This window comes from Chrysoperla carnea, chromosome 2 (assembly GCF_905475395.1).
Source record: "Chrysoperla carnea chromosome 2, inChrCarn1.1, whole genome shotgun sequence".
Taxonomy (NCBI): domain Eukaryota; kingdom Metazoa; phylum Arthropoda; class Insecta; order Neuroptera; family Chrysopidae; genus Chrysoperla; species Chrysoperla carnea.
The window spans coordinates 96059850-96204028 of record NC_058338.1 but is presented as its reverse complement, the minus strand read 5'-3'; the positions used below and the strand labels follow the sequence as shown (position 1 = coordinate 96204028).

Sequence of the window (144179 nt, the reverse complement as noted above, 5' to 3'; positions counted from 1 at the left end):
ATTCACATATCCAAAAATATAAAAGTGAACTGAAAAAATTACTTACATATCTATGAATATATCCTTTTTAATGGCGTAGAAAACAGACTAACCAAGTTATCGTTAAATATTTGTTTTACAAAATCTAGTTTCTTAATAATCACAAATATCACTCTCTAATAACCACAAATATCACTTTTCATTATTATTTTATTTTATTATTTAAATTGAGGACAATTACACTGCGTTATATTAAAAAGACTTAGTTTCTCTGTGACACATAAACAGGGTAGCCATATTCTTTTTGCCAAGTAACTAAGTTATTGCGCAATTAGCTGTGTTTCTTATAACCGTAATGCGGCGCTAGTTGTACTTTAAGTAAGCGCCAATATTTAAATGAAATATAAGTGTATATAAATTTTTTGTTCTTTTATTTAAAATTTAAATAATATTAATAATAATTTTAAGTGTCAATTTTTAATAACAATTTAAGATTTAAATAAATTTATTTATTCATAAAATTTTACCCATACGTAGAGCGCGCATATTTTAGTATCATAAATTGTTACTGGAGCGCTGTCAAATAGCGGGAAAAAGAAAAAAAAATGTTTACTGAAATGAATAAATTTTTTTAATACAGAGAATCTACTTAAATATTTAAAGAAATGATTTATAAAACCGAAAGTAGCCACTTCGGCTATCAGTAGCCAAACGATAAAATTATGTCACCTGATTAGCTATTTAGGAGCTACAATGGCGAGAAATTAGTTTTGCTTATTTGTTTCATGAACGAGAGGGGGTAGGTATAACTCGGCACTGTCAATACATGTGCCTGCTGCCTGTGCCTAAATATGATGGTATCTTTTCGTTAAGATTATGTCTAAGAAGCTAACGCGTAATATGGAAAAAATCTTGACTATACCAGTTTGTGTTATGATAAACTCACAAAAGTACATTCTGAGAATAGGGTCTTCCAGATTTTTTGAAAAATGTTTTTATATTCATTTTTTGGTTCTTTAAGTACCAAAAAAATTATTCGCATATTTATTTTGATTAAAAAAAATTTTTTAGTTATTAATTTAAGCATTTAAAGTTTAACACCGTTTGAAAAGCCGAGAATGTGCCGCCATGTTGCTGTGACGTCACGATGCACGTTTACATTTCGGAGCATACGGCTTTAACATGGAACTCGGTGAAAATAGTCAAAACCTTCGCGGAAAAAGTTCGTACAAGTATTGTTTTGTATCCCAATGCAAAAACACATCGAAAAGCACCCCAGAAAAGCTGTTTATTTCGGTGCCCAAAGGAGATAAACGAGCTAAATGGGTAAAACAAATTCGATGCCCATTGGATGTTTCAGCAACATCACGATTGCATTGTTGTGAAGATCACTTTGACGTAAGTATTTATTTATTTATTATTATAAAAATGGCATTTCTTAACAAATTCATTTTTCTAAATTTTTTTCTTATTTAAAAAAAGTGCATAAATGTAAACATAACCTCTAAAATTGCCCTGCTCTGCGGCGTGTTATTTGTAAAACCGACGCTATTCAGTGGAATTAAATAACAAAAATCAGATCAAACATTTAAAATCGGAAATGAAAATCTTGAAAAAAATGGAAATTGGGACACGAAAGTTAACTTGTAAAAGAAAACATTAATCGTGAAATTAATCTAAACTGAAATCTTTAAACCATAAAACCGAATAATCAACATAAATTAAATAATTATAATATGGAACTTAAAAAATGGTTTTTGTTTTCTTTTATGGTGGGCAAATTTCTTGACCAACTGCCCCCGGGGTGTGAAGTTATGGCTGATCGTGGATTCAAGCAAATCGATCAGTTACTCATGGAAAGGAAATGTACACTTGCCAGGCCTCCGAGTATCTCATCTGCTAAAAAACCGACCAAAGAAGAAGTGATGGAAACGAAACGCATTGCCAGCTTGCGAATTCACATTGAGAGAGTCATTCGACGACTACGAGAATTTGAATTTTTAACTCCTCATGCCGAAATGCCGTTTTCATTCATGGATTTAATTGATGACATTGTAATAATTGCTGCAGCTTTGTGTAATTTGCAAGTACCAATAATTGTCGGTAATAAATTAAAACGTTTTTGTATCAATCTGTCTTGTATTTATAAACATTTTTATCTATACATTCCCAATCTATCCGAAAATTAAATTTCAAATCAAAATATTTATTGAAACACAAATGTAAAAAGTATCACATATTATAATTGTATATAAATCAGGCTTCGGGAGAGTCAGCTACAATGAAACGATCATAAAATAGTAAAACTATTTCTGCGCTTTATTTTACAGATTTGTACAATTTAGAAAAAAGAGCGGTTTTCCAAAATGACATACTTTTTTGTACTAAGTCAGTTGTAAATTTTTCGTCGTATTGAACTGGTATTATAGTTACGTCGTTTGACATCTCGTAATCAGGTTCAGCAACACAAAAGTAACCTCGCTTAACTTTTCTCATAAACATTTGTAGTTGGATTTGTGCCAAGTGCTTTTTCGTAACACCAGTTGCAGTAAGATATTGTTTCTTGATGTTTTCTGAAATCGGGCACTTTATCTCGACAACAAAATCCGGGCCAACTGCATCTGGTGACGCACCGAGGATCGGGTACTCTGGATCCAAAATCAAACCACATTCGTTCAATTTCATGCCAAGTTCTATCTCTACTTTTGTAACAATGTCTTTTTCTAACGCTTTTCCTCGTTCAATTGCGTCAATGTTTATGCTTTTCCCTACTCCGATGATTCTTTCAACTAAAACACCATCTACAGTTTTACAATGAGCAACTTCATGTATTTTAGACGCAGTAATTCTACAATATCGTAGTTCCCCCCACAATTTCGAATCAGCTTGATCCTTTGTAATATCGCTTATTCTATTACATTCATCAGCAGACATCTGACTTTTCGCAAATAATACAAAGTCTTCCGCAGAACTCCCTCCAGCTTCGACAAAATCTATCATCAGTTTATGCAACGATAATCTTTATCGGACTCTGAATTCAGAAGAAAGCAATGTCGAGATATTTGAGTGTTGCACTGTCTCTTAGAAAGTTCTGCAATAACGTCCTCAAAAAAAGCGTCAGTGTTCAAGAAGTCGTAATCTTTTTCTGGCTTTTTCATCATTTTTGCAGTTAAAAATGGGATGTTTGATCCGACTTGAGCTAGCACCGGCTTCTTCCAATAGCACTGAACGGCTGTTGGCTCCGGTTCTTCGCTTTGTCGATGAAGCCACATCAAAAATGCGATCGCATGCTTACAACCTCCTGTAATAATAATTTAAACAAAAAAAATTAATATTTTGTTCATTCGTGTAAATTCAAACGTAAAAAAGTATTCATATCGGCAGACGCTGCGCAATCTTTACAAGAGACTTCAACTACTTCTTCTTTTTTCTCATTCACTTTGAGCTCCACATGATACGGTGTATTCCGTACTCGATGTTCTGGACAAATCCGCCCTCGCACTAAACAGTTATCGCCTTGTCTTTTGAGTTCAACATACCCAACAGCTGCATCACCGTAATTGTCACGTTGGGATCTGCAAAATTGAAATTAAATTTTAAAATATGAATTATTTTAAGTTGAAAAAATGAACTACATTGACTTAAAAATGTTGAAGAAACTTATTTTTCAAAATATCAAATACAGCGATAAGAATATCGCTGCAAAAAATTTACTTTATAGTAAGATGCATAACCGCAATATTTCAATGCAATAATATGATTCATTTGAGTTGATAATAATGTAAATATTAATTAAAAATGAAACTTTTTCTGGCGTAGGGGCACAAGAAAACGTCCAATCACAGCTGCGATACATCCTATAGTTTTATAAACAAAACGAAACCAAAAAAACCCCTAAAAACGAAACTAAAAATTAAAAAACAAAAACCGAAAACCAAAAATCAGAACTTCCAAAAAAATAAATGATTGAAAACAAAAAAACCAACAAAATTGACATACAAAAAACAAAATCAAAACCAAAAACTGACAAACGGAGTTCCAAAATGAAAAATGAAATCAAAAACTGAAAAAAACGATTAACATAATTTTAAAAACGAAAACCAAAAATAAAACCGAGGAACAAAATTTTATAAACCAAGACCAAAAACCCGAAGCAGAACCAAAGGCTAAAAAATAAAACGAAACTAAAAACCGAGCATTCGAATACCGAAAACGAATATGTAAAAAACAAAAAATCAAACCGACAGCTGAAACTGAACAAAAAAACCGAAATAGTATCCAATTATTCAGTTTTCGTTTTTAAATTTTCGTAAATTTTTTTTGTTTTTGGTAGTAAAATTTTATTTTTTTGAAATTGATTTTTTGATTTTTTTGTTGTTGTTGGCTTCTTGATTTTTTGTTTTTCATTCTGTTTACAGTTGTACAGATTTTTTTTGTTTTCTGGTTTTGTTTCAGGTTTTCTAGTTTTTGTATTTAAGATTTTGTTGTCGGTTTTATTTTTAGTTTGTTACATTTGTTTTTGGTTTGTTGTTATTAAAAATTTCGTTTGCCAGTTTTTCTAAGTTTTTGGTTTCATTTTTATAAACATATGGTTGTTTTAATTTTATTTGTCGGTTTTGTTTTTTGTTTTCAGAATTTTGTTTCTCAGTTACTGTTTTTTGTTTTCTAATTTTTTGTTATTTTTAGAATCATTTTTAAGTAAAATCTAAAAGTCAAAAATCAAAATCATTCTTTCAAGTGCATTAAAGTCGATATGAATCTACAACCTTTGTTTGTTTACATCCTTTAAAAGTAAATTTTTCGATCACACTTTTCCTTAACCTATAAAAACTTTGACGAAACAATAAATAAAAGAATATTCTTTAAAAACATTAATTTTACATAAACTTTGTTCATTAAATAAAAACAAAAATTAAAACATTAAAACAAACTTACCTGTGAGCTTTAACCCCACGGGTTTCTGCTGCAGTAAACGACTCACAATTTCCAAAATATTGTGCCACCATCAAAACGTTTATTTTTGACAAGTTGTTAGATTGAGCTCGCACGAATCCTTCTGAGCTCATTTTGACGTCGATATTGTTTAAAAAACTCACTTGGTGCAAATACGTAAGTTATCACACACGAAAAGCAATGTCAACAATGCCTCACAACATGCATCGTGACGTCACGTCGGGGCCGACCAATGACAGCGCGTTTTCGTCCATTTGAATACTTCGCAACTTTAAATGTTAACAAAAAAAGTGTTTCTTTCGCAGAATGTCTTTATTTATTGTTTACTTTCAATTTATGTAAAAAAAATCATAAGTTATTTTTTTTCTGGAAGACCCTATTATTGATTTTTTTCGGAAGTAAGTTTTATGTTGAATTCACATACACACACACTAATTATATAATTTAGATCGAAAAATAAATTTAGATTATATGTACTTTACCGTAAAACAAGCTATGATTTACGCATACTTCTACCAATAAATATTTGTAATTTCATTACTGATTGAAGTGTGTGCGGGACGCATATAATATGTGTAGTGAAATTACTATGTTACTTATTGTAAAGTACAATATAAATGCCAAAACTACAGTATGTATCTTATTATTACAAGAAAAAAATAAAATTTTTATATTTCTTTGTATTTTTGCAAACACACTACTTCAGATTTGGAACGTTGTGTTGTAATTTTAAATTTATATACTCATAATAGTAATTTTCCTATCCATTCATGTGGTAAATGTGTAGTAAATTTACAATATTTTTTAACAGTGTATATATATTGATATATATATTATAATAAATAAAAAATATTGTTGTTTTTTATTATTTATATAATTTTTTCTAAAAATAATGATTGATAACACATCTAGACATAAATAGGGAACTACAACATTTCATTTCATGTCTAAATCTTTTGTATTCTTTTTGTAAAGCTTACCACCAAGAATTTACATTTTCATTTTAACCTAGTAGAGGCTCGCTTCGCTCGCCTAATCAATTTGTAACAAAATTATCTATAATGAAAAATATGAAAAAATACATGAAATAATTAATGAACAATTCTTAATAAAGATAAAGCTGAAAAACACAAAATTTAAACAATAGACGATTCGCATTTTTTTTTCGCCACAAATTTACATATAAATGAAATGGCGTTTGTCTTGGGCTGTTTGTCGATTTAGGCTTAGGTTGCGGGTTCGAATACAGACAGCGGCAGTGTGAACAATTATGATTAATGAGGGCGGTAGGATTGATCACATTGTAGTCGCTTGGATAAGAACGAAGTAACCGACTCCACCCACATCAAAATGTAATTGTAAATATGTTTGTAAATAAATAAAGATTAACAAATAATGATGTGGGTGGCCTCTGTTATAGGCGTATATTTCAGAGAAATGGAGGTTAAACCCCATTATTATTATTATTATTATTATATTATATAAATGAAAGAATCATCTAAAGTATAACATCAATTAGTTTCTGTGATCCATACTTCTTATAAAAAAAGCAGATAGACCAATTTGTAAGGGAGAAGGAAAATAACTTGACCGGACAGCACTAATAACACTATGTGATATGGCTAGAACTTTTGTTTTCCACTTGTCGGTATTTCCTCGCTTTTTTTATTTGAGAATTAGTCTTTCCAAGAAAACTTTCGAGAACTTCCGGAACAAGGCTCTCATTTTCGCCCAAGAAAGAATCTGGAGGAGGATAGTCATCCATCGCATACAGCCGCTATCTCGCTATTGCCAGTATGTTTAAAACATACAATTGTATTCTGCTCTATCTTTGATATGATAACATCTTCCCCATATCTCTCTAGTAAATGTTGACAGTTTTTCTTTGGGGAATATAGCCGCCCTTTATCTGAGTCATTAGCTGGTCTAATGAAAACTGACATTCCTCGTCATTATTTTCCATGAAAGTGAAAATGTCATTCATACCTCTCTCAATCTCTTCAGCATGATGACCAACTAGTGTGATCAAATTAACTTTTTGAATATTTTAATTCTGAGTTCGGAGAAAAAAATTGAATTTAGTAGATCATTATGATACAAATTGAAGAAACTAAAATCTAACATTTTTTGATGATCGGAAGGGGTCCAAAAAAATGGTAAAGTGGCCTAATCCGGTCTTTGGCGTCAGACACCGTCGGATTGAGTTAAAAATAAAAAAGCGTTTAATAAGCTTAGGCGCCGTAAAAAGGCGAAAAAAATGAGCTGCGAATGAATCCGATTGGTCCATCGATGTCCCCACAAATTGCAAAAAACCATCCATTTTGCTCGAAATTTCAAAACTTCATAGCTCTTGTTGTTTTAAAGATTCAAAGCTGAGATTTAAATGAATTGTAGCTTTTGTGCCCATGAAGTATCACACACAATTTCAGCAAGATCGAATGTATACTTTTTGCAAACCGCAGCTGAATGCAAAAAAGAGGACTTTTGTAAAATGGCCCTAAAAAAGTTGTGGTGTGGTAACGTGCTATTTTTTTACGCGATCATATGCTTCAATAGTTAAAGTAATACCTACTAAAGTGCCAACCTCTCATCTTTAGTAAAAGTTACTAAAATATTAATTTTAAATTACTATTATTTCAAATTATAACATTAAAAATAGGATGGGAGTAATGGGAGCAATTATTAAGAGACAGAAGTTATGTGACATTATAGTATGATGCATATGCATTTAATATTGTGATGCACTTACTATATTGAACTTTTGCTGTTATTTAGCTGCCTTGATGGATTATGTTTTGCTCTTTCGTAAGGCAAGAGTAAAAATTTTACCGTATAATACCTTATTGTAACTGTATTTAACACATCTTCTTTGCATGTGAATTTAATTGTTGCATTTGCCGTTAACAGAATAATTCCTAGAGTACTTCCATGAGTGGCTGTTAAATATAATTCAATTTTTTTTTTACATAAGTTACCTATGTAATAAGTCGGTGTTTTACGAGTTATTTACCGAATCAGCTGTGCCCACACAAGATGTTGCATATGTCATCGACGGAGGCTGGCTTTTACGTCGCCTTGTTTGGCACTCAGGGGAATCCGTTGCTGAAGTTTGCAGAAAATATGTTGATTACGTTCACAAATATTATAATGGTGACGTATGCATAGTATTTGATGGATATCCGGAGAACTCCAATGAAAATTTAAAATATTGCGAACGATCAAGACGCCGAATAAAAAATGTATCACGTTCCATTGAATTCGATAAGAACACAACAATTATATTTCCACAGGAGAAATTTTTGGCTAACGACTCAAACAAAAGAAAAATTATCGTGATTCTTACCTTCTGCGTCCCATGAAAATGTGTTAATAGTTGGGGAGGACACAGATTTGCTGGCAATCATGTGTCAAAGAGCGATCGATTTTAATAAAAATTTTTTTTTTTAAAATCTGGAAAACACGAATCGTCGGACCAAGTGTACTCTTCGAGCTCTTTTAAACATCCGCACATGAGGCATTTGATATTTTTTTTTTCATGCTTTTGGGGGGTCAGACACGACATCGGCGTTTTTCAAACAAGGAAAGAATAAAATTGTAAGGCTTATGAATGGAGATGAACATGTGCGACAGTAATTTATTCAATGATTGTTCGGCAACACCTAATATTATTTCAAAAAACGGTAATCAAATCATTGGTAAATTATACGGCGGAAAAAATAATCAACAGTCGTTAAATGATTTACGATTTACACTTTTTTGCAAATCAGTAAATCGATCGTCGTTTCAGCTGCGTTCTCTGCCACATACTGAGGGAGCTGCTTCACAGCATTGCCTAAGGGATATTTGCAAGTGCGGAAATGGCTTGGGAATGATGAAATTCCGACTGACTGGGGATGGAAAATCTCGCCTAATGGCTTGCTACCGATTTACAGCTCTAAACACCTCATACCAGCGGAAGTATTAAAAATAATTTCTTGTCGTTGCGCCTCAGGCTGTAAGTCAAACTCGTGCGGCTGCAAAAAGCACGGCCTCTTCTGCACTCAATTATGCTTTACATGCCACGGTGAAACTTGCAGTAATGTTGAAGTCGTTGATGTCCCTTTACACGAAAATAACAACGCAATAGAAGATGACGATTTAGAGAATTTGATAAATTCAACGTCAAACGACGAATATGAAAATGAGGAGAGTGAGGAGAATAATGTTCAAGAAGAACAACAGGAAGAAGGAGAGGAAGATGAGTACACAGCCGATTTAGACAATAGATATATTTATCAATGTCCATCACCAATTTAAAAAAATAAACTATGATAAAAAAAATTGTTAATCATTTGTGCCTCTTCTCATTTATAATATAAGTAACTGTATTTGATAGTCACTTATGGAAGTACTAGGAATTATTCTGTTAACGGCAAATGCAACAATTAAATTCACATGCAAAGAATATGTGTTAAATACAGTTACAATAAGGTATTATACGGTAAAATTTTTACTCTTGCCTTACGAAAGAGCAAAACATAATCCATCAAGGCAGCTAAATAGCAGCAAAAGTTTAATATAGTAAGTGCATCACAATATTAAATGCATATGCATCATACTATAATGTCACATAACTTCTGTCTCTTAATAATTGCTCCCATTACTCCCATCCTATTTTTAATGTTATAATTTGAAATAATAGTAATTTAAAATTAATATTTTAGTAACTTTTACTAAAGATGAGAGGTTGGCACTTTAGTAGGTATTACTTTAACTATTGAAGCATATGATCGCGTAAAAAAATAGCACGTTACCACACCACAACTTTTTTAGGGCCATTTTACAAAAGTCCTCTTTTTTGCATTCAGCTGCGGTTTGCAAAAAGTATACATTCGATCTTGCTGAAATTGTGTGTGATACTTCATGGGCACAAAAGCTACAATTCATTTAAATCTCAGCTTTGAATCTTTAAAACAACAAGAGCTATGAAGTTTTGAAATTTCGAGCAAAATCGATGGTTTTTTGCAATTTGTGGGGACATCGATGTACCAATCGGATTCATTCGCAGCTCATTTTTTTCGCCTTTTTACGGCGCCTAAGCTTATTAAACGCTTTTTTATTTTTAACCATTTTTTTGGACCCCTTCCGACCATCAAAAAATGTTAGATTTTAGTTTCTTCAATTTGTATCATAATGATCTACTAAATTCAATTTTTTTCTCCGAACTCAGAATTATCTAAGAATTGACGCCATTTTTTTTAAATTTGATCACACTAAACTTGTTTTTTGTTCATTTACCTTGGGCCTACTGTACTGATTTATTAAACATTTATCATGGTACTGACAATCAGCAGCCACCATATCTGTTCTCGGCTGGATCCTCTGCTGCACCTAAATCTTCTCCACGTAGTTGAGCCTGTTTCATTACGGTATCTTTCATCTCTATTTTCATCACCTGATGTATCAAATTACGTTTATGATGAGGCAATCGTTGTTGCGACCTTGCCTCAGGAATGCGTGTTCCGCACACAAAACAATCTATTTCGAGATGAAAGTCAGAGAATGATCTTAATTTTCCCGAATATGAGCTTGGCTGAGCAGCCTTCTTCAGGTAAGCAGCTACCATTTTTTCGTTTGTATAACTTTTCTGACATGAAACATGTATGCTTACAGATGTTTTACCCGCCAAAACAACTCCCTTTCTATCATTTCTTTTTTTACTATCATCACGTAAAGTTTCTATTTCCTTTTCCTTTACCACTTTTACTGGACCCTCGCTCAAATGTTTTTCACAAATAAAACACTTCTCACTGCACATTGTGAAAAGTTGTTCTCTTGTGGACATAAATCTGTTCTGGAACTTAGAATATTTAGTTTGAAATTCAGAAAAAGAATATGTAAAGTAAACCTATCTCTGAAAAGTCTGAAAATATCAAATAAAATCAATCAATTTAATGCCAGAAAATGTAAATAGATTGAGACTCTTTCGGAAGAAATATTCTGAATTCTATTAAAAAAGACTTGTTCCGAATTAATCAGAGATTTTATGAAAATTTAATTAACTAACTAAAGTAAGAGTAAGACTTAAGAGTTTTTAAGAATTAATCAGTAAAATTTAAAACGTGTCACATTTTCAAAAAATTAATTACTGTAGGTTTTACTTTCATCATATTGATTATTGAATACTTACTTCTCTTAAGGAAAATAAAAATTTGCCAGAAAATATTTTAGAGTTTTATGAATAATTTAGAAGAGCAATAAAATATAAACATTATGCAACATTATATAAACATAATGCCGACATTTCTCTTGTGCGAATGACTATATATTTAATATAAAAATGAATTATTCAGTACATTAAGGGCCATGTTTGGAAAATGTACGCAAGCTAAACTATGCTTAAAGTTTAATAAAAAAAATTTTTGCTTTCTTACATTTTCGAAATTATGGTCCTTAATGTACTGAATAATTCATTTTTATATTAAATATATGGTCATTATAATTACAATAGAAATATCGACATCATGTGTATATTGAATATGCATAGAATCACTCTGGGTTTTCTTCAGAGTTAATAAATAAGTCAGAAAAACTTAAAATAATTTCTTGGCAAATTTTTTATATTCTTTAAGAGAAGTACTCAATATGATAAAAGTTAAATCTGCATTAATGGATTTTTAAAAAATGCGAGATGTTTTAAATTTTACTGATTAATTCTGAAAATTCAGAAAAAGTCTTACTATACTTTATTTTCTAACTAAATTTTCATAAAATATCTGATTAATTCTGAAAAAGTATTTTAGGATAACTCTTCTTCCGAAAGAGTCTCAGAATATTTAGATAGAATATTTCTTCAAAAAAAGTCTCAATCTATTTGATATTTTTAGACTTTTCCAGAGATACTTTTGCTTTACATATTCTTTTTATCCAGAGTTCCAGAACAAATTTATTTCCACAAGGGAAGAACTCTTCACAATGTCCAATGATAAGTGTTTTATTTGTGTAAAACATTTGAGCGAGTTGTAAAGGAAGAAGGAATAGAAACTTTACGTGATGCTAGTAAAAATTGATAGGAAGGGAGTAGTTTTGGCGGGTAAAACATCTTTATACATAAATGCTTCATGTCAAAAAACAAAAAAATGATAGCTGCCTACGTGAAGAAGGATCCTCAACCAAGCACATCTTCCGGAAAACTAAGATCATTCTCTGACTTTTACTTCAAAACAGATTTTTTGACTGTCGAACACGTATTCCTGAAGATTACCAAGGTCACAACTACGACTGCCTCAAAATAAACGTAATTTGGTACATCAGGTAATGAAAATAGAGATGATACAGTAATGAAACAGGCTGAACTACGGAGATGCTTTCGGTGCAGCAGATCATCAACAGGATCCAGGCAATAACAGATGTGGTGGCTGCTGATTGTCAATACCATGATAAATGTTCAAAAAATCTGTACAGTAGACCCAAGATTAACGAAAAAAGAAAATTGGCCCTCATACTGAAGAGATTGTGAGAGCTAATTGATTATTTTTTGCTTTTTTAAAAAAATTGCCGATTTCTCCCATATTTCGGCACTCTCTTCGGGGCTCGTATTAGGTCATAAATACTGAATTTTACTGAAATTTGCCTAATTAATCTATTAAATAATGTTCACCTACATAAAATTCTAATGATGACTTCTGCTATTTTTTTAAATACTAATTCCTCCCATATTACGGCATTCTTTTGCGTGGAAACCATACGACGTACGAAAAAATGTTAAGAGGCATAAATTATAGGAAATTTTCTCTTCTTTATTTTACTACATAAACAATTTTTGCATAAATTGAATCATTCCTAATGACATCAGTATCTACAAGGATTTGGTAAAAACTTTTCAATCGAAAAATGTAAGCTATTATACTCATCGATTGAAACAAGAAAGTTCTTTCCGTGTAGTCTTAAGAAATCTTCACAGCACCAAAGCTCCTTAAGACATTATTGACGATTTGTCAGAACTCGGGTACGTTGTTGAAAACGTCTCCAACATAAAACATAGCCAAACGAAAGCCCCACTGCCAATGTTCTTTATCGACTTAAAAAATGATTCTAATAATAAGTCTACTCGGTCAACAAACTTGGCAACAAAATAGTCAAATTTGAGCCACCATACCGAAAACGGTACCCCAATGTAGGAGGTGTCAAAGATTCGGCCACACGCAAAACTGCTGTGGAAGGATATTCAGATGCGTGAAGTGCACTGGTAATCATCCCACTAGTGAATGTTCCAAGAAAACTCGAAATGAACCGGCTTCTTGTGTTAATTGTGGTGATCATCACATGGCTAATTACAAAGGTTGTCAGGTTTACAAAAAAATATTTAAAATAAATATCCTGCAGTAAGAAAACGACAAATTGACACATCCATTACAATTTCCCGGGCAACTACACCAAATTTCACCCGGGAAAATTTTTCTTATGCCCAGACAGCCCAAAATGCTAATCAAAATAACCAAAAGCCAACAGTTGAAGAACCCCGCCCATTCGCAACGAAAAACAAAATCTCGTTACTTTCATGAAAGAATCATTTCTAGAACTGAAAGAAATGTTTCGTGACTTAATGAAACAGAATAGTGTAATGATTTATCTCTTAACAGCTCTCATTGGTAAAACGAAATAAAGTGGTTAAAAATATTTACCTTGTACTTTGGAACGCTAACGGATTAACAAACCGTCGCCTTGAACTCGAAGCGTTTCTTATATATCGTGACATTGACATAGCACTAATTTCTGAGACAAGTGGAAAAGTTCAAGGGGAACAGCAATAAAAAAAAAGCCTAAAACATTATGAAATGGAAAAACATGTTTCTGAGCAAATCCAAGCTACAAGCGTAGTTGTTGAGGATTGGGATGGTCCAATAAGAGTGTCAGCCGTTTATTGCCCACTGAGGTATTCAATTAGCCAAGAAACTTTTGAAACTTTCTTCAGTAATCTTGGTAACACATTTATCGTCGGTGGTGATTATAACGCCAAACATACGTTTTGGGTGTCGAGATTGATAAATCCGAAAGGACGAAATTTACTAAAAACCTTTCAAGCAAACAATCTTGACCAGCTATCTACTGGTGAACCAACTTACTGGTCATCCGATTTAAATAAGTTACCCGATCTGACTTATTTGTGGTGAAAAATATGTCTAAAACGTACATGCAAATTAAATCATGTGACGAATTCTCCAGCGACCACTCGCCGGTTTTTTTTTATCAATTTACAATGAATTTATTCAAAGAGGAGGTGCTGCGTCTTTAACTAACCGCCACACAGACTGGGACTATTTTCGATGGCATTTCGATAATAACCTAAATCCAAAAAAGTTGTTAAAATCAGAAGAGGATATTGACTTAGCTGTACAAAAACACGCAATTACTATCCAAAAAGTAGGCAGAGAATCCACCTCTGATTTTAAAAGCCTTAAGCCTAAAAGTTTGCTCCCACAAAACGTTAGGCAGTTAATCTCAGAAAAGCGTAGATTAAGAATAATCTAGCAGCAAACAAGATTTCCAAATGACAAAAGCCGCTTCAATAAGGCGTCACAAAATTTAAAACGCTTGCTTGAAAAATTTAAAGAAAATTGTATTCAAGACTATCTAGAAAACCTATCTCCAACAGTAGCGACGGATTACTCACTTTGGAAAGCTACAAAACGTTGCAATCAACCTCAACAAGCTCTTCCGCCCCTAAGAAATCAAAATCGCTCATGGGCAAGGAGCAACAAAGAAAAAGCTGATTTTTTTGCTCAAGAATTGAAAGAAACATTTTCCAATTCACTAGATGCACCAGACGAAGAAATTGAGCAGTTTTTGAGTGCTCCTCTACAATCCCCACCAATCGAGGCTTTTTCTTTAAACGAAACAAGTGCGGTAATTAAAACACTAAACCTAAAAAAATCACCAGGTTTTGATCTTATAACAACTAGAATTTTAAATGAGTTACCAAAAAATGGGATAATCATGATTCGTAATATTTTCAATGCGATTTTGAGACTGGGCTATTTTCCATATCCTTGGAAAATATCACAAATAATTCTAATTCCAAAACCAGGAAAGCCAATCAACGAAGTCAAATCATATCGACCTATCAGTATATTACCAACACTATCTAAACTCTTCGAAAAATTATTTCTACAAAAATTAGATTATACTGAATGAGTCGCAGATCATACCAGACCACCAATTTGGATTCCGTGGGAAACATTCAACTATAGATCATGTTGTGGCTTGGCTAATGGACGTAATATCCAAAGTCGAAATACTTGTTTTAGTAAATTTATGTAGAAAAATGTGAATGGTATGAAATGGTCGCACTAACCTTTTAAAAACGCCTACTCCGGTAATGATCTTCAAACTTCTTCTTGTTTCACCCCGTAATTAGGATAATAGGATTGGATAATTATAGGACATTATGGTGAATTAATTTGAAGTATTAATTTGATGAGTAAACCGTTTACATAACACTAATTAAGACGTATAGACTAATAACACAAAAAAAAATGGACGCACTGTCCCAATTGGAACGAAGTGTTCGCGTTGACTATCACTCGATAAGTGTGTTTTGAGCAAAGGGCAAAGAGTAATTACTCAAATTAAAAAGAGACAGAATATCTCCGTACAAAAAAAAAAAGATTGAATTCCCTATAAACAAAATTTGATTAATACCAAAAACCAGAGTCGTATTTGAATAAAGGTTCAAAGTCCGAATTCCGGCGTTAACTGATCAAGTGCATCGAATAGTTAACACAATTAACAAAAGCTTTCAAGAAAAAAAAATTGTACAGCTTCATTTGTTGACGTCAGCAAGGCGTTCGATAAAGTATGGCACCCCGGCTCACTCTACAAATTAAAACAACAAATGCCAAGTACATCTGTATTTTGAAATCATATCTAGAAGATCGCATTTCCAGGTCAAAGTTCAAGAAGAGTTATCTGACTTGTTTCCTATTCAATCTGGCGTACCGCAGGGCAGCGTTCAGGGCCCAACTTTCTACTTGATACATACCGCGGACTTACCAGCCGACGGAAAAAATACCATAGCTACTTTTGCAAATGATACTGGAATATTATCCACAGTCCACGTCTGTGGATAATATTCCAAAATGTAGCTTCTCAAAGGCTACAAAATAGTATAAATAAAATGCAAAACTGGCATATTCAAGTAAATGAACAAAAATCAGTTCAAGTAACATTCTCTTTGAGAAGGGAAACTTGTCCAACTGTAAAAATTAACAATGTCAGTTTTCCACAGGCGAACGAAGTGAAATACCTGGGAATTCACTTAGACAGAACGCTTACTTAGCGCAAACACATCTGGTCTAAGAGAAAATAATAAAATTGGAAATTTCGAAACTTTACTGAACGTTAGGCCATAAATCTAAGTTATCATTAGACAATAAAGTAGTGTATAAAAAAATTTTAAAACCTGTGTGGACTTATGGGATTCAAGTATGGGGAACTGCTAGCAACAGTAACATCGAAATTATTCAACGGTTTCAAGCAAATGTGTTACGAACAATTAGTGAATCACCCTGGTACGGGCGTAATGACGACATTCACCGTAGTCTTGAAGTGCCCACAGTGCGTGAAGAAATTACGCGGTTCAGTCAAAGTTACTTGACACGCCTTGAAAGGCACCCAAGTGTTGAAGTAATCAATCTCTTAGCCAATAGTGAAAGATTTAATAGACTAAATAGACAAAGTGTTCTAGATTTAAGATTTAGATTTACGTAAATAGTTTTAATCATAGTTTACATACTATAAACTCGAGTAGGTGACTATCAGTGGGTAGTTGCCGTTCATGTTATCTATTCATCAAACCTATTTATAGTTCCTTTTGGAACTGATAATACTGATAATAGAATATTAGGACAACAAAAAATAAAAAAATCTACGGTAAAAATACAGTGACTACTGAGTTGCAAAAGTGTGTTTTTATATATATATATATATATATATATATATATATATATATATATATATATATATATTATATATATATATATATATAAAAACACACAACAATTTTTTTATTTGCCTTTGCAACTCAGTAGTCACTGTATTTTTACCGTAGATTTTTTTATTTTTTGTTGTCCTAATATTCTATTATCAGTTCCAAAAGGAACTAACAAATAGGTCTGATGAATAGATAACATATATATATAGATAACATATATATATATATATATATATATATATATATATATATATATATATATGTAAGTTGTTTTAACTGATTTATTTATTCTGAAAGAATATATAAAGAAGTTTTACATAATATTCAAAATTATAATAATAATTAAATAATACCTGAAAGAATAAATTAATTTACAGGTTATTAATACAACTTAATATTTCTCTTCTTTATAAATTATTACGCACATATGTCAAAAAAAGCATAAACAGTTTACTCTATTGTTCTCTTGGTAACACACAAACAAATAAAACATATAAAGTCATTTACATATATATATATATATATATATATATATATATATATATATATATATAAACAAGATAAATGAACAGCATCTTCAAACAAAAATGGAAATAGTATTGCTCAAAAAAGTGAATGATATGCTGAAGAAAGAAAGCCAAAATCAAAGTGACAGAATACAGAGAATAGAACGGGGAATGAGAGCAAAGAATCTGATAATTAATGGAATACCGGACGGTTATTCATAAAGTTATTGTTGACAAGCTTGATGTTGACTGTAAAAGAGAGGAGATTGAGAGTGTTGAGAGATTTGGGTCTAAAGGAAAATTTCCAAGATCTATTCATGTTCAATTTCGAAGTGAATGCACAAGGAATAGTGCAATTAGAAACAGGAGACAACTAAAAGGAACTGAAGTTTATATTGATGCAGATTTTATTTACGAAATAAGAAAAAAAAGAAAAACGCTTCGCGAAATTTAAAAAAAAAGAAAAACATGCCGGAAAAAATGGGTTCTTAAAGTATAATAAGTTAATCATTGGCAACGAAGCATACTCAGTAAAATATATAAACTACTAGCTGTTACCCGCCCGCTTCGCGTGGCGTAAAATATACGCCAGGCGCGAAAAATATTAATTTTGTTATCTAACTACGTAAGTAGTTAAATACTTAAAATTTCTTTATACACGACGTTTTTGGTTTTTCCAATTGGCTGAAGAATGACTAAGTTGTCAGGTGAACTTACTCTTGAGCATGCCACGTAAAGTTGACCATGAGAGGTCTGATGGAATTAACGGAATTCTTGGAATGAATACAGTTTCTCCTTGATACTTTCCGGTGATAATTGTGGCCTCAATAACATTTTTGTGTAAGATCTTTACCTGTAGCCTAGTTCCATTACATAATTTTGGAGGGTTTAAATTTCTGAGCAACATTATTGGGGTGCCAATCTTGAGATGAAGAACATGAGGAGGTATTCCTGGTGGATTAAGAGTATGTAAGAACTCTACAGGGTAGTGAACAACGTCTTCGTCCTCCATTACTGTGCCTACCGACTCATATTTTACTTGCTCAGTTGGCAGTTGCTCCAGCAAAAAGTTATTAATAGAATTAGCTTGTTCATTAGTTGGAGTGAGAATAGCTCTCTCTTTTAACCATGAACTGCAATTTTCTCCAGCCTTGTCAATATTCGGGTATATTTTTTGAGTCAAGGTGATTAAATCTGGGATAATATCACAACGAATGCAAGAAACATTTATTTTTCCGTCTTCTTCTGGGATCTTACCGTCACCTATGTCAATGAGTACTTTCGAAAACTCCTCAGCTTGTGGATTTGGTTGAAGATGAACACGCATATTGATAGTCAAAGATAGAACTTTGACCGAAGGCCATAAAAAGGATGACTTGATACAGGCTTGAATTTCATCAGCGCGTGTTCCTCGTGGTACAACAGGCAATGTTTGTCTGAAGTCACGAGCCAAGAGAACAACTACTCCTCCCATAAGTTGGTTGCAACCTCTGATGTCTTGGAGCGTTCTGTTCAGAGCTTCAATAGCTTTTTTGTGAGCCATTGTGCACTCATCCCAGATAATTATTTTTGTTTCCTTTAGTACATGAGCTATATCACTTTGTTCAGAGATGTTACAAAGTGGGGACTCAGAATGACACAAATTTAGAGGTAATTTAAATGCAGAGTGAGCTGTTTTGCCTCCATCAATCAAAGTCGCAGCAATTCCTGAGGAAGCAACAGCTATAGCAATTTTTTTCTCACTTCTAATTTTTGAGAGCAACAAATTGATTAAAAAAGTTTTTCCAGTGCCACCTGGAGCATCAAGAAAATATAATTGCTCAGAATTAGAAATAATCGAATTCAAAATTTTACTGTAAACTTTTTTCTGTTCTAAGTTTAACTTAGGAACATTTTCAGCTACAAATTCATTCAAATAGGTAGTGTCATAAGCCAATTCATTCAGATATTGACGATTGGTGAAAATAAATCTTTCCTCTCGTGATGGGGAGGGGAGACCGAACTGAAGAAGTGTCTTTCCCGACATTGATATAACAATATCTTCAATCAAAATGAGGCATTTGTTGTAAATAATGTCAAGCATCAGCTCGGCATTTCCATCTTCTCGTTCTATCTCTCTCCTAATATCTTCAGAAAAATTGTCTCGGTATTTCTCCCATAATTTCTGTGGGTCGCCAACATGACAAAAAACTAACATGATGGCAAACAGCTCACGGATTTTGAACGGAGAATCAGAGATGCAAGCTTCTTCTAGAGTGTGATCCCAATTAGCATCATCTTCGAGAAGACCTAGTGCTCTACATGCTGCTTGAAATGTTGGCTGAATTACTCCATCAACAGTTTTTAAAGCAGAAAATGATACTGGACCTCGAATCTGATGTAATAGAAGACGCAGATAATAACACTCGGCATTACCGGGATGAACGGTATACACTCTACCTAAAACATGATCTTTCTTAACTCCTAAATAACCTGGAACATCCTTACCTTTTTTCCGCCTTTCAAAGTGGTTGTTCTTCCATACATAGTAAGCCGGAACTTCAAAGTATAAAAGAGTTTTTGCAAAATTATCACAGTTGCAAAGTTCAAAAAAAGCCATTAGAGTTGTCTTTGGTGGATTAACAACTTTATCAATTACATTTCCTTCTGTGAAGTAAACTCGTTGACCGTTTTCAAGATGTACAGCAAGATGCATGACAGAAGGAAATCTGTCATGAATAGAGAAACAAAGTATGCGCCAAACCGCTTCAGAACTTCTAATGTAACGTCCTGCTTGGTACTTTTTCACCTCATCAAAATCCTCAACGATAAACGCTGCTTGGTCAGATCCTTTATTAAGGTAGTTACAAATGTATTTAATAGACTTAACAGAATTACAATATTCCACATGAATATGAGCTTTAAAAGTACGGGACAGAACGGGATTGTACGGGACTACCCATCTATTGTCAACTTCAACTCCGTTAAGGGTTATTTTCATTCCACCATCTGCTGGAGATCGTCTGCGATACTGAGGATAGCCATCGTCTCCAGTGACAGTTTCTTTTAAAAATGCCTTAGGATATCTTTTAGTACACTTTCCTTCAACCATACAGGGTGACTTTGAGTTGAAAGAACCACATGGACCGTGAATCATGGTTGATTTTATGATTTCAAAAAGATCTGGATCTAGGTTAGGATCAGGTAATTCAGCGCTTATAATTTGGTCAACAGACTCAGATCTTATTTTTTCTTCCAACCACAGTAGAATGTGAACTTGAGGAAGTCCACGTTTCTGCCATTCGATAGTGTACATGTGACATTTTGTTTTACCAAAAATACTACCCACTGTAAGAAGCTTCATCATATGTTTCACTTTTACATTAAAAACTCTCGCTACAATGTCATGTCGATCATGTGATTTTTGACCTTGACGCAAAAGCTCTGTTATTTCTGGCCACTTGGGATTGCAGGTGAAAGTAATAAACAAATCTGGCCGTCCATAATGTCGAACATAAAAGTCCACCAGTAAAAGAAGAAGGTAACACAACCATTTTTCCGATAGTTGATGATTGTACATCATTTTTCGTCAAAGCATCCTTTAAATGTACATATTCCTCACTTCTCAGCTTTTTTTGGTTATTACGGATCCAGTTAAGTCGTTCAGTCTCAATTTTGGCATACATGTCTACTAAAAATTGATTCAACAGATTACGAAATAATAATAAGTAACCTTCTTCACCATCGCGTTCCATAATCCTGAAGCTGTAAAATTCTGAAGCTGACACGGTTTTATTGAGAGGAGTCTTAGCCTTCTCATCACGCTTCGGAATATTAATGTGATATCCATCTTCTCCATAACAAAACATTAATGGGTATTGCAAAGCATCATAAGCACGGTGTGTCTCGCTGATTCGCACGACTTGATTGCTTCTGCTTTGGAGAACGATATCTCGTTTTTCAAAATCCTGCCCAACGATAAGGACAGCTACTTCCCTAGCTTGAGGAGCATTAAAGCGGCCTTTATATTCACCAGAAGGTTTTCGATCAGCATTAATCACGACTTTGAACTCCTTTTGACCTTTTGGAACTGAATCTATTGCAGCTTTAAAATCAAGAATATACTTATTGTGATCATGAAGCATCATCTGCAATTGATGAGTTAATTTTGAATTAATTCCAGGATAAATGCCACAACGAATATCTCGTTCACTATCATCATCACCAACAAAATATATTTGAAGAAAAGAAGGCTGTTGATCAGAGCTAGCCATTAAACTCCCTATTCTGTGGTAGACCTGTCCTTGAATTTTGAATGTTGGCATAAAATTACCTTCACGTACCTGCTTTCCTCCGAAAGACGTCATTTGAAAGCATCCATTATACTTACGAATATTAGAAAAAAATGTTCTGATAATGGATGCTGATGAGTAAGTAAACTATGTAAGGGTTCAGGATAAGGAGCAAGCTTAGACAGTTGAACTTTACCGCTATTGCAGCACATTCCTTCAGTTTCATCCTTCCATTTCAGAGCACGACACCAAGAGCAAGGTAACCGTAATTGTACATCTTGGTACATCATGTACAATTTTGTCTTATAGTCAATTTGACAGTTGTATTTAAAACCGGAAAAAGCCTTAGAAGTCCAGGGCAATAATTTAGTTTTTGATCTTTTTTCGAGATATATAACTGAATTTTCTCTAAAAATATGTGGATTTCTGGCCTGATAATTTTGTTGAGCTTTTTTCTTAACTTGAAGATGATTTTGAACATATTTTTGAACAGCTTTTTTCTGGATCTCAGGATGATTTTGTTTGTATTGTTTAACAGCTTTTTTCTGGATCTCAGGATGATTTTGTTTCTATCGTTTAACAGCTTTTTGGTTGACTTCTTTATGGGTTTCCGTGTATTTTGAAGCAGCTTCTCTAAGTTGTTTAGCTCTAATTGCACCTGAAAATCTTTTTCTTCGTTTTTGACCTTTTTTTGATGGTGACTGAATAGAAGAAATCGATTGATCTAAATTATATAGAACAGTATTGGAATCAATTTGAGTAAAAGATGAATTTATCGCATCATCAGTTTGCGTGTTGATAGGACATGATACTTGAACATCAAGACGGTCTGATTGAACAATATCATGGTTGATGGATTCAGTTAATAATTAAAGTAAATAGCTACCAACAAAGTATGGTGGATATGATTATTACGGATAATGTTGAGAATACCAAACATTTTGCCGTAGAAATCACTGTTAACATACAAAAAGATAAAAGGGAAAAACAAGATGAAAATTGGCATTTTTTGGCATTGTATAAATGGAATGATTTAAAACAAAATGAATTTGAAAATAATATTGGAAGCAAAGAATGTAATCTGTTAGTGTATGGTATAGAAAACGAGATACCAAAAAAAGAAGTGAATACAGGCTATAATTTTTTAGAAATGTTATATAAGTGGGCAGGAAAGTCTATGCGAGTAAAGAAAATAATAGTGAATACACAGAAACTCAAAAACAGTTGGTTTGACAGGGAATGTAAGAACGCAAAGTACCTGGCAAGAACATCACTAAGAAAATTTAGAAGAACTCAATTGAATGTGGATATGCAAAATTACTGTAAAGCGAAAGACCGTTACACAAAAAAGACAGATCAAAACAGACAGGAGCTTACAGACTACTTAATGCAATTGATAGTCAATAAGGAGGACAATAGTTTATGGAAATTACTAGAAATAATGAAAAATAAAACAAACTTTACTAGAGGAAATATTAAAGCAGAGGAATGGATAGAGCATTACGAAAAAATATATTCAAAGAAACCGGATGAGATTGTAGTTATACTTCGTCCCCCTTTCCTCAAGCACATAACTTTATTGCCTTAAATAACTTACTTCTAGGCCGAGCACTTGCGGACTATATTCGTGCGCACCGCACACACAATATTTGACATTTGTATTTATATCTTAAATCAAGATCATTGATGTTAGCATAAGGTAGCCGTGAGCACTAAGGCGCGGTATTGTATTATGTTATTTTAGTGATTACTTAATTCGAATTCAGTCACTTATCATATGTAACACTATTATTATTTTTATACCATGTATATATGAAATATACATAGTATTATAAGTTTAGTCCCAAGTTTGTAACGCCTAAAAATATTGATGCTACAAAAAAAAAATTGGTATAGGTGTTCATAAAATCACCTAATTAATCCATTTCCGGTTGTCCGTCCGTCCGTCCGTCCGTCCGGCCGTCCGTCCGTCTGTGGTCACGATTACTCAAAAACGAAAAGAGATATCAAGCTGAAATTTTTACAGCGTGCTTAGGACGTAAAAAGTAAGGTCAAGTTCGTAAATGAGCAACATGGGTCAATTGGGTCATGGGTCCATAGTACCCATCTTGTAAACCGTTAGAGATAGAATAAAAGTTTAAATGTAAAAAATGTTCCTTACAAAAAAATAAACAACTTTTGTTTGAAACATTTTTTTGTAAACATCACTGTTTACCCACGAGGGCGTTAATTAGGTACAAATTTTATAGTATGTATTAATATAGGAATATCAAAGTGAATATCTTTTGTTATTTACATGACGTCAAAAAAAACAAACGATTGCGCATCAACACTTGCGCATTATATGAGAATATCAGTTAAATATGTCAGATATGTATGTATGTGAAATGTGACAGAGTTATCAACACTGCCTATACATGGTATTTCAACAATTAACTCAGTCAATTGTTTGTTTTCACTTGTTTTCTATTACATTTTTGCTATCTTGAACGTTTCTTATTTTATTTGTTGATAACTCTATTGTTTTAATTACGAGTTTGTTGACTATAGAGGAGTTGGTTGGGTTCTGAAGTTTCTAGCCCTTGCGTTATAAAATGGGAAACTCTCACAGAAAACGGAGTCATTAAAGTAATAATATATCTCCGTTTTCTGTAATGGTGTCCCATTTTTGAACGCAAGGGTTAAAACCTTCAGAACTCAACCAACTCCTCTATAGTCAACAAACTCGTAACTAACATAATACAGAGTTATCAAAAAATAAAATAAGAAACGTTCAAGATAACAAAAATGTAATAGATAAAAAAATCCAATAGTGTTACATATGATAATAAATTTTAAAAAAAATTATGTGACTGTTGCTGGATTCGAACCAAGTAATTACAAAAATAACAAAATACAAACGAGCGTTTAATTGCTTATTCTGACATAAATGATCTTGATATAAATAATAAGTACAAATGTCAAATATTATGTGTGCGATGCACGCGTATGTAGTCCGCAGGTGCTCGGACTATAAGTAAATCTTAAATAGGAGTTAAAGTAAAAGTATCCAGCTGAAAACAGCAAATAACAGTTCTAAAATTGACCAGAATGGCGCTTGTGTAGGAAAAGTGTTTGATGAGAACGTCTCTACCCTTCTCTAAGAACTTGTTTAGATCTTTATTTTAATCTTATTACTTTAAACACTTCTTATTTTTGTAACTTTTTAAGGGTCATCTACTAATTTTGGGTCAAACTTTTCATCTTTATTATTAGTTTTTCGCTACCATTCACCGTTGAGCTAAATGTCGGGAACAGAACCCTACATTCTTGAAACCGATTATAGTTAGGTAAAATTTGATGACAAATTTGAAAAGTGTGACGCAAATTTAGTAGGATTACATATTTAGTTGAACAAAATTGGATATAATTTGGATATGATAGATCAAAATTAAATTTTTTGGATTTGATGACGTCATTAAGTTCAAAAAATTTGATTTTTTAAACTGAAAGAATACAGCCAAATTTTATTCGATCTGATATTTCATTTTTAATAATAGCTTTTCGCTACCATTCATCGTTGAGCCAAATGTTGGAACCATGATCCCGCATTCTTGAAACCGATTATAGTTAGGTTATATTTTATCACAAATTTAAAAAATGTGGCTCAAATTTATTAGGATTACATATTTTGTTGATCAAAATTGGATAAAATTTGGATGTTATACAGCACAATTTGGATATAATAGAGTAAAAAATTGATTATGTTTTCTGTTACGAGCTGACAGTCTAAAAGGCTAGTGTATAAACATTGAAATTAGTGTGCGACCAAAGGTTCGGTTTCGGCCAAAAAATTTAGTTTCGGCATCAGTTTCGGTTTCGGCAAAAAATCTGTCGAACTTTCGGCCACACCGAAACTCTGCGTTCGTGAATTATCGCGCGGCGTTCTGCTTACTTTGAGTGAGTTCGTGTCTACTGAGTTTTGCCGGCCAGTTCGGTGTAATTTTCTTATGACTTTATGTGTTATGTTGTGTATGCGTTCTTGGATTTGATTTTATTAATTTTAACCACCCAAACATTGAAACAACTACCTGCTATCGCTATGATTTAATTGTGTGTGATCTTCAGATGCTTGGTTGTTGATTTTAACTGTGAGAAAACACAGTATGTAAATAATTTTCATTTAATTCAAACTCAATTATTGTTATACCATGTATATATAAAATATACATGGTATATTAAGTTTAGTCACAAGTTTGTAACGCTTAAAAATATTGATACTACAAAAAAATGTTGGTGTAGGTGTTTAAGAATCACCTAATTAGTTCATTTCCGGTTGTCTGTCCGTCTGTTTGTCCATAAGCACGATAATCAAAAACGAGATATAAAGCTGAAATTTTTATAGCGTGCTAAGGACTTAAAAAGTGAGGTCGAGTTCGTAAATGAGCAACACAGGTCAATTGGGTCTTGGGTCCGTAAGATCCTTCTTATAAACCGTTAGAGATAGAACAAAAGTTTAAATATAAAAAATGTTTGTTACAAAAAAATAAACAACTTTTGTTTGAAAATTTTTTTTGTAAACATCACTGTTTACCCACGAGGGCGCTAATTAGACAGATGCAAATTTTATGTTCTAATATGGGAATATCAGTTATGTGTGTATGACTATTTTAGAGTGGATATCTTTCTTTATTTACGTGACGTCAAAAACAAACGATTGCGTCATCAACACTGTCTATACATGGTATTTCAACAATTAACTCAGTCAATTGTTTGTTTTCACTTGTTTTTTATTTGATTTAACACGTGTTAACTGTCTGTAAATATAATTGTAAAAAATAAGCCAAATTTCAGTAAACAATCAATTTTTAACATGTCTAAAAAAGTTTCAGTTTCGTCTGAAACTGAAACAGATACCGAAGATTCGGTTTCTGAAATTCCAGTTTCGGTCGGACACTAATTGAAATTATAAGTGTAAAAAGACTACCAGCTCACTAAGTATAAGAGAAAATAAACATTAAAATTTTAATGAAATGAATAAAAATCGTAACCAAAATAATATATCAATAAATTATTAAAAGTTACATTACAACAGTACCTACAGACAGGTGAGGGTACCGTAGACCCTGTATTACACAAAATATAACATTTGTTTTATACATTATATATGTTACAGGTTACATTATACATTATACAACTGTAACCTCTAACTAAATAAGAAATTAAAATTGGGTTGAGCAATGGACTAGAAAGTTATAGTTAAAGTTCAGTTAAAGTATATGGTAGAAGCAGAAAACCATTATAACTGCAAGGTTGTTTCAACAAATTGGTTAATAGTGGAGAGCCCTAAGATTTATGCCTCGGAATTTAAGAACAGTCAATGTATCTTTATAAAAATTGTGCGTCTGCATTGTTTAAAGCTTACTTAAAAAAGTTAAAAACAAAAATTTGCGCGATCTTGTCCAGGGAGTGGAAAAATTTATGTTGAAAATGATAACGGGAATCGATACACGATTGATTTCTAAGCAAAAAGTGCTATTGAAACCTATTTCGAAAAATCAATACTATCCGAGTTATTTTCGGTTGAAATTCGGAGTATTTAACGTCAAATAATAGAAAAATTTGACATTTTTTGAAGAAAATATACCGTACACTTTTAAAAGTAGTATAAAAAAACCTTGAAAATGAAAAAAGTTTCAAGTCATTAGCATAAAAATTGACGGAGTTATTATGAAAACAAAGTTTACGAGAACTTTCTTTTTATGTTTTATTCTTTACAAAAACTGATTAATTTACTACGGGAACTAAAATGAATGCTTGCCGCATTCCAATTAACTTTATTAAAGTACTGGTAACAGGCTCAAGAAGTTCTAGCAGTTTCGGATAAATATTTTTATCCGAAACTGTTAGAACTTAAATGCTAAATTTTTTTTCGAAAAATAAAAAAAAATGTATTTATCGATAACTAACTCGAAAAATAATAAAGTTACAGAAAAAAAGTCTCGGAGGAAAAAATTTACCTTTTTTTCAGCAAAATATTTTACTTTGAACAATAAGTTTTTTTAGTAATTTCTTTATCGTTAAATAATTTTTTTTCGAATTATTTAACGATAAAGAAATTTTTGTATTTTTCGAAAATTTTGTTTGCATTTAAATTGAAATATTTCAAAAAATATTTATCCGAATCTGCTACTTCTTGCACCTGTTGTCAGTACCTAAATAAAGTTAATTTTAAAGCTGCAAGCATTAATTTTAGTTCCCGTGATAAATTCATCAGTTTTTGTACTGAATAAAACATAAAAAGAAAGGTAGCAGAAACTTTGTTTTCATAATAACTCCGTCAATTTTTATGCAAATGACTTGAAATTTTTTCATTTTCAAGGTTTTTTATAGTACTTTAAAAAGTACTATATATCGATATACTTTTTTCAAAAAACTTCAAACGTTTTATATTATTTAACGTTAAATACTCCGAATTTCAATCGCCAATATCTTGGAAAGTATTGATTTTTCGAAATATGTTTCACTGACACTTTTTGCTTACAATTCATTCCTATATCGATTCTCGTTTTCATTTTCATAATAAATTCCACCCCTTAGAAGGGATGGCTCCCACCCCCTGGGCAAGGTCTCATAAAAATTTTTGTTTTTAACTTCTTTAAATAAGTTTTAAACGATGCAGTCGCACAGTTTTTATAAAGATTCATTGACTTTCCCTGGATTCCGATATTTTAAGATATTTATACCTTACGGCTCTCTGTTATAAAATATTAAAACAATTGTATTATGTACATGTATATTGTTTAGCTAAAAGGTTACTAACAGGTTGTTACCGATCAGATTAGCTATTCGTTTATCGTAAAATTATAACATTGCGTTGTGGTGTATACAGTGATAGAAAAATGCAAGTACAGCAATACTTAACTTTTAAGCGGTTCAAAAAACGATGATATTTATATTTAGTTAAAAGAGACCATAATATGAATCGCTAAATCATAATACCGCTCATACAGACAGGCCTCTTTCAATTGACGGGAGTGACGAAGTAAGTTTTTTTTGTCACGCTAAACGGTCGAAACTAAACACTTAAAATTCAATCTGAATTGAACCTACTTTTTGGACTTGGTGGACCAGTGGTATCGCTGCTGGATTGCTCTATTAAAAAAAAGCCTGTGTTCGTAACCCAACTCAGTCAATAATTTTTTTTAATTTTTTATAAATTTGTTTATACCTACGTCAATAATATAAATTAACAAATTTTGAAATTTTAATTATTGATACTGCTATTAATAATTTAAAAAAAAAAAAAAAAAAAAACGTGATGTGTCGTGGGACATTTAGTAGGAACTATGCTCCTTTCGTACCTTCGTCCACTATGAATGTAGTGCTTAAGTTTTCATTTTCGAGATATTTTTCTGAAATTTTAAGGTATTAATTTTAGAACACTTGTTTTATTCTTTAAAGAATTCAATTTTATAGCTGCTTCTACATTTTGCTGTGTGAATTAATTGTAATATTAGTTTAAAAAGACATACTTCTGGCTTGATCAGAAGGCATAACATAAAATTTCCTTGTACTTATTTTAAATTATCTCTATTATCTTTAACTTCTGATATCTCATTTTTTTAAATAAAAAACATAAAATTTGGACAAAAAATACAAATTGACAAGTTATAAAAAAATTTTTGCATATTCTCAAAATTCACGGCAAGCTGATTAGAGTTTTAGTTTTCAGCAATCAAATCTGAACGATAACGTGCGATAAGGAACATGGTTCCGAAAACTGAAATTTATATGAGATAAAGGTGATCATAATATGGATCGCCTAACCCTAATGTTTATCATGCAGGCCCTTTTTGCAATTTTTATAAACAATCAAAAAATGTGTACACTTAGGCCGTTCAAAATAACTGAAAATAAGCGATTTCATGAACTTATTCAAAAGCAAAAAAAAAAAAAAAGAAAAAAAAACTAAGAGAAAAGTCAGGTTTCGGCATCTAGTTTAAGATCCGACTAACGCGCAATCTCAGAAGTGTTGGGGCTGCATTAATTAACGCTGTGAATACATAATAAAACGATTTTTGTCCAATATCTCGGAAACCATCAACTTTATGAAAAATAGTTTCAAACATAAATTGTCCTGAAAAATGTAGAATCAAAAATTTTGATATCTTCGAAAAATGGGAAAATCGTCAAACATAAACAGGATGTTCTGGTATTGATAGCAGAAAATTATACCAGTAAATTCAGCTTATCACAAATGGAAAAGCTCTTTACCAAATTTCGATCTGAGGCCTGATTCGAGAGATGTGACTATGGGAAAAATAGAAAGGTTCATGAATTCACAGACTTATCAAATTCATTAAATTAGTAGGTGTCACTTTATAATAGCTGTATTGAGGGGACTATCATAAAACAATAATTGATTGTAAATTGATTTAATACTAAAAACAATACTTCGTGTCGTTATTTATAAGGAAAACAAAAAAATAATTCACCAATACTGAGACTCTTAGATGTGGGAGGTATCAAATTATATATTAATATAGGTACGATGGGGATTAAATTCTGTAATACATAACACAAAATCTTAATAGTCCAGGAGCCGGTAACACTGAAAGTCCCGTCAACGCGGAATCAAAAAATGTTTATTTAAATAAATAGAACGTAAGTATAGGAATAAATTAAGCTCGGTATGCGTGGATTCCTATTGCCGAAACGATGTGAAAAAAAAAAATTATTTAAAAAATGGAAAAATGTTTTACCGTCATCGCGGATATTAATTTTTTTTTATGCATTCGACAGTAAATTTTATAAGCTTTTAGAAAAAAATCACGCAAACCACTTTTTCTTGCCGGAAGAGTCTGGCATACCTATTTGAAGTGTGTGATGAGGGGTAAAATTTCTCCATCATGCCGGAAACTTTTTTATTTTTTTTATTTTATTCATTTTTATGTAATTTTTAAAAATAGCTTGGTATGCGCGCTCAAAAACTGCCGGAAAAATCCCGCATACCATCTTGAAGTGCATCATAAACTATATTAGCATCTACTCCAAAATGTACGATGTTCAATACATTTATTTTGGAGTAAATGCTTTTTGTCGAATTACCGTTGTTACATAATTATTATGATCTCGTATATTACATCAATAATAATTATGTTTCTTGTAAAATTATCTGCATTAGCGAAAAAATTAACTTCTTCAATAAAATCCTCAATACCAGATCACATAGACATTGAGATTATTGATGGTTTCTATTTATTACACAATTTAGGACCATCTATGCCTCAAGCATTTGGTAAGATAGCAGAATACATACTCAAAAAAATATGTAATACCACAGCGTCAGAAATACATCTAATTTTTGATAGATATTTTTCACCCTCGATTAAGGATTCAGAAAGATTAACACGAAAAGAAAATGACATACCATTTGCAATCGCAGGACCTCTACAGAGTAGACCAACTGATTTCAATAAAAGTTTAAGTAACCCTAAATTTAAAGAATCAATAGTACAATTTTTACATAAGCATTGGAAAGAGGATTCATTCAGCTCCATTCTCAATGAAAAAAAAAATTTTTTAACAGTTGAAGACCAATGCTTCGTTTACACTAATGTCAATGGAGCTGTCTCGCGGACATTAAAGGAGGATTATACATGTTATCACGAAGAAGCTGATACGAGAATTTTCTTCCACTTGAAAAAATGTTTACCTCACCAAAAAATTCTCATTAAATCTGTAGATACTGACGTGTTAATCATTTGTCTCGGAAATATTCACAAATTCGAAAACCAAAAAATATGGATAACAAATAAATTAGGTAAAGAAATTAATTTTATAAGTTGTACAGATCTTGCACGAGAATTAGGTCCATCACTTTGTCGAGCTCTTCCGGGCTTCCATGCCTTCACAGGTTCTGATTATACAGCAGCTTTTGTTCGGAAAGGAAAAATCAAACCATTCAACATTTTAATACAAAATGAAGAATACCAAAATATGTTTGAACATTTGACGGATCCGGAAGACATCAATGACGAAGAGAAAACAGATATTATCCAAAGATTTACTACCAAAATGTATAATATAGACAAAAATAATGTTGATAGTGCAAGATTTGAATTATTCTTGAAATTTTTTGCAAGCACCAGTCACAAAGAACAATTTTACAAAGGTCTTATAAATTTCAATTCTAGCAATATTCCTCTATGCTGGAAAACTCTGTCACAAAAAGTTTTACGCACCATATTTATAAATGCAATGTGGCAAAATGCCACTGAGCCAATTTGTATTTTATTCGAACCAACAGAATGTGGATGGCAAGTAAATCAAGAAAATAAGTTGGAACCATTGTGGTATAAAGGCCCAGCAGCACCTTCAAAAGTTTAAGAAATTCTTAGTAGCCAATTAAATGAAGAAGAAAGTGAAGAATCAGAAAATGAAAACCGTTATGATATAGATGAAATTGATTTCGATGATTATCAATAAATATACTAAGTTTGAGAATAAACTCCTGTCAATTTTTTCAATATTATTTTATTGTTTCACTTATCTAAAATAAAAATTCTCCTATTATTCCTTAAATCATATTAATCCTCATATTCTTTTAAATCTAAACAGAGAAAAAGACATCTTATTCGACAAAAAGCATTTACTCCAAAATAAATGTATTGAACATCGTACATTTTGGAGTAGATGCTAATATAGTTTATGCACTTCAAGATGGTATGCGGGATTTTTCCGGCAGTTTTTGAGCGCGCATACCAAGCTATTTTTAAAAATTACATGAAAATGAATAAAATAAAAAAAAAAAAAAAGTTTCCGGCATGATGGAGAAATTTTACCCCTCATCACACACTTCAAATAGGTATGCCAGACTCTTCCGGCAAGAAAAAGTGGTTTGCGTGATTTTTTTCTAAAAGCTTATAAAATTTACTGTCGAATGCATAAAAAAAAATTAATATCCGCGATGACGGTAAAACATTTTTCCATTTTTTAAATAATTTTTTTTTTTTTTCACATCGTTTCGGCAATAGGAATCCACGCATACCGAGCTTAATTTATTCCTATACTTACGTTCTATTTATTTAAATAAACATTTTTTGATTCCGCGTTGACGGGACTTTCAGTGTTACCGGCTCCCCGCCTATAAAGATCGTATCACTTTACAACTGCAACGCACAACATACATAGTATGTGTATCTCAGCATGTATTTGACGAAACGGACCGTAGTACATGCTTAAGGTATGTGATATTCGCACGATAGGTTGCGTACAACACTTAATTTACAAAGAAAGATAGAGTAAATACTTGGTTTTTATGAGTTTGTTTTTATAATAATATAAGTAGCCAAATTGAGTTTTTTTGTAATAATTTTGCATTTAGAGACGCCTTCCACTATGATAAAACACATCCTCTGTTTAAGTAGTGTTTTATTGGATGACTTTGATTTTGAGGAATGTATTTTTTATTAATTGATTATAATAAGAGTAGGATAATTATCTTGTAAATTAGGCCTCATATCCAAATTTAGTTAAGAACATTTTCTTCTTTTTTTTTCTTAGTTTTTTCAGGAGGTAATAGTTCTGAGGTCAATAAGAAAACAGCCGGTATATTAAATGCTTATTAACAATATCTTGAAACTAACTGATTTTATAAAAAAAAATTTCGAACAAAAGTTGTTGGAAATTTGTTTTTCTAAAAAAATGTGCAGTGAACAATTTCGATATCTATACAAATTTAAGACCTTTCAAGATAACTTCAAAACATACCTTATATTTCAATATAATATATTAGCAGATTTCATACATTTCAACATACCTCCTGGAGCGCTCTAGATCTTTTTTATCGTCATATTCACAATCGGAGACCTTAAAAACTCTCATTAAATGTTGTCATTTGAGGGGTTAAAGGCAAATCTTAAAGGTAGCATCATGTATAATGTTCAATGTGGCTAGATTCCCACAAATAGGAGCACAATTATAACGGGTAAGATTTATACATCTTAATATTCCAAATACTGAATTGTTTTCTTAAAGTGATTTGAGTAAATGATAGTTCAAAATCGCTTGATTACAATAAACACAGTTTTGGGGCCTCTTGCGGGCAAAATGTATATATGGATATGAAATATATACAGGATATACTAATTTTAGTCCCAAGTTTGTAACGCTTAGAAATATTGATGATACGAAATAAATTTTGGTATAGGAGTTCATAAAATCACCTAATTAGTCCATTTCTGTCGGTCTGTTCGTCCGTTATCACGATAACTCAAAAAAGAAAAGAGATATCAAGCTGAAATATTTATAGCGTGCTTAGAATGTAAAAAGTAAGTTTGAGTTCATCTTGTAAGCCGTTAAAACTATAATAAAAGTTTAGATGCAAAAAATGTTATTTATAAAAAACCAACTGTTGTTTGAAACATTTCTTCCTAAGCATAAATGTTTACCCACGAAGGCACAAATAAGGACAAAACTTTCTGGTCCATTTTTTTTTAACTATAAAAGATACAGAGTTAAAAATTTGCACGTAGCTTCAAATGGTGGTCTTGTGAAAGATTCTGGAAAAATGAAAAATCAGGTTCCTTTTGGAATTGAGACAGTAGTTTCGGAGAAAAACGATATTTCGATCGATTTTTGACGTTATCTCGAAAACAAGTTACTTACTCAAATGTTAAATGAACCCGATATTTGAATTTTTTGGGCCAGAATTACCTTATAACATGAGTTTTATTCAAATCGGAAAAGAAAAGTTTTCCTCGAATTATTTGAAGCTCTACTATACAGCCAAAATTAAAAGGATTTATTTATTTTTTTTTAATTATTGGAATAAGCACGGTGTTAGCGACTTCGAAAAAATCTTTTTTTTTTTAAATTTGGAAATAAAACTACTTGTAAGTGGTCGCCCTTCTAGATCGAATCGAGAAAAAATTAAAGCAAAAGAATTTATTTTACAAGTATTTGTTATTAGCAAGTACCTGTATTACTTAGCCACACCTCTTACGGGAATCTAAAAATTGAACTGATTTCAGTCTCATTTACAGGACTCCTTTTAGTCTCATCAATGAATGCTTTTATTCGCCAGTCCTCAATAAAAAAATGTATTTTTACTTAATAACAATAAAAATGGAGTTTTACTTTTGGTGCAGAGCCCTAAATTTTTTGAAAATAAAATACAATCCATGAAGGAATTTTTAAAATCGGTTGAGTAGAGAAGTCAAAAATGAAGATTTGTATATATTTTCATACAAAATTTTATCCATTATTTCACTCTTTTAAAAATCCTTTCTTATGTGACATCTTCAGTATAAAATCAATATCTTCTCGACATTTGAAACTTCTTTCATTAGCGATTTTGGTTGGGCGTCGATGTATCAGTCGTGATATTGCCTATTCCCCCTCCAGATTATTTCTCCCCTCTGGAATGTTTCTGATTTTAAATAATATAGAAAAAGAATCATTTTGAAAAAAAATCATAAAAATCGGAGGTATTATTGAAGACTCCCTAAGAATGGCTATTTTATGTATTCCTTTATCAGACTATTTTGGTAGAGTATATACACGAGTGACTGACTCTACGAGCTTAAAACTAAACGTAAGGTATTATAAGTAAAATTTAGATACTATCATGTGCTAGGCACCTTTATATAATCAAAGAAAACTTATTATACTCATGGAGGGACTAAGGATAAAATGAAATGAATACCAGGAGAAGAGAAACACGAACCACGATACAACGTATCTACTATCTGGTGTATATATGTATCCTATTCCTGTAATAGAAAATTATGGCCTGGTGTATTATGTGGTCTATTTCTCGAACATTTCGAATAATTTAACAACATAACGCTCGGTTTGCTGTATAATAATTACCTGTATATTTTTACGAACAAAAATATTTTCAATTTGAAATATTACAAACATTTAATAAAATTTTACAAAGTTCCGGGAAGTCAGGAGATAAATCAGAAAATCGAGGGATAACAAAATTAATTTTATGTTTTTATTTTAAGATGTTTTGATACCAAAACAAAATTGTTACCAAAAAACTGAAATTTTGTGTGTTAATTAATGAGTATTTAATAAGCCTTCTGTGTTTTCAAGTTTTTGTCTATCTCTGTACGATTTAATAATCAAAAACAGCGCTTTTACATGAAGGTGCTATATGAAGTTGTATTAAATGTTGGTTTGTTAGTCAGTAAGTGCTTTTAAAAATGTTTTACATAAAATTTATATAATTTAAAAATGTTTTACCATTTACAAAAAAAACTTTTATCAATATTCCTCAAGTTTTAAGCTTTAAAATGATACCGAAATTAATAATACAGGTTATATAGAGCTAGTTACTCTTGTCCATAATGCACTAAATAACAGGAGTTATTTTTTTATTTCAATAGGTTAAGTATCACGTACTGAATGTAAATGCACAAAATCCTTACAAAAATGGGGGGGGGGGGGGGTGAATCCTTTTTAAGAAAAATCGTTTTAGGCTATATCTCCATAACCGTGCACTTTAGATCAAAAATGGTAATAACCTTTATTGTAGATAATTAAATTAACTACCTTTTTTTTTTGTATCACTAACCGTTTTTGACTTATACGACTACGAAACTTTACTTATTGGCTATCAGACCGATATGCCTTCTAATATTTGTTTAAACAAGAAAATGATACTTACTTTTAAATTTACAATTTTCCCAAAACATTAACTTTAAACATTTTTTTCTAAAATTGATATTTATGAACGCGTTTAATGTTTCAAACACCGGGTAGGTACAACTCAAAAAGTCCTAGCAGTTTCAGAATTTTTTTTTTTTTTAATATTGCAAAATACAAAAAAAATGTCTATATCATTACATAACTCGTAAAAAAATAAAGTTATATTAAAAAGTTAAGGAGGTTAAATATTTTGCTGAAAAAAGCTAAATTATTTCCCTTTTTCTGTAACTTTATTATTTCTGGAGTTATTATACGATAAAGAAATTTTTTTGTATTTTTGAAAATTTTGTTTGCATTTAAATTCCAATATTTCATAAAATATTTATCCGAAACTGCTAAAACTTCTTGAGCCTATTGCCAGAACCTAAATAAAGTTTATTGGAATGCGGCAAGCATTAATTTTAGTTTTTGTGGTAAATTTATCAGTTTTTGTGCTGAATATAACATAAAAAGGAAGGTACCAGAAACATTGTTTTCATCATAACTGCGCCAATTTTCTTGAAACTTTTTCCAAAAGCATTTTTTTTTATACCTAGTATTTTAAAAATTGTACGATATACTTTCTTCAAAAAACTTCAAATTTGTCAGTTATTTGACGTTAAATACTCTAAACTACAATATTAATTGAAAATCACTCGGAAAGTATTGACTTTTCGAAATATGCTTAAGTGACTTTTTTACTTAGAATTCATCTTTCTATCGATTCTTATTGTCTTTTTCAACATAAACTTTTCCACCCACGAGAAGGGCTGAGCGCCCACCCCCAGGGCAAGATCGCACAAATTTTGGTTTTAACTTCTTGAAGTAAGCTTTAAACAATGCAGCCGAACAGTTTTTATTAAGATTCGTTGACTGTCCTAGGTACAAAACTAACAGCTCTCCACTAGTTGCATACTACAAGTTTGTATTTTTTCGTGCAAAACTGCTTTTTGTATCATTCTGTTAATAATACCGTAGCAAGGTAGCAAATAAATATTTTCTGGATTAAAGAAAATTATTAAAGGAGTCAAATATAATTTATTTTTTTGAATAAAGTATTAAGATTGTTGATTCAAGAAATATTTACTTGTTATAAGAACATCCACAGACAATTAAACGAATTTTTTTTTGTAGAACATGCCAACAGAAAAATTAACTCATTCTATGTTATTTTGATGCAGAGACAAACGCTAGAAGTAACTAAAACCAAAAATCATTAAAGAAGAAAATCATACTAGAAAGTATGTTATTACCGCGTTAGTTACCCATGAGTTGGGTAGTCCATGACGTATGTTGTAATATTTAGTTACTACGGTAAAAGCGCGCGCAACAAGCATCATATCTCGTCATATTATTAGTATTACACAGAGCACAGAGCTATATATGTATATATACTAAAAACCAATTTCAACGTGAAATTTTCTGGGTAATCAAAGAGCGGGTAAGGAGGTAACCATCATATATAATACAATCAAATAAGAATTTCAACAGATTGTATGAACCTTTCTCAAACATCGATATTCGATTACGAATATCATGAAAATCAGAATCCATGTAAAATGGATAAAGTATCTGCTGCCAACTTTAATTAAACAATTTTTTTTAATTTTAAATTGATGAAAATATATATTTTTACCTATTTAATAAGGTAGGATGAGCGCCAAGACTTCAATTGTGGTTGAAATTATTTGTACCTTATTTTCAACTTTGATGATGAATTTTGTTAAACATAAGCCAAGACTTGAATTGTGGTTGAAATTATTTGTACCTTATTTTCAACTTTGATGATTAATTTTGCTAAACATAATAATTAAGTTTTTCGATATCTGCCTTGGTTTTCAAAATATCGAAAGCTAACAAATTTGAAAAAAATTTGCAATTTTGGTTATTTTGAAAATTACTCCAGATATCGAAAAATTTTATTCTTACTTTTCGTCATATATCGTCAAGTTATAACATAATTCACCATCAAAATAAAAAAATATATTTTTTTTAATTTGTGACTCCACTACCGTGCTCATTTATCCTTAATTAGTCGGAGCTTAAGGGGTTTTATCCAGTTAGAATGTTCGTTAGCGTTTTCAAAGTCGGTGGGCAAGATTTCAACGAAATGGCTCGAACAATCGGTTTCGAATTTTTACGCGATCTTCTTAAATATTTTTTCCAGGCATTAATCGAAGTAATAAGATTTCGGAAAATTATTTCGATAATTTAGACCACTTTAAAGTTGGATATATTTTGAAGAATTTTGATTTTTTTTGAAAACCACCATTTTGTCAAAAATCAAAGATTTGACTATTCCTCCGATTAATACCTGTATTCATCTATTGACTAAAGAAATTTTCTGGATTTTTTCATTATCAATAATCCAAACAAGACATGTGGTGTTTAGAGAAGATCGCCTTCAAGAGCAGTACCATATCAAATATTTGAAATCGGATAACGAGATGTTAAAATTAAAGAATGTCTTATATATTCCCAAAAAAAAAAAAACTCATAAAAAACCTACAACCCCTTAATAACCCGCCTTAAACTAGTAACTTTAACGTCGTTTTTCACGAAAACCAAGATCAGGAATGACTTCATATTTTGGCAATTTTTGGAAAGTTTGTCAAAGTAGTTCGCCTCATTGAACAAGTACGATGAATGTTCTTTTTTGCGGTAAATGATAGTTCAAAGTCTCTTGATCACAAAAAACACAGTTTTGAGGCCTCTTGCGGGGCAAAATTGTGAGTTAATTCATTTTAAAATGATTTTTAACACAATACTTTATGGAAGAACTGACAATAATGTTCATTGTGCAAAAATCAAACTTTCAATCTTTTTATCATAAAGAAAATTTATCACAGATTCTGTTTATGCAAAAAAAAAAAAAAAAAAAAGAAAAAAAGAAAAACATTATCTTACGGCATTTTCCAAAAAGAAAACATAAAAAAAACTTTGGTTTTTAACGTTTAAACGTCAAAAAGTAGTTAAATTGACGTATAAATCTTATCTTTTACGATATTTTTAAAGCATTAAAAACATTTACGTGATACAAATATTATTTTTATTCATAACTTAGATTCAACTTGATGTGATATTTGCTGTCACATGACTAGTTAACCAGTCAATAGGCAATTTTTATAACGCAAATGTAAGAAATTTCTCTAAAAATCTCGAAAAAGCGTCTAAAAAATCTAAGTTTTGCCATGTTGTCTTTTTGGAATGTGCCGCCGTTTTTTTTTTTTTTTTTTTTTTTTTTTTATGAAACAGAATTTTCTTCAAGATGAAAACTGTTTTTGAAGCTCATTCACCGATAAATTTTTGTACCATGAACATTATTGTGAGTTCTTCCATAAGGTACTGTGTTAAAAAACATAATTTAAAAATGAAACAAGTGAAAACAAACAATTGACTGAGTTAAGTGTTGAAATACCATGCATAGTCAGTGTTGATTTCTTTATCACATAACACATACATACATGTGACACATACATAACTGATATTCAAGTATAGTACATACTATAAAATTTCCGCCTAATTGGCGCCCTCACGGATAAACAGTGATGTTTACGAAAAAATGTTTCAGGCAAAAGTTGTTTATTTTTTTATAAGAAACATTTTTTACATTTTTTTTACAAACTTTTGTTCTATCTCTAGTGTTTTACAAGATGGGTCCTACGGACCCATGACCCAATTGCCCTATGATGCTCATTGATGCCATGCTATGATGCCCTACGAACTCGATCTCACTTTTTACGTCCTGAGTACGCTGTAAAAATTTCAGCTCGATATATTTTTTCGTTTTTGAGTTATCGTGTCCACAGACGGACGAACAGCCGAAAATGGACTAATTAGGTGATTTTATAAACACCTATATCAAAATTTTGTTGGTAGCATCAATATTTTTAAGCGTTACAAACTTGAACTAAACTTAGTATACCTTGCATATAACATATATGCATGGTATAATAATTTAAAATTTTGCCGCGCAAGAGGCCCCCAAACTGTGTTTAATGTGATCAAGGGACTTTGAACAATCATTTACTTAAATAGCATAATAATCTTAAATTTATTAATTTTTTTTTCCTTCTTTAATTGTATTAATACAACCAAAACACACAAACAAGTATATATATAGCTCACAGAAACACACACATTGACATGTATTCAACAGAGCTAATGTTAGTGTAAGCTGCTACTTGTTGTACTTGGTTCTGTGAGCTATGTAGCTCCTATTGTGTGTAAGTTTATAAAACTGTCAGTTCCCAGTTTGTATTCCATAGGAATGGATGGACATGAGAAACAACAGGCAACTACTGATCCAGTCGTTTAGCCTGTTGTTTGTCCGATAAACATTTATTTATTTATATATTTTTTTATTTTTTGCTCAATTTTAATTGTAATATTTCAATTTTTGGTGCGAAACGCGTAGACGACAATCATTGCCGGAAATTCAGTGTAAAAAGTGTTAATTATATTTTTAAAATTTTTCATTTCTTAATCAACATTTAAGGAAAAAACACAATCATCAATTATTCAAAAAGCCAGACTACTTTTGATATTCAAAATCATCGTTACTGTAAATTAGGTAAACAAAATTTAAAAAACAAAAAAAAACTAGTTTTTTTTTTTAGCATTGTAAAAAAAGGGGGGAAAATACATGCATGCAACAGGATACGAAAAAAAAAAACGGGATAATATTAAAAAAAAATTTTTTTTACCAAATATGACGTCATTGTTACCAAATCAAGGCCATAATGTTTTTTTAGGGTTTTTTTTTTTGGTTTGTTAATTGAGTTGGTTGCAATGTTGGGAAATGTGTTATTTTTATTTGGTATTCTTCATCCCTGTTTTTTTTTGTGTTTAATTCAATTATCCTTTTTTTTCGATCCTGAATTCATGGCGGGGATTTATGGGTTTCTAATGATTTATTCTTCAGATGTGTAACGGTTAGGAATATTGATTGCAGGAAGGAAAATATAAATAATCTAGTAATGTTACGATTAAGAATAATGAAAATAGAAATAATAATAAATGATTTAATATTTTGTCTAACTATTTTGTATTTAACAAATTTTACGAAGAAACGCTATTGCATACAAAAAAAAAACAGCTTGGCCCATCGGCATCGAAATTGGAATATCAAGCATAAAATAATTTTATATTTTGTTTAATTTTTTAATATCGATTATTAAAAATTTAAATTCCTTTTGGGTTAAAGTAACCTAGATCGATTTGATCCGAGGCGAAAGGTTTTTTAGTCCAAATTAATATTTTTAATTCTAAATTTTCTTTGTGAATGTTTGATTTAAAGGCTCAAAATTTGTGTATAAGTAGACTTTTACTCAAAGAATATGTGGTTAAAATTTCAACTTAGATATTCATGCAAATTTTTAAGGAAAAACTCAATGAAAATCGATGTAAAATAAATAACTCTTATGGAGATATCTCAAAAAACGACATATTTTGATAGTTTTTGATAATTTGATAGAGTTGAAATTATTTTATCCTTTTTTCCAACTTTGAGGATGAATTTTATGATAACTCCATGACTGTATACGAAAAATAGTTATAAAATTTTTCGGTATCTGCTTTGGTTTTTCGAAATATTGAAAGCTGAATAATTAAAGAAAATTTTGAATATTTTGAAAATTACGCCAGATATCGAAAAATTGTCTTCTTACTTTTCGTCTTATATCGTCCTATAATTAAAAAATAATTTTTATTAAAAATTACAATTGATATTTAGGAAAAATTGCAAGAATAAATCGTAATTTTATTAATTTACCTTAAATTATTTTCAAACACTTGCATAATTTTTAGATAATCTTTTTTGAAAAATGAATTTAATTTTTAACATGTTTAAAAACAATTTATCAAAATTTTAAGTTAATTAAATTAATTTTTTAATTTTAAATGATATTTGAATAATTTTATGTTAAAATTTAGTATAATTTAGTAAATTTTCTAGTTCAAAATGAACAATTTTGCTCAGATTTCATTTACGTCGAATTTTTTGAATCGTCTTTATTTTTTTACACTTACAACCTTAAATTGAAGCCTAGTACTAAAAATAGCTCCCAAGTTATGACGTATATAGATCAAGGTCATTCAGGATTCATCCCTAAAAATATAAAATTTTTCTATTTTGTAAAAGTTTAAAGATCGTTTTTTTTTTTATATAAATTTCATTTCAGTTTTAAAGATTTAAAATTAATAATTAACGAAAAAAAAAAGTCAGAGCATGCGCTATTCTAATTATTTCAAATGACCTTCGTGAGCATGTTGAGATAGGCCGTGAGTACCAATATAGATACCTATACTAGAGATATTTATAGTATGTTATTATATATGAAGGTCAAGTGAGTGTTTGTAGTTTTTTATACATCCATGTACAATGAACATAGGGTGTTTCTGTCTTCAAGACTTGTTACGTAAATTTTAAAAATTTATTTTTTGGAACTCGAAAACGCATTTTAAACTTTTTAGTTCAGGGAGTCCATGAATAACCCAATGATAAAGTCTTAAAAAAATTTCGGTCGGGTAGAAGAAAAAATTCTAAGAAAGATAGTTTCGAAAACAAGTGAAACCAACAATTGAATGAGCTAATTGTTGAAATACCCTGTATAGAAAGTATTGAATATTAATGTTTGCATTATTTTTAATAAACTACAAAAGTTTAAAAACCAACAATTATGGCTTTTAACCTAATCTTCAGCTACCATTTATTTGATTTTCGAAAATTTCGAAAGTATTTTCTAGAACTTTTTTTCGTTTTTCGAGAACGTTTCACAAATTTACTAATTGCAGATACCTGCAAATTTTCAACTACCTACTTTGTAGATATATTTTGGAGAAAATGAACAACGAAAGTTTTGTCCTAATTTGCGCCCTCACGGATAAATAGTGACGTTTACGAAAAAATGTTTCAAACTAAAGCTGTTAATTTTTTTATAAGAAATACAGATTGATCTACGCTGCTCATTTACGAATTTCAATTAAAAATTTCAGCATGGCATCCCTTTTTTTTGACGGATTGGCAGACAGGGGGAAATCGGAAATGAGCCAAATAGGTGATTTGATGAACCCTTATACCAAAGTTTTGTTCGTAGCATCAATATTTCTATGCGTTACTAACTTGAGTATAAAATTATTATACCTTGATATACAGAGTGGTAAATTTTAATCGATTATGGCTAATAGCTTGTTTTATAAGTAGTCAATCAAAAAATAACTTTTACAGAGTTTGATTTCCTGACATCAGATTGAACGTAGTTCACTGGGTTGCTTTAATAGCCAATTTAGGTAATAAAAGGTAAAAGATTGAATAACGTTAGCTTTCGGAGGAAATTATGGCATTATGTTTATGTCATTAATCGAAAGAAAATACGTTTAAAGTTCATCGATATTTGTAGGTCAAAGTAATGGACACAAATGAATGTCTTCTATTGCCCTTGACAACTTTAAGCTAAAGCATTTTTCCCTAGCTAGCGTGTTGTCTTTCGATTAACGCAATAATGACATATTTTAGGTCGTATTTCCAAGAAAAGCTAACGATTTTCGAAAAAATGTTTTAAATTAAAAGTGTAAGATTTTTATCAATTTTCTAATTTAAAGTGTTATTCTATCTCTTATCTTTTAGGATCTAAATTATACTATTAAAGCAACCCGAAGAACTAGGTCCAATCTGATGTAAGAACATGATGTCCTCTACCAAACTCTACAACTTTTGTTTCAAGTTACTTTTGATTGGTCAACTATAAAACGAGCTATAATATATTAAAATGATCCATCTTGTATAACCATATAATTAATTAATTTAAAATTTAAGTGGTTAAAAACAGGGTTCGAGGATATATATCAATGGATATATATCATGATATATATCCGATATATATCACGTGAATTTTTATGATATATATCAATACAAAAATGATTTAAAAAAATTTAATATTATTTAGTAATTTTTGGCGTTTGTTACCGTATTTCTACTTCCCAAATTTTGATGGCATTGGAGTAGAGTTAAAACCTACTAATACTAAGCTCAAATCGTGTCGTGTCAGAAAAAGTTCGTTACTAAAGAGTAAATTTAAGTAAGATTCAGAATCGGAAGATGATCTAGCTTTATCTTCCTTGCAGTCAAACCAAGCACAATTATGAAACGACATTTTTTTTATTTTTTATTTGATAATAAACAGTTTATTACGAATGACTGCTGACTGATTTGATAATTAAAAGACTGATTATACTCTAGCGTTATTATTTGTAATGTTTATTGTTTTGTTGCCTAAGTGTAGGTATGACCATTGACTGATAACAATTTATAAAATTGTTTTTTGTTTTAAAGTTGATTTTTATTTATAAAAATTTTATTATTTTTAATTGATTTTGCCTGATCTAGAAGAATATTTTATGTTTTGGTTTCATTTGTCTGATTTGAAGCGCCTAAGTAAATAAAACCTTTTAAACATTTTAGTTTTTTTTAAATATCAAAATTTTGATATATATCGGATATATATCAAAAATATCCGATATTTTGATATTTATAATAAATATCGGATATTTTCGAACCCTGGTTAGAAATTTATCATTTACTTTATTTACTAGTTTTAATGGATGGGTTTTTAATTTCAAAATCGTACATTTCTCTGCCTCGCTCTATATATTAGTAATAATAATAATAATAATAATATTTTATTCGTTCTCTTTCGATATACAATGTATACATAGAATTCGTCAAAAAAAAAAAATCATGGAAAAAAAAAGAAGTATAGTTATCTGGTACCTGGAAAGTTTTCCGGGAGTTTTAAAAATGAGCAATTTTATAGATTTTGAAGGGCATTTTTCGAATTTCCACTTTGCTACCTTGTATCTTTGCCGCTCGCGCTGCTATATTGGAAAAATGGCGCCGAGAAGCAGTTCTTTGGCAATATCTCCTTTTCGAGTCATTTTACGAAGAAAATAAATACATACAAAATTAAACCTCAGAAAATTTCCTACAATTTACGCCTTTACAATTTTTTTCGTAAAATCAATAGTTTCGGCATACTAGCGCCGCAAAGTGATTAGAGTAAGTGAAAGATAATATAACTGATTCGAGTATTTAACGTTAAATAACGAAAAAATATGACGTTTTTTGAAAAAAGTATATCATACACTTTTAAAAGTACTTTATTAAAACTTTGAAAATGAAAAAAAAATTTCAAGGTATTTGCACGAAAATTAGAGTTAGGTATAATGAAAAGATGGTTTCTGGTACCTTTTTATTTATTTTTATTCAGCACAAAAAATGGTGAATTGTTACTTTCCAATTTACTTTAATTAGGTACTGACAATATGCGCCAAAATTTTTAATAGTTCCGAATGTAGAGTTTTCGAAATATTGGAATTTAAATGCAAACAAAAATTTTGAAAATTCCTTTTATCGTTAAATAACTTGTTACAAAAAAAGTTTAGCAGGAAAAAATTTAGCTCTTTACACAGAATATTTTAACTTTCTTTTGTAACTTTATTATTTTTCGAGTTATTTAACAATAAGAAAATTTTTTTTTTTATTTCGAAAAAAATTTTGCTTGAGCATGTACCTTAACAAAGTAAATTAGAAAGCAGCAAGCATTCATTTTAGTTCCCGTAGTAAATTCATGAGTTCTTGTGTTGAATAAAACATAAAAAAATGGTATGAGAAACTTTCTTTTAATTATCGTTAATTTTCGTGCAAATGACTTGAAACTTTTTTCATTTTCAATGTTTTTTATAGAACTTAAAAAAGTTTACAAATGACTTGTTTCAAAAAACGTCCAATTTTAGAGTTATTTAACATTATAATGTTAAAAAAATTTATAAATACTTCGAATTTAAATCGTCAATAACTCGGAAAGTATTAACTTTTCGAAATATACTTAAATGACACTTTTTGCTTAGAATTTAATCACTTTAACGACTCCAGTTGATTACACTTTGCGGCGCTCGTACGCCGCAAACTAATAAATTAAAAAAAAAAAAATGGTCGGGCCATAAATTGTAGGAAGTTTTTTCAAATTTTTAATTTTGTACCTAGATTTTTCCTCATCAAATAACTGGGAAAGTAGATATCATCAAAAAACTGCTTTTCGACACAATTTTTCCAATATGGGGGCTCAAGCAGCAAGGATACGAGGTAGCAAAGTGGAAATTCGAAAAAAACATCTCAAAATCTATATAAAATCACTTATTCTCAAAACTCCCGAAAAACTTTCGAAGTAACCCCTTTTTTGAACCAAATGATTAGAGTAAATGCAGAAAATAATTTTTTTTTCTTTTTTGCAGACAATCAAAGAAAAAAAAAGTATCCAAAAGAAGAATGGACAGTACAATTCAATTATTATACTCAATTATTGCTCAACTTTCTTAAGAATAGCGCAACATTTTCATACTTCGTAGTAAACAAAAATATTAATAAAAAGAGCTAGTTAAAATTTTAATGTTAAAAAATTTATTAAGTATTTGGATATGTTAAGCCCAAAAATGCAAAGAACAGTTCGTGTAAATGATTCACAATTAGTGATGCTTTCGGAGCGTGCAACTTATGATCATTCTTTAGCCGGATATTTACATAAGCGAACATCCGACAATACAAAATGGCAAATGCGATGGTTTGTACTGTATCAGGTAAGCAAAAAACAAAAACACATTCTGTAAGTGCGAATCCAGAAATTTTTTTGTCTACGAACACCAGGTCTTTGCGTAGCAATCATCGAAGAGGGGGTGGGTGAAGGTTCAAATTTTTGTTCATTATGTCATTAAAACAAGAAACTCGTTTTTCGAGTAAGAGAACATTTTATTATGTCAAAATGTGAAAATTCAGTCACTATTTTTCAATAAGCTAACTTTGAGTGGTACAAAAAAAGACTTTGGCAATTACTACCCGATCTTTGATCGGTGTAAAATTTAGGTACCTTCATCTCGTTATCTTCATCATCGACTGTCGTGAAGCAATAGTTCTGATAAGAATTTTAATTATTATCAAGTTCTTCATCATAACTAGTCTGCTCAGAATTTATACAATCGCAATCTTTGCAGTGTTTACAAAACTTGTTACATTTTAAACCTAATTTTCGACACATCTTCAAGATAACTACAAAAAATACCTTATATATCAAAGAACATTAGCGAGATTTTTTACATTTCAACATACTTCCTGGTGCGCTCTGAATCTTTTTTATCGTTACATTCGCAATCAGGGACCTCAAAAACTCACGAATATCAAAATTCAGGAGTTTTACACATAATTCGATGATAATGATTGGATTAGTTAACGAAAAATGTATAGAATTGATGGTTTTGAAAGCGGCTAAAGATATCAAAATTGTTCACTCTATAATTAAAAAAATTTGTTTGAAAATTTTTTTATAAAATCAATTAATTTCAAAATATTGTTATTTAGCATATATAATAAACATTTGACCGTTTTTCCGATTTTCTAGAAAATGGCTGATAATATCTAATTTTTAGATTCTACATTATATGTAGGAATAAAATTTTCGACAATTTTTGTTTGTAACTTTTTTTCATAAAGTTGATGGTCTCCGAGATACCTATTGGCCAAAAATCGTTTATTTATGTATACATAGCGTTACTTAACGCAACCCTAGCACTTTTAAAACTGCGCGTTAGTAGGGTCTTAAATTAGATGCCGAAACCTTTTTTTTTAGTTGTTTTTTTTTTTGCCTTTGAATAAGTTCACGCAAAAACATTATTTTGAGCGGACCATGCAATCTTCAAACTGCTTAATAAATTTTACATAGATCTGTTCATACTTTTCAGAACACTGCAAGACTAAATTAGACTATCGGCAGAAAATATTTCCAACAGTTTTAGTCGACATTTCAGAAACAACACGTCTTCCGTCAAACACGATCGAATTTTTTCATTTTTCGGAGAAAAATTTTTTTATTTTTTGCACTTTTCTAAAAGGACGGAAAAAGTCGAGGAAATATCGAAAAAATTTTGTTTGTTTCAGAATTTGGTGTAATTTGTAATTATAGGATAATTTTGACCCAGATAGTACAAAAATCGGGTTGATTTAAGGTAGTCCGGTTGTTTGAGCAAGTATGGTGAATGTTCTTTTTTTGCGGTAAATTACAGTTCAAAGTCCCTTGATTACAATAAACACAGTTTTGGGGCTTCTTGTGGGGCAAAATTTTGAATTATTTTATTTTAAAATTGTGATTTTAACATAGTATTTTATGGAAGAACTCACAGTTATGTTAATTGTACAAAAATTAATCGGTGATTGAGCTTCAAAAATGTTTTCATTATTTTCAAAGTTATCACAGATTCTGTTTATACGAAAAAAGCATTACCTTACGCCGCTTTCCAAAAAGAAAACAGAAAAAACTTTGGTTTTTGATGCTTTTACGATATTTTTATAGCATTTTATAACATTTACGTCATACAAATTGCCGAGTTGACTAATCGACTAGTCACGTGACGGCCGAATCACTGATTGGTTGGATATTAAAGAGCAGGATCGTTAAAACATCCAAAAATTAATAATATTTTTCGTTCCAGAATTTACTGTTTTATTACGAATCCGAAGGATGTACTCGTCCTAGTGGTGTATTATTGCTAGAAGGATGTTATTGTGAACGATTAATAACAAGCAGTGGTTCGAAAAATAAAGACTCTGAAAAACAGGTAAATACTTTCAAAATCGAAATTTTTTGCAAGCGCGAGTATGCACAAAGTTTTTTTTTTTCTGTATTGTAGTATTGTTTTGCCATTTCATATCGAAGGGAAAATCAACGTCATTATGAGCTTCGTACGAACACTGAAAGTGATTGCAAAAATTGGATTGAAGCAATACGAGAAGCGAGGTACGCAAGATAAAATAAGAAGCTCTCTATAATAAAGGGTGCCCAAAAATTAACGCAAGAAGTAATTTGAATAGAAAACACAGTTTTTTTTATTTCAAAGTTGTTAATTTTTTTATGAACTCATAAAATTTGCAGTCTATGGTTATGTATCGATTGGGATATTATTATGTATCGATATCCGATAAAATTTAGAGCAAATCAGGTAAAACTCGAAGATCTTGAGACCACATAGAAGTTTTTTTGTCGAAATTTTTCTTAACCATTTCGCCTAAATGTAGCTGAATAGTGGTGTAACAGATCTTAATTTTCTCCATCAAACACTCACGCCTTGCAGACTTTTTTTCAGTTACTTCAGACTGCAAAAAATCGCATGATTTATGCTGTCTGTAATGTTTCTATCGCTCTGGATTTATTTTAAATTTATCTTTTCACATTTGATAAAACTAAATCTCTATTTCAAGCAAAGTTTGTACGAAAATCGCGGGCTGTAAAGCTTAAACTTAATTATTTTTAAAACTTTGCCCAACAGTGAAAACGCGTTGTTTTTTCGTCGAGTCCTACATTTAAAAAAACCCTAATCTACCATCTGTAACGCTGACTTTGCTTTTTCATTGTTAACACTTTATCTCGAAAAGGGACAAACATCCAAACCTAGCATTAATTTTGGGACATCCTTTATAAATTCAAAACCAAATTTTGTTTCACTAATATCTAAGATTCTGCAGTTAAGAAAGATCAGGTTTTTTAATCGCATTTGGCTAGGTTACCTTTTGTATAATATTCTTCACTCGGAAAATTCATTGAGCTTTCCGAAATGTCATAGAAATTTTCTTAATTTTTTCATTTTTATAGTTTCAATAAATTATTGCTACAAAAAGAAGAACTTGAACAGAAACATTTGCATTTATTACAAATTGTTGAGTCAGAAAAGACAGCAAAATGGCAATACACGCAACAATGTGAAGAGCTTGCATCTGAAATCAAAAAATTACGTGCAGAGGTAAGCCAATACCAACAAAAAATACAACTCCAAAAGGCCCCAGAATGGTATTTTCATCCTCATTTATTTTTTAAACACAAATCCTGATTTCATTTTTAAACATCAAAAAAGTTAGTTTTCAATACCTTCATTGACTCTACTATGCCTACTTATTTTTTTTTCAGTTGTGTGCATTAAAAAAAGAATGGCGACCGATGGCATACAGTAGCGGTATCAGCACAATAGACATATCAGGTCAACTAACAAATAACATATCAACCAGTGGCGCAAGCAGTACAAGTTTTATCAGTTCTACAGGAGCTGTTGCCACTGCACAAGAATCAATAGAATTAAGAAAAATTAAAAAAGTGCAAAGTTTCTTTCGGGGTTGGTTATGTCGACGTCGTTGGAAACAAATTGTAGAACAATATATTAAATCACCGCATGCTGAATCAATGCGGAAAAGAAATAGGTTCAGTATTTGGATTATAACCCTCCCTGGTGGAAAAATATTTTATGAAAGTCTTAATAAGTCTCTGAATTTCTCCACGTTTTTGGGCTGTCTAATTCAGAGTTATCCAGACTTTATAAGCCTGGATAAAGAGTTATTCAGAGTTTTAAGACTTTTCCCGAGTTTCTAAGACTTATTCTTTCCACCAGGGCTTCCTCCCTCTTTCCTACTTTATGTTAATTCTTATTTAAATGGATTCCAGTTTGGTATTCCGTATGGTTGAGGCTGAAGAAGAATATATGGAACAATTAGAGGTTTTGGTATCCTGTTTTCTACGTCCATTCAAAATGGCAGCCTCATCCAAAAAACCACCATGCTCACATGACGATGTCAATTCAATATTTTTAAACAGTGAGACCGTTTTATTTTTACATCAAATATTTTTGAAAGGTTTAACATCTAGAATGGAAAGTTGGCCAACACTTGTACTTGGTAAATTTAAATTTTTGAACAAAATTATTTTTTAAACCCACCATCCACTCTTTTGCGGGGTATCCTCGATAAAGTTAGCCGAAGGCAATGTAACTCTCGTCTTATTTCGCGAGTATCTCATTTCTATCATTGACTCGTCCGTACTTACGAAGACACCTCATTTTCCCTTTGACTCAAACTTCTTTTTTAGCGAAATTGGAAAAGGCAAGAAGGACAGATAAGATACCACAAGTATCTCCTTCATATTATTGTTCCTCGCTTGCCTTCATGCTACTTCGCGAAAGTGTGGAATAGGCTCTATAAAAAACAGGAAATGCAAGTTTTTCTTTTCCAAGAAAACTTCTTGTTTCTAATTTTTTTAAACTTTATTCCCAAGTATTTTTTTGAAAAGACGTTTTAGATTTTTAACTATGCTCTAAAATAATAATTTAATTCAAATTAGGAGATCTGTTCGATATGCTTTTGCCAATGTTAAGCATTTATCAAGAGTATGTCCGCAATCATCATTATTCGTTACAAGTTCTTACCGAATGCAAACAATCACCATCGTTTGCGGCGATGTTGAAGCGCATGGAAAATAAACCAGCATGTCAAGGACGATCTTTGGAAACATTCCTTACATATCCCATGCATCAGGTAAGGACTCTTGGTACCAAAGTTGGCAATGTTTTCGATATTTGATTTGAAGATGGCTGAATTTTCGATATTTCTTTCCTTATTGAAATTAGGAAGGCATGCAGTTGCATCTTGCATCTGAGAGCAGTTGGGTTAATTAATGACGGATTCGCACTTCTGCATGGCAAATTAAAATTAAATCCTTTACATTGAAAAAGGGCATTATATGACTGACCGACATATTCTTACAACTTACATAAAAACAAATTTAAAAAAATCAATTACACCTTTTAATAGGGCCGGCTCAGTGGTCGAGCGATCTAAGTCGTTAGTCTTTTTGTAGGTTCGAATCCAGGCAGCGGCAGTGTGAATTATAATTAATGGGGTCGGTAGAATTGATCACATTGTCGTCGATTGGATAGGAACGTAACCGATTCCACCCACATCACAAAATGTAATTGTATATATACGGATGTAGTTAAATAATGATGTGGGTGGCCTCTGTTATAGGAATATGTCAGAGAAACGGAGGTTAAACCCTATTATCATTATTATTATAAAAGGGTCAATTTACGTTCAAACAATTTGGCAAGCTTTTTTTCTTCTAAAAAAGCATAAAATTTCCTATCGATTCCACCTAAGCTGACCAAGATCTGCGAAGATGGTGAAACATTGATTTTTTTTAAAGCAACGACTTTCAAATCCCCGATGACGGTTCTTTCGATGTCATCGGCAAATAGCCTATAATATCTGGCGCGATGCCAGTTACGGTAAATTCGTCTGGCAATTAATATTTATAATTGCTAAAAGTTTATGAAAAATAATTTGATAAAGATTATCTTAAAATGATTTTTAATTTAGCAATTTTCGCTTTTTTTTTTCGTTAATGCACGCTGGTAAACGCAGTTAACACAATCACTCTCAGATGGCAGACATATTTCATTCGTACCTACTTACAAACATAAAATAATTATGCAAAATCCATCCATCTTGATATCAACTTTTGCGTGACGTTACCTGTGTCATACTATCTCTTAAAAGGGATTAAGCTTTTAATACTTTTCTAATTGACAGATTCCTCGATATATTATAACTCTTCATGAATTACTGGCACATACCCCGCATGATCATGTCGAGCGAAAAAGCTTACAGAATGCTCGACAACAATTGGAAGACTTGTCAAGACAAATGCACGACGAGGTAAGTTTTACACAACCATTGTTAAAAAACAGGGGAAATAGAGAAGTTGCTTTAATTTTGCCACAAATTCATATAAGGTGGACCATTTTAATCTATTATGGCTAATAGCTCGTTTTGTAGTAAATCAATCCAAAAATAACTTAAAATAAAAGTTGCAAAGTTTAATGAGAACATCATGTTTTGACATCAGATTGGACCGGGCATTATTTTAAGTCGAAACCACCATTGTTATAACTTTATTGTGTGTCATAAACTTTATTGTGTATCTCTTTATCCAAGTCCGCATTGCTCATAGAGGAGGAAGCAAGACGGGTATACGACTCTTCTACCTATCTCAGTTTCTCTAATAGTAATGAGATGGATAGAAACAAAAAAAGTTGTCCCCATGTCTTACTCTTATTTTAGGTTTTCGCTGTCTTACTCGTATTTTAGGTAAAATCCGAGGGACTTCAGTAAGTCCCGTTTGCCCATGCCTAGAGTGCACCTAGTTCTCTGGGTTGGTTTAATAGTCAATTTAGATCAAAAAGGGTAAGAAATAGAATGATACTTTAAATTAATTGATCCTCATAAAAAAACTAACATTTTTTATTAAATTTTTTCGCAAAATTGTTAACTTTCGGAGTATTTGCAACTTGAAAATATGTTATTATTGCATTTAATCGAAAGAAAACGCGCTAGCTGATTTGAAGATCAAAGTCAAATGACCTTAAAACTAGAATTTCAGGTCCAATCATGGACATTGACAACTTTTGACTAAAGCATTTTTCTGGTGCTAGCGTGTTTTCTTTCAATTAAATGCAATAATGACATATTTCCTATGAAAGATAAGGATTTAAAAAAAAAATGTTTTTGATAAAAAATGTTAGTTTTTTATGAGAATCAACTTTAATGCAACCCGGAGAACGAGGTCCAATCTGATCTCAGAAAAAGATGCCACCATCAAACGCTGCAACTTTTGTTTACGTTATTTTATGATTTGTTAATTAAAAAACGAGCTATCGGGCATTATAGATTAAATGGTCCACACGGTATTGAAAACAAGTTGAGAGACAAATCATTTATGCATGTTATTTTATCATTTCTCTATGCGGTGGCGTTACTAAAGCGATATTTTGACGTCACTGACGTTTGAATTTAGATCAATTTGAAAAATATTTCTTTAGAAAAAAATAAAAATTAAAACCCTGCAACTTCTCTATTCCTAATTTCAAGATTAAATAGAGCGCAGAATCTAATTACAGGGTCTTCCGATAACAACCCATCATCTTGGGAAAATCAATTGGTAAAAAAACGTAGAACTTTCTCATACGAAAAACACTTATTATACATTTCTATATAGAAACATTTAGAATTTTCTGCCAGTTTAATTAGAACAGTATTAGCGATCACTATATACTTATATAATATAAAACAAAATCTGGTCCATAATTTGGGCTGGAAATAACATTACGAGATTACCGTAAGAAATTTTAATATATATGCCCCCCCTTCGTATACGAAAAATTACCAATTAATTATTTTTGTTTCATTTTAGGTGTATTTTTACATTTCTGGAGTTTGTTGCAAAAAATTTTGACCAGAATTTTTTCTAACGTGCTTGAATATAGTTTCTTATCTAGGAAAAAAAATAAATCGAAAAAACCGATTTTGATAGCAAGGTTAGTGTGTAGCGTAGATTTTTGAAAGTAGTTTGAAGTAATTTTTGCGTAGTAGAGCTTTGTAGCGTAGATTCCAAATAAAAATAGCACGGCTTATGGTCAAAATAGTTAGATTTTTTTTTTTCGTTACACATACACTCTCTAAATCTAAATATTTAGAATTTTTGTGTTGTAGTATGAGAAAGTTTTATGCTGTAAAATATTAGCTAATAAGCGGGGAGCCCGTGACAATAAAACTGCACTTACACGCAGTTCGAAATTTCGCATATGAATGAATACCTACTATTTACCGATAGGTAGGTACAAGATGTACTAGGTGTGTCAAGGTTTATCCAGGCAGAAATATTTTTTATATTTTTATAATTACAAGTATTTTTGCACTTTCATGGAAATTAATTTGTAAGAGACCATTTTATTGCAAATTTTATCTATTTTTAGAAAAATTTGGTGTGACAGCTCGTATCGTGGCAGAAAGGTCTGTCACACCGATTTTTAATATATAAAGCCAATAAAACTTTCAAGCAAAACATAAATTTGCTCTTCAAGCAAAACATAATGTTCGACATCGTATTGTCACTAATTCTTACCCGATATCCTCGAAATATCGCAGGTTAAGTCCTGAAGAATTAGTAGCTGCACGAGCTCATTTCCAGGAACTTATAGATTTGGGTGTATGCAGGAGATCGAATAGTGAATGGTCTTCACCTTTGGTTATGAAAAGGAAATCTTACGGTTCTTTTCGTGCATGTGGTGATTACCGTAGACTCAATTCGATTACTATACCTGACAGATACCCAATCCCGCACATATATATGATTTCAATAACAAATTACATGATAAAAAGTTTTTCAGTAAAATAGATTAACGAAAAGCTTATTATCAAATTTCCATGGACGAAAATGGCATCGCGAAAACCGCCATAATATCCCCTTTCGGTCTTTTTGAATTTTTGAAAATGCCGTTCGGGCGGCCCGGGTTCGTTTCCCGGGCGATGCACCAAATTGTAAGAGGTTGCTCTTACATCTGAAAATGCTGAAATATAAAATGCGAAATAAAACCAAAAGAACTTTATTTGAGAATTCATTCCGCAATTATGTAGAGCACAAACAACCGGCGTTGCTAAGGTAATGTTTGTCTACAAAGCAAAGTCGTACACGCATTCGATAGAATCTCGGTGTTATATCTCAAAACTGGATCAAAATATCTGCCACACCAGTATAAAATAAAAGAAATCTAGACAAAAAACATTTCTGCCAAGATAAACTCTGGCACACCTAGTCCATATTGTACCTATCGTTAAATAGTGTTGTATATGAAATTTCGAAACCCGTGTAAATGCAGTTTTACTGTCACGGACTCCAGGGCTATAAGTAAATAAGTTTAAGGGTGTTATGAAGGGTCTCATTGTCCTTCTCACTCTGTCCCATACAAAATCCATAGAACGAAGTTTCCGCTGCCAACTTTCAATACACAAATTCGTTTAATTTAAATTGATACAAATATATATTTTTACCATTTTATTTTTTTATTAAATCAATATTTTTTTATGACGATTTTATATTTAATTATTTTATCCATAAAATATCTTTGGATATGTGTTTAAAAAAATTTACATTATGGCGTATAAAGTCTGACAACACTGAAATTTTTCTGTTGGTTCACATTTAACGATCAGTTCATGAAAACATAACCTCAAAAAAAGTATTTAAAAATTTTAATTTCGTGTAAAGTTCAATTTTGTTTTATCAAAGTTATTCTATTATTGAATTATTTTATATTTAAATTAATAAAAAATTACAAATTATATAATTATTTAATAAAATTATTTTTTGACAATACAATGACATATCTTCAACACATGTGCAATGTTGCCAAGCGTAATATAATTATATTAAATTTCATAAATTTTATGATAATTTTTGTTAATTATCTTAAAAACTAAAAACAGGTATGTTTTGTAAATGGGTTCAGTTATTTATAAGACTTTAATAAATACTGTGGTAGTTTTAGAGTGAAGCTGTCATTTCTGGGTCTCGAGCTATAAACCTTAAATAATTCTTTTTACCGTCTTTTCCTATATTCGTTCCGTGCGTGAGTTTCGTTTCCATGGTAACGATACACTACTTTAATTATAAAATTGTATGGATGCATATATAAATGTATGGATTGCATTTAAGACTTACATTGAAAAGTTAATATAATTGTCTTACTTTAAATAAATAATTATGATAATTAAATTTGAAAAATAATATTTGTGCAATTTGATTTCTTATTTTTCACAATTTTTAATGCATTAAGTTTAATTAATTCGTGTTTTTCAATAATTTTAATTTGACATTTCTATAACATTAACATGTAAAGAACTGCAAATTAGTAATAACAGCCCCTTTTAACGCCAAAATTTTTCACTGGAAGCGCTGGCATCGATTTTATTGTCCCTACCATGACTACGCACACAACGAATACCTACACTGTAATAACCCGTTTTAAACTAGTAGGTAACATCGTTTTTCACGAAAACCAAGAACTGGAATTACTTTATATTTTGGCTTGCTTTTCGTTATTATATAAATAATTTACTGTCAAGTTTTGTTTATTCGACGAACATTTTGATTCTCTTCCCTTCCCCCACACTTGCTTCTAAAGGTCAAAACTAAAAATTACAACCATAAGGCAGCAGGTGATTAACAAGCGCTAAAATATGAAAACAGGTGTTATGCAATGAAGCATGAAATAATTACCAAAGTCCTTATAATATGATATTTTTAATTCGGTGTATTAAATAAGGAAGCCAGGTGTGGGTGGCATTGTGTCTAAAAGATAAATAGCACACGCTAAAATATATTGTCCACCAAAAAAAAAAATTTCGAAATTTCATATCTCGACAAAAAATGATTGATTTTACAAATTAAAATTATTAATTTCGGTTTAACAAAATTTATAGCGCTGGTACTGTAAAATTGCAGTGTTATTTTTGTGATTTTTCGGGTGAATGAAATTTTTTAAAGTATTCTATTTATGCGAAACTATTTCGGGTCAATTAGTGAAAATCCAATCTTCTAGCATGTATACAACAGAAAAACGTAATTTTAGGGGTTGTTTTTAAGATTTTCCGGGTGGTTGCGATGTTGATAATGTAATTTTTTGAAGAATTCTGTTAATGTATTTTGTTAATCGGCCATTTTTGGGTCGATTGATGAAAATCCTATCTTTCTAGTAAGTATAAACTAAAAATGGCAATTTTGGGGAATGTTTTTTTCAATATTCCGAGATGTTGCGATGTTTTCAATGATATTTTTCGATGTATTCAGTTAATTTGATTTTATTTTGAGTTGATTGGTGAAAATGCAATCTTTCTAGGATGTATTGAACAGAAAAACGTAATTTTAGGGGTTGTTTTTAAGATTTTCCGGGTGGTTGCAATGTTGATAATGTAATTTTTTGAAAAATTCTGTTAATGTCTTTTGTTAATCGGCCATTTTTGGGTCGATTGATGAAAATCCTATCTTTCTAGTAAGTATAAACTAAAAATGGCAATTTTGGGGAATGTTTTTTTCAATATTCCGGGTTGTTGCGATGTTTTCAATGATATTTTTCGATATATTCAGTTAATTTGATTTTATTTCGAGTTGATTGGTGAAAATGCAATCTTTCTAGGATGTATTGAACAGAAAAAGGCGGTATTTTGGGGTTATTTTTCCCATTTTTGGGGGTATGTTTCTATCATGTTTACAAATGCCTTTGTGTTAGTATACCTTAATCACTCAGGTCACTATTAATAGAAGGGATGAAAAAGGATAATTTGTTTTCTCAATGATTATTGTTTGAATGATTTCTCTCTTGGATTATTTATTTATCTATAAACTTTTTTAAGAAATTAAAAAGAAAAGTCCAATTTTTATATATTTTGTTGAATTTTTATTTTTTTAGTACTCTGAGCGTTCTAGGGGTGAAAAGGTGCATTTTAAGGGAAAATTGGTCTGAGAGAGTTGCGCCTAAAATTTTATGCTCTACAACTTTATTCAAAAAATTTTTTTTGATATTCAATTCAATTCAATTCACAAAAATGTTATCATAATTCGACTTCTATACGAAGTCTTAAAAAAAAAGCTTCTTTAAAAAGTCTCTGACTTGGCTTAGTAACAATTACATTAAATTTATAAGCACTTAGGCTACTTTAAGAAGAAAAATATCTTAGTTTATCCAAATTTGTATTTAAAAAAAACGTATTCCAAAATTGTAAGATATACGATCGGACTAAATTAATAGAACTGACAAAGTAAAAAAAAATTAATAACGGTCGATTTTAATAACAAAAGGCAAAAGAGGGTAAACGACATACTAGACAGATGTATATTGTGACTGACTGCTACTACATAGTCTATAACATTACTACTTTTATTCATATTAGTGCAGCAGGCAGGGGAAATAATCTGGCTATTGGAAGCTTACATTCGGAAACACGTATACCCCGGGGGCGAAAAAATTTTACCGGTTTTTATTTATGACAGTTTTTTGTTATTTATTTTGTCGGTTTGTATGAAACGCAAGAACTACGTTATGGTCACAAATTCTTGCTTTTAAAATTTTAATTTTTTTGTAAAAAAATTTTCATCGCAAAATAATATAAGGTTTCCGTACAATTTGCGAAAATTCAAAAATATGTGTTTCCGAAAAGCCATGCACAATCGCTAACGAAACATCCTACGACAGCTTAAAAATAAATTTTCTTCTTTAAGAGTTTCCCAAAAACCTTTGCATAATTATTAATCTTGTAGATGCGCGATGGAATCGTGAAAACGCAAAGAAAAATCGATTAATATTTCATTTTTAATAAATTGAAACAAATGAAACAAAATATAATATTCAAATATTTGGAATATATTGTTCCAATATTTTTTTTTCCATAATACATCTGATATATATTATAATGGTGACAGTTTGGATGGATCGACAGATCGATGGAGGGATGGATGTTGGTTACTCTATTTCACGCAAAAACTACTGAACGGATTTGGATGAAACGTGGAAAACAGATAGTTTATAATCTGGATTAACACATAGGCTACTCTTTAATGAGAAAAAGGGCTGTAAGGGGTTAAAATATTGGTTGAAAGGTGTGTGCTTTAAAAACTTTAAAAGTTGTGCTTCGATTAGTCTCAAATTTGGATAAGATATACAACTAGTTTCAAGTTTTTGAAGCACACCCCTTTCAACTCCTATTTCAGCACCTTAAACCTCTTTTTCGCGATGTGTTAATCCAGGTTATTAACTATCTGTTTTCCACATTTCATCCAAATCCGTTCAGTAGTTTTGCGTGAAAGAGAGTAACAAACATCCATCCAAACTTTCACGATTATAATATATATCAGATTTATTATGGAAAGTATATATTATGGAAATATTACTAGATTTTTCTTTGCGTTTTCAATGTTCCATCGTGCATCTACAAGATTAATAATTATGCAGAAGTTTTTGGGAAATTCTTAAAGAAGAAAATGTTTTTTTTTTAAACTATCATCGTTAGCTATCGCGCACGGCTTTTCGGAAACATATATTTTTTATTTTCGCAAATTGTGCTGAATGCTTATATTATATTTTGCAAAAAGATACCAATAAAAGCAAGAATTTGAGACCAGAACGGATTTCCTGCGATTCATACATACCGAGAAAATATATGGCGAAAAACACGATATTTTCGGTCATAAAACCGTATTTTCTCGTAAAGTTTTGATCAGATTAAACTTTAGCTGACGCCTAGTCTAATTATTTTCGTTGTTTTTAGCTTTAGAACGCTCTATTTTTTGTTTTTTATCAAAATCATTTTCCCGCTTTTTAAACAACTTCCTACACTCCGATTTTTTTACAAAATATGTTTTCTAACTTCTATTTTTATCATAATTATCCCGTTGAAAAACGGGATCGGAGACTTATTTTAACATCTGAGGTATTTTCCTACGAATGTATGTTTTGTCCTCCATCTGTTGTACTAAAATACTACACCTATGGATATGACATAACCAGCTGTTTGGTTAAAAAGTGGAGGGAATACCATGAAATAATAATCATAATACGTTCACATCAAATATTTACAATTAAAACGAAGACACGCGCGCTGAATTTTTAGAAATAACCAGTTTCTTTTTTATATAATACATTTATTGGAAAAGATGTTTATTATAAACTGAGTCAGATAGATCATCATATGTGAATGTGACTTAAAATAAGTGATTCAACTCAACAGTTAGTGAGTGCATGATGACTGAATCAAATTAACACAGAAGGTCAAATTCAAAACTTTCAACGGCTATACACGAAATTTAAAAAAAAAAAACAGTGATTGTTTAAAACTATGGTGAACTCGATAAACATAATGACAACAATGGCGAATAATAATAATAACGAACAAGGTTTTAAGTCAAAAGATTTAAGTTTACGTATTCAAAAAAAATTCTTCACACATTTCGGTTCAAATAAAAATGTTACAAAAGCATTAATCGATGATGTAACAGCATCGATTTTAGATAATTTATATAAAATATTAAAAATTTATTTAAAAAATAATAAAAAAATTGCTGAGAAATTAATAAAAAATATTATAAAAATTGCGATAAAAATCACGGTCTTAGATCGTAACGGACAATTTACAGCGGATGAATTACGTAATTGTGAAATATTTAAACAAAAATTTCATACAATCGAAATGGCAATTATATCATTTTATGAAATGGATTTTAGTTATGATCAAATGTATTTGATAAGTGCGTTAAATGAATGTTATCAATTGTTAAAAGTGATTGTTGCGAAACATTTAACGGATAAAACATTGTTGAAAATTGATAGTGTATTTGAGTTTTTTATGAATGGTAGTTTTTTGGATGCAGTGTTTAAATTTAATGATGAAAATATGGAAACTTCTGAATTGTATCGTGAATATTTAGGACGAATTGTAACGGATTTAAATAAAACAATTGAATTGTGAAAATGTGTGCAAGGATCGAGCTTGGGAGCAATTGTTTCGCGCCAAAATCTACCTCTTTTTTTGTTTAGATTACTGTCCAATCAAAAAAAGTTTTTTGGTTAATTCTTTCACGTCTGCTGATTTTTGCAAAATACGACCTTCGAACCAATAAAAAAAATCTGAGGTTATCAAACATAATTTTGGGGAAATTTGAAAGAAATTTTTCCTTTTTTTATGATTGGTTTTTAATTTGAAATCGTTTCCAAAATGAAATTTTGATTATTTTGTTAGTGAATTGGTCAAATTAATTGAAATTTGCTTATGATTTGGATTTTCCTTTAGATGGAAACGCTTAAGAGTATAATCGAAATCCTTCCGAAATGTAATTTTGACTACGTTGCTGACTATGTAAGCGCTTGATAAAATTAAATGGAGTTTAAGTGAGGCATAGAGATTATTAAAAGGTAACACTTTTGTAAATTGCAGAATATGCAACACTTTTTGCATCCCGACACAAATTATAGTATATACATATTTTTGAAAAAAGTTGGGACAAAAATGGCGCAGTTATGATGAGATTTTGCTAACAAAACCGAGCACGTGAAATCCTACTATTTATTCTAACACGGAATGTACTTTTTCATCTGTGGTACGAAAATTGCTCTTCCAGTGAAATGTACTTTCGATAAAATTTATATTTTCCAGAAAACAATCTAGGTTTGTAGATTTGGCACATCCCTCTTAAAAAAAACGGGAGTGCTTTTACTTCAACGGACTTAAGTTCGGGGAGGGCGCCAAAGAAATGCAGGATCAAGTGAGTCCATGGCAAGATCTGGACTGATCAGGAATGTGATATCACCTTAAAATACCAAATTTGTTCCGAAAATTGACGTTTTGTTAAAGTTTTGAGGTAACAGACAAAACCAACTATCTATGCAATAGGGAATATTCATGAAATTTAAATTTGGTTCAAATATTTTTTTTCATAACTTTGTGAAACTAAACCGTTATTTTAGTAATTAATATCTTTTTAATTACTCACTATTAATTAATAAAAGTACAAATTCAGTGAGGGAAATTCAAATTTTTAAAATGAACGTGACGTCATAGTATGTGGCTTGTCAGACTTGTTGACATACTGCATGGTATTAATTACTTATATTTTGTATGGTATTACCATGGATATTTACTATAATTACTACATACGTGGATATTACACCAGTAGTACACAGTACATTGAACTGTCACCAACTGGCAGATCACATATTAATACGTCATCAACAGAGAGCGCCAAAAGGACTGCGTTTAAACATCTCAAAATTATTCTCTATTTTTAATATTTTTTACACTTAATCACAGCATTTTTAAGTAGTATTTATATTTCTTACTATGTTATAACGGTGTAGACAATGGATTAAAAATATTTAAAAAAAAATGCATGAATATTCTTTATTCTGGGTTCGTAAAAGCCTCGTAAAATTTTTGAGTTTTTACTTAATTCTGCCAGAAACATAAATATCACGTTATACAAGTGACATTATAGCGGTTTGGGGAAACGATTTGCGTGAAAAAATTGTATACTAATTTGATTCACGCGAAATAGAGCAATTTATAATGACAAAATGTCATATTTAGTCACTATTTTTCAATAAGTTAATTCTGCGAGATACTAAAAAAAATTTCGAAAAGTCCATGTGCATTGACTTCTATACCACGATGTATATTGAGCGAGACTCAACCGTTTAGCCGATCTTCGGATACTGTCGAAGTTGAAAAGGAGCGTTCATTCGTCGCTTTTATCACAGGCAAAACTGTCAGAACGCGATGAATTTTCAATGCAAATATCGAGTGCTTCAAGTGAATTTTGACTATATTGATTGGTAAAATCTATATTGAAAGATTCTCAATGGATTGGAAGAGGGGGGGTCTTACCTACCAACTTCCGTGTGCATTGGCCTGCAGTAAAGGTTTCTACGAGTTAATATTTGAAAAAATATAAGGTTTTTCGTAATAAATGCATGCTCTTCTTTTTTGCAACTGTCTTATTAACCACAGTTGCATTACTCGAAAGTTACACCAAAAGTGAGTTTTAATATAACCGTTTAAAGTCACCTTAGGCCAATATAACCTGGCACACCGCATTGGCGCCAAATTAAGATAACAAAGCAATCGATTTACATATAGGTGTTACTCTTTAAGATCTTCGTGACCTTACAACACAAAAATAACTTGAAGATGATGCCACAATTAAACCGATTTTACCTTCTTACTAGTTTATTGGATAAAATATTTGTTGTGTAAATATGTGAATATCATAGCAGCGCAATGTTAAGCCTGCCTGCAACTTTGCCAAATAATTTTTCAACATACCACACATTCTTCCAAGGTCAAAACTGATATGGACTTCAAGAATATGTGTTCAAAAGTGTGGTTGTTTTGTTTTAAAATGTGTACATATTACAGAGTTGGTGTCCATCAGCATAATATAATGTCATTGATAAATACACCTCTAGAAATTTTTGTGTTACGAGAACTGGCAACGTTATAAGTGTAAAGGAGAAGCATCTCTGTATTTAAAAAGTGTCGTAAAGCATTAAATAAGGATGGCGCTGCAGTAGCATAAGTTTACATTTTAAAAGATGTGCTCAAACTAATAAAAGTAGGATATAGAACTAAAGTTCACATCAACCACCTTTTTGCTACACAAGCGCCATTCTAGCCACCTTATTTAATGGTATTTTGAGGACACTTTTTTTAGGCTAAACAACCATAAGAGATGATTTTTTTTTACTCTTCAACACTTCATAGTTTTCGAGAGTTTACATCTGAGAGCGGTTGTGTTAATTAACGATGAATTAGCGCTAGTAAAGTAACCGAATTTTTGTCTGGCAAATTGAATTTACATTCTTTAATTATGAAACTAAATCAAAATTACATCCACACTAAATAGACTGCCAGCTCGTAACAGAAAAAACAGTCAATTTTTTACAGTCGATAAGCAAAGCAAAATTAGGCCACACAAAAATTTTTAGAACTGATGTTTAGTAATTACAGCGACACCTAGGCTAATAATATGGATATATCAGTGATATTTTATAAAAATTATTTTATATGATCAAAAGAATTTATTAATATTTATTCAGAATTTGTGATTTTTTTTAAATTAAAATAATAATTAATATATAATGCTCAAATTATTAATTTATTTTTTGTAAATTTTTGTGTATATTTTTTATGTGTTTATTTTTGTATTTTTTTTTTTTTTTATATATAAAAATTTGATTTTAAATTACCTAATAAAAATTTTTTTTTAAGTAATAACCAACTTTTCTTGTATTATTTTTACTAAGAGGGATAAAATATCGTTTACAACAGAACATACATAACTTAAAAGTTGTATTATCTCGTCTTCTTGTTCGATCCTCCTTTATAAAAAAGCAAAAAATATTTGATCCGTACTTTTCTGTGTAAACGGATGAACTTTAAAATATTTTAACAATTAACTCTGTTAGCTAATATTTTATAGCTCGAGATTTTTTTAATATGGACGTAAATTTTAATAATTTTTACCATGAACAACACTTTTTCAATTAATATGAAAATCATTGATTAGATTTTTATGAAAACCACAAACGGAAACCATACTTAAATCAATTAAAAATACATGGAATTTTATTTATCATAAAATAAAAACCGACTAAAACCGATACGTTGGACTATGACTTATGTCTGTGAGAAATTGCATACCTTCAATTGGAAAACAATTTTTCGAGGACCACAAATCTGATATGTGCATACGAGGCTGCGACAAAATATTTCATCGTGATCGCATTGTAAGCTAAACTTTATAGTATATGTAAAAGAAAGTGGTAATCTCAATACTTAGTTTCATTTTATCTATTTTTCAATTGTTTTGATTCGATTAATTAACATTTTTTCTGCCATTAAAATGTTTTCCATTGCCATAAAATTCAAGTTAAAACTAAATGATATTAGTATTCAACTTAATCTAACTATAAGCTATCACTACTTTGGACCCGACGACAAAAGATCCGCGAGATAAAAGATTCGATGATAATTCATCCATATGACGGTGATTTCGATCATTTCGGCTTCTTGGTTAGCCTTGCGTTCGCTCACTGATCCACGGGTTGGCCATACCTTTATTGGAGTTAAGTTAACACGGGTCTGCGAATTTTTTTGACTTTGTGGTTAACTTTGTGATAGTATTCACTCAATGATCCACGGGTTGGTCATGCCTTTAATGGGGTCGAGTTAGCACGGGTCTGTGGATTTGTTGACTTGTTGATTAGCCCTGAGTTTCTGATCACTCACTGATCACTAACATTTTTAGTTCGCGTTTGTGCTACAAAAAAATATTTGGTAAAAAATATATATAGATATATGTAAATAAACAAATCCGGGATGCTTTGAGCCGTAAATAGAATGTAATTGATCGTTTAGTTTATGAAAAAACAACAAACAAATATTACTTTTTGACGAATATTTTGTCTAAATCAGAAGTGAATTGTACAAGCGACAACGTTATTCAATTTTGAGATATGCTGTAAACATGAGATGCTTGTTGAACTGTTACACAGATGAGCAATATATGATAGTATTCATTGTAGCGTTGACAGATTTACTGTAGTTGATTTTTTGAACCAAAACTATATTTTTACAAAAAAAAACACCGTTGTGTCCGACTAATTAAGGATGTATGAGCACGGTATTGGTGACACAAAATTAATTTTTTTTTTTTTGAATTTTTTTTGAATGCCAAGAGTAATTTTCAAAATATCGAAAATTGAAAATTTTGTTTAATTATTTAACTTTCGATTTTTTGAAAACCAAGATAGATATCGAAAAATTGTATTTCTATGTTTTGTCTACATTCATGAAGTTAACAAACGTCCTCATCAAAGTTGAAAATAAGGTATAAACAATCTCAACCATAAGTGTAAACTTATGGTTGAGATGAGTTGAGCCTTGGCGCTCGTACTACCTTAATATAGATTTTTCGATAATTATTTTGGTTAAATATATTTTGAAAGCATTGTAGATTTACTGAAAATAGATCGTATATGAATACGTGATGATCTCATATCTAAAGAATTATTTCAGTACTAATTATTTTAAGTAAAAAATTATAATGAATATGAATATATAAAAATATTTATAAAAGAATGTTTGATTTTTTTATTTTTATTAACTAAGATTCAATGGAATTAATTAATAAAAAGTTAATACCCTTTATTGTACTCACATCATCAACAATCATTCATTTTTTTTATCGCTTTTAACTTCTCTTATTGATATTTAAAACACTGATGATATGAATAAATTCATTTAGAAAATGGAAAAATACACCATCTGGAGCTTTCCAATATACAGAGTGTTTACTTAAGTTGGCTAGATATGGAAAAATTTTTTATTATAAGGTTTACGAAAAAAATTTATTCTTTATAAATGTCTCTTAAAAATATTAACATGCAACTATTAATTCTTGACATGGAATATACAGAATGTCCAAACATCGATTATACAGGTTGTCCACAAACTGAGAAAGTTCGGTCGGAATGTTAATGATCGTGTAGAAATGTAGACAATTTAGAAGAGAAGAGAAACGGTTCAAGAAATCACCCCCGGAGATATGTAGGAGTGTATTTAAAGAATTTTGTAAAAGAGCAATTATATGTATGGAACGCAAAGATGTTTAAGGATGTATGAGCATGGTAGTGGGGGCACAAATTTAAAAATAGGTATTTTCAATTTTGATGATAAATTTATATTATGTATTACTTGACGATATAAGACGAAAAGTAAGAATAAAATTTTTCGATATCTGGCTTAATTTTCAAAATATCGAAAATTGAAAATTTTGTTTAATTATTTAGCTTTCGATATTTCGAAAACCAAGACACATATCGAAAAATTTTATTCTTATTTTTCGTCTACATTCATGAAGTTATAACAAAATTCATCATCAAAGTTGAAAATAAGATAAAAATAACTTCCACCCTTAATCTACCCTGCTCTTACATCCCTTATATGGACGGTGACACTTAGTTTTTTTCTTTTCTAATTCATTGCTAATATGTTTACTTTCTATTAAAAAGTTTTTTTTAAATTTGTTTTCATTCATTCCAAATGAAAATTATCAAAAACTTGCACCTTGCACCATTTCCAAATGAAAATTATTAAAAATATGTCGTTTTTTGAGATTCCTCGATAAGAGCCAATGTATTTTATATTGATTTTTAATGACTTTTTTCTTAAAAGTTTGCACGGATACCTAAGCTGAAATTTTAACGACATATTCTTTGAGTAAAAGACTACCTACAAACAAATTTTGAGCCTTTAAATCAAACATTGTTGTCATGCTCATACATCCTTAAGTTGAGACAAAAACGAACTGAAGGTAACTGTTTTTACTTACGGAAACAATAACAATTGTAACGTAATCTATGAAAAATAAATGTATTAATTATTTTGTTATAAATGTTTCAAAATAGCATCCTTCTACTCAGTCTATTCATCGTCAAATGTAGCACAAAACTGCCGTACGTCCTTAAATGAGATGGTGTAACAAATGAATGTAAACATGTAACACAAGCATCAATAAATAACCGAGAGTTCCATTTGCGAACTGCAAGTTGCTCCTCAAAGAGGATATCTTAAAAAAAGGCCAATCTTAGATGGAGGGACGAACGTACTTGTGTTACTACAAGACAGATATGGTCTGAGTACAATCGTAGGCGTTTTGAAGATCTTATATCACTTATATCACGGCGTCTGTTAGCAAAGTTGTTGCAGCTTTTGCATGACACTGATTAGGCGGCAGCCATGCTGGACGTCTGGGCCTGGCAGTGTATCACGACTACTGCAGGAGCTGTCACAGTGGCAAGAAGGAGGAAACTATGTTTCATCTTCTCTGTCACTACCCAGCTCTTTCCATGAGGAGATGGACTTACTTGAGCCAGCCTCTCTTTGACGACCTCTCCGACTTAAAGTCCGTCGACGCCAAAGCACTCTTGCTGTTCTTAAACAGCTCCAAATGTTTCATGAAGTAGTGGTCGGGGGTGGGCCAACCCTTTATCGGTATCACAACGGACCCAATTGTCTAAGTGTGTCCCACCCCAGGACAGCCACTCTAACCTAACTTAACCTTCAAATTAGCAAATAAATATTTTAATTACGATAACTGGTTAATTTGGATAACAGATAACGTGTTTTATAAGTAGGATTTGTAAAATTTAATTTAAAATTGAAAAAAATAATAATTATCTTCACTTTGTTTTTGCCCCATCGTATCCACCTTCGTGTATCATACATGTAATTGTTATTTTACAAAATTATTTGAATACACTCCAATATATCTCGGGAGGGATTTCTTGAACCGGTTTCCTTATTATATGTTCTAAATGGTCTATATTTTTAAACGACCATTAACATTCCTATCGAATTTTTTCAATTTGTACATTCTGTACTTTCACCCTATACATTCGATGTCAAAAGTGAATAGCTGAATGTTAATATTTTCGAAAGTAGAGATTTTTATAAAGAATAATTTTTTTTGTAAACCTTATAATAAAAAAATTTTCCACATGTAGCCAACTTAACACTCTGTACATATATTGAAAAATTAATTTGAAACATTCCGAAAAAAGCAAAGAAAAATTTTTTCTATTATCTTTTTATAGCAAATATAAAATAATCGATTTATTGACTGTCAAAAACATTGCAATTCGATTAATCGAATTTTTTTACTTAACTTTAGTATTTATACTTTTTGTTAGAACTCAATAATAAAGGAGTGCCAACTTGTTACTTGTTTTTTGTGCAAAATTTGCCATTTATTATTAAATTCTTGCCTGAAGTATTTTATTAAAATAAACTCTGCCTAACTGTTCATTTGAGGTCATCTTAATATTCGCTCAACATAAAGGCGAACGAGTTTATTAATGGAATATTTTAAATCTGATAATTTCACTTTTTTGCTAAGCATTTTATATTAAATATATAAACTATTTGTCTGTATAACAGCAGGATTTAATCAAATGGTAGAAAACATTAACTTGGACCACCCGGTATAAAATACGTCAAAATTAACGTTTCGTTTGGGCGACAATTTGACCAGAATACCATAACATGACGTTTTCGACTCTTTTATAAATAACTAGCTTTTGCTCACAGCTGCTGTCGTGATAATGATTCATTACAATGTATTCCATAAATGAATCATTTAGTGAATCATTGAATCATTTAGGGATTCAGTGATTTATTTAGTGAATCAATTATTCATTTGGAGAACATACCTTGTAATATTGACAATGCTAACTTTGAAGATCTTCAAGTTATCATTCAACCCGCTTGTCCTCGCTTTTCCCACCCGCCTCCTAAACATCAACTTTGCTTCCATCCTCTTGGAAAGTAAACAGGCCTTCGGCCATGGTGCTCGGTGCACTCCTTTATTTTATCCCCTGGTTGAGCGGCAATCATTTTAACCCCTTAAAGGATGAATTTCCAAAAATGCTTTCTTAGTGCACATTAACGACATTTAAAGAACGTTTGTGCAAAATTTTATGTTCCTAAAATCAGCGATTACAGGTGTGTGTTGATCCATTAGTCAGTCAGCCATTCAATATACAGGGTGCCTTTTTTAAGTTGAGATATTCTTGAAACCCGATAAATAAATTTAATCGAGGAAAATGCTTCAAACGGAAAATGTTAGTTTCAAAGGCACACAAGTTTAATGAAAACCACACTCGCATTCATAACTGACAAACATTAGATGAACTCTTTTAATTAGAAAGTTATTCTTTATAAATACGCAAACATTTTTTGTTGGAAACATTATTTTGTACAGCGAATATTTTAGACAGTAATTGATAGCAAAAATTTAGCTTTTTGTGCGTTTTTTGATTCAATTTGAACAAAAATGGTCTTTATAGAAAAACAAACCACTTTTATTGTATTTATTCGCAAATTTTTTCCGAAGAGTGATCTAGATTTCGCAGAAATAATTATACGAAATGACAATTTTCATACGAAATAAATTTTTTTGGTGAAACTTCAGTCGTTTTTGCCTAAACTCTACAATGGCGGAAAACTTTCGTACAAAAAATGTTACATTTTTAATCACTTACAACTTTCTAATTTAAAGTGTTCATCTATCGATTGCCAGTTATGGAGTAGAGTGAGTTTTTCATTGAGCTTAAAAACCTAAATCAAGTTTAATGTCTGTGTAAGATGTGCGCCTACACAACCAACATTTTTCGCCTGAAGCATTTTTCTCGTTAAAAATTATTTTTCGATTTTCAAGCATATTTCAACTTAAAAAAGACAATCCGTATGTAGATAGAAGATATTCAATCTTGGCAAATAATTTGGTAGATCGTCGAAAGTGGAAGACCCTTTTCTGAAAGCCTCTATAAATCTATCAATACATAAATCTTTAATAAACAGTGTATGGCTCGATTTCAATGTGTCAATTTTTTTTTGTAGGTAAGCGAAACAGAAAATTTGCGAAAAAATTTGGCAGTGGAACGAATGATTGTTGAAGGCTGTGACATATTACTGGATGTGAACCAAGTATTTGTGAGGCAAGGTACAAAAAAACAATTTCTATTTGTTATTTCTACTTTTTTTTAGATTTCAATTGTATAAATTGTTTTTTTGCAGGAAGTTTAATTCAAGTGCCTGCAGATAAACCACGCCCTTCACGCAATCGTTTAACTAATTTTAAAAGTGAAAAAGAAGTTATACGACAATGCTTTTTATTCTCGAATCATTTGATTCTTGCAACCAGGTAGGTAATTCATTTTTTCGAATACATTCATAGAAGGAAAAATACAGAAATTTCGCTGAGGAGAAAGCATCAATAAACAAAATTTCTTAGCAAATCATCATTATTTAAAATTTTAAAAATATTTGACCACTGAAGCGATTAAATTCTTTCGGCCTTTATTCATCAATAATTTTTGCTCCATCAGGAAATGTACAAAACAAAACATAATCCATGCCATCGAGAAGCAAAATATTTGGTTGAGTGGAAGAAAAACTTCTAAGAAAGATAGCGTTTTTGGCATTTTTCCAACAGTTTTCGTTTTTATAAAAAAAGAAAACAAATTAAAAAAAAAAAGTTTAATGAGAAAGTTGTAGAGAATAAAATAACCTATCGAATGGCATGGGTTGAATACAATTTTGACAGTTAGTACCCGAGAAAATTGCGAAATTTCATCCGAAAATTGTCGTTTTTATTTTCGCTATGAACGGTTCAAATTTTGTTATTCGAATTATTTGTAATTAACCAAAAATGTTGCTTCTGCCGAGTAGAAAACGAGCACTTTAAAAAATTTTAAAAACACGGAAAATTACGAATTTGATAGCAAATTTTCAGGAAAAGTTCTCTTTTTAATCAGCCATTGCCCAAAATTGGAATGCCCTACAGGAACAAAAAATTTAAATTTTTAAAAATGCTCGATTTCTTCTCGGTAGGCAGATTTGGTGTTAATTACAATATAATTATAATAAAAATTGAACCATTCCCAACAAAAACAAGAAAACTCCGATTTTCGATAAAATTTCGCAATTTTCTCGGAGAAAAACCAATGAAATTGTATTCAGCCTATACTTACCATTCGATAGGTTTTTTTATTCTCTACAACTTTCTTATTTAACTTTTTCTTTTTTTCTTTAACTTTCTTCTAGATTGCTCTCTTGTCTTCATAAATATTAAAAACTGTTTTTTGTATTTATGAAGAAATTGGTCGTATTTATGTTTTTCGTAATTCCTCTTTTCGACTTTTTTAGTTTATTTTCTGCACCAACTGCAAAAATGCTATCTTTCTTAGAATTTTTTTTTCTATCCGACCAATTTTTTACTACTCGATAGAATACTTCAGGCCTTTATCATTGGATCTTTTATTTATCACTAATTGGTCCAGTTTTGAGTCAAATTTGAATATGGTTCTTTTTAGAACATCTGGCGGTCGATTACATCTTGTACCAGATATTGGGAAAATTCCATTAGCTGATGCAACATTAATTGAAGATCCAAATGAGAATGCCGGAAATGCTGACGATGATGGTAAAAATTCTCATGGTCTTAAATGTGGAGGTATGAAAATAAACTTATGAAATTTTTGGATTGTTTCAGAATCGTCGGTATGCTCGTTATCAAGTCAATCATCTGGGCACAGTGAATTGTCAACCGTGAGTTCACATGCTCACAATAAAGACTTCAAAATTATTGTAGATATGAAAATTGGATCGCAAACTGGACAAGTATACAAATCAATTTTTAATGTTGAGCATAAAAATTATGGCATCAAAAATGTTACCCAAAAAATTCATGGCAAAAATTAATCAAAATATTTTTAAGCCAATTAATTTTAATTTCAGAAAATTCAATTTTTCTCGAAGACATAAAACACGAGTACGGCCAAAAACAAAAAACGGCCATTTAGTATTCATTTACTAGATGTCGTAAATTCCTGAAATTCTATTAAGGGAAAATGGTTAAATAAAAATCGCGACCCATTAGGTAATTTGATTCCTGTGGTCACCATGGATATTTTCTTTGCGTAACAATTTTAGTGGTATACATGACAAAAAAAACTTTTCTTATATATACTCATCAAAAGTATTAAAGGAAAATTTTTAAATCTTAAAATTTTACCAAAATTTTAACCAGCTGTATCTCTTGCGAAAAATCATCGAATTTGAAATCTCGAGAGCTCATTTCTAGTTTTGAAATCCATTGCTCAATTTAAAAAAAAAAATAAAAATAAAAAACTCAAATAAAAAACCGCTTAAAAGAAGGAAAAAGGCTATATTTTGACATGATTTAAAAATCAAAAGCCGGAATATGATAACAGTTTTTTACAAAAACATATGAAAGGATTTAATCCGTCAGCACTTCTGTCAACCCGTCGATAATTTTTATTGCTGCGATGAGAGAATTTCTTGCGTCAATTATTTCGCGCGTTAAATTAATAATCATATTCAATAATTATACTGTAAATATTTATTAAACTAAGTCTTTGCATACTAAAAATTAACATTTTATTTAGAAAATACTTATAAGTTATGTCCCTGTAAGAATGCTTTCAATAAAAATTATAAAATAAATAAATAATAAAAAAGTTACCTACAACAACGTCATCTGCATTTATGAAACTTATTATTATAATTAGTTAGTATTAATATTATCACTAAAATTATACACAATTAAGTTTTTGCTTACATCTTGTGTCTCGTTATGAGAGAAATTCTCACAATTTCTAAAGGGTTTGAAAAAAAAAATTAAAACTGCTGATAGGTTGAAAAAATTTGATGAATTGATAATTCGGAAATAGATAAAATTATATGAAGATAGAAATAGTTTTAACCACATAAACCATTTGAAAAATAAAAATAATTTATGTTTTAAATCGAGCGTGAGCAAAATACTAATAACGCGACTGTTGACTGGTTAAAAAAAGGCAGTTTCAGTTTTCAAATAATAGGCGGCAAATTTCAACTCCCTAATTATTTCAGAAAATATAGGATTTTAAGTGTAAAAGTGTCAAATTTGCTTGGAAAGCGAATATCTTGGTTCAAAAATCTCGTACAGGAACCGTTTATAGCTCATTTTCAAGAAAAATAAAGATAAAATAAAGTGTTCCAAAGGCCTTAGCAGATTTTGTTTAAAACAATTTTGAAAATTTTTGTACGCACATAATAAAATTTAGGGATAAGATTTCTCACCTTTCCAACTTTGGACGGAAGTATTTATTTCCTGAAATACATAATTTTTGAATAAATTCTAAAAAATTGAGCAAAATTTAATTTTAATATCAATTTTTCCGATAATGCGAAAGATTGGGAACAATATACAGATCGATTGGAAATTTTAAATTTAACAACTTTTATTCACAGAATTTTTTCTCAAAAATGCACAGGTTTTAAGTAAAATTCAAAAAACCGCCAAAACATGATAAATTAATTGTACATTGATGTAGATTTTTCAAAAATTATCAAAGGTAAGAAAAATCGATAAATAAAAATCGGTCAGAAATTTTACGGCCGGTTACGTTAAGCTGTCCTATTTTTTCTCTAAAATGCATAGTTTTCGAGTAAATTTTAAAAAAAAAGGTGAAAAATCGTTGATTTTTCCAAAATCACTCTTTTTTTCTGAACATATGAAAATATTTATTCTTATTTGTAGTATATACTAAAAATTGAAATAGGTATGACATTGCTGTACCTATAACTTCACCAAACTAGATGGGACTGCTTAAGCACAAAGCGGCAGAAGTGAAATTTTTTAAATCATAGATTCCAAAACTAGAAAGTACAACTTTTTAAATATGCTATTGAGGTTCTAATTTCGAGAATTTTTCGCATAGATACAGCTGTTTAAAGTTTGGGTAAAATTTTTGTGCTTTTAAAATTTTCCATTAATACTTTTGAAGAGTATACAGGGTGAGTCATTTTAATCTACCTAGTATTCAGTTTACATCCAGGCGCCTACTACGAGTATGACAAAATAGAAGCGTTAAGCAATGTATTTAAGAAAGAGATGTGTTAGACATGTGTTGAAGCTTCGATTCGCGTTGAGTAGTTGTAAGACGCTTGGAGTTGTAAGACATACTTTTGCAATTTCATATAACATCTGCAATACTCTGTCATACTCGTGGTAGACGTCTATGCCTAGATGTAAACTCAACGCATTAGTATAATAATCTTTAACAAAAGTTGTAGAATTTGATGGGGGACATCATGTTCTGATATCAGATTGGACCTAATTCTTAGGGTTTCTTTAATTTCCAATTTAGATTCTAAACGGTAAGACATTGAATGACACTTTAAATTAGAAAGTTGATCCTCATAAAAAAACGTAACATTTTTTATCGAAACTATTTTTTCGAGATTCGTCAGGTTTCGGAGAAAATGTGACCTAAATATATGTCATTATTGCATTTAATCGGTAGAAAACACGTTAACTACGGAAAAATGCTTTAGCCAAAAGTTGCAATAGAAGGACATTCGCCTGTGTCCATGACTTTGACCTACAATTATCGATCGAACTTTTAGCTTTTTTAGAGTCATTTATTTATTAAAATAATCGGACAAAACCAACCCCCTCACCCCAAATTTTCAGAATTGATTTAAACTTAGTCCAACTTCATATAAAAAAAGCCAAGCTTTTTATTCAAAATTGCCTTGGTGTTCGTAACATCCTTAAATGCAATAATGATATATTTTTAAGTCGCCTTTTCTCCGAAAGCAAGCATTTTTCAAAAAAAAAAAATGTTTTGAACCAAAATTGTTAGTTTTTTATGAGGATTAACTTTCTAATTTAAAATGTTCTTCTATCTCTTACCGTTTAGAGTCTAAATTGGCTATTAAAGAAATCTGGAGAACTAGGTCCAATCAGATATCAGAACATGATGTCCCCCATCAAAATCTATAACTTTTGTTTAAGTTATTTTTTGATTGGTTTTACAAAACGAGGTATTAACCATTATAGATTAAAATGATCCACTCTGTATAAAACGATTTCCAAAAAAATTTCGATTGATTGATTTGTAGGTAACAGTACATTTAATTGCACCATCAATCCAAGAAAAGACTGCATGGGTATCAGATATTAGTCAATGTATGGATAATGCACATTTTAATGATTTGTTACATTCAACATTATCAGATACAAGCTCTGTAACAATGCCACAATCAATAAAAAATGATCCAAAACTATTTAAAGATGATGTTGATATTAGATTTAGTCGTACATTGAATTCATGTAAAGTGCCACAAATACGTTATGCTACACCAGAACGTTTATTACAAAGACTTACTGGTAAGTTGTAATGTGCAATAGACCTTTTTCATGAAAAACAGAAATGCTTTTTGATAATTTTTTATGAAAATATAAGTCGAGTAGAGCCTGTAACTCAAAAATTACGCATTTTTAACAATAAAAACACTACGAAAAAAATTGTTAAAAAGTCACAATTTTTGAAATATTTTAAAACGATTATTTTTACTCCACCGCACACGTGATCTGTGATGTCAATCCCACAAGCAATGACAATAAAACAGTGTCAACAGTTCTATTAATATATCATTATTGTCAACTTTAAATGACGTCAAACCAATCTTCGTGTAACATCGTTTGTTTCCGGATCGTTTTCGCCAATTTTAATTTTAATGATTTTCATTGTCTGTTTTCTCGGTCATATGGCTTCAAAAAAATCGGAGGAAAAAATTAGCCCAAGACATTTACTTTCATTTAAAAAAAAAAATGTGAAAAAGGTCAATCTTTAATTTTAGTTCCCATTTTATATTAAAACTACCAGCCAAACCCGACGTTGCTCGGGTTAAAATACATCGCATGTTAATGGTATCAATTATATTTAACGGTCCATTTTTAACGTAAATATTATAGATTTCTATCTTAGATATTACAATTACGATTTTGGTTATCGAAATTTCTAGTACCAGAACACTCTACAATATTCAATTAGTTCGTTCTTTTTCACTTGTCAAAATCACTTGCATTTGTTTCATTACTGTTCTCTCTTAATTTCAATTAATCTTCTCTCGGCTGTAAACACGATCAGACTGACGGAAAGACACTGGATTTTTGTTTATATATCGTCGAATTTCGAAATTTCTAGTAGCAGAACACTCTAAAATATTTAGGTGTACTTTCAAAATTAGAAACATTTTCAAAAATTTAATTTGATTAATATATGCTTTCCCTTTATTCTCGCTTTGGTTTCCTTTAAGATCCGAACTCTGTGGTTTCTCAAGAAAGACTAACTCAAGTCGCCGAAAGAGCCACCTTTTATACCCTGAGGTTGTTCTAGAGGCTTCTGGTTAAAAGAATGTTCAAGAGAAGGGTTTTATTCTATTATATTAGCTTCTATTGTCCTTTTTCATGTTAGAAAATCGTTTAATTTAATAAAATTTATATGCAGACATAATATTTTAATATAAATAACTTACTTTTAACAATAAATACCTTGAAAAACACTAAACTTGGTTGAAATTAAAAGATTTAAATTTCGGAAGAAGGCCTAGAAAGTGTGTGTCCGATTCTGGCTTGATAGTTCTACTGGTCGTCGAGAGATGGCGCTAACAGCTCTCGGCGGTCAAAAGTTGATCATGATTATAGTTGTCGATTTATACAAACTTTCTAGATCATTTCTAGAACTTGCTAGAATTTTCTAGAAAATTTCGAATCGATTTTAACCGCTACACACATTTTGGAACTTTCTAGATCATTCCAGAAATTTGTTCTGAAAGTTCACATCAGTAAGAAAAGGACAGATATATATTTTTTCAAATTTTTGGCACCCACAACCACCTACTTCCACCCACCGCAACCAAACTCTCTTACTTTCACCAGGAGACTAAGGGGTAATTACCCCAACGTAAGTTGATTGGAGTTGGTGGTCTTAGAGAAAACCCTGTCTTCACGTACCAACATTAGAATTTTATATATATATATATATATATATATATATTTATTTATTAGATTATTAGATTAGATTAGATTAGATTCGTTCTGCGCAAAACAGTTTTTTTTAGTTCACTCAATGGCTTCATCATTTATGTAATAAATATTGCCTATATCTATAAATTATATAATTATTTAAATTATAATTTTTTTTATATTACTAATAATTTTGAAAGCAGTATCGATTAATTTTGATTCTCATTTTTTATGAGTTTCACACAATGGTTTGATCATTTATGTAATAATATTGCTTTTATATAACTAATACTTTTATTTAAAATATTAGTATAACAGTATCGAGAGTCTTTCTCTCTGCGGTCGCTAATGACTTATACGTTAAAAGCGACCTTAAATAAAATAACAAAAATAAAAAAAAAGTACTACTTTTTAAAAAGAGTCAGTTAACTACTTTTTAAAAAGATCATAATTCACTACGTAAAAGATCATAGTTTAGACTTGTGATTGAAATTATTGGTACCTTATTTTCAACTTTGATGATGAATTTTGTTATAACGTCATGAATATAGACGAAAGATGAGAATAAAATTTTTCGATATCTGCCTTGGTTTTCCAAACATCGAAATTACTACAAATTTCGAAAAATTGTATTCTTACTTTTCGACTTATATTGTCAAGCTATAACATAATTCACCATCAAAATTAAAAAAAAAAAAATTTTTAATTCGTTTCTCCACTACCGTGCTCATACATCCTTAATCCGAAATGGCCGAGCGGTCTAAGGCGTTAGTCTTTGACCGTTTGACTACTTAAGCGGGTTCGAGTTCAGGCAGCGGCAATGCGAACAATTATAATTAATGGAGGCTGTGGAATTGATCACATTGTCGTCGCTTGGATAAAAACGAAGTAACCGATTCCACCCACATCATATATGTAATTATAATGTAATTTAATAAATAAAGATTGACAAATAATGATGTGGGTGGCCGCTGTGATTATGCGTATGTCAGAAAAACGGAGGTTAAACCCCATTATAATTTTTACATCCTTAATCAATCGAGCACAACAGATTTTTTTTTCAATAATTTTAATTAACGTTTTAACTTTAATTAAAATTTTGTTTATTTAATTTCCACTGAATAGTTTTGAAGAAATCCATGAAAAAATATCATCCATCAACCATTTTCCCACAAAAAGTAAAACCAATGCTAAATATGTCTACGTTTGAAATCATTTATTTATTTAAATAATCTGGCAGCCTCCTCTAAAATTTTCTAAATGGATTTAGCCCAACTTCATATAAAAAAAAAATCAAGCCGTTTATCCAAAATTGACCTGGCGCTCGTACATTCTTAAATCAATTTAAATTTTACGAATTGTTTTTAACTGCTGTACCTGATATTACTTCATTTTGATTTCCAGATTTACGATTTTTGTCAATTGATTTTTTAAATACTTTTCTATTAACATATCGTGTATTTACGGATGGAGTCAGTGTTTTAGAAGCATTGAAAAAAGTATTTTATAATATTGACACTGAGCAAACAGCTCGTGGATCCATAATTTCATTGGATCTCAATCAAAAAAATGAAAATACTTTACAATTATACGATGAAAAAAGGTAAGCCTTCATTTTAATTAGCTTTTTTTAGTTACGATTTTACACTGACTTCGTCATTAAGGGAAAGTGTCCGAAAATTATCCCTCTAAGAAAAAATGTAATTTATAGCCAAGCTATTCAAGATTTGTATAACGTCGAAATTTTTTTGGTTCCTTTATTCAAGTGTTGTAATATTGGCATGCCAATTTGTTTTGATTTGTTCAAATTTTTTAAACTATTCAATATTTCTCAAAAAGGTTCATTTTACCGATCTTGTAAGAATAGGTGGGTAGAAAGATTCTATTGCGTTTTTTACCAAACATTTCACATAAAATATTAATTGTTATTTTACATTGAATCAACCATTAGTATAAACATAAAAATCACTGGTAAACTCATCTAAATCAATATATTTAAGACCCGCTACATGATGGAGGATCATTTTATCTATTATAATTTTACACACAAAATAGGGATCATTTTAACCAATATAAAGGGGATCATTTTACCTGTAACGACATATTTGAATATCGTCATAAAGACTGACTATAAAATTCATTATACGCTTAGTCAACAGAAGCCAAGAGTAAAACAACCAGCCGACGAAAACTAACAAAAAAAAGAAATTTTACGTTGTAATTTGTCTTAACATAGATAAAAAGCAATATAGTTAACATTTTTGCTTCGAAACACCAAAAGGCTTTTACATTGCTTTCTTCAACGATTAATTTGAGCAAGTACAGTAAATGTTCATTTTTTCTTGCGGTAGATGATAGTTCAAAGTCCCTTAATCACAATAAACAAAGTTTTGGGGCCACTTGTGGGGCAAAATTATGAATTATTTCATTTCAAAATTGAGATTTTTAACACAATACCTTATGGAAGAACTCACAAAAATATTAATTGTACAAAAATTAATCGGTGAGGGAGCTTCAAAAAAATTTTTAACTTGAAGAGAATTTATCACAGATTCTGTTTATGCTAAAGAAAACTTTTACCGGTTTTTGATGCTTTTACGATATTTGTATAGCATTTTATTACATTTAAGTTAATCAAATTGCCTAGTTTACGATATTTGTATAGAATTTTATTATATTTACGTCATACAAATTGCCTAGTTGACTAATTGACTAGTTACGTGACGGCCAGACTTTAATGTTTCACTTAAAACAACGAGGGATCAAATTTTCTAACACTTTCCCCTATTAATTAAGAATTTTATTTGACAATGAAAATTACCTATGTAATAAAAATAATAAATATTCATGAAGTTTTATTTCTGTAGGCGTATAAGTGGAGCAAGCTCAGTGTCTGGCTATGGATCAGAAATGAGTGATCGCGATCGTAGTCATAGTTACGATTCGCAAGGGCATCGTAGTCACAGTTATGATTCGCAAGGACATCGTAATTGGAAATCTAATTTTAAAAAATGTAAATTTTCCATTAAGAAATTATTCTTCCATTTTTTACTTTAAATAACACATATCATTATTTAGTTATTTGAAGTACAATTTTTTTTTTAGTTTCGCTTCGATAGTTTTTCAAACAAACAAAATTACTTACATTTGGGAAATTTTTCCAATGCCATATCGATTTATGGCAATAAGAAACTACATATCCATAGCTTTTTGTGCATTTCTTCATTTAATTTGAAAAAAATGGTCTTTATAGAAAACAAACAACTTTTATTGGAAATTTTTTTCGAAGAGATTCCGCTGAAGACATAAAAAAAAATAATTTTGGGAAAACTTTTCAGTTCGTTTTTGCCTAAACTGTACGGGTTGCGGAAAAAAATTTCGAAAAAATAATTTTACCTTTTTAATCGATAAAAACTTTTTGTTTTTTGGAATTCACATATGTTTTGCAAAGGAATTTTTAAATAAAATAATTTTTTCTTAAAAATTGACCCCTTTAATGTTATCGAATGAGTTTAGTATGGAATTAGAATCAATAGACTTACTATTTGAAATTATCTACAAATTTTCAAATCTTTATCTTTCATAAATTTTAAGAAAACGAAAACTTAAGTTTATTAACCTAATTTGGACTCTTGCAAAAAAACATAGATATTTACGGACAAATCTTTCAAACAAATGCTGTTTAGTTTTAGAGAAGAGACTTTTTTTTATTTAAATTTTTTGTTCTATCTGTTAAGTGGAAATAGTTCCTGAAAAATTTTCTGTTAAGTCTGAAGAACTGGATAACTCTGAAATCATCAATTCGAAAACGTTGAGAAATTCAGAGTTTCTAAGACTTATTAAGACTCTTTCTTATTATTCGTACAAATATTTTTCCATTAGTTTGACCCAATTAACCTAAATTGCTCGTTTACGAACTCAAAGTAACTGTTTACGTCCTAAGCGCGCTATAAAAATGACAGCTCGGCATTTCTTTTTTTTATTGTGCTCACGGACAGGCGAACAGACGCAGGCAAACGTGAATGAACTAATTAAGTGATTTTATGAGTACCTATACCAAATTTTTTTACGCAGCATCAATATTTCTAAACGTTATAAACTTGGGACTAAATTTAATATACTCTAATATATTTCATATATATCTATTTTAAGCATATAAAAGAAGAAATTAACTGACTGATTTAATGATTGATCGGTCAAAGCACAGCTGAAACCGCTGTCTCTAGAAGCATGACATATTGCACAAATGTTCCTTAAATGACGTTAGTGTGCACTAAGCGTATGAAATTTGGTCAATACACAGTATCTCGAATTATTTAGACTTTGTAACTCGAATAAAATGTTATTTCTCTGCGAGGTATATTGATAGTGCATATTTAAACTAAATCGAATATTTTAAAAAGCAGACTTCGTAAGCCGTAGTTATTAAAATATAGTGACGCCTTTCTAAGTCACACCTATCTAGATCGAAATTTTAGTTTAATTCCTCTGTATCTCGAACTAATTGTTAAGTCGAAAACTCATTAACTCGAAATTTTTTGCATATTTAAAGTCATATTATTAAGCTTTAGCTCAATTGAAGCAAGTGATCAACATTTGATTTGATTTAACTGACACTTGAAGTTAAAAAAACATTATCTACAAGAAAAAAGTTGCCAAATGTAAAGATACTGACTCACTGGACTAGAAAAAACTGACTGACTTGAAGAAGCTGGCTGACTGATTGACTGACTGAGTCATTGATTGATTGATCAAAGCACGGCAGAAACCGCTGGGTCTAGAAGCATGAAATTTTGAAAAAACGTTCCTTAAATGACGTAAGTGTGAACTAAGAAAGGATTTTTAGAAATTCATTCCATAAAGGATTAAAATGAGGGTTGAAAGTTTGTATGAATATATTAAAAAGCAGAATATTTTTCTTAAAATCGAATATTACATTTTTAATTTTTCAAGAACTTTTATTTCGAAAACTAAACGTCTAGAGAAAAAATCACAAGAGTACTTTTTTGCTTAAAACTGATAAAAAAAATATATATAAATATTTTTTATTTTGAAAAAATTCAAAATTTTGAACTTTATACTTCGTGAAAGTTTCCAAATGTAAATAGTTTGAGTAAAAGCTTACTGTATTTTGATTTATTGATTTATTTTTTTTAAATATTCATTTCACGTGCATGTTGCTGGCATTTTATGCGCTCGCATTACGAATTTTTATAATAATTAGGTGATGAAGAAAGTAAAGAAAATCCAAATTTAACGGTGACAAAATCACCACCACTCAAAACAATTGAAAACATTCAAATATCTGCATCTTCATCCGCTGATACAAAGTCAAACATATCAATAACAATACAAGAATCACAAAATTCACACTTAAATATCCCAAAACAAGTGATCACAGCGTCCAGTAGCAATGAAACACTAACGGATGCAACAATTGTGAGTGCTCCATGTTCACCAAGTAACTTAAGTTCCGTTACATTGGTTGGATCGGCTAGTTCGGGTTCACCAAATGATGGTACAGAAAAAATCACTGATAAACCGGAAGAGAAACAAGATACACCAGAACCTCCACCATCGGCAACGATTAGTCATTCAGAAATAAAATTCTTATATGAAACACCGACGAGTCCAGTCGCTGTGACAACATCGGCGACGGGAACATCTGAAAGACATTCACAAAAAGAAAATCGGCCGTATAAATCGCGAAGTACAAATAGTAAACGAAGAGTTTCTGACATCAATAAAGGTAGCAATTTTATCAATTTTTTTTCTACAGAATTTGAGAAACTTTTTTTTTATAATACTAGCTTTAATTCTTTGCTAAAATATGAATTTGAAAATTATTTGGTAGTGCTTTTATATTTAGTAGAAATTTGAATTCGAGAGCACAAAGTTTCGATTACTAAACAACAGTTTTTTTTTAATTCGTAGTAAGTAAATTAGTAAAAATATACAATCGTAAAGTTAACACTTCGAAAAATTTTTGAAGCAATCATTATTAAGCCCAAGACTTGTTTTACGCGGGGGTGAAAAAGTGTGCGTTGTACCCGGGCGCTAACTGATCGCCTCATTTCATTTACGAAGGCTAAAAAACGGCGCCGGTTGATTCTCGTATCCCGGCGCTCAATATGGTTAATGCGGCCATGGTTAAGCCCAAAAATTGAGTTAATTGGTTACACACTCTGCCAAGTATCGAATTATATATCAATATTTGAACTGAAATTTTGGGAAACCAGTTTAGTTTCAAACTAAAATTATTTGTTTTTAAGAAAGCAATATTTTTGGTGGAAAAAAAAAGTGAAGTTAATTTTGGCTGGACTTTCCGAAAAAAAGACAGTTTTCCTGGCAGAGGTCATTAACTTTTTGGCCCAGGTAAATTTTCAAGATCATTTAAAGATCAAAGTCAAATATCCTTGAAACTAGAATTTCAGGTCAAAGTCGTGGACAGTGGTGAAATGTCCTCTATTGCCCTTGCCAACTTTTGTCTAAAGCATTTTCTGTAGCTAGCGTATTTCCTTTCGATTAAATGCAATAATGACATATTTTCTAAGTCACATTTCCTCCGAAAGCTAACGATTTTCGAAACAATGAAAAAATGTTAGTTTTTATGAGGATCAACTTCCTAATTTAAAGTGTTATTCTATCTATTTCCTTTTCGAATCTAAATTGACTATTAAATCAACGCGGAGAAATAGGCCCAATCTGATATCAGAGCATGATGTCCCCCATCATAATCTGCAACTTTTGTTAAAGTTTTTTTTGATTGGTTATCTACAAATCGAACTATTATAGCCATTATAGATTAAAATGATCCACCCTGTATGGACTGCCAGAGGCAATCCCTCTAGCGGCCATATATTAATTTGAACTAGTACTTATGTATTAACCAACTCTTTGTTTAAAAAGTTTAGTAACTTCGCGCCTCTAAGAACATATCTATAGATATATTATCCTTGCCTTATGGATAATTCGCCTCTGAGGATTGTAATCCCACAGTGTTTTGATGATTGACAAAAAATTTCCTAAAAAATTAATTTTCTTAACAAATAATTCGAAGTGTTAACTTTTAAGGAAATCAAATCGACAAAATTTTTTAATAGTATACAACATCCTCTGTTTTACAGATCTGTATGATGATAGTTCAAATGATGGAGCTGGTCATGACGCCTCGCATCGAACATCTTGCAGTTCAACCAGATCAGCTTCCATTTCGGTAAAAATTATTTTCTTATCTTCTTATCTAGTAATAAAGTTTTTGAAATAGTCTAATCCCTTTTTTTAAAAAAAAAAAACAAAATAAAAAAGCAGATATATTCCTTATTTTTGAAATTAGATGAAATTGTCCTAAAAATATCGAAATGCACTGAATAAAAATGGGATCTATTTTTGGTTTGGTATTAAAAACATGTCTAAAATTAAACTTGGAAATTATAGTACAAATACTTTTAAAAAGCAATAGACCTTTTTCATGAAAAACAGAAATGCTTTTTGATAATTTTTTATGAAAATATAGGTCGAGTAGAGCCTGTAACTCAAAAATTACGCATTTTTAACAATAAAAACACTTTGAAAAAAAATGTTTAAAAAGTCACAATATTTGAAATATTTTAAAACGTTTTCTTTTGTCTCCGCCGCACACGTGATCTGTGATGTCAATCCCACAAGCAATGACAATAAAACAGTGTCAACAGTTGCATTAATATATCATTATTATCAACTTTAAATGACGTCAAACCAACCTTCGTGTAACATCGTGTGTTTCCGGATCGTTTTCGCCAATTTGAATTTTAATGATTTTCATTGTCTGTTTTCTCGGTCATATGGCTTTAAAAAAATCGAAGAAAAAAATTAGCCCAAGACATTTACTTTCATTTAATAAAAAGGAAAAAAAATGTGAAAAAGGTCTATTTCATTTGACTAAATGTGAAATTCATAAAAATAATCACCCTGGTGGAAAAAATATTTGAAGAAAGAATAAACCTTAATAGCTTAGAAACTCCGAAAAAGTCTGAGGAACTCTGAATTTCTCAACTTTTTGGGACTATCTAATTCAGACTTAATTAGTCTGGATAACTATGAACTAGACAGACAGCCCAAAAACATTGAGAAATTCAGAGTTATTCAGAGTTGCTAATACTTATTTCTTCAAATGTTTTTTCCACCAGGGCACTAAATTAATTTAACCAAACTTGACTGATAATTTGATCAAACTGCCAAAAACTTATTTGAAAAGCTAAACAATTTCATGCCCGTATGTGATGAAAAATTATAAATTCCCGAAAAAGATTTATAAGTCACCAAATTTTAAAACTTCCCAGGTAAAGTCACTACTTAGTTAGATAAAAATTATGTACGCCTCAAAAAAAACGCCATCCCTCAAGGAGTGGTTGGATCAACTCATGATTGTTCAGAATATCCAAATATTTTCTAGCTATGGCACTCGAAAAACAGATTTAGAGTGTTACTTCAGGGAATGTACGAAACAAAACATAATTCATGCTACCGAGAAGCAATTTGGTCGAGTAGAAGAAAAAATTCTAAGAAAGATAGTGTTTTTTGCATCTTTCCAGCTGGTGCAGAACATTACCTTAAAAAAACGGAAAAACAGTTAAACAAATGAAATTTACAAATTTTAAAATAAATACGGATACGGAATCCTAACTGGCTCTTAAAATATATCTAAGAACACTCTTCATTAAATTACCTTTTACTTAGAGCCTTCTTCAAACTAGGGTTCTGTAGCTGTTCCAGGTGCAGATCTCTAAACTCGCACTTGAAACATAGCTAAGAATACTCTCCATTAAATCATCTTTCAAACGAAACAGAAAAATAAAAGTCGATTAATTCTTTTAGGCGCTGCGATGCCACAGACAGAGAGAGACAGACAGACAAACAGACACACACACATAGCGGTCAAACTAATAACACCCCTTTTTTGGTTCGAGGGTTAAAAACGATTTTTTGCGTATAAAGAAAAATAAAAACAACAATCTGGAAAAAAAATTAAATTAGAAGATTGTAGAGAATTTCGTTGGTTATTCCCCGAACCCAGTTTGTGTCATTTGATAAGCTTTTTTATTCTCAAAATTTTTTTTAAACGGTTTTTTCTACTTTTATCGATTTTTTTATATTATGTTCTGCATCGTAAAAAATCTGCGCCACCAAATGTTTTGCTTCTCGATAGTATGCTTTAGGGCTTTATCATTAGATCATTCATAGACTCCCTAGATTATGTCGCCGTTCACAAGAAGAGGTATTCTAGACAATCATGAGAAACTTTTTGGACACTTTGTACACCAGGATCTTTTTATTAAAACATGGTTTTGAGTTTAGCACACAAAAATAAATCCAATGTGTAAATTCTAGCGGATTCTAATTAACAAATCGTTTCGTTTTGTTTTCTGTTTCTATTTGTTCAATAACTAGTATTATGGTGGACGCCGGTCAGTTCAAGAGGACGGAACTGTATCAACTCGGACCAGCTTTCAACATGAATCACCACAAAATTCTAGTAAAGCGGGTGTTGTCATTACCTCATTTAGACAATCCCAACGCAGGTAGTAAAAACACTTCAATTCAATTTTTCTGAAAAGTTTATACAAATATTTTGCGCATGATTTGTGTCAAAAAATCATTTTGTTTCTCATGAACTCATGAATTTAGTTCGTTTCGATATTTTTGTATTCAATATTCTTGTTTTTTATTATACTTTCTCATTTTAAACTGATCTTTATATTCGTTCGTTCATATTATTATTAACTGTTCTAAATCTTAGACAAATCTTAGAAAACCGTCTACGATTGTTTCATCTCTCTTTTGGGGGGGAGAGGGTACTCTTGGCACATGTTGTCAGGGGGATTACTGTTACCTCTTGTTTTCTGTAATTTTCTTGTTACACGAAAATTTCTAGTTCTTTTCTAAATATTTTCTTAAATAGGAGTAGTACTTCAACGGCGGCAACAGCATTTGCAATTGCAACATCGGCTTCGAGTAATCCACGCGATCACACGCCAACCACAAGTTGTAAAATTTCTGCCTCGGGTCAAGGTCCTCGAACAAGTGTTGGAGATGCATCGATCATTTCAGGTAGCTGTCGTGATCGTAACCGTCGAAAAGAATCTGTCATGTCAACAGCGGCTACAATGCGAGTTTTAAATGTTCTACGGTAAGTTCATCAATGTAAAACGTTAACAGAGAAGTAGCATGATTTTTAATTTTATTTTTTTCGAATGTTTTTTTTTTTTTTTTTTCTTTATGTAATTTTACAATTGAAAATGGTTTTTCTAAATTGTAAATTTAAATGCAAGTGACGTCAAAATATCGCTTTAGTAACGCCACCGCACGAAGAAATGATATAATAACATGTAGGATGATAAATGGTTTGTCTCTCAACTTGTCTTCACTATTTATTATATAATTTTACATTGAAACAAGTAAAAAAAATGTGAATTTAGCGTGATTCCGATTGGCTCCCAGCCTCAACGGATATCAAGACGTAACAACCAATTACAAGGTGTTTTTTTATTCAAAAGTATAACTATTTTTTATTAATAATTAATAAAAAAATGGAATTATTAATTTTTTTTAAAATATACTTTAGATGAATAGGGTATTCATTCTACTATGTTTGAAAAAGTACCTACTTCAAAATGTTGATTTTCATATTAAAAAGCCACAAAAAATTATATTCTGGCAAAATTAACACGCTTTCTTGCCATAAAATTAAATTAAATTTTAAACTTTTTTTATTCTGTCAAAAACGCTGTCATCCATTTTGGTGACGTAATATTGGTAAAATCAACAGCCATTACTTCAAAACATTTCGAAGCAGTCATTCTCCCCATAGGGGAACTCGTACCATAATTCACTTCTATGTTGATTCTTGTCATTTATGTCATTAAAAAAATTTACTATTTGTTTAAAAAATTCATTGCTTTTTTTACTGCACATTAGGTAATATAATGAAAGCATACTAATGAAAGCAAACAAAATCATTTTCATGTTTTAAGCATTGGCATTAGTAATTTTTCTTTTTTTTTTTTTATTCTGTCAAAAAATATTCTATCACACTTGTCACTGTATTAATAATTTTGCCTTCATCAGTTTTTACCTTCTTTTTTATCATGTGGTTATAAATTGTATTTTAAGAAGTAGGTAAACAGGTACAAATGAAATGCACTGATTAAAGAACAGTTAAATTTGACAGATATGTACCCAGCTGTTTACACTGAACTGACAGTTTTTGCCTATATGACATCACGTTAGGGCTCGCTTGTGTATTAGGTCACATGATTACGGAAGCCTGAATGGTTCAAATCAATTTATGAGAAAGTGGCGCGACACTAGCTTATTTTTTAAATATGTACTATCCACAAGTATAAAAACAACTTTTAAAAAAGTCACTAGTCCACTTTCAACAAGTGTACTTGTGACTTGGGGCATTATGGAAACGAACCTTTTTGAAGATGTCTGTCGGTGATGATTATCCTTTGATTAGACGCTACCGAAACTGTCTGAAATTATTAATAATTATATGTACGGATTTAATAATAATATGATAATGTTTATAATTTGCCTTATTTAGTTAATCCAAAATTTTGTTTAGTATTAGTAGTATTATTTAAAAAATATAATGCTTTAATTGTTGATGTTTTTCTTTTGCATCTGCACTTTTCTAATTTCTAACCTTTAAAAGTATTATTAAATGTTTATTATGACGTTATAATTAGAAATCTGCACATGACAAAATACCGACATCTTCAAAAAGGCTCGTATCCATAATACCACAAGTCACAAGTGCACTTGTTGAAAGTGAACTAGTGGCTTTTTAAAAGTTGGTTTTATACTTGTGGGTAGTACACATTTGAAAAATAAGCTAATGTAGCGCCACTTCCTCAGAAATTGATTGTGAGCCATTCAGGCTTCCGTACATACAGTTTAAAAATTACGATTTTTAATTTTAATATAATTAAACAATTATGTATTTCTACATAAATTTTAATTTTTATCAAATATCATAATTTATTTTCCACTTCCGAAAGTACTCTATTATTCATTCATTTATATATGAATTTATTGCAAGAATTATTGCAACTATATGAAATTAAAACTACGAGATATTTCTTTTATTTTAGACATTGGGTCTCTAAACATGCTCAAGATTTTGAAATGGATCAACGATTAAAGAATTTAACCATTGAATTTTTGGATGATATTATATATAGTCCAAATCTTTTACCCGCCGAACATAAAGCTGCCGCACAATTATTGAAATTAATTACTAAAGAAGAGCCAGAAAGTTCTAAAGTTAATTTAGATAAACTTTTAGCGCCTCCATTAACACGTAGTAAAGAAAGTATTGAAACGTTATCGGCATTAGAAATAGCTGAACAAATGACTTATTTAGATCATCAAATATTTATTTCTATTGCTAGCGAGTAAGTAAATTGAGGAATTAGAAGGCCCATTTTGTTTCTGGTTTAGTGAGGCATGCTACTTTCTATGCTTCTTAATTTCGTAAAGATATTAGCTTCTTCATTTTTCATACCCTGGTTGAAATATTTTCTACTAATAGTCTAATTTAGTCTTGTAATGTTCTGAAAAACTATTCTAGAAGAATGAGTACGTTTAAAAAATTCTGAAAAACTCTGAAAAAGTATGTAAAGATCTGTATAAAATTTATTAAACAGTTTGAAGACTGCATTATTACAAGTTTTTGGACTTCTTAGAAGACTTTTTCAGAATTAATCAGAGCTTTTATGAAAATTTAGCTAAAGTAAGAGTGAGATTTATTCAGAATTAAACAGAGAAAAATTTAAAACATTATAGATTTTCAAATAAATACTTACTGCAGGTTTATATTTAAAACTTCTCCTAGGGGATCAAAAAAATTTCCAGGAAATTATTTAGAGTGATTGTATATTCAATATATGTCAACATTTCTCTTGTGAGAATGACTTTGAGCATAGTTGTTTCTCTTCAAAGCGAATAAAACAGTCAGGAAAACTCAAAATTCTGGCAAATTTTTATATCCCTTAAGTAAGAAGTATTGAATATTTAAATATAATACAATTGAAATTTAAAAAATTCGCGACATATGCGATTTATTTCTTGTAAACCGATTTTTGGAAACTTAGCTACAAAATGTTCTCAATCAAGTCGGTTCGACCGTTTAGGGGCTACGATGCTTCTGGGAAACACATAGACGCACAGATAAACACTTTAAACTTATAACACTTCTTCTTAAATCAATATCAAAGTGATGGTCAAGGACATCAGATAAGATGAAAAGGATACTTAGAGATCTATCATTTTTTGGGACAAATTTTTGGAAATATTTTAATTAAAATTGAAATACTTGAGTTGACTTTGTTCTTTTGAATTACCTAATTACTTTACCATTTCTTTTTTCGAAATGAATTGAGCCAAGTTTATTTGACCATTCATTTCCATGGTAATTATTTATATGTTAAAATTATATGTCATGCCTTTTCCAAACTGAATTGATTTTGAAGATCTTCACCAATTTTTTAGTTTTTTGGGGTATATAACCCTAAGCTCGCACTTGAAACATAGTTAAGAACATTCTCCGTTTAATTACCTTTCAAATGAAACCAAAAAATCGGTTTATCCGTTTAGGCGCCGTTTAATTCTGAAAAAGTGTTCTAGAAGAGTCCAAAAACTTGTAATAATGCAGTCTTCAAACTGCTTAATAAGTTTTATATAGATCTTTTCAGAGTTTTTCAGAATTTTTTTTTTGGTATACTAATTTTTCTAGAATTGTTTTTCAGAACACTGCAAGAGTAAATTAGACTATTGGCAGAAAATATTTCCACCAGAGAAGTTTTAGGCAGTTCTAGGACCATACTCATTAACAAAAAAAAGAGTAATAATAATAATTATAATACTCTGTGTCCTCCTTGAGAACAACTTGCCACTCGACGGCGAGCTACTTTAAGCAAATGAAGCTATATAGAATTGTGCCAAACCCCATGCAGAATGCCCACAGCTTCCCACCGGGATTTCTCTCAGGATTGATGGATGTAAGGTTTTTGACTCAAACCTGACGCCCAGGTTTCTGCAGGTGCATGTCATGTAATCCATACAGTTCGTACAAGTGAGATCATCAAAGATCGCCATATTATGAAGGCGTGAGTTTAATCGACAGTGTTCTGTTAACAGTCTCACTACTCTTCTCATCTGTGCTCCAGCGAGTTTCAGACGAGCACAGTCGAAAGTCCTAGCTGTGGTTATACACAGTTTGACCAGTCTCATGTTCTTCGCAAAGTCTCAATAAGCAAGATGGACTTGTCATAGGCATTACTTGATTTGGTAAATTACAGAGCATCTTGCTGTGAGAGAATGACAGGCTCAGGTGAAAGGGGTGTTTGAGACGGCTGACTCTTGACAACGAGTCCGCTGATTCATTCCCTTTAACGCCAGAGTGACGCGGTACCCAGATCAGTCTGACGAAGAAAGAAAGTAAATTAACACTGTAAGAAATTCGGTGAACTTACCGGATGACTAAATTGAGGGAAATTAACAGTTATCGAAAAACTAACAGTTAGATCAGCCACGTCTTCCACTAAACTAGAGACAAAATAGTCACTGTTAATGCTTACATGCTACTTAATAAATAAATGACGCCTTTGAATTTGATCAGAGAATTCTTGGGACAAGCCTGGATGAAAGCGGATAAACATATAAAAGCCCCACATATCATTCTTATGACACGTCGTTTTAATGAAGTATCACAATTAGTTGTATCTGAGATAATTCGACGTAATACTTTATCCGGACGAATAGCAGCGATTGAAAAATGGACAGCTGTTGCAGACATATCACGTTGTTTACATAATTTTAATGGTATGCTACAAATTTGTGCAGCTTTCACAAATACATCGGTGTATCGTTTAAAAAAAACTTGGGAGAAAGTGTCCCGAACGGTAAGTAATTATTTAATCCCCGATATTTTAGTTGACTTTCCGAATATTATTCATCCCTGTTTGATTTGTTTTAAGACAAAGCAAACAATTGAAAAGCTACAAACGATTGTATCATCGGATGGAAGGTTTCGTTCATTGCGTGATGCCTTACATCGATGTGACCCCCCGTGCATTCCATATTTGGGAATGTATTTAACTGATTTGTCGTTTATTGAAGAAGGAACACCAAATTTTACTGAAGATGGTTTGCTTAATTTTTCTAAAATGCGAATGGTAAGTAGATTTTTAACAAAAAATTTTCAGAAATCAATCGGTAATCAAACACGTACCTATTGAATTTCTTAAATAAGGGGGAAAAAACATCTGTAACATCTTTGATCCTAAACCAGAAAAATGGGTCAGGGCTCTAATCTATTATTATTTTCTGTTTCTATCGTTAATCGGAAATACTAAAATGCATTGTGTGCACAAATTTGAATTGTAAAAAATTCCTTAGATTATATATAACGATTTTGGTATCATAATTAATTAGTCATATCAAATATTAATAATATATGCTATAAGTTTTATTTTATTAATAATCAAAATAATATTTAAATTAAAATTACATTGTCTTTTGTTAAAAAGTGTGACATTTTAAGGTTATGTTTATTAATTTAAACAACAGTTTATCATTGAATTTGACAGTTAAATTTTAGTCCACTGAGTTTATAAAAATATTTAATCAATAAAATATTAGATTGTGTTATTTTAATTTATTATAAATTTTTTTGTATCATTGTTTTATTTCTGAAAACAGAAAATAATAAGAAAATGATAGTTCTAAAATTGACCGGAATGGAGCTTGTATAGCAAAAGGTGTTTGATTTGAACTTTTCTATCCTTCTCTAATAACTTGTTTAGTTGTTTATCCTACTCTTATTACTATTTTGTTTAATGTAAACTCTATCCTTCTCTAACAACTTGTTTTAATTTTTATATTACTCTTATTACTTGTATTTAAAACTTACCCTTTTTCTACAGCAGCACCACCAATTTTATGATTTTTTCTGGACACTTTTTATATACAAAGATGGTTCTCGTTAACTCTACCCACCATTAATTAAATAAAACCTTCCATGGAAAAGTTGACTTGTAGAATTAATAACTAAGCAATTTGTATTACTCAAATGTTATACCTGTATACGATTGTGTTTTTCATGGCTGTATGTTTGTCAAATAATCGAAAAACTCATGTACGTAATACAAGTTGACTATACATTATATATTATTGTATATTAACAAATAGAAACATTTACGCATCTTACTTATTATATTTACGATGTCATATGTTTTACGAATGGTATTTGACACTTAAAAAAACACGTTTCACGAGGTTATAGCAAAAAGTGAGCAGTTTATTTCATTTCCCTTAAGTAGCCCATTTTTGTAACATCTTTTACTGAAGACTATTTGTATATTTGTTTCGAATTACAGATTGCACATGTTATTCGAGAAATTCGTCATTTTCAACAAACTCCATATAAAATAGAATTAATCACAAAAGTTACAAATTACTTGTTAGACACATCATTATTGTTAGATGATGATGAATTGTATCGGTTATCATTGGAAATTGAACCGCGTACATCACGTTTAAGTTCTGGATTAGTCACACAATTATCAACTACGGCTCTGCCACCTTATAGAACCTAACTTTATAAACTACAAAATCAATCAACTTTTATTATTATTCAATAATAAATAATCAAATAGTCTAATTATAACGATTGTCTTACCAAAAATCTAACTTATTTTCGCAAGATTGAACGTTAAAACCATTTCAAAATAAAAGAAATGGGGATAGGAATATTAGGGGATTCCCCCTATGAATTTATATTTCAAAAAGTGGTTTCTAGAAAAATTGCATCTTGTTTTAAGATGTAATTTCATGATGACGCTTGACGCTGGCTTTGAGCGTCAAATTAAGAATCCTCCTAGCTGAAAAAATAGATGCCCAACGTCAAATTGTAAAAAGGAGCGACAAAAAACAAAAAAGTTTATTCATCCATAACCTCATTTTTAATAAGACACATGGCAATGATAAACAACTATATCCATAATGGGGGGTGAATATGATTATCAATTGTTCAAAAAAGTTCTTTGGAAATGGCAATCAATTGATATTAAAATTTTCTAAAATTAAACCTTTATTCTGTACTACAGGTTATATAGAAGCTAGTTACTCTTGTACATAACGCACTAAATTACAGGAGTTATTTTTTTATCTAAATAGGTTCAGTATCACATACTGAATGTAAATGCACAAAATTCTTACAAAAATAGGCGGGGAAAGTACCTTCATTTTAAGAAAAACCGTTTTAGGCTATATTTCCATAACCGTGCACTTTTGACCAAAAATGGTAATAACGTCATAAATATTAATTTTAGGAAACAAAGTTCAAAGTAAATGTTTTAGGAAATTTGTAGATTTAAAAGTGAAGTTATTATGATTTTCTTGTTTAAACAAATATTAGAAGATATATCGATCAAATAGTCAATAAGTAAATCGTCATAGTCGTATAAGTCATAAACGGTTAGTGATACAAAAAAAAATTAGCTTTCAAAAAGGTAGGTAATTTAATTATCTACAATAAAGATTATTATCATTTTTGGTCTAAAATGCACGGTTATGGAGATATAGTCTAAAACGGTTTTTCTTAAAATGGAGGCACTCCCCCCCCCTATTTTTGTAAGGATTTTGTGCATTTACATTCAGTATGTGATATTGAACCTATTTAAATAAAAAAATAACTCCAGTAATTTAATGCAGAAAAAAATTTTCTGTAGTCTGAAGTACTGGTTTTATTAAAACATTAAAAAATATATATTATAAATTTTTTTATCCAATGCTCTCAAAATGAATCCTGATAATAAAAATAGAATATACTTTTCTATGATAAAAAGTCAGTTTTGTCCGTTCTGTCATCTGGATGAAAAAAAAAATATTATGCAACGTCAAATCGTAAAAAGCTAAACATTGTTTGATTTGACGCTCAAACTCAGCGTCAAGCCTTATCATGAAAATACACCTTTACAAATTAAATTGGAACCAGACTTTTTTTACTTTTTGAAATAAATTTTAAAAGAAGTAATTTGTGCCAATTTTTAGTCAACGGTAAGAATGAATTGCTAAAAATCCAAATTTTTGTAAAACATCAGTCCAACGATTTAAAAAAGAAAAAAGGATTATGAAAAAATTTCTAATCTTGTGAAAATAATAAAGATTTTAGATTGAGGCAAATTTTAAGACTATATAAAATAATGCATTGCAATTCTTGTTTTAAACTTCATAAGAAAAATGTTCAAAAATGTTTATTCAAAAATTATATATTTTCTAAAAAATAATTGTATAAAAAAAATTAACTGAGAATTATTATACTTCCTCAAAACCAAGAAAAAAAAAAAAAAAAAAATTGCATATTTCTTGTTCAAAATTATAAAATAAAGTATTTTAATTTTTCAAAAAAATAGCGTTTTATTACCAAGCCAGCATTCCTAAAGTGTAATTAGCGACAAAACGACAAAAATATTAATTATTATGGGCTAGTAACTGATGAACATATAGCATGCGTTGAATCGTTTTATTTAGTTCCCAGTTATTTCGCTCCATATTGACCATGAAGGTTATAAAGAAGTAGAACGGTCGCTATGTACTAAAGCATTAGCGCACCTATCCCTGAAAATTTGTAGAATTTATAGTTCATTTTCAGCCACCAGCCGCGCTGTCGTCGGTAAGTAGTATATTAGCGCACAACAGCCCGCATTTAATGATACAACTTAGCGATCCCAGTGCCTCACTTATTTTTTCAAAATATTGGGGACAATATTTTCTATTGCGATCGTTCTCTTTCTTTATAACCTTCATGATCTATATGTTATATATCTATGGTTCTAAAGTAGGAGTCTCAGCGCCACAACGGCAAAAATTAAACTAACATTGCTGATTAAACACCTGTTTTTGTCAATATTAATCTTAGAGTGCGCTTTTTGTCAAGAAAGTGTCATTATTATTGAATTTACTGATTTTTAATCAAGCAAGTGTTTTGTTAACAAATTATACTTTTTTCGCATTGACTTTTTGAGCCCTGTCACGTAAATGTCAATAGGATATTAGTTCTTATCTTAATCACCAGGTAGAGATAATCAACTACCAAGTTCTCGATTTCGAGGGTCCATGCATGTAAAAGTCAGTGCCCTCCCAACTATTTTTATACTATGTATATATGAAATATACATATTATACCATGTATATATGAAATATACATAGTATATTAAGTTTAGTCCCAAGTTTGTAACGCTTAAAAATATTGATGCTACGAAAAAAATTTTGGTATAGGTGTTCATAAAATCACCTAATTAGTCCATTTACGGTTTCCGTCCGTCCGTCTGTGGACACGATAACTCAAAAACGAAAAAAGATATCGAGCTGAAATTTTTACAGCGTACTCAGGACGTAAAAAGTGAGGTCAAGTTCGTAAGTGAGCATCATAGGTCAATTGGGTCTTGGGTCCGTAGGACCCATCTTGTAAACCGTTAGAGATAGAACAAAAGTTTAAATGTAAAAAATTCTAGAAAATTCCAAATTATTTATTTACAAACATCTTCGAATCTCCTTATCAAAAATTAAACAACTTTTGTTTGAAAAATTTTTTCGTAAACATCACTGTTTACCCGTGAGGGCGCCAATTAGGCGGAAATTTTATAATATTTACTATACTTGATTATCAGTTATATATGTGTCACATGTTTGTATGTGTAATGTGATAAGGAAATCAACACTGACTATGCATGGTACATATTTCAACAATTAACTCAGTCAATTGTTTGTTTTCACTTGTTTATTATATAAAAAAATTAATCGACAGAATTGAAAAAAAAATAGAATAACTGTGTTTTTGGAATAACAACTTAAGAAATGGGGTGTAAAATTAGTCTTAGAAGCAGTGGCGTATTATTCATGTAGCAACATTAGTCATCCTACAGGCCCCGCGTAAGCGCCTTCTTGGCGGGGAGCCCTTAGAAAGATGCAGATTGATTTAAGAAAATTAAAAAAAAAAGATGTGAAAGAGATGAACCAAGACTAAGAGAAAAGGATAGTGGAAGAAACTAGGTAAATTTTTGGCCAAAGGGCTTCTCAAAGAAACATACATCCATTGATACGATTTACCACAGGTCCCGCACTGGCTTAATCCGGCACTGTTTAGAAGTTTGAAGAGTTGTAATAAGTTAGAAATCTACATAAATAGTACACCATTTAGCAACATAGATGGAACTGAAAACAATTAAATCAACTTTAATGTCGGTGGTGACTGATGAAACTGTATTTACCAATGGAGTAAATAATATATTTAGTGTCAGATTTAACAGCTGCCAAGTTGAAATACAAAATAATAATTATTTATCAAAACATCCGTCAAAAATATTATAATATTTTATTAAGAGAGGTTATACTACCAAAAAAACTGTGTATGTGAAACGAAACATATTCTAATGATTATGTTATAAAAAAAAAAACACAAAAATAACAAATTCAAAAAAGAATCACAAATATTTTAGCAATTAAATTTAGTGTTAAGTTTTTTTAGTGAAATTAGTTTTAAAATTCAATTTAATTTTATACGGACGGTAAGCTTCCTTTTTTCAACAACATTTTATAATATTGACATAATTTTAAGGTTGTGTGTAATGATATTGATTTCATTTGAAATTGTTATAAAAAAAAATTATGTAGTCAGCCCCCTACGAAGATGTTTGTAAATAAATAATTTGGAATTTTCTAGAATTTTTCTTTTAATTTTATTCTTAATTTAAAAAAAAAATTATTTTATTTATTCAGTTGTTAATTTAATAAATTTGTAAATGAATTTTGTATAACATACGTCTCAATTTTCCATAGTTGATTTTCTAATAATTTTCTTAAAAAGGACGTTTTCTCTTAAATATTTTAATCATTTAATCAAGATCTGTTAAAATAATATTAATTTACATTAATTTCAAGGTTGAGAAAAACCAATAGTTTTTCCTTGACACAGACAGAGAAGTTATATGGCTGAAGGCTACGAGTTTTCTTATTTTGCAAATATACTCGCAGAAAAAAATATGAAAATGTATTTCTCTATTTTCGTTTCAATCTTTTCTCTATTGTGAATACATTTAATAAATTTCCAACTAATAGTTTAAACTAAATGTTGCCTATTAAATTCGTCCAACTAAAAATTTGATATAGTCGAAATTTATCAGATTCCTTCATTATTCAAAATAATCTTCAAAAATTTCTGTAAGTTAGAAATAGAAACCTACAGTGTTTTAATTTGGTCTTAAAAAATTATTAACTGTCGATACTGTAGATTAAGTTTAAATTTAGCGCGCCTAGCGTTTGCTAGATCAATTATTTCAAACCTCAGTTCAATTGATATACGTCAAATATGTTTCTAAATCTAAGCACATAAGTAAAATGTAACAATGGCGAGTCTTTTTCGGGAATGTTTATTTGAAAAGGAAGATTTTATTAAATTATGTGGGCAAAATCTTGTAAGAGGGGCGAGTCTTTTGCAAAAATGATTAAAAAAGGAAGATTTTAGTGAATTGCGTGTTAAAAGTATTTGCTGAAATGTGAGTCAGCAAAAACGGGATTTTTTTTTAAACGGAGGCTTCCTGTTTGCTGAAAGAAATAGCTATAGAGAGACTAACAACTTGCAACCCTATTGTCTTCGCTTAGCCAACCCCCTAATCATGAACTTTTTTTCCACTCCCTCTAGAAAATAACACGGCTTTTGGTCATGGGGTTCGCTGCGCTCTCTGAAAGAATGAAATAAAAAAGTTATACAGTAAGCTTTTGTTTTGAACTAAGAGCTCATATATCATTGTTTCCATTTCTAACTTAAAAATTGACATACAAACTTTCAACTCTGATTTAACCCCTTTATGGGATGAATTTCAAAAAATGCTTCTAAATCCAGCGATTTCAACTGTGCGTCGATCGATCAGTCAGTGAATCAGTCCAATCAGCCAGTAATAAAGAATATATTTCCTACCCCTCCACAGAAACAGTTAAATGACATTTTTTGAACCAAGTAAAAGTTAATCTAGTTTCTTTGGATCAATTAAAGTCAAAAAGGTTCTTTGTGATTTTTTCGTAAACTTCTTCGTTTTCGAGATATTAACAGATGTTAACATGTTTGGAAAAACTCCAAACAAAAATGGGGCATTAAATTAAATTTTTGAGTTTATCAAATGTTAAAATAATGTTTGAACATCCTTTGTGAAGTTCAGAAGAGTAATTACAGATTTTTTAATTCTAAAGCCTCAACTTTTAATTCTGCAAAAGATGTTATAATTCTTATAAATAACAGTGTGTAAGACTGAAATATTTAGAATCTCTATATGTTTTTTATATTAGGAATTAAACATCTTTTTAAGAATTGAAAATTGAGCCTCTAGAATGAAGTAACCTGTATTACTCTTCAGAACTTATTAAAGGATGTTCAAACATTATTTTTGAATTTTGATAAACTGAAAAATTTAATTTAATTCCCCGTTTTTTAGCTTTTAAAATGACCTTTTTATAGTTTTTCCAAACATTAAACTGTTAATATCTCGAAAACAAAGAATTTTACGAAAAAATCACAAAGGTCCTTTTTGACGTTAATTGGCCCAAAGAACCTAGAGTAACTTTTACTTGATTCAAAAAATGTCATTTAACTGTTTCTGGGGAGGGGGGAGAGGATATGCAAAAATTGGAACAAGAGGGTTTCTGGCATTAATCTATAAGCTTTTCTGAACAAGAATCAATTGACATCCGGTGCCTGCTCTATAGGCTATTAATAAATTATTGAAAACAAAAAAAAACCCGTTGTACTCGACTAATTAAGGATGTATGAGTGCGGTAGTGGGGACACAAATTTAAAAAAGTAGATATTTGCAATTTTGATGGTGAATTATGTTTTGACTTGACAGTATAACACGAAAAGTAAGAATAAAATTTTTCGATATCTGAAATAATTTTCAGAACATAGAAAATTGAAAATTTTGTTTAATTATTTAGCTGTCCATATTTAAAAAACTAAGGCAGATATCGAAAAATTTTATTCTAATTTTTCGCTTACATTCATGAAGCTATAATAAATCATCACTACATATTATAAAACAAAGTCGATTTTTCTGTCCTTATGTCCCTATGTACGCTTAAATCTTTGAAACTACGCAACGGATTTTGATGCGGTTTTTTTTAATAGATAGAGTGATTCAAGAGGAAGGTTTTTATGTATAATACATCCATATTATAGTAGAGTAAGGGGTTGAAATAGGGGTTGAAAGAGATATGCTTCAAAAAATAAAAAAGTTGTGCATCGATTAAGCTCAAATATTGACACGATATACAACCAGCTTGAAAGATATATTGTTTTTATCTACTTTTAACCTTCGGAGGGTAGAAAGGTGTAGCGAGAAAGTGGGAAGGAATTATCGAATATTTACAAATATACCTAAGTGGGGTATCAAATAAAAGAGCATGACGTGTACATTACAAAACTGTTATCCAACGCAAGGAAATGTGGAGGGAGGGGTGCAAGTGGGGATGTTGCCCAGCAAAGCGGGTAGTTTACAGCTAGTAATATATAAAATTCATCATAAAAATTGAAAATAAGGTTCAATCAATTTCTCAACCTTAAATATAAAATTGTGTTGGTGATCGTATTACCTTAATAAAAGAATGTATCAAGTTAAATATTATTCCATCAGGTGGCACTGGTACTGGCACTGGTAGCTAGTTATTATAAAACAAAATCCATACTTGTAATTGAATATCTGATAATATTCGTGGGTCATACTTACACTACATTACATTTTAAGATTAAAATCATGTTTCATGCAAACAAAGAAATTTAGCAGCCACAAGACGTACGTTTTAATAGTATTATTCTCTTCTGTTACTCATTTCATTAATGCAACAAACGCAAACGTAACACGCCCCCTTCTACACGTACGTATACAGTCAAATATGTTTATTGTGACATCGCTTATAAGTATAAATTCACAAGATTCTAACTCAGGGTTCAAAATATCCGATATTTATTATGAATATCAAAATATCGGATATTTTTGATATATATCCGATATATATCAAAATTTTGATATTTAAAAAAAGTAAAATGTTTTAAAGGTTTTATTTACTTAGGCACTTCAAATCAGACAAATGAAACCAAAACATAAAATATTCTTCTAGATCAGGCAAAATCAATTAAAAATAATAAAATTTTTATAAATAAAAATCAATTTTCAAACAAAAAACAATTTTATGAATTGTTATCAGTCAATGGTCATACCTACACTTAGGCAACAAAACAATAAACATTACAAATAATAACTCTAGAGTATAATCAGTCTTTTAATTATCAAATCAGTCATCAGTCATTCGTAATAAACTGTTAATTATCAAATAAAAAATAAAAAAAATGTCGTTTCATAATTGTGCTTGGTTTGACTGCAAGGAAGATAAAGCTAGATCATCTTCCGATTCTGAATCTTACTTAAACTTACTCTTTAGTAACGAACTTTTTCTGACACGACACGATTTGAGCTTAGTATTAGTAGGTTTTAACTCTACTCCAATGCCATCAAAATTTGGGAAGTATAAATACGGTAACAAACGCCAAAAATTACTAAATAATATTAAATTTTTTAAAATCATTTCGTATTGATATATATCATAAAAATTCACGTGATATATATACAGTGGCGGATTTAGAGATTTGCCGCCCGTAGGCTATTCAATTTTTGCCGCCTCTAAATTTTGATATGTTAGTTCACAATCATATCAATTATCTATCAATAAAATTGCAACTTTATGATTTGTGCTCCATTATCCTCATTACATCAACTTTTCCCGTATGGTTAGTATCACCGAGAACTATGGTACCGTGTTAGATCCTTGATTATTTTTACAGCAAAGAATTATCAAAAAACAATATTTTATGCAAAAAATATCTCAAACATGTACCAATTTTAAAGTAAGTTAAGGTATGTGTTAAAACTATACAATACTTATGTAATAGGAATAAAGCTTACACAAAAAATCTAGATTTGGCGAACGTTGATAAATATTTATTATTACACTTACAGTTACAAAACAACACAATAAATATATCCTTTCTTAATTATTTGTTAGTATTATAATTCAAGTCAAATTATAAAAGCATTACAATACTATTTTGCGACACTTTGAATTCGCAAAATCATTTATTATATCGTCGTACGAAATCTTGTTTATTAGCTCTGACTCTATGCACAAGAGAGCTAAAGCGTTTAGCTTTTCTTGACTTAAAGTCGATCGGAGGTAGTTCTTTACTCTCTTCAAGCAAGAGAAGCTTCTTTCACCTGAACAATTTGTCGCTGGTGTACAAAGAGCCATACGAAGTACTATATCCAAGTTTGGATAAATGCTTCCTAGATTCTGATCTCGCAGGAATAAAGACAGACTTTTTAATGATCCAGAAATTGGTTTTATTGAAATTCTTTCAGATGAAAGGTAGCTTTGAAAGTGTACGCATTCCTGAACTAAGTCTGTTTCTAAATCATTAGGATACATTTTTTCTAAAAAACTGGCTTTTTCCGTCAGAACTGATGGTAACAACTCACTTATTTTGGTAAGAAATGAAAATTTCTCGTTAAATCCGTGATAAGCCTCTTGTCGTTTTGCTAACTTGGATATGAGTCTGTCTATGACAACGAGAAATGTGTTAACCCTGAAGTAATCACTCGCAGCTATTCCAATATCTTCATCTATAATATATATGGAATCGCTATTGCGATATTCTAAAAATTCATGATCATTACATTATAATCAAAAGCGTTTAGCAATTGTTTATGCAGAGATTTTGAGATATTTATTATTTAGCACTGTATATTCGTTGTGTGCGTAGTCATGGTAGGGATAATAAAATCGATGCCAGCGCTTTAAGTGAAAAATTTTGGAGATAAAGTGGGCTGTTATGACTAATTTGCAATTATTTACATGTTAATGATATAGAAACTGTCAAATTAAAATGATTGAAAAACACTAATTAATTAAACTTAATGCATTAAAAATTGTGAAAATAAGAAATCAAATTGTACAAATATTATTTTTCAAATGTTAATTATCGTAATTATTTATTTAAATTTGTGAAACAAGAATATTAAATTTTAAATGTAAGTTTTCAATGCAATCCACACAATTATATATGCATCCATTAATTCTATAATTAAAGTAGTGTATCGTTGTCATGGAAACGAAATTCACGCTCGGAGCGAATAGGACTATATTTCGGTTTTTGTTGAATATTTTAATTCCTCTATAATTTTTGAAATTCGTATTTTGTGTGTGTATTATAATTTTTTCTAAATTTTGTCAATCGAAATAAAAAATTTATGAACTAAATTTGCCGCCCCTTAAAATTTGCCGCCCTAGGCTCCAGCCTACTCAGCCTGCTGGTAAATCCGCCACTGTATATATAGGATATATATCATGATATATATCCATTGATATAAATCCTCGAACCCTGTTCTAACTTAATTCATATATTCAGTTAGCTTCTTCTTTTTTAACCGACTTCAAACAAAAAAGTAGGAGGTTTTCAATTCGACTGTATTTTTTTAAAATTTGTTACCTCTGAACGTTCGACTGGGTAAACCAATTTTGATGATTCTTTATCTGTTTGAAAGCTTGTGCTTCCCATGTGGTACCATTTTATTGTAGTCCAGTTCGGACAACGGCATGCATGAGAAAACAATAAAAGTCTTAAACTTGCATTAAGTATGCACGACAAGAAGACGAATCAATATCACGCCAATCGATTTCGATGATTCTTTTTTTAGTGACAAATTAGTTAATGCACTTCAGATTCACTAAAAATCACAAAATAAAAAAAAACTTTTAACAAAAAGAAAACCGACTTCAAAATTAAAACTTTTCCAAAAAAATTAATATGCACTAAAAAGTAAAAAAATAACGATAGTATAATGTAGTTAAAATTATTGTTATTTTTGGAGTCGGTGTCAACCAAGCTAATGTAGCAAAGTGTTATGTCAGAGTTGTTTCCTTGGCTGACACCGACTCCAAAAATAGCAATAATTTTAACTACATTATATTTTCGTTATTTTTTTACTTTTTAGTGCATATTAATTTATTTTGGAAAAGTTTTTATTTTGAAGTCGGTGTTTTTTTATTATGTTGACATTTGCTTGAAACTCAAATCTTTATCGACAAAAATGCTTCAAGCGAAAAATGTTGGATGTGTAAGCGCAGGCATTAAACGTGACATAGGTTTTCAAGCTCAATGAAAAGTTCACTCTACTCGATGACTGGTAATCGATAGATGAACACTTTAAATTAGAAAGTTGTTATTGACTAAAAAAAGTAACATTTTTTCTTCGAAACATTTTTCCGCGAAACGTACAGTTTAGACAAAAATAGACTGAAAAGTTTTAACCAAAAATTGTTTTCTCGTATATCTTCTGTGGAATCTAGGACCCTCCTCGAAAAAAAATTTCCGATAAAAGTGGTTTACTTTTCTATAAAAACCATTTTTAGTTCAAATTGAATGAAGAAACGCACAAAAAGCTATGATATGCAGTTTCTTCTAGTATCTTATAGGATATTTTTGCTCTCAATTACTTTCTATTCGACTATTCGATTTACAAAATAATATTTCAAACAAAAAATATTTTCGTTTTTATAAAGAACAACTTTCTAATTTAAAGTGTTCGTTTAATGTTTGCCAGTTATCAATTAGAGGAAGGTTTCAATTGAACTGGAAAGCTTAGATTGAATTCAATACCCGTATAAGATGTGTGCCTTTGAAATTAACATTTTTCGTTCGAATAATTTTCCTCGATTAAACTTATTTTTCGAGATTCACACATATGAAAAATTAAAAGACACTCTGTATATTTCATATATAGGTATAAAATGGTATAAAAACGTATTTTCTTTCTCAACAGCTAGATTTTTTAATTTTTTTTAAGGAGGGTGGGGTTCGTTTTTACCTGAGAACTTCAAGAAAGTGTAGGTACGTGGAACCATAGCTATGAGAAACCCTGGTTTTTAACAATATAATCGGTTATAAGGATCATAATTGCATGTCTCAGGCCATAATATGTCATTATATACGACTATGACTGTAGTTATACTGTACTTAAATGTTTGATATCTGTCCTTTAACCTCCTATCTAATTAAATAAAAAAAAAGTATTAATTTCTATTTAGATATAGAAAATGTGTGCATTCGATTTACGTTACTACGAATACTAAATACTAAATACTAAACTATCCCTATTCTCTATTATATTATAAATGCGAAAGTAAGCTTGTTGTTTGTTTGTTTGTTACGCTTTCATGCAAAAACTAGCGAATGGTTTTTAATGAAACTGAACAGCAATATAGCTCATACATCAGAATAACACGAGCTATAATTTAAAAAGATATATAAAAAAAAGAAAAAAAAATACAATTTAATCTGACATTTACTATTTTAAATTTTTACAGAAATCTTTTAATTTATGGTTCAAAATAATGATTATAGATGGAGCATAACTATGATCAACATTTTGAATCATAAATTAAAGATTTCTGTAAAAATTTAAAATAGTAAATGTCAAATTCTGAGCCACCTTTTCTAATATACTCAATGAGTTATGACTATTTTACAATTTAAACAAGTGAAAACAAACAATTGACTGAATTAATTGTTAAAATACCATGCATAGTCAGTGTTGATTTCTTTTCTACATTACACATACAAACATGTGACACATACATAACTGATAATCAAGTATAGTTACATATTATAAAATTTCTGCCTAATTGGCGCCCTCACGGGTAAACAGTGATGTTTACGAAAAAATTTTCAAACAAAAGGTGTTTAATTTTTTATAAGGAACATTTTTTACATTTAAACTTTTATTCTATCTCTAACGGTTTACAAGATGAGTCCTACGGACCCAAGACCCAATTGACCTATAATGCTCATTTACGAACTTGACCTCACTTCTTACGTCCTGAGTACGCTGTAAAAATTTCGGCTCGATATCTTTTTTCGTTTTTGAGTTATCGTGTCCACAGATGGACGGACGGACGGACAACCGGAAATGGACTAATTAGGTGATTTCATGAACACCTATGACAAAGTTTTTTTCCTAGCATCATTATTTTAAGCGTTACAAACTTGGGACTAAACTTTATATACTATGTATATTTCATATATACTTGGTATAAAAATTGAAAACCATGCATATCTTTTAGCTGCGTAAAACAATTCCTTCAACTGTTATGGAAAGGGGATAACTGAGATCAAGAGATGTGGAGGCTATAAAGCGGTGGTTTTCACTTTTAAGCCCAGTGAAGTGGGCGAGTATCAAGCTAGTAAACTATAATACTATAGTTAGTAATTTCACATCGGAAAGGAAAGGAAGCAAGCATTATTAATAATAATAATAAGACTCTATACCAATATATTAATAATAAACCATTAGATCATTGGTGAAAATTGATGTCATAATAAATCTGTCATACATGTGTTAATCATACTATACTGCATTGTATAGGGTTCTTATGGATGACTGGAAAAACATTTTAACCGTTCATGTTAAATAATATCTTCAACTAACATCTTATATATTATTTGTCCAGCTTGTTTTTGTCATCATCATCACATAGCGATATAGTACAGTCAATCTGACATTTTGACTGGAAAAAATTTTAATGGTGGATCTGAGGTTATAGATCGTTAGAGGGGCATGTAAATAACTTTAAAAAAATTTAAGAGAATTTTTCGTTCCGCTGTTTTTGAGAAAATCCAAAAATAACTTTGGAATGCGTTTTTCTCGGAATCTATTGGTTTAAGGAAAAAGTTTTTCAAATAAAAAAATGTAGAGGACATTTTCATGATTTTCATTAAGAAAAAATGACTTTTTTGTAAAAGTGTAAATGAGAAAGTTGTTTGACTCAAAATTAGCTTCAACTTTTATTTAAACAATGTTTTTGTAAGTTTTTCATAAAAATAGTTTAAATAAAAGTTGAAGCTAATTTTGAGTCAAACAACTTTCTCATTTACACTTTTACAAAAAAGTCATTTTTTCTTAATGAAAATCGTGAAAAACCCTTTTTTTGATACTTTAGCGTCACCTACTTTTTGTAATTGAACTTTTTTTGGATTTTCTCAAAAACAGCGGAACGAAAAATTCTCTTAATTTTTTTTTAAGTTATTACATGCCCCCCTAACCATCTATAACCTCAGATTCACCATTGAAATTTTTTCCAGGTATGGCCTTTTTTTCGTCTAGATTGACTGTATCAATATCTTCGTTATTCTTTTATTATCGTGCTGGTTTAACCATCTAAAAATGTACCTCTTAGGAACAAAAATAGACTACAGGATTATAAGCGGGGAGCCCGTCACAGTAAAATTGCTTTTACACGGATTTCGAAATTTCGCACATGAATCAACACTATTTAACGATAGGTACAATATGTACAAGGTGTGCCAGGGTTTATCCTGGCAGAAATATTTTTTATATTTTTAATAATTACAAGTATTTTGTACTTTCATGGAAATTAATTAGTGAGAGACCATTTTATTGCAAATTTTATCTATTTTTAGGAAAATTTGGTGTGACAACTCTTAACGTGGCAAAAAATTCTGTTACACCGATAATATATAATATTTACACCGATTTTCAATTTTAATATATACCTTTAAGCGGAATGAATTGCGTTTTTTTAATTTGTTTTCCTTTTGAGTTCTACTTTCGAAATATCTCGGTGTGACATCTCAAAACTTGACCAAAATATCTGTCACACCAGTAAAAAATAAAAACATATTTGTGCCAAGATAAACCCTGACACACCTAGTACATATTGTACCTATCGTTAAATAGTATTGATTCACATGCAAAGTTTCGAAATCGTTGTAAGTGCAGTTTTACGGCCACGGGCTCCAAGGCTAATAATGTTAAGATTTAATTTCGTTCGTTTTTATACCATGTATATATGAAATATACATAGTATATTAAGTTTAGTCCCAAGTTTGTAACGCTTAAAAATAATGATGCTATGAAAAAAATTTTGTCATAGGTGTTCACTAAATCACCTAATTAGTCCATTTCCGGTTGTCACGATAACTCAAAAACGGAAAAAGATATCGAGCTGAAATTTTTACAGCGTACTCAGGACGTAAAAAGTGAGGTCAAGTTCGTAAATGAGCATCATAGGTCAATTGGGTCTTGGGTCCGTAGGACCCATCTTGTAAACCGTTAGAGATAGAACAAAAGTTTAAATGTAAAAAATGTTCCTTATCAAAAATTAAACAACTAGCCCTCACGGATAAACAGTGATGTTTACGAAAAAATGTTTCAAACAAAAATTGTTTACGGTTTTGTAAAGAACATCTTCCTTAAAGTGTTCGTCTAATGTTTGCCAGTTATGAATCAAAGTGAGATTTTAATTAATCGTGAAAACCTGCCTTTGATTTAACGTGAAAACCTGCCTTTGACCTAACATTTATCATTTGAAGCCTTTTCCTCGATTAATCTTATTTTTCGAGTTTCACATATATGTCAAGTGAAAAAAAACACACCGATATATTTAATTCTACTGGCTATTCACAAAGAAGGAAAAGACCTGATGCATGATATTTTTAATCCCCGAACCCAAAAAAAGGGATGTTATAAGTTTTTCCCCTATGTTTGCCTGTCTGTGTGTCTGTCTGTTAGCGCCTAAAAGGATGAATCGACTTTGATTTTTTTGTTTCGTTAGAAAGATAATTTAATGGAAGGTGTTCTTAGCTATGTTTCAAGTACGAGTTTAGGGTTCCGTATCCAGAACAACTAAAAAATTGGCGATGATTCTCAAAATCGGTTCAGTTTGTAGAAGGCTCTAAGATAAAGATAATTTAATGGAGAGTGTTCTTAGATACATTTCAAGTGCAAGTTCAGGGTTCCGCACCCGAAAAATTTCTCGGTTTTTTTGTTTACATTTTGTTAATTTCACTTGTTAATAGCTTTTTCCATATTAACACATTATACCACATAATATTAGAGGGCCAGACTATACGTTTCAATGATATGAACGCACATTAACATTGTGACCACTGGTTTTTCCAAATGAAATTCCCTGACTTTTCCACATCGGAGACTTTTGAAAGTTCTTGGAAATATTCCAAATGGTCCCTGATCTTTATCCTACATTAAACCCTTATTCTCACGTCCCTTAATCTATAGTACCCCTACATTATAATATATATGTGACAGAAGAGGGAGTATAAATAACGAGTGTGGGATGTTGTGACTCTAGGGTAGGGGGTCGAATGAAATGGGAGGGTGGTGGGGGTTGGTTTATATATGTATAATAGTTTATAGATATCGAAAACAGCGCAATCGAATATTATACATACTATGAACAATATGAAAATGTTACAACCGAATATTATAAAACGAATTCACTACGCGACACTCTTGTAACCAAAGAGATTACAGGCTACGAGTATAAGTAACAGGCGATCTATGCGTAGAAAGAGATGAAAAATCATATGTACATAATGTAACTGTACAAGTTAGATAAAGATCGAACAAGAAAATATTGATGGTATACAGGGTGAACCATTTTAATCTATTATAGCTAATAGTCTAGTTCACATGTACGATTTTTTCTAACTTTTTTGTATATTCTCCGAAAATTACGAAACAGGTATCATTCGATTCGTAATTTTATGTAGAAAGTTTATTGAAAAATCCGAAATGGCGCTGAAAAAAATTGCAAAAGTTATAAACAATTAAGTGAAAAATAAAATAAATAGGGGGTTCAGTTTTTTTTGAATAACTCAAAAAATATTGAAAATTTTCAAAATCTGAAAAACATCCAAAAAGATGAAGAAATTTCCTAAAATAAAGTTCCGACTGCCGAAATTGTATCTCTAATATTTATAATTTTTACAGAGCCTTGAAAATAGCGCAAAATACGGCAAGTCTGGCCCTCGCGCGCGTTCTGTCTCTGAGAGCTACTAACAATAAAAAATCATTTAAACATATAAAATATGAATATTAATAAATAAAAAAATTAATGTAGTTTTGAGATACATGAATAAACAATAATCCGTGGTTTAAAAATTGTTTTCCCAATTTTTCCATTAGTTATGTAATTGTTAACTAACAATTATTTCCATACAGAATGTTAACATAAAATCTCCGATAATTATTAAATTAAAACCCCAGAATTTTTTTCCCTCCGTGAAGTTATTCTTATTAGGCTTACAAATAAAATACCGTTTTTAAAATTTTGTTTTAAAGTAATGAAAAAAAATTTTTTTTAATTTTTTAATTGTTTTAATTTTTTATAGTTAAAAGCTACATAAAAATAATTTTTTTACATTTTTTACAATTGTTGTTTAAAAAATTGTTATAAACAAATACATTGTTTATGAGTAAATAGAAAATTTTTTTTTTGATTATGATTTAAAATAAAAAAACGGCTTCTTAAAAAAATTTATTTGTTGCTTAAAAATGCGATTGTTAATTAACAATCTTTTTTAGCTACTAATTATTAATATTAAGAAATATTATTTTTTTTTTATAATTTTTAATTGTTTTAATTTTTTATAGTTAAAAGCTACATAAAAATAATTTTTTCAAATTTTTTATTCATAAACAAAAAACAATGTATTTGTTTATAACAATTTTTTAAACAAAAATTGTAAAAAATTTGAAAAAATTATTTTTATGTAGCTTTTAACTATAAAAAATTAAAACAATTAAAAAATTTTAAAATAAAAAATTTTTTCATTTGTTAATTTTCAAAAATAACTTGTTACTCCAATCATTTTAGGGTTTCACCTCAGAATATAACAGAATAAGCTAAATTTTTGCTCAAACCTTTATTTTGATAGTACAAATGTTGTCTCAAAGTCACATATGGTCACGCGTACGCATCTTTAGATATTCAAGGCCAAAGGTCTCGAAAATCAGTTTTTTGTGAATATCTCGTTTCTTTTGCATCCAATTGTATTAACATTTAATCTAAAAATTGTAAAAATTTTCTACAAATTTTGTCTGAAACTTTTGTTTGTATGTTGAGCTGTTTTTGAAAAAGAGGGCGCAGAAGATGCGCTCAGCTTAACGCACTTCAGTACCGGATCAATATTTATAAATGTTAGGTATTCAATAATTATTTAAAAAGTATTTAATGAATGATTAAGGAAAAAAACCGCATAATAGACTGGGATTATCGATTAAATACTTTTTAAATAATTATTTAATACCTTATATTTATAAATATTGACCCTGCGCTAAGGTACGTATAGCTCAACGCGCCATTTTCTGCGTCCTCTATTTAAAAAACGGTCCTACGTATACAAAAAGGTTTCAGGCAAACAGTATCTCAGCTATACGTACCTTAGTGCAGGGTCAGTATTTATAAATATAAGGTAATAAATAATTATTTAAGTAGTATTTAATCGATAATTAAGTGAAAAAACCGTATAATAGACAGGGTCAATCGTAAATCTCAGTCTATTCAAAATCTCAGTCAGGAACCATCATTTTCTGACATCAGATTTCACCTACTTCCCCAGGTTGCTTTAATAAACAATTTAGATCCTAAACGGTAAGAGATAGAATAACTTTTTAAATTAGAGAATTGATCCTCATAAAAAACTAACATTTATTCGACAATCGATGACTTTCGGAGGAAATGCGACTTAAAACTATGTTATTATTGCATCTAATCGAAGGAATATACGGTTAATTTTAGGCAAAAACTATGTAGGACAATATAGGTCATTCGTCTGTGTTAATGACTTTTATAGTCGCATCAATGAATGTTTTTACTCAGGGGTCCTCAATAAAAGCTCCGATTTGGATGATTTTTTTTTGAAAATGATTCGTTTTGTATGTTTTTTAAATCAGAAACATTTCAGAGGCAGTAAATAATCAGGCGGCGGGGGGGGGGTTTGGTAATTTCGCGACTAATATATTGATGCTCAGCCTAAATCGTTAATGATAGAAGTTTGTGATATTGAGACGATATTGATTTTATACTTTAGGTGTCATTTAAGAAAGAATTTTTCGAAATTCACCCCTTAAAAGGGTAAAATACGGGATGAAAGTTTGTATAAAAATATATACAAACCGTCATTTTTGAGTTCATAATGTAACCGATTTTAAAAATTATTTCATCTATAGAATGAAATTAACATGGCCTTCTTTTCAAGAAAACTAGGGATTCGCACTAAAAGTTAAAACCCATTAAATAGTGCACAAAAAGGAAGCAAAGAAAATTGAAGGACATAACGTGAATAACTGCTAGTTATTTATATTGTTTAAGAATATTTGTGTAACTTACATAAAAAAAAACTCTTGCGTGATGGTTTCCCACAAAAAATGTGTTTTAACTTAATAACAATAAAACGGGATTTTAACTTTTAACCTAACTTTTTTGAAAACAAAATACAATTTATGCTAATTGGTGATAATGTAGGTGAAAGAATTTTTTAAATCGGTGAAGTAGTGTACTAAAAAATGACTTTTGTATATTTTTTTTAAACAAAATTTCATCCCCTATTTCACCCTTTTAGGGGGTGGTTTTCGAAAAATCCTTTTTTAAATGACACCTACAAGATAAAATGAGTATTCTTATACGAAATTACGAACTTCTATCATTAGCGAGTCAGGCTGGACATCGATATATAAGTCGCGACATTGCCTATTTCCCCTCCAGATTATTTCCCCCTTCTGAAATGTTTCGGATTTTAAATCGAAGCTGTTATTGAGGATTCCTTAAGAATGGCTATTTTATGTATTCCTTTATCCGACTATTGGGTCCAGGTAAATTTTCAAGATAGTATGAATATCTAAGTCAAATGACCTTGAAACTAGAATTTCTGGTTAAAGTTATGGACACAAGCGAATGTCCTCTATTGATTTTGACAACTTTTGGCTAATGCTTCCTTTCTAGTAGGAGCACCAAGGCAGTTTTAGATTTATTGTTGAAATTATTTGTATCTTTATTTCAACTTAAATGATGAATTTTGTTATAATTTAATGAATGTAAACGAAAATTAAGAATACAATTTTTCGATATTTGCCTTTATTTTCGAAATATCGAGACCTATAATTAAACAAAATTTTCAATTTTCGATGTTTTGAAAAATAGTCCAGATATCGAAAAATTTTATTCTTATTTGTCGTCTTATATTGTCAAGTTATAACATAATTCATCATCAAAATAGAAATATATATATATTTTTTTAATTTGTGTCCCCACTACCGCACTCATACATCCTTAATTAGCCGGGCACAAAATTTTTTCAATAATTTATTAAGGTGTTAACTTCAATTTAAATACTTGTTTGTTAAATTTCCATCGACTAAATTTGGAGAAATCTATGAAAATATATCATCCATCTACCGTTTTAACATGCCTAATTTTGAAATTTATTTTAATATACGGGCAACTTCCCCTAAAATTTTTAGAATTGGTTTAGATTTAGTCTAACTTCATATAAAAAAGCATGCTTTTTATTTAAATTTCCTTGGTGCTCGTACATCCTTAAAGTTCCTTTCGATTAAATGCAAGCATGAAATATTTTTAAGACACATTTCCTCCGAAATCAGCCGATTTTCGAAAAAATGTTAGTTTTTTTATGAAGATCACTTTATAATTTAAAGTGCTATCAACAATCTCGGAAACGCAGGGAGTTTTTGGGGCGAAAAATTGATCTAGCTAAGTTTCATGTTTAGAAAATGACGTTTTATCCATGTTTTCAGGAAAAACTACAACATTGATTGCAAAATATGACTCGTCCTGGCATCTATTGGCGACGAAATAAAGTTCATGACCGGGACATTCAAATTGGTGTTTGTGTGGAGACATTTTAAATGGTTCTTATATTAGTGAATTTTTAACTAAAAATATATCTAGTAAAGCTCGTTCATCCAGGTACTTGACTATTAAAGCAACCTGGAGAAGTAGGTCTAATTTGATATCAGCATATAATGTCCGCCATCAAACTCTGCAACTTTTGTTTAAGATATTTTTTGATTAATTAACTACAAAATTAACTCTATTAATAGTCGCATCAATGAATGTTTTTACTCAGGAGTCCTAAATAACAGCTCCGATTTTGAAGATTTTTTTTCAAAATGATTATTTTTGTATATTATTTAAAATCAGAAACATTCCAGAGGGAGGAAATAATCTGAAGGGGGAATAGGCAATGCCGCGACTGATAAATCCACGCCCAGTCTAAATCGCCAATGATAGAAGTTTTAAATTAATTTCGAGGATATTGATTTTATACTGTAGGTGTTATTTAAGAATGGATTTTTCGATATAGGAGATTGGAAATAGAGGATGAAAGTTTGTATGAAAATATATTCAAATTTTCATTTTTGAGTTCACTACGTAATTGATTTTTAAAATTATTTCATCTATAAAATGCTACATTTTCAGCAAGTGACATGGCCTTATTTTATTTTCCAAATCATGAGGGATTCGCGATTTATAAATATATTTTGTTTACAAAATTTCATCCCCTATTTCACCCTTTTCGAGGATGAATTTCGAAAAATCCTTTCTTAAATGACACCTATAGTATAAAAACAATATTCTCTCGAAATTACGAACTTCTATCATTATCGATTTTGGCTGGGCGTGGATATATCAATCGCGACATTGCCTATCCCCCTCCAGATTATTTCTCCCCTCTGAAATGTTTCGGATTTTAAATAATACACAAAAAGAATCATTTTGAAAAAAAAAATCATCAAAATCGAAGCTATTATTGAGGACTCTCTAAGAATGGCTATTTTATGTATTGCTTTATCCGACTATAACCATAATTGATTTAAATGGTCCACCCTGTATACTTGATTCTCCATTTCTTTCTATACATGAGCCATTTTCGTATGGACTTTATATGGTTGATTGTGTGTATTATATCTATGGTTCTAACCATCAGTGAACATCAATATAATGTGCGCAGTACATATGCGCAATAAAACTATTATATGTATGTGGTGTATTCAATATTGCATATACATTTTACGGTATCGAAAATAGTTTTTCCTCGAATACACAAAAACAAATACTGCAAGTACCTCTCTCTTACAATAAAAACCAAAAAGCGTTTTTTTCCGTTCGACGAAAAATCGCTCTCGAAAAAAAAGTAAACTTGACTGAACAATTCACACGTCTTTCGTTAATAATTGCCTCTCGCATTTACGTATACATTTTTTCGTGTGACGAATTTGTATGAAATTTTTTGTTTTTTTTATAAAATATAGTTTGTGATAAATTTTCGTTTTTTTGTTTTTGTTAAAAATTTTGGTATTTAAATTTACGTGTCTCCCTCCCGAGAGTCGTGATATCCCCTCGGATAATTTCCCTTTTTAAAAATAAAATATTTATATGTATATAAAATAAGTGTTATTTTATTCTGGATTCTTTTTTTGGGACTATAAATAAGTAAAATTTTCGAAGGTAAATTTCAAATTTATTTATTTCGATCTTAAAATGTTTTTCCTTCGATTTCCCTTACCTACTTCGATTTTTCGATTGTCTCGAGAATGATGAAATATTTGTTAATCTTACCATTTCCCCCCTCTTCCATCTCGTTTTTTTGGATCGTTTTCAATAACTTAGTAAAAAAATAATTTTCCAGAAAGCTTGATTCTATCAATAGATATAGTATTATATATGTCAAGGTCATATTCCTTCTCCCCCCTCCCTCTCCATATGCACAAACCATATCATGGTCGTCTCTGTCAATTCTCGTCTTCTCGTAAATGGAGCACAAACATGGGGGTGATGGGAATTTCATTGAGAAAATTGATTCCTGTTTATTTATTTATGCCAAAAAATGTTTTTCTCTCTTGCAGGTGCCATTTTTTAGAATAAAAATTTCTGTGGTGGTTTTTTAATTTATAAACGAAAGCAAAATTCCAGCTTCAAATATGGCGTTCGCAGGACTTAAGAAACAAATAAATAAAGCGAATCAGGTAAGTTTGGATAATTTAATGACTAATTTTAAAATTTCCAAAAAGGATTTAACCCGTCAGCACTCGCGTTATGAGGCTATTGTTCACGCTCGATTTAAAACATTTTAAAATTTTTATTTTTCTAATGGTATATGTGGTTAAAAGTTTTTCTTTCTTCATATAATTTTATTTATTTATGAATTTTTCAGATTTTTTCAACCTATATACAGCTTTTTTAAATATGTTTTTTTCAAGTCCTTCAATAATTGTGAGAATTTCTCTCATCACGAGAGTAGTTTTAGGCAAAAAATATTAACTTAGTACTTTCGTTATTTTAATATAAATCGTACTCAGTAAATTAAAAAAAAATTGTGATAGAAATATGATGAAATTAGTTAAAATGAAATTATTATCTATATTATTTCTCTGCTCTAATATTTTCACTCTCAAAAATGATTCAAAAATTACGTAATCAAAGTATTTTTAATTAGTAAGTGCATTAAAAAATAAATTGTTAAAAAAATTATGTAGAGGCTATGACTTACGAAGTTAAAGAATTTGACGCATGTGAGAATCTGTGAGCAAATCTCTCATCACGTGACTTTAGATTACAAAAGGTTGATGCAAGTGCTGACGGGTTAAAGATTTATTGTTTATTCAAACAATAATCTTTTTAAATCATGATAAAGTAATTCCTACAAAATGCCTCTGTATTTGAGCTGAAAATTTTGTAATTCTTTTTTAATGAGTAAGAAAAAAAAGGGGTTTTTAACAAAAGTTGTCTGGTTTTATTAAACTATCTCATATTTACATCATCGTAAAATATGTTGAAATCGTTTAGTCTGTCGGAAAATGAATGCGTTTTTTGGTATTTTTGGGTCAAAATAACCCTAGAAACTGATTTTCATTAAAATCCGAAACGAAAATTCTAAAAATTTCGAAATTTTTCCAAGGGAAACTAATTCCAAGCAATTGAAGATACAATATCTTAAAATCCTTTAGTTTGGCGGATATATAAATGTGATTTTCGTTATTTTTTGAAACTAATTCCAAGGACTTGAAGATACAAAATCTTAAAATCCTTTAGTCTGGCAGATAAATAAATGTGATTTTCGTAATTTTTGCATCAAAAATGACCATAGAAATGACTTGATTTTCATTGAAATTATAAACAAAAAATAGATTTGCAAATTTTGATATTTTTCTAAGAGAAACTAATTCCAAGGAATTGATTGATACAATATCTTAAAATTCTTTAGTCTGGCGGATAAATAAATGTGATTTTCGTTATTTTTGCATCAAAAATGACCTTAGAAATGCTTTTATTTTCATTGAAATTGGCAACAAAAAGTAGTTTTGCAAATTTTGAAATTTTTCTAAGGGATAATACCTCTTAAAAAATAGCAAACATTCGGAAAAATTTATTTATCTCCGTTAAAAATACAATTCTATTAACGGTTTTCAAGATATCATTCTCAAAGCTGTGGGATTTCAAATCCAAGGTATTGAAAATTTAAAATATTGAAATCTTTTAGCCTGGTGGATAAATGAATATGATTTTCGTTATTTTTGGGTCAAAAGGAACCTAGAAACTGATTTTCTTTAAAATCCGCTACAAAAAATAGTTTTGTAAATATCGAAATTTTCCTAAGCGATACCCCTTAAAAAATAGTAAAAATTCGAGAAAATTTATTTACCTTCGACTAAGATAAAAACAAGGATTTTGACTAATTTAAACACGGCGAAAACGATGCCACTGTTAAAAATACGATCCAATTAACAGTTTTAAAAATGTAACTCTTATAGCTCTGAGATTCTAAATCCAGAAAATTAAAGATCCAATATCTTTAAATCCTTTAATCTGGCGAATAAATAAATGTGATTTTTTTTGGATCAAAATAACTCTAGAAACTTATTTTCATTAAAATTTTAACAAAAAAATAGTTTAGCAAATTTCGAAATTTTTCCAAGGGTCGCAATGTCCCCGTAATCAAGATGGGCTTATCGTATCCATTCCTTGCTCAATTTTTGGTTTATCATTGCCAAAAAATAATTTTTGTACTATCAGTACTGTCAAAATCAAGCCTGAGAATAAAAAGCTAAACTATCTTTAGCTTTTTACGATGTGATCTGTTAAGTTTTTTTCCAGATGGTAGGATGGCCCAAATTGATCACTTGACCTAATTTGACGCTCAAACTTTATTTTATTTTAAATTTTCTTAAATTTAATATATTTGAATATATTTTTTAGTATATGACAGAGAAAATGGGTGGAGCCGAAGGAACAAAAATTAATTTAGATTTTATGGATATGGAAAGGGTAAGAAACTAATAAACACTTCCAGAATTCAATTTCATTGGTTGACCTTTTTTCTTACGTTTCTGTTTTTAGAAAACGGATGTAACATGTGAACTAGTCGAAGAACTTCAAACGAAAACCAAAGAATTTTTGCAACCAAATCCAACTGCTCGAGCAAAAATGGCAGCTGTTAAGGGTATTAGTAAATTAAGTGGACAAGCAAAGCAAAACACGTATCCACAGCCAGAAGGATTACTTGGTGATTGTATGTTAACATATGGTCGGAAAATGGGCGATGAAAGTGCTTTTGGTAAGTAAGCTAGTTCTTGCAATTCATATTTGGTTCGAATTTCATAAATTTTTCTTTCTGTCAATAAAGGTCAAGCACTTGTTGAAATGGGCGAATCCTTAAAACAGATGGCTGATGTGAAATATTCATTAGATGATTCAATTAAGCAAAACTTTTTGGAACCTTTGCATCAATTACAAACAAAGGATCTCAAAGAAGTTATGGTTAGTATTTCTAAGTATTAATTTTCACTTGAGATTAAAAATTCTAGACTAATTTCCGACGTTTTAAGGTTGTTATGAAAGTGAAGGAGGGTCTCATTGACTCACTCAATCTGTCAGGGAATTTTGTTATTAAATAGTATTTTCCTCATAACAACCTTAAAATTACAACCTCGTTAGTTGACAAGGATTTATTGTGATATCATTTTGAGTTCAAAGGACCCCGGACCACCGTATATGGAAAATGGCTTTCGATCAAATGTCGCCAGAATCAGTCTCAATGTACACAAATCGCGTCTACATGTCGTTTTCGAGACATTCCATGCCAAAGTTCACAATTTTCATTGAATTTCAATAGTTGCTATATCACATTCAATCGAATAATTTACGCCTGAAACGAAGACAGGAATGAATTGGTTTCTGCCAAAGTTACAGTGAGGCTACCCAACATTCTCAGAGTATCTCTTAATTTTGAGAAGTTCCGGTTGTCTTCACTCAAAATCGGAGGCTCCAAAATTGGATAAATTCAGAGATACTGAAGGAATGTTGCAGGCGTAAATTATGCGATTGCATTGACGCATTTGTTCAGAATGACAAGAAGAATATTTTCCTAAATTCAAGCGACATTTTATCGAAAGCCATTTTCTATACAGAGTGGTCCGTGGTCTATTACTTTATATTTTGTTTCTAAATCACAATAAACTTTTTAATCTCAAGTAGATTTTAGTTTTGGTCTGGGAGCGGACTGCAAAATCACTTGACCCATCGGTAACCGACTCAAACTTTGTAATAAAGCGGCAATTATACTCGTAAAAACAATGGGCTATGGCAACACTACCAGACTGGGGGAGGAAGGAGGAAATTTGTAGTGCCATATTGAAATACCAACTTTATCCATAAGGTAGCCGGATAATTTTCACGTAAAGTTATATATTTCTGCTTTTTCAAGAAATAATAGGTTACCAGGTCAACTTTGTGGATAAAGTATGCCAACCTTTCCAACTTTACGTGAAAATTGTCCGGTTACTTTATGGGTAAAGTTGGTATCCCAATATGCCAATACAAATTTTCTCCCTCCTCTCTCGGTCTGGTAGGATTGCCACAGCCCATTGTTTTTACGGGTTTGATTGCCGCTTTATTACAAAGTTTGATCCGCTTATTGATGGTTCAAGTGATTTTGCAGTCCGCTCCCGGACCATAAATGATCAACGCTAAACCTAAATTTTTGTTTACAGCATCATAGGAAGAAATTACAAAGCCGTAGATTAGACTTCGATTGTAAGCGACGAAGACAAGCCAAAGGTAATTTTCATTTTTCTTTTAATTATATAAAATTTTTTTAAATACATGTGTGTTTTTTTTTTACCTCTTTTTTTTTTCTTTTCAAAAAACAATCGTGCCCAAATTTTTTTGGGACTGTTTATTTTATGTAATTCATTTTCTAGCTTACGGTCATCCAGGTTTTTGTTCTTTTTTTTGATAAATCAGCTTAAATTTTCAGGCTAAAATTACTAACATTTTTAATAATATACAGAGTGTATTGTTTAAATTACTCAGACTCCTCGAAGCGGTATTTTTCGAGATATTTTTTTAGAGATTTATAAACATTAAATTATTTTTAATTTTTGTTAAAAGTAATTGTATTTAATTTTTATCTTTGATGAACAATGTACTGTCTAGATCAGTTTCCGTTTTATGAGAAACGAAATTTTGATAAGACACATAGATAACTTTTATTTTTAAACAATATCCCATGAGCAGTAGCAGTCAGTTATTTAAATTATACAGAGTGTTCCATTTTAATATGACGAATTCATCTGTTCAAGGATATATGTTGGAAAAAATTCATTAGCCCGTTAGCACTCGCGTTAACCTTTCGGTAATCTTTAGTTGGGTTATGAGAGATTTGCTTACGCGCTCTGCACATGCATCAAATATTTCGCGAGTTAAAAATTCTTTAAGTTTGTATGTCATAACCTCTACATAATTTTATATAAATTTATTTTTTAATGCACTAGCTAATTAACAAGTGAAATTTATCTAAGAACACACTCCTTTAAATTGCCTTTTTCCTTATATCCTTTTCCAAACTGAACCAATTTTGAAGATCATCGCCAATTTTTTAGTTTTTTCTTGTACGGAATCCTAAATTTGCACTTGAAACATAGCTAAGAATACTCTCTATTAAATTGTCTGTCAAACGAAACAAAAAAAAATCAAAATCGGTTCACTCGTTTAAGCGCTACGATACCACAGACAGACAGACAGACACACACAGCGGTCAAACTTATAACACCCCATTTTTTAATTCAGTGGATTGAAAATAGTTTGATTAGGTGATTAATGAATGATGTTTGTGAGTGGAAATATTAGAGCATGAAAATAATCTAAATAATTAAAGTTAAATAATTTCATCAAATTTCTCAAATCGCAAGTTTTTTTAATTTTCCGAGTGCGATTTATATTAAACTAATGAAAGTGAGCGAAAAAATTCGAAAACTTCCGAAATTAATATTGTTTTGCTTACACCTTTACTCTCGTGATGAGAAGAATTCTGACAATTTCTGAAGAACTTGAAAAAATATATTTTTAAAAACTATAGATAGAAAAAAGTTATATGAAGATGGAAAAAGTTTCAATTACAAATACCATTTGAAAAATAAAAGTTATTTATGTTTTAAATCGGTCGTGAGCAAAGTGGTAACAATGCGAATGCTGACGGATTAATTAAAAGCTATTATTTAGGAATACAATTGTTATCGAAAATGAATATAATTATCATTTTTAGGACGAACTTTTAAAATCCATTTAATGTGTAATTTACCTGAAACATTCTGTATATTGATTTTTTTTTGTGTGTTTTTAAGTTTTGAATGCAATTTTTTTAAATAATTGCCTTGCGTGCATCTTGAGAACTGTTATTTTATCTGTCCCGATGGAAAAATTACTCTGAAAAAACTCTTTTCATAAGTATTTTTTTTCTTTGAAAAACTAAAAGAAAATATGAATAATTCTAATAAACCCAAAAAAACTAAATAAGTCCAATACTGTGCACTTTCGGGTATCGTGATTTGAATAATTCATCTCCAATGAAATTTTTAGTAAAAGGCGAAAAACGTTTATTCGCCACAAAAAGAACTCAAAGTAAATAATGAAAAATTCAAGTTCAAAAAAATTTATTGTTATCGTCAGTTTACAAAGTTAAATAATCGGGCAAAACAACCACCCTCCCCCCTTAAAATTTCCAGAATTGATTTAGACTTGGTCCAACTTCAAAGATATTAAAAAATATCAAGCTTTTTATTTAAAATTTTCTTGGTGCTCGTACATCCTTAATAACTCGTGCAAAATCCGAAAGCTCAGAGAATATTTGACTTACAGTTTTAAAGATTTTATTAGACTTATTCACACTGTCTTTTAGTTTTTCGGAAGAAAATAGACTTTTGGAAAGTCATATATAGAGTTTTCAAAACCTTTTCAGAGAAATATTTTCACCAGGGTGTCACTAACTAGATTTAGGTGTATTTTATTGAAAGAAATTAATTTTTTGAAATCTAATTAATATAATCTTTTATAATAAAAATACTCAATCTGTGAAATCTGAAGTTCCCTGAAATTGGGGAAACTTTTCTTGATACGAGATTTATTAATTCAGGCTTCACTGTATCGTATAATTTTGTTGTTGTTTTATATTGCATGTTATGTAATAAGTGAAAACTATGTTATAAATTCCTTGAATTGTACACGAGAATCCTTATTTTATCGATTGTAAAATTTGTATAATAGCTTTGCATGTTTAAACTGTTTAGTTTGTAGAGGGACATGGAGTACTACTAACAGCCCAACACGAGGGCAAGCTTTTCCTAAACAGGGTACGTGAAAAACAAATGAATCAAGATTTTAATGCCAGAAATAGATATTATTTCTTTTGAAAGGTCTTCAAACATATAAATCCAGGTCGTGAAGGTCTCAACCCCTAATTTACGAAATATCGCTTTAAAAAAAATAGTAATTAAGGTATTTCTAACGACATGCAACTAAAAGTAGTTTTCGACGAAAAAATTCAAAAAATCCTTTAGCTGCTATAAATTTTCCAAGTTGTCGATATTTGACAATTAAAGGATAGGAATCCATACTATTCAGAAATCATTTTTACTTCGTGTTTTTGCTACAGAAAGTAACTTTGCAAACAAAACTAGATATATGCGGTAAATAATCAAGTTAGGGATGCTTTGAGCTTAATTCGGATGTAAATAATCATTTAGTTTACGAAAAAGAAAAAAAGAATGATTCATTTTTGACGATTTTCATTCTAATCCAGAAGTGAATTGTACAAGAGGAAACGTTGTTCAATTTACTCTGTGAGCTGTGACCATGAGATGCTTGATCATTATATACACAGAAGAGCAATATATGATAGTATTTGTTGTAGCATTGACAGATTTAGTGCGTAATGCAACTGTTATTTAAAAAATTATATTTTTCTCTTCGAAGATATCGCGTTCTCTCTCTCATGTCGTTAGAAATACCTTAAAATCTTCGTATTTGAATTCCCTGTTTTCGGATCCTTATAATTATTCTTGTTTAAAGTTAATGTTTTGGTAGGATTTGATTAAAAGTTACAGGACCGGATACAGAAGTCATTTTTGCTTTTATTTTTTACCATTTATCCCCCCTAAAGAGAGGGGAGTAAATGGTAAATTTATTCCCCCTGTTACAAAAATTCTCAATTTCTAGACTTCTTCGTAAATATAACCCACTTAATAAGCCGGAAAGCCTGAAAAAATGGTGAAACAGCTCCTATTTTAAAAATTCTTATTTGTTCCTATTCCTCAGTCTTAAACATTTAAATTAAAAATTTCATTAAAAAAATTATCTCTCGGGGTTTTTTGAGATCGTTTTTTTGTCATTGTTACTATTTGGAATGCTTTGGAGATGGAAAAACTACCCTAATTTTCTCATTTTTCGTATTAATGAGGTGGTTAGTGATAGTAAATGTTCCTGACGGAGAATTTTTGAAATCGGTTCTGTTCCACCACTTCCAGATTTTACAGTATTTTCCGGCTTATTTGCTGTGTTAATAATAAAAAATCATAAAAATTTGAGCTCTCCGCGAAGCAATACCACCCTTCTCGCTCTTAAAAAAATCATAAAAATTTCTCAACGTTTTATACTAATTTGAACATGAAGAATGCATTTCCATCGGCTAAAATCAGATAAAAGTCGTAACTTATCATTTTAGGTCGAAAATTTATATAGCCTTAAAACGGCACAAAATCTATATCCGATTCTGTAGCCCAGTTGTAAGAATTTGTAATATAAACCCCGCATATCTCCGCACCCTGTAATGCTTTGTTTGATATATTTATAAAGAAGTTTTAGAGAAATTTCCATTTCTATTATTAGAGCAACTTCTGACAATTTCTAAGGGCGATTAAAAAGCTTTGGAATTTATTCTAAAATAATTATAATTAAGATTTGAATGTATAAAATTTGGCGATTTGATTCAAACTGAGATTAAATGAATTGATTCTCGTTTGGATCAAACCGTGAAGCAATATCCCAATAGTTCTAATTGTGATTTGATGTTTTTTTTTTAAATGTTTGGATGTAGTTTCCACAATTTTTTATTGGACTAAAAAACATTTTACTGATCAAGTCCAAGATAATGAACTAAAAAGTTTACGTAGAAAATACAAGTTTGTTTTCTCTTTGCATAATTTTTGGGTTTTGCTTGTATTTTATTAGAAAAGTTAAGTAAAAATATTTTATGTTGCATAAATTTATTAATTATTTGTATTAAATTGGCCCATTTGGCGCCAATATGCCTCTTTACTCCTCAGGTTCTCATATTTCAGATGATGAAATTAAAACTGCCGAAGATAAATTTGCTGAATCATTACATCTTGCTCAAATGGGAATGTTTAATTTGCTTGAAAATGAGGTTAGTATTTTTCTCGAAAATTTATATAATTTCGAATTTTTCCACAAATATATTTTATTTGTGAAAGAATTCTTTGTTGAAACAGAGTAGCCACAATAATCAATTTCATTCTTTTCTTACAAATTAAGTCAAAATTGAATTGAATTAAAATCTATTATGTCCCAAAATTTGCTGATACTTTTTTCAGTTTCCTGATTTCTATAACAATTCCACGTCAATCATATTCTCTGATAACTTCCTCTGAATTTTTCTGATTTGTGACAATCATATTCTCTGATAACTTCCTCTGAACTTCTATCAAATTTTTAGAAAAAGATTTATATTCATTTTCGTTTATTTATGATTTAGGTGGAACAAGTCGCCCAGTTAGCAACATTTGCGGATGCATTACTTGAATATCATCAACAAAGCACGGATATTTTGAAGCTACTGGTTGAAAACTTGAATGAAAGGTAACATTATTACAAAATGATTGAAATTAAATATTATTGATTTTTGGTTCTGGGAAATTAATAATTTACTGAGTCAATTTTTGTTGCAATTATCTTCCTTTTTTGAGCCGTAACCAAAAAGAAAAATTGTTTGTAGTAAGAAAATCGTACATCGGATTTTCGCCAATGGTACTCTCAAAGTCTTAAAATCCGCGATCAAATTTGGAGGTTCTGCAGTTACGCGTAAAACCTCACACATCAATTTTCTGCCTTCTAATTTGGAGAGTATTTTTTCTTTGAGATCTCCCTCAAATTAGTGAAATCTACTTCCGCTTTTATGATGATATTCTCCTTAGTAAAAAAACATTACATATCGAATTTCAGCTTATTTTGTAATGAACCATATGTAGAAGGAAATCGAAAGTCGTCTTTAACATTTAGGAGACCCTGGGCCGATAAGTAACACGGAATCCAAACTTAATTTGACAGCTAGATCAAAAATGCACTCTATTTACTCACTCTTTGTGCCAGAGTAGTCCAGACTTCGTCTTTGTATCTTTCCTGCCACGAAATACAAAATATTAGCATTTAGTTTTTCCCTGGATAAGTTTTTCAACTTAATTAGTGTGTTAATTAGATAATTATTGAATGCCATTGTTGCATTTCGTCTCATTTTACGAATTTTAATAGTTGGCAAACGAAATTTGTTTCAATGTTCAATTGAACCGAATTAAATTTATATAAAACCAAAAACCAATAAAAAACATAATTCTAATACTTCATAAGTTTGGGACTAGAAACTTCGAAAATCGTATTACAAGTCAATAATTTTGTCTTTGAATCGTGTAATTAATGGGGTAGAATGAAAAGACCGCTGCCAAGAATGCAGCTAATATATAATTTTCTTAAGGATAGGTCGATACTCCATTCATTGCTCACGGGTCCCTAGGCAAGTGTCTAGCGTGTCCAATAGAAAAGAAGGGCCTGGGGAAATCACATAATCCAAAATTATATTTCAGTAGCTATGGAACGAATTTAAAAAGCACACCAATTCGTTCATTTTTCGATACAATGCATTTTCGAAGAAAATATGACTTAAACAAGTGAAAACAAAATTTAAAAAACCTTCGACAAATACTGTTTTTTCCATTTAGCTCTCTCCATACTGAACCGATTTCCTTGAAATATAGCTAAGAACAATCTCCATTAAATTACCCCTCAAACATATAACCTTTTCTCTTTATTTAACTCCCGAACTAAACAAAAAAAGGGGTGTTATAAGTTTGACCGCTATATGTGTCTGTCTGTCTGTGACATCGTAGCGCCTAAACGGATGAACCGATTTTGATTTTTTTTGTTTTGTTTGAAAGGCAATTTAATGAAGAGTGGTCATAGTTATGTTTCAAGTACCAGTTTAGGGTTCTGTACTCAAAAGAAATTTTTGATGATGTTCAAAATCGGCTCAGTTAGGAAAAGGGTTTAAGGAAACAGGTAATTTAATAGAGAGTGTTCTTAGATATGTTTCAAATACGAGTTAAGGGTTCCGTACCTGAAAAATTTGTCGAGGTTATTTTAAATTTTGTAAATTTTACTTGTTGATTCAAATATTAAATACTAATTGAAATGTGTTTTTGTTTATTTCTAGACGAGATGAAATCGCAAGCCAACCACGAAAAGAATTTCAACCAAAAACATTATCGGATTTACATATTGATACGGTTGCTGATGGCGTGAACGGTGGGCATAGTAATTCTTCATCTAAATCTGGCAGTAGTACTCCAACCTTTGTATCATACCACAATAATAAATTAAATCCAAATAATCCTGTTCATAGTTCAATGCCAACAATATTTGCTGCCCCTACAAAACCAGCTCCCGTATCCAGAAATCAAAATAATCACAACAATCAATTTAATAATAATTTTAATAGAAATAATAATTTTAATAATCATAATGTCCATAACCATAATAATTCAACAAAAACAAATAAACCTGATCCATTTACGCCCTTCGATCCATGGGATAGTGTTTTTCAAGGTATTTTTTTATTTTTTATTTTTATTCATTATTTTACTTAATCTTTAGTTTAGTTTTTTTTTTTTTTTTGTTTTTTTTATTTTTTTTTACTTTATTACACTTTTTAGGTCTTGGGCCAGGGTACATTTTCGCAAATTATTTTATCAAGGACAAATTCGAAAGACTATTGTTATTGCTAGTACAACTAATAAGTCGGGGTGCATGGGAAAAGTGGGGAAACAGCACCGATTGGACAGAAACTTTTTGCTTATAGGACCCCAAAGAACACTCAGTCAACTTAACCTAGTCAGAAGTGGGCATCCCATGTCAGATTATGCGCATTCTGTCACGTATTCCAAAAATGGTGACATTTTTGACTCGAAATTCCACTTTTAGCAAAAAAACGGAAAACTAAGTATTTATCGCCCAAACTTTGTTCTAGTAGTTATTTTTGGTCACTGTTCACGAATCTGATGTCTGCACGTATTTTGCCCGTCTTTCGAAAATCGTGCCATTTTTGCAAAGAATTTCACTTTTTTGGCATAACAACTGAAAATAAAGTATTTATCGTCCAAACTGTGCTCTAGGAGGTATTTATGGTTGCTGATTACGAATCAGATGTCAGATTAGACGGATTCTATCACGTCTTCCGAAAATCGTGCCATTTTTGTCAAGAATTTCAATTTTGGCACAAAAACGGCAAACTAAATGTTTATCAAAACTGACACGATTTTCGGAAGACATAATAGAATCCGTGTAATCGGACATCGGATTCGTAAACAACGACCAAAAATACCTCCTAGAAAAAAGTTTGGACGACAAATACTTAGTATAATCGGTGCTGTTTCCCCACTTTCGACACTTTTCCCCGGCTTATCATTGTATTATATATGTCGCGTATTTAACAATTTTCTTCTCTTTAAAAATTCTGATAGCTGGATATTTGGCTTTTAGATGGATTGGAAAATTTTTATTTCCGACGTAAGTCTAAAATTAGTCAATATCTGTCGAGAACGATATTCAAATAAGGTGAAAAGTTTTCAACACCTTAAAAATTGTAAATTTTTGGGTCTAGGTCCCAGGATAATGTATTCATTTCTCTTATTATTTTAATATCACCCTCGACGGATATTAATCGAGTAACAAAAAATTTCCTAGATCGCTTAAACAGAAAACCTCGGTTAAAAGAATTTTTGTAGAGGGGAAAAATTGTTTGACGTGACTTTAACCACAGCATAAGATAAAATGAGTTAAAATGTACTTTAGTCTTAAGATCTATTTATTTTGTTCAAATGTCTCGAAAAAATTCAAACACTTAAAACACACTTTTTTTCTATAAATGCATCACATCTAATTTTGGAGGATCGATTCTAATTTTGTGGATAAACTTCTTCACTATACAACACTATAAAACTGTAAAAATTTTGCTTTCAATTTTGTTTTAATTTCTTAATGTACGTCGCACAAACCTTATGAAAATTTGGCCTATGGATATTTCGTAGAGTACAATTATAGACGTTCCAAAGATCTTTTATCACTTCAATGGGCCTTTGAGCAAAATTGTTGCGGTTATTACAGGACAACTGACTAGGCGGTAGGCAAAATGAACGCCTGGGCGTGACAGTATATCACGACTATTGCAGGAGCTGTCATAGTGAGGAGGAGGAAGAAACAAAGTCTCACCTTCTCTTTCACTGTCCAGGTCTTACCATGCAGAGATTGGCTCACTTAAGTCAGCCTTTCTTTGAAGTTGCTTCCGACTTGAAGTCCGATGACGTCAAAGCACTCTTGCTGTTCTTAAACAGCTCCGAATGGTTTATGAAGTAGTAGCCGAGGATGGTCCAACCCTTTTCTCGGTATCACAAAGGACCTTTTAATCTAAGTATATCCTACCCCAGGACAAATCTATTCTATGAGCCTCTTTGTCTCCAATAAGGCTCATGAGTACGAATGTTTTCCATTATCTAAACTTCCTCGAAATAAATATCGTCATGTAAGTAAGATGGAGGAAAAAATTTCAAAGCGGTAGATACAATCGTTAGTTTGTTTTTGATTTTTAGAGTGACATTAGTTGGTTTCAAAGTAAAGTTGGTTTTTTCAAAAGAAGCCTCCATCTATTTTAACACTTTCTTTTCTGCTGCATAACTGCATGAAACGTAGCGAATACTTTACATGCAAAAAATGAACCAGTCATTAGTTTTAATATCATATAGATATCATAAAAGCCAATACTTACGGTTCCGTGGAGCTCCAGGACTGGATCCATGTCCATGTGGAACTAGAACTTTAATTAGGATTTTTTTTGAGTTTTAAGTCTCGAATAAATACAGAGTTGGCCAGAATTTTCATGAAGATTGTGCGGGATACTTTTACAGCAATTATCTCTACATGTTTTAACTTTTAGTTGTGGAAACTGGTTAGGAATAATTGTCTAGCCAATTTTATGAAAATTAACAAACTAATTGTTCTGTTTCGAATATTACTTTGTGTAAAAGATACAAAAGAAGTTTAAAAGACCAAGCTGTAGATAATCACATCTAGGTCATTCGATTGTGCTCTCCTAAAACTCACTAGAGCAGAGTTGAGAAGGATGGTAGGACTCTTGACGGGACACTGTTGATTGAACTACTACCTTCACAACATGAGGATTTCTGATGAATCCACTTGCAGGGCCTGTATGGAGGACTATGAAACCTCCATACATGTCATTTGCACCTGGAGAAACCTGCAGGGCATTATTTTTAGAATGTTTGGGTCCCAAACATTGGATTTATTAATTCTGAGAGGAATTCCTTCTCGCCTTTGGGTGGCAGAAAAGAATTAGTTATTCAAATTTGTGAGCTTTCTCAAAGAAAAGGATAGAAAGTATGGTAAAACCCGTTATGACACCTCTGCGATTGTACTCTAATCATAACCGGCTTGGAGTTTCTTTTTTCGTTTAGTACTGGAATTGGTAAGAGTAGTTTGATTTACGCGTAGATGCAGTTCCCGGAACAGTACATCTGAATTTCTAAATTCTTTAGTAAGATAGTTTTATGTCATATCTGGTGAGCTTATTGGATGTAGAGTTACTAATGAATTGATGCAGTGTCATTCTGAGAAAATTTCCAACTAAGGCACAATAATTTCTGCACTATTTACATTTAGTAGATAATATTAGATCTTCTACATGCAGTGATATTCCTAAAAAGTACGTTAGAACAAAGTGATCAAAACAGATTTTCATAAAATATCTCTAGAAATCACTCCTTTTAAAATACACTCTACATATTCATATTAAAATTTCTTAATGTTTTACTAACTTTTGTTTTATTCTTATTGGGGAAATTGGAAATTGGGCGCATCAAAAATAATCCTTTCATATAATAAATCCTTTTCTATCCTTGAAATCCTTCTGCATACTATCTGTCATATATTATTATATAATGTATATGTTTTATAAATAATATATTTACTAACCACACACAAGCAAAATTCACACTCCATAAGAAACATTTTATTGACGTTAACATTTCATTTTAACTATTTCTCGAAAGTTCTAAATTTTTATTTTGTTAAAAAATAAATTAATAAACGGAGAGCTCGTAACAGTAAAACTGCACTTACACGGATATCGATATTAATTTCGCTTATGGATCAATACTATTTAACGATAGGTACAATATGAACTAGGAGTGCCAGGGTTTCTCCTGGCACAAATATTTTTTATATTTTTAATAATTACAAGTATTTTGCACTTTAATGGAAATTAATTTGTAAGAGACCATTTTATTATAAATTTTATCTATTTTCTGGAAAAATTGGTGTGACAGCTCTTATCGTGGCAGAAAGGTCTGTCACACCGATTTTAAAATATATAAAGCTAATAAAACGATTCGAGTTCTACTTTCGAAATATATCGGTGTGACAGCTCAAAACTTGACCAAAATATCTGTAACACCAGTAAAAAATAAAAAAAAGCCTGGCAAAAAATATTTCGGCCAGGATAAACCCTGGCACATCTAGTCCATATTGTACCTATCGTTAAATAGTATTGATTCATATGTGAAATTTCGAAATGTAAGTGCAGTTTTACTGTCACGGGCTCCAGGACTATAAATGTCGTTTTGATTTAAACTTAAATATGACCGATATAACTTATAAATATATTTGAGAAATAATTAAAATATTAGAATAGTCTGAGAATTCTCAAATACAAAATTTTGGGAATTGTCAAAATTAAGAAAACTTTTTCTTTGTCTATTTATCTTTCAAGGAATGAATTTTATATATTCTTTCATGGCCTTGTAAATGTTTCTAAATATGTCATTTTATCTGAGACTGTTTCATGCATTTTTTTCTATTCTAATTGGGAATGAGATATGTATATGAATCTATTACTATTTTAGGCTAAGCATTATAAATGTTTCTTATTCAAATAAGTTTCAAGTATTTCTTCCAAGTTTCAAATATTTATTTCTGATTTTGAATACATTTTCCTATTGTCTTATTCGAAGTGGCCACAAACCGACAATTATTGGGGAATATAGAAATCTTAGGCGTATCAAAAAGCTATCCAAAAATAAAAATAATTTTATCATTTTGGGTCTTACTCTTTCTTATAGTTCAGACCCTCAAGGAGGTCAATTTTTTTGAGGTACACACTTCGTAATTATGAAGGATGGGTTCGAAATGTTATCAAAAAGAAAAATCCAAAAAAGCTGTACAAAAATTAGCCCCCAAACGATCTTTTTTGGCGGGTTTTTTGAAAATTTTTGAAAAAAAGACTTTTTTTGGGAAAACTATCGATAATCGCTGATAACATTAAAAGGGAAAGTTGAAGATAATTAAAAAATACGTATTTTGAGCTGAAGACTCGATTTTGCATCTTTTCTCGGAAACGGTGGGGGTGGGAAATAATAATAATATGAAAAGGTAGTACTTTTTATGTACTCTTAATGATATATTTTTCGAATTTGTATTAATAATAGAAACGGACACCCGCTGACAATTGAGGGGGTTAGCGACCAAAATGAACCCACTCAGGTCGAAATATCACTTATCTACAAAATATCCAAAAATCAAATTTGTTTATTAACTAGCCTTAATAACTGTAATTTTTGAAAAATTAATTAAAATTACATTTTTAGTTAATAAATAATTTTTTAAAAACAGCAACTTAAAAAATTGATTTGTTGATATTTTGTAAATATTTAGTCATACTTCGACCTGAGGGGGTTCATTTTGGTCGCTAAGCCCCTCAATTATAAGTGAGAATCCATTAATTTTCTAAAATAAACCGGCCCGTTTCTATTATTAATACAAATTTGAAAAAATATCATAAACAGTACATAAAAAGTACTACCTTTTCATACTATTATTATCCCCCGACCAACGCCGTTTCCGCGAAAAAAATTTCTCAATTTCAAAACTTCAATTGCTTATAGCTAAAGAACGAATAAAAATTTCAGGGTCGACTCTTAGCTCAAAATAAGTATTTTTCAATTCTCTTCAACTTTCCCATTTAATGTTATAAGCAAAAATCAATAAGTTTTCCCAAAAACCACCTTTTTCAAAAAATTCGTTCAAAAATATTATTCTGGGTCTAATTTTTGTACAACTTTTTTGGATTTTTGTTTTTGATAACATTACAAACCCATCCCCCCATGGTCACGTGTGTACCTCAAAAAAGTTGGCCTCCAAATTGAGGGTCTAAACTATTTAATTACTTTTGCTTTCAAATAAATTGTCGGTAATCTGGATCCAATATCGTTTGAATTTTCATTAAAAGTAGTTCTGAACGTCGAAATAAGCGAGTAATGGCCCCAAATGAGGAATATGAAAACTGGTTAATCCATAACTTTTTCGATCAGAAATATATTTTCATACACCCTCTAAAAAAAGAGAAGGAGAAAAAAGTTAAGGCTTTGTTTCTTGCTTGTGAGTGTGTTTATAATTGTGCGTTATGGTTGTGTATTGTTAATGTATGGTGTAGGCTCATCTCAAGCCTCGTCTCCAGTTCACAACAAGCCGAATCAATTGGAATTATTCCCTGGCGGTGGTAGTGGCCAACAGGGTGCCCGCTCTACCAATGGTAATCTTTGTACTCAAAATCCAAAACAAAAATAATTGCTTACTTTTATTTATTTTTTTGCTTTTTCTATGCGTGTTTACAAATTTAACAAAGCTTTGTTTTTTATTTGCCATCTAACAAAAAAGTGTTCTCTCCCACATAAATTATCCACACGTCTCCTACAAATTTTCCGACGATTATTTCGGAAAATTTATTTTTCGTTTATTTATATCAAGATAATTTTGTTTATTTGTGTTGCATTTGCATGTTTTTTGGAAACTATAATTCCCTGGTCCTAATTACCTAAATTAGGGGAAAAATTACTAATGGTTGTTTTTTATAGCGTCGCCTTTACCATCTCCAATGAAATCACCAGCTCGAACGCCATTGAATCGATTACCATGTTGTACTGCATTATATGACTTTGAAGCAGAAAATCCTGGAGAATTGGGTTTTAAGGTAAGATCATTTTACAAAAAATCTAGAAGGGTTTCAATGGGTTTCATTTAAAATTGACATTTCAAAGTAAATCTGGTAGAAATATTTTCTGCCATTAGTCTAATTTAGTCTTGCAGTGTTCTGAAAAACAATTCTAGAAAAATGAGTAAGTCTAAAAAATCTGAAAAGATCTATGTAAAAATTACTACACAGTTTGAACACTGTTTTTTTCAAATTTTTAGACTCTTTTAGAAGATTTTTTCAGAATTATTCAGAGATTTCATGAAAATTTAGCTAAAGTAAGAATGAGACTTTTTCAAAATTAATCAGTAAAATTTAAAGCATTTCAGATTTTCAAAAAATTATTTTCTGTAGGTTTTATCATATTTAATACTTCTCGTAAGGAATATAAAAACTTGCCAGGAAATTATTTCGAATTTTTCAGACTTATTTATTCGCTCTGAAGAGACACCAGATAAGACATAGTTCATAAAATATATAACCATGAATTCGACATTCCTCATGAGCGAGGATAACAATATTCAATATAAACTAATATTGAGTACATTTAAGGACCATAATTTCGAAAATGTAATTACGGTAAACTTTTTTGCTAAGATATAAGAAAAGTTATTTTGCGATTCGCTTCCGGACTATTATGGATGTACATGATTTATCCTTTCAAACGACCTTCAAACCATTATGAGAACTAAACAAAGGAAATTAGCGAAAAATGCAGTTTTCTCTTTTTTGGATTTTTAAGATTTTCGAGTAAACGATACGGCCCAAAGATCTCGTTCTTTGATTATATTAAAGCTAATTATATTTGCTTTAACATCTTTTCCCATGATTTCACCAATAAAATTGTCCTCGATATCAGAGTCGAAAATAGACCAAGTATGAAAATTTCACTTTTTTCGAACAAATTGCCAATTTTTGGAGAAATGTATCTCAGTAAGTATTAAACCTACAGAGCTGGTTTTGATCTCAAATTGTAGCCATTTTCTTATATTTTAAAAACTTTTAGAAAATATTTTCTAAAAGAACGCATAGTTTTGGACTTATATTGAGAAAATTAAAAAAAGTGCAAAAATCTGGCCGCCATCTTGAATATCTCACTTCCAAATAGGGAGAAATGACCTTTTGCCTAAAAGTAATATGAATTGTAGAGATACAAGTTTTACATACAACTTTTCATACTTTTTCATGTTTCAGAATTTTTTAGACTTACTCATTCTTCTAGAATTATTTTTTTATCAGTAGAGGCCAGTTTGGCGTCACGAATAGAACTTTTTTAATACTGTTGATTTAACATTAAATATTGATTTTCTTTTTTTTTCTAGGAAAACGATACAATAACATTAATAAATAAAATCGATGAAAATTGGTATGAAGGTAGCTTAGATGGACGTACAGGATATTTTCCTGTATCATATGTGCAAGTTGTCGTACCACTTCCTTGAGTTACTGGTTAAAAGAACTCCATCAACCGATAAAATAAAATAATTACCAACAAAATTTTATTAAAAAAAAACAATGTATACATTCTACATTAATCTTTATTCATTTTAATTGCTGCCTCTCTTTCTCTTATCTCTGTCTCTTACATTACATTAGACTTAAATATACATAAAATATATTTATATTTTTATTCCCCTGAATATATTCACATTAATCAAAAATTTATGGAAAGCTCTAAAAACTATATAAGATTGCAAATACATTTTTATTAGTGTGAAAAAAGCGCCTCTGAAAAGCTCTGTTGTTATATTCCATAATATACATACGAATATCATATTTTTGGATAATTTTTCCTCCGTTTTTATATTTTTTGTTTGTTAAAGGGCTTTATTTAAAAATGTGGAAATCTCCAGTGGTGTAATTATTTCGGGTCACTTCGGGTTGATTTATTTTTCTTGTTTCTTTCGATTATCGCTTCGAATAGCAAAAGACGGTGATGTATATCGCCTGAAACTAACATCAAAATAATGATAATAATTTGAGATTTTCAAATAATCAATACATCAACCAAAAATTTGAACTTTATTTTATTTAAATTATTTTGTGGTATTTTCTGCATGATACTTTGATTTACATAAAGTCTTATACAGGGTGGCTTCTTTTTTATGTTGACATATGCTTGAAAGTCGATTAATAAATTTAATCGAGAAAAATGCTTCAAACGAAAAATGTTATTTTCGAAGGCACACATCTTATATCGGCATTGAAAACCTCACTACGATTAATAACTGACAAACATTAGATGAACGTTTTAAATTAGAAAGTTATAAGCACGCAAACATTTTTTTTTTTTTAAACCGAATAGATTAGACAGTTATTTATAGCAAAAATCTAGTTTTTGTGCGTTTGTTCATTCAATTTGAATAAAAATGGTCTTTATAGAAAAACAAACCACTTTTATTGGATTTATTAGAAATTTTTTTCGAAGAGTTCCTAGATTTTGCAGAAACAGTCATACGAAACAACAATTTTGGTACGAAAAAACAATTTTGGGTAAAAATTTTCAGTATGTTTTTGCCTAGACTGTATGGTTTGCGGAAAAATATTTTGAACAAAAAATGTTACTTTTTTAGTCAATAAAAACTTTCTAATTTAAAGTGTTCATCTATTGATTACCAGTTATGGAGTAGAGTGGGCTCTTCATTTAGCTTGAAAACCTAGTTCAATTTTAATGTAAAATGTACGCTCACACACCCAACATTTTTCACTTGAAGCATTTTTATCAATAAAAGTTATTTTTCGAGTTTCAAGCATATGTCAACTTAAAAAAGAAACTCTGCATAATTCTTATTGTGAATAATAATTACAAATAATATAAAATTGTATGTAAATCAAAGTACAATGTGGATAAGACTTAAATTATTAAATTTAAGTAAATTAAACAGTATTTTATTTCTAATTTATTTATTGTCGTAGTAAATATGATAATTTTTTAAGCCTATAACCAGTGGACGATCAAGACGCTTTCAACGATACCTTATTTGTCAAATTACGATAAGTAGTTTAGATGTTATGAGGAAACTGATACATATCTGTCAAATAATAACCCTTGGTGTAGTCGGGATAATAAACGATTTATCGAAACACAGACAGTGAAATTTCCTTGCAATTCAAAACTTTCGAATTCTTTCCTAACATCTATGGTAAATATTCGATCGTGTTTCGGAGACATCTCGAATCGATAGTTAAAATAAAAAACTAAGAAAATTTAAAATTATAAAATGACCCCACTCGTTTAAAATTTAACCACATTTTTAAATACCATCCTGTATATTTTGTGATATTAAATAAAAAAAATTTTTTTAAATAATTTTTAAATTAATAAATAAAAAAAATGTTTTTGCAAATTTAATTGTTTGAAAACCAATTAAGTATTAATTAATTTGAATGTATTTTTTAAAAAACATAAACAAAAAAAGAGTTGAGAAAACATATTTTGTATATAACGAAAAAAACAAACAAAGATATTATTTTTGTCCTTAATTATTAAAATATTTAATAATGAAATAATAATTATTTATATTAATTAATTATTCTGTTTGCCATTTTATCGAAAATAAGAACCAAAAATGTTTTTAGAATAATTATTTTTTTGATTTGTTCTATAGTCTAGGAATCCGGCATATAAAAAGTGCTTGGAAAAGGATACCTAAAGAAAAACCGCTCTTTCGACTTTTTTTTAATTAATGTGACAGATTCCCAGACTATGAATTAAATAAGTTTCTAGATCTACAACAGAATTTTACAAATCGTCATTTCTGATGCTTGTATATATTTATATTATGTGTGTTGTTACATATCAATGAAAATATTTTTTTTTTTTTTAAAAAAAGATATTTGTAAAGTTCTGGATAAAAAATTATCCCCAAATATTGTCACACAAAACAATCAAGGAAAAAATATAGGTGATTGGAATAGTTGAATGCAAAAATTCAATAAATTGGTTTTTATTGTTGGAGGTTTCGTAATATTTAATGAAACTTCTTCAGTAACTGTTAAGACAATCAATTGATTTGAAGGTTCAATGTTTACAAAGCCTTGAATAATTACAGAATTTTCTAGAAAATGATGCAACTTATCTGGGTAACACGACAAGAAATTGGTTTTATATTGAACGTTTCGCCATCGTCATAAGACAATTAATTTGAAAGTTCAATATTTATAAAGTCTTGGGAAATTAAAGAATGTTTTAGAAAATTACAAGATCTACCTGGGTAACATCGAGCATTACGTCTAGTTTTCATCAAAATAGCTTTAGCAACATTATTTAGCTTTAGCAACAGTATTTTGATGCGTGGGTTACGTATTTTTTGGTCTTCCGGTCGAATTTTTCGGACCCTGTAGCTATGGCTAGAGCAAACAGCAATTTTATTGATTTTGTTATTCAATTTTTCCAAATACCTAATTAGAAAATCATTAACAGACAATGCATTTACATTTTTTAAATTTATCTGGCAATTTCGATGAAATTAATAGTTTTAAACTTCACACAAATCCGTTTGTGTGTGGCGTCCATGTTGGGAAAAGTATTTGAAGAAAGAATAAGTCTTAGAAAGTCTAAAAAAAAGTCTTAGAAACTCTGAATTTTTCAACGTTTTTAGACTGTCCAATTTAGAGTTATCTAGTCTGAATTAGACAGACCAAAATCGTTGACACTTTAAGACTTTTCAGAGTTTCTAAGACTTATTCTCTTTTTCAAATATTTTTTCCACCAGGGGTGTTTAACCCACAATAAAAATGGCCTATATAACAAAAATCCTCTATTTTCTCCAATCCCCCTGTTTTTTTTTTATTTACAAACGTGTGACATCGTACCAACGTGGGATTTTGATTGCTGAAAAGATTTTTTCAATTTTTGTAAATATTAGTATTATTTTTTAATTAAAAATATTTAAGATTTATTTTTTATTAATTTTTTTTAAATGTATGTATATTCTGAGACTACTCATTAATGTTATAGCAAATGAAAAATTGAATATTTTCCCATAAAAAAAAAATTATTTTTAAAAGTTTCTAAAAATTTCTAAATTAATAAGAGATGCTATTTTTGTGTCAATATTCGAACAAATAGGGTATTTGCCACAATGGAAAAACGTTAGCTTCAAGCATGTGTTTGAAGCAAGAAACGTTCCAACATTTGTTTAAAAGTTTATGGAAAAGTCATGAAACAAGCGAAATTTACAAAATTTAAAAAACCCCCGATAAATTTTTCTGGTACGGAACCCCGAACTTGCACTTGAAACGTATTTAAGAACACTCTCTATTAAATTACCTTTTTTCTTATAGTCTTCACAAAACTGAATCGATTTTGAGTATCATCGTCTACTTGTTAGTTGTTCCGGGTACGGAACCCTAAACTCGCACTTGAAATATAGCTAAGAAACATAATAATAACCATAAGTTTCCCCACTAAATTACCTTTCAAACAAAACAAAAAAATCCAAATCGGTTCATCCGTTTAGGCGCTACCATGCCGCAGACAGACAGACAGACACACATAGCGGTCAAACATCTTTTTTTGATTCGGGGGTGAAAAAAACCATAAACGGAACATAATATAAAATATACAGTGTGGTCATTTCAAGAGTATCCACCCTTAATAACTCTTGACCGGATGTGAATATTGATTATTTTGAGTGAAAACACGTCGATTTAGATATCGAGGGGGAAGTTCAAAAATGGTATTTAGAGAATTTAAGGTTTCATTTCTTCAACCGCCCTCCAACCCCAACTATAAATTTCAAATGGCACTCCCTACCTTGTTATACATTATTTGAATTAGTTCTTAAGATAGACTACACAGAAGATGGAGGACATGAATTCAATCTTCTGGGTAGTCTATTTTGATGACCATACTTACCAGGATTATTTCGGGAGATATCATTGATAAATATTAACCAATCGTAAAATGCGCACGATTATTGTATTTTTTGGGTCAAAATAATTCAATTTGTTTGTTCAAAAAACAAAAAGAAAAATTGCTTGTCTCCAAATTCGATAAAACTCAATACATAAGAAAATATGGTCTAAAAAGTATGATAATCATTTGAATGGTTGGGATTCATAGCTCTTGAGATATCTTCACAAATACCAAGCTTTCAAAGTGTTCTATGGTCCAATCCAAAGAAATACCCTATAATGTTTTAATATTATAACCAAAATGGTGTCTCGAATCCAAAATAAAATATGTAGGAGAAATATCGATCGATATACGCTCGTGGGAGTGAAAAAAGGAGGAAACACATCGTATTAAATGCGTCACAAAAAAACAATCATTATCAATCACACGTTTAAGTGTGCGTACGCGATCAGCTTCAAACTATGTTTGAAGCAAGAAACTTTCCAACATTTGTTTAATAGTTTCTGGGAAAAACCATGAAAATAATTACCGGTGGATAAAAATTGTGACATTTCCCAAAATTATGTTCTCAAATGAATATCAGCGAATTCGACATTCGATATTATCGACATATAACTGTGCTATCCTTTGCCTCCCCCTCTCTTTTTAAGAAAAAAAATAACGACAACAGAAACATATTTTAAGTAAAAAAAATTATTAAAATGCCGTCGACTTGAACTCAATTAATTATTTTAAACAAAAAATTTCTCATAAATTAATTACGTTTCGAAGAAAACTATCCTATTTTTTTTTTTGTACTTTTGTCTCTTTTTTTCAAGCGTTTTTAGTTACCATTTTAAAAATGTGATATAGTTTTTATTATTTTAAATTTTTGTTTTATAATTTTTAAGGTTTTTAGGGATGAATGGTTTTTAAATATTGTAGGTATACGGTCAGGCGTATTATTTGACAGTCGTTTCAGAATTCTTGAAAAATTCTTGAGGACTTCATTTCAGATAGTCTGGATAAGTTAGGCTAGATTAGAATGGCTGTTCTGGTGTGGGACACTCTTAGATTAAAGGCTCCGTTGTGATACCGCAAAAGCTTTGACCCACCTCCGACCAATACTTCATTCATCAAAAGTGCTTTGACGTCACCGATCTTAAAGTTGGACAAGTAGTCATAGAAAAGCTAGCTCAAGTGAGACTCTCCTCATGACAAGAGCTGTACAGTGATAGAGAAGACAAGATATCTTTTCTTCCCCCTCCCAACTGTGACAACTCCTGCAATAATCTTGATACACTCTCAGGCTCAGGCGTTTGACGTACCTTCCGCCTAACCAGTGTTCGTAATTAACCACAACAATTTTGCTTATAGAGGTCCTTTGAAGCGATCAAAAATCTTCCAGATCTGATACCACCTCTGCTTTGTAGTACCACAAGTGCGTTCTTCCCTCCATTTAAAATTGGCCTTTTTAAGACATCCTCATTCAGGAGCAACTTGCACTTCGCAAACGGAACTCCTGGATGCTTATTTGTGCTTGTGTCCGGCAGCCTTGTGCTATTTCTAGCAATCTCGTTGGCATCACAATTCCCGGAATGTCTCTGTGTCCCGGTACCCTTACCAGATTTACATTCATTTGTTCCGTCCGTTCATTTAAAGACGTTCAGCAGCCCTGTGGTACTTTTTGAGGTTAAGCAAACCAAGCTTAAGGATTCTAGCGTTACAGTGATCCGGATGGTGGAATAATAGCCGTAAATATATATTTCCAAATCTCATTTAAAGACGCTTGACAGTCCTGTGCTACCTTTGAAAGTCTATGGCCTGTGTATCAAATTTCTGACCGTGAAAACCATCTATTTAAATTTCCAACTGTTCTGAAAACACTGCCCAATATTTCGCCTAACCCCAGACCTTGGATGAAATAGATTGTGACCCACATGTGTCATGCGTGTTCACAATTGTTACTCAGACACAAAATGTTGAAAAGTGTCTTGAAAAGCGCACAATAAAATAATTTTGAAAAAAATGAAAAATTTTAATTTGGAAAAATAGGATATGTTTTTTTTTCTCGTAATTATTTTTAAACGAAATTTATTTTTCGAGATTGTATGTGAATAATAAATTTCGGTTCACTTTTTTTCAAATTTCTATTCTAGTTGAAAAAAACTATGATAGAAAATTGAAATATTAAATTTTTTGAATTGTAGAAATCTTCAAAATTGACACAGTTTTGTCTAAAACAAATCCAACTTCTTGTCTTCCTGTAAGTTTTTTTTATCTATTTTGAATCATACAATTAAAATGCAATACAGTTACCCCAGCGTTATTTCAGTTTCCGAGACTCGTTTTATTTATAGGCGTTTTATGAACTCAAAAAATCGAAATTTCAGTTTTTTTTTGCATCACACGGACACTTTTGTAAACCGAATTTTTTTTACAAAGATGCTCTATTGGACTTTATCAATTGTGAGAGGTTAACTAATTGACTTTTGTTCATCATGCTAGGTCAGAAAGTCAATAAAACATGAAACTCTTTTTTCGAGTAAGAGAAGTGATATTCAATCAGTTAATTCTGCGAACTACACAAAACATTTTTCTAAAACTTTGTACGCATCGACTTCTAAATCGCAATATATATTGAGTGAGGCTAAACCGTTTATCCGATCCTCAGACATTGTCGATCTAAAATATGTTTTGAGACAACGCAAAGTTGAAAAGGAGCGTTTATTCGTCGCTGTTGTCTCAGGTAAAACTGCCAGAACACGAAGCAATTGGTAGATCTTTGGAAACGCTTCTTCATTGCAAATATCGAGTACTTAGAGTGAATTTTTGACGTCCTGTACGGCAATGCGTTTTCGACTAAGTTTAACTTCGTCAACCAGGATGTCACGAAAATCATCGTGCAAAATTGAAGAATATGGTTCAAAAAGTTAAGCTGCAAGAGTCTTTATCAAAATTTTACATTTTGTTGGAAATCAGACAAGCAATATTGTATAAAATATTGCGATGAACAAAAAATCGATTCTGTAAATGTTTCAGAAACAAATCGATGTACAGTTTGTAGATGATCCGGAAATAATATTCAACTGAGTCAATCTGTACATTCGAGTCTCGAGTCAGTTTAGACGCGAGTCTTGGCTTGCGCACTTCCATGCCGTATTCATCGCAAGTTTCGCTCACGGTTTTGAACATTTTTCAATGCATGGTTTCTTACAAAAAAAAGCGACGAATATTCATAGTCAAAAGTTGCAATATCAAAAATCAACAAGCTGTGGAGTGGGTAATTTTCACGTGAAGTCATAGCTTTCAATTTACCCTTTCAAGAAATAAAAAAATACCTTTTTTCAAAGGTTGGCATACTTTATCCACAAAGTTGACCTGGTAATGGGTGAAGTTGGTATCTCAATATGGCGTTACAAATTTCCTCCCTCTTCCCCCAGTCTGGTAGGGTTTCCAGAGCCCACTGTTTTTACTGGTTTGATAACCGCTTTTTGATAGCCGGTTACCGATGGGTCAAGTGATTTTGCAATCTGCTTCCAGACCATTTCATAAATGGCTATATTTACAGAACTACATTGTTAGTTTAA

At 30.5% G+C, this 144179-nt stretch overlaps 3 protein-coding genes and 1 long non-coding RNA gene across 8 annotated transcripts; 2 read left to right on the top strand and 2 right to left on the bottom strand.

Moving 5' to 3' along the window:
- Positions 1–3236: 3236 nt before the first annotated feature.
- On the bottom strand, positions 3237–5072 carry LOC123291793. The gene is made up of 2 exons (XM_044872214.1): positions 4915–5072; positions 3237–3554 (listed from the first exon to the last, which is right to left on the bottom strand). Exons 1-2 carry the CDS (start codon positions 5043–5045, stop codon positions 3320–3322), a joined length of 366 nt encoding a protein of 121 aa, XP_044728149.1. The 5' UTR covers positions 5046–5072; the 3' UTR covers positions 3237–3319.
- Positions 5073–46697: 41625 nt separating this feature from the next.
- Positions 46698–95184, top strand: LOC123291746 (ras-specific guanine nucleotide-releasing factor 1-like). Its single transcript, XM_044872147.1, has 23 exons — positions 46698–46994; positions 48897–49022; positions 49095–49201; positions 50054–50201; positions 50366–50652; positions 50894–51123; positions 51566–51759; positions 52813–52938; positions 71065–71167; positions 71242–71368; positions 72540–72649; positions 72719–72867; positions 76138–76405; positions 79451–79649; positions 80914–81059; positions 83271–83795; positions 85174–85262; positions 87476–87606; positions 87987–88214; positions 90184–90486; positions 92712–92994; positions 93070–93267; positions 94471–95184. The coding sequence occupies exons 1-23, from the start codon at positions 46836–46838 to the stop codon at positions 94687–94689; spliced, it is 4455 nt and encodes a 1484-aa protein (XP_044728082.1). The 5' UTR covers positions 46698–46835; the 3' UTR covers positions 94690–95184.
- A 3418-nt stretch (positions 95185–98602) lies between these two features.
- On the top strand, positions 98603–136382 carry LOC123291767 (endophilin-A). Of its 5 annotated transcripts, none has more exons than XM_044872181.1 (12): positions 98603–98661; positions 116941–117060; positions 119291–119359; positions 119432–119648; positions 119718–119851; positions 121084–121150; positions 125692–125792; positions 126141–126244; positions 127869–127960; positions 134214–134312; positions 134635–134750; positions 136073–136382. In XM_044872181.1, exons 2-12 carry the CDS (start codon positions 117016–117018, stop codon positions 136190–136192), a joined length of 1164 nt encoding a protein of 387 aa, XP_044728116.1. In that variant the 5' UTR covers positions 98603–98661; positions 116941–117015; the 3' UTR covers positions 136193–136382. The 5 variants fall into 5 exon arrangements, with proteins under 5 accessions (XP_044728116.1, XP_044728114.1, XP_044728115.1 ...); XM_044872179.1 differs by lacking the exon at positions 134214–134312 and adding an exon at positions 121294–121308 and having other exon boundaries at positions 125707–125792; positions 127869–128260; XM_044872180.1 differs by lacking the exon at positions 134214–134312 and having other exon boundaries at positions 125707–125792; positions 127869–128260.
- LOC123291798 lies at positions 120790–134444 on the bottom strand. The gene is made up of 3 exons (XR_006534978.1): positions 134431–134444; positions 133948–133952; positions 120790–120842 (listed from the first exon to the last, which is right to left on the bottom strand). It is a non-coding gene; the product is annotated as an uncharacterized LOC123291798 (long non-coding RNA).
- Positions 136383–144179: the final 7797 nt, after the last annotated feature.

Excerpts from the sequence above, each read along its gene's own strand:
- LOC123291746 (XM_044872147.1), top strand. The coding sequence starts at position 46,836 with ATGTTAAGCCCAAAAATGCAAAGAACAGTTCGTGTAAATGATTCACAA. Across the intron at positions 72,868-76,137 it reads TATACAAATCAATTTTTAAT|GTAACAGTACATTTAATTGC; the intron begins GTTGAGCATAAA and ends ATTGATTTGTAG. Across the intron at positions 83,796-85,173 it reads AGTTTCTGACATCAATAAAG|ATCTGTATGATGATAGTTCA; the intron begins GTAGCAATTTTA and ends TCTGTTTTACAG.
- LOC123291793 (XM_044872214.1), bottom strand. The coding sequence starts at position 5,045 with ATGAGCTCAGAAGGATTCGTGCGAGCTCAATCTAACAACTTGTCAAAA. Across the intron at positions 3,555-4,914 it reads CGTGGGGTTAAAGCTCACAG|ATCCCAACGTGACAATTACG; the intron begins GTAAGTTTGTTT and ends TCAATTTTGCAG.
- LOC123291767 (XM_044872178.1), top strand. The coding sequence starts at position 117,016 with ATGGCGTTCGCAGGACTTAAGAAACAAATAAATAAAGCGAATCAG. Across the intron at positions 119,852-121,083 it reads AGGATCTCAAAGAAGTTATG|CATCATAGGAAGAAATTACA; the intron begins GTTAGTATTTCT and ends TTTTGTTTACAG. Across the intron at positions 121,151-125,691 it reads GCGACGAAGACAAGCCAAAG|GTTCTCATATTTCAGATGAT; the intron begins GTAATTTTCATT and ends TTTACTCCTCAG.